Raw genomic sequence first — 125,275 nt, forward strand, 5'->3', positions numbered from 1 at the left:
AGTTCCACTTCCTCTCACACATCCTCTCTCAAGGAACGGCACTGCTTTGCCATGACAGGGCAAACCACTGTAGGGGTAACATGGAGTATATCAGAGTCGTATTCATCAGGGCACACACGTTTTGAAACATTTTGTGACAGAAAACAAAAATCAGCGTTTCTTATTGGATTTTGGTGCTGAACAAGACCCATGCAAAGCTGCTTTGTCCAACTGGCTGGCTGGAGGCTTCTCACTGGGCACAGATGTCAGTTCAACATCTACTTTTGACATACATTTTGTTGAGTTATCAACTAATGTGAATTCAACATGAAATCAACAAATAAATTCACAATGTCATTGGATTTAGGTTAACAGTTGGGTAAAAAAAAGGTTATATGCCCTTATTTTGATGACTTTTGAAAATCCAATCAGTTTTTCACGTTGATTCAACATCACACTGATGTTTTTGTTGTTGAAATTACTCAGTGGATTGTCTGTTCCTTGTCACTGTCAAAATGTGTGGAAAACATGGCTCTGTTTTAGTGTCAATCCCAGCTACAGTGCCTAGTGCAAATCTTCACACCCCTTGCACAGTTGTCACATTTTGCTGCGTTATATTTAAATCTAAAAAGATTTATACAACCTACTCCACATTTTCAAAGGGAAATAAAAAATATAGAAATGTTCTAAAATGATATATAATTGTTTTTTGAAAATGTGGAGTAGTTTATGAAGAATCAAATTGAATCACTTTTTTAGATTTAAATTTAACTGAGCAAAATGTGACAAATGTGCAAGACGTGTGAAGACTTTCACTTGGCACTGTACCTAGCTGCAGTGGTGTAAAAGTACTTCAGAGTATTGTGTCTTCTAGTAACTTTGAGGGCATTTCAAAGGATTCCATCAGTCTTTCTCGACACAGTAGTTGTCCGTATTTCAAACAACCTCCAAGTCTACCACTATGAACATTTCCGAGTCTACAGTATCCGAGTCATTTCTTCACACAGCTTGTAGAGTAACTAACGCAATACAGGTGTGGCTTTTTGTGTCTATGTCTGCCCGTTGAATAATATCATATTTTTGAGCTATACTTCATTATCTTTTCTTCTTCCATGTCTGGGATTGCTGTTTCCCATGATCCTGTTCTTTGGGAGACCGCCAAAGGAGGGAAAAGAGGGGCAGCAGTTGCCTCTGTGGGTTTTCGGTCATGCGTTCTCTCACACGGCATTCCAGACAGATCTTCTTACATCTGCATATTTTTACAGATGTTTTTAAATCTCTTCGTTTCTATACTTTAGGAGGCAACATACAAAACATACCAAGAAGACAACCACAACTCACTCTATTTGTGACTGAACATAATGTAACTAATGTGTAGGCCGTCATTATAAATATGAATTTGTTCTTAACTGACTTGCCAAGTTAAATAAAGGTTAACAAAAAAATTCAAATACCTCCCTAAACGTGAAGTGCAGCTCAGTTGCCAGTCACGCCGAAACACTGCCAGTCACGAAGAGTGAACAAGTAATTATAGTGATCCCGGGTCAGCAGCATGCCAATAGGGTATATTGATATAGCAGTGATCTTTTGCTCTCGGTCTACAATGGAACGTTATGCCGCAAGTGTCTTATTTGACGGATGCTGTTCCCGTCAGGTGGTTACGTCCAATATATGTGGTAATAACATGTTTTTGTGGAGAGAATTATGTCCCTATAAAACCGTTACTAAGTGGACCTACTTTCTATAAACAGATACATCTGATTGATTACCAGTTAAAGTAAGGACAAACATGTTTTTAAGGAATAAAACACTCTTCAGATTCATAACTCTTTCCCACCAATCACAACACGAAACTCAACTGGATATAATTTTTTCACATATATTTTAGCTATATATTTTAGCTATGCAGGAGAAAGTTATTTTAATATAACCTAGAACCCTGGTAACCAATTTCAACTGAAGAGGAAACTTCCTTCTTGGAAAGAATACCGTGCTGCAGGCGACAAATATGTCAGGAATTCTAACGGTGTAATCAAGCAGGATAGTAGGTTCCTCTTACCAAATAATAGCTGCAATCAACAGTTATGAAGAGGCACATTAATACAAAATTTGTTCAATCATTGCAAAACTTTTTGTAAATGAACTCTAGCTCATGCTACTCAAGTTAAATGGCAAATTATCGATTTCAATCTAAAGAATGTCTCTAAATAATGACAGCCACCAAGCTAAGTGCTAACTAGCTAACTGTAACTTCGTTAGTCAAGCTAACTTGCTGACTGCTAACTAGCTAACCTTTAGCTAGTTAAGCCAAAATAACTAGCCAACTGCTAACTAGCTAGATTTACCAAACTAACCAGCTGCTATCTAGATTAGGGGCAATGTTTGAGGTTATTACAGTAGCCTAACAATTAAATATAAAGTATTGAAAAGTTCTCGTACCTTGTGGTACAGCCGTCTCCTAGTGAATAAATCATGTATTGTGCTAATACCGATAAATACCAGTGTGCAACAGATCAAGGGGAAAGGGGTTTCTGTTTTGAAATAACTTTATGGTGTGTTAATGTTGAGAAATGCCATTAGATTGGCAAGATAGAAAATAACATTTCAACTGCAGGGTAAGTGAAAAATGTGGCCTCTTCAGCTTGAAGGTTAGTAGCCTCTCTATGGTATGGTTGGAATTCTCCCTCAACAGAACCTTGAGGACCTGGGTAGATAGATAGCTCTAAACACTTCCATTTAAGAGAGAACGTGTGAGTGAGACAGAGGTTTTGCTGTCCCATGTTGATTCCAATGTTTCCCAAAGTCGTGTCAAGTTGGCTGGATGTCCTTTGGGTTGTGGACCATTCTTGATACACACGGAAAACACCCAGCAGCGTTGCAGTTCTTGACACAATCCGGTGCACCTAGCACCTACTACCCCATTCAAAGGCACTTAATGGCACACATACACAATCCATGTCTCAAGGTTTCAAAATCATTATTTAACCTGTCTCCTCCCCTTCATCTACACTGATTGAAGTGGATTTAACAAGTGACATCAATAAGGGATCAGCGCTTTCACCTGGATTAACCTGGTCAGTCTGTCATGGAAAGAGCAGTTGTTTTGTTTTGTTAATGTTTTGTATACTCAGTGTATTTCGAGAATACAGTATATCTAACTTGGTTTAAGAAGATTAGGAGGTTAGACCCCAGTTCTCCATATCTGATGAATCTACAGGCTTGGAGGTGCAATGCTTTGTGTGGGATAATGCTTTATAGCTCTAAGGACACTGACTTTTGGCTATACTCTAATAATTGTTTGGACGTAGATATGGCTTTTCCTGTGCTCAAAGCGCTTTACACTCTTTACTCTCAGATAACGCATAAAATCTCCCTATTCAAAACCAAGTCTCAACGTGTCCATCCAGTTTCCCTTGAAGGGTCCTATCAATTTGTTGGAGACAGTCGGAGGACAGTGAGATCCTATTGTGTCTGAGGCGATCCATCTTGTTGAAGAGGCCATCCCAGAGGGGATGTGGGACGTCAGTGTAAATCTAGCACAGGGCTGTGCTGGGGCCCTCTTGGAGCCAGAACGGCCCCAGGATTTATGAGCCGCTGATCCTCATTTCTCTTGGCCAGGGCTAGTCGCGATCTGCACTCTGTCATGGCAGAGCCAAGGAGCAGCCAAAGTTTCCCTGCAGCCGCGCTGTTGTCGTCACCTTCTCAGAGAGAAGAGAGGGATTGAGGGATTCTCTTTCTGTTTGTTTCTGCTTCCCTCTCTGTCTTGGATTCAATGGCAAAAAGTAATTGAATCTTTAGTTACAGGTTTTGTTTTTTTCCATTTATGTTTTGAGGTTGGACTGTAGCACGTATAGCACTTTAGCACATTGGGCGCACCGATTGATGTCACCTTGTTACTCAATATTGTTACACCTGTGCTGGCTTGTCCAGCTCGTTAGTCAGAACGTGCTTCACCTGTGCTGGCCCAGGTGATATTTAAGAGTGGCTGGCCCAGTGCTCCAGTTGTCTTGATAGATGCAGAGGGTTAACATATTTAGTTGGCTTTCCCTATTTTAGATTTCAAACAAATCCTTTAATTGATTTCATTTTGCTCCACCTTTTTGGTTTTCTTGCTGAGGAATGTAACACTGTTATTAGTAATGTTCATACAAAAATGAAAATGTATATATAAAATATATACTGAACAAAAATGTTAATGCAACATGTTAAGTGTTTCATGTTTCATGAGCTGATCATTTTCCATATGCACAAAATGTCAGGGATTTCTTCGTCTTCTGACGATATAACGAAATCATCGTCGGAAAAGGTAGACCAATACGCAGCAGGTATGTGATTGTTCATTTTGAACATTTATTAACTTCAAAACGAATACAAAAACAACAAACAAGAAACACGAACGATTGACAAACTGACAGTCTGGTAAGGCACAAGGCTAAACACAGAACAATCACCCACAAAAGCAAACACAAACACACCCTACTATATGGGACTCTCAATCAAAGGCAGATAGACAACACCTGCCTTCAACTGAGAGTCCCAACCCCAATTAATCAAACATAGACATACACTCACTAGACTCCACATAGAAATACCTAAACATAAACCAAAACCCGGAATTACTAAATCAAACACCCTTCTTACAAAACACACCACCCTGAACCACATAAAACAAATAACCTCTGCCACGTCCTGACCAAACTACAATACTAATTAACCTTTATACTGGCCAGGACGTGACAGTACCCCCCCCTTAAAGGTGCTAACCCCGGAAGCACCTTAAAACAAAAAAAACAACAAAAAAAACAACCCCAAACAACAAAACCAAAATTCCCCTCTACTAAAGGGAGGGAAGGGAGGGTGGCTGCCGTCAACGACGGCACTGTGCTACACCCCCCCTCCCCAACCCACCTATATCTGGAGGTGGCTCTGGTTCCGGCCGTTCCAGGCTGTCGGGCCACTCTGGCATCGCCGAGGGGCAGTCGGGCCAGTCTGGCATCGCCGGGGGCAGTCTGGGCAGTCTGGCAACTCGGGACAGTCTGGGCAGTCTGGCCACTCGGGACAGTCTGGGCAGTCTGGCCACTCGGGACAGTCTGGGCAGTCTGGCCACTCGGGACAGTCTGGGCAGTCTGGCCACTCGGGACAGTCTGGCCACTCGGGACAGTCTGGGCAGTCTGGCCACTCGGGACAGTCTGGGCAGTCTGGCCACTCGGGACAGTCTGGGCAGTCTGGCCACTCCGGCAGTTCAGGGCAGTCTGGCCACTCCGGCAGTTCAGGGCAGTCTGGCCACTCCGGCAGTTCAGCGCAGTCTGTTGACGACTGTTGACTGGCGGGCAGCTCTGACGACTGTTGACTGGCGGGCAGCTCTGACGACTGTTGACTGGCGGGCAGCTCTGACGACGACTGTTGACTGGCGGGCAGCTCTGACGACGACTGTTGACTGGCGGGCAGCTCTGACGACGACTGTTGACTGGCGGGCAGCTCTGACGACAACTGTTGACTGGCGGGCAGCTCTGACGACGACTGTTGACTGGCGGGCAGCTCTGACGACGACTGTTGACTGGCGGGCAGCTCTGACGACGACTGTTGACTGGCGGGCAGCTCTGACGACGACTGTTGACTGGCGGGCAGCTCTGACGACGACTGTTGACTGGCGGGCAGCTCTGACGACGACTGTTGACTGGCGGGCAGCTCTGACGACGACTGTTGACTGGCGGGCAGCTCTGACGACGACTGTTGACTGGCGGGCAGCTCTGATGACTGTTGACTGGCGGGCAGCTCTGATGACTGTTGACTGGCGGGCAGCTCTGATGACTGTTGACTGGCGGGCAGCTCTGATGACTGTTGCCTGGTGGGCAGCTCTGATGACTGTTGACTGGCGTGGCTGGGTTTACGCACTTGTAGCCTGGTGCGTGGTGCTGGTACTGGGCTTACCAGATTATGAACACGCACCTCCAGGCTAGTGCGGGGAGCGGGAACAGGACGAGTCGGACTGGGTTGACGCACTTCCGGGTCCGCACGAGAGACAGGAGCTGGAAACCCAGGGCTATGGAGGCGCACAGTCGGTCTAGATCTTACCTCCTGCACAACCCGCCTTGGCTGGATGGAACTAGTAGCCCTGTACGAGCGGGGTGCTCGTACAGGGCAGACTGGGCTGTGCAGGGGCCTGATGGTAGCCGTGCGTAGAGCGGGAGTTGGGTAGCCTGGTCCTCGGAGGCGTACCGGCGACCAGATGCGCTGCGCAGGCATCCTCCTACCAGGCTGGATGCTCGCTCTAGCATAGCACCTGCGGGGGGCTGGAATAACGCACACCGGACTGTGCGTGCGTATGGGTGAGATTGTTTCGCTGAGGAGCGCACTTAGCGCTCTCCACCCCATACGCTCCTCCATATAACCACGGGTAGCTGGCTTCCGGCTCTTCTTACGCCTAGCCAAACTACCCGTGTGCCCCCCCAAAAAAAATTATTGGGGGTGCCTCTCGTGCTTCTCCCTCAGCGCGTCCATGGTCTCGTACCTACGCCTCTCTGCCTTGGCTGCCTCAATTTCCCACTGCGGGCGGCGATACTCCCCAGCCTGGTGCCAAGGTCCGGCCCCGTCCAGAACTTCCTCCCAGGTCCACTTCTTCCGCCAGTCCAACTCGAATTCCCTCTGCTCCTTCGTCCATAGTTGGTGGGTGATTCTGTCAGGGATTTCTTCGTCTTCTGACGATATAACGAAATCATCGTCGGAAAAGGTAGACCAATACGCAGCAGGTATGTGATTGTTCATTTTGAACATTTATTCACTTCAAAACGAATACAAAAACAACAAACAAGAAACACGAACGATTGACAAACCGACAGTCTGGTAAGGCACTAGGCTAAACACAGAACAATCACCCACAAAAGCAAACACAAACACACCCTACTATATCGGACTCTCAATCAAAGGCAGATAGACAACACCTGCCTTCAACTGAGAGTCCCAACCCCAATTAATCAAACATAGACATACACTCACTAGACTCCACATAGAAATACCTAAACATAAACCAAAACCCGGAATTACTAAATCAAACACCCTTCTTACAAAACACACCACCCTGAACCACATAAAACAAATAACCTCTGCCACGTCCTGACCAAACTACAATACTAATTAACCTTTATACTGGCCAGGACGTGACACAAAAACCTTATTTCTCTCAGATTTTGTGCACAAATTTGTTTACATCCCTGTTAGTGAACATTTCTCCTATGCCAAGATAATCCATTCGTCTGGACAGGTGTGGCAAAACAAGAAGCTGATTAAACAGCATGATCAGTACACAGGTGCACCTTGTATTGGGGACAAAGCCACTTTAAAATGTGTAGTTTTGTCACACAATACCACAGACGCCTCAAGTTTTTGAGGGAGCTTTCAATTGGAATGCTGACTGCAGGAATGTCCACCAAAGCTGTTACCAGAGAATTGAATGTTCGTTTCTCTACCGTAAGCTGGCCTCCAATGTTGTTGTAGAGAATTTGGCAGTATGTCCAAACCGGTCTCACAACCGCGGATCACGTCTAACCATACCAGCCGAGGACCTGCACATCTGGCTTCTTCACCTTCTGGATTATCTGAGACCAGCCACCCAGACATCTGATGAAACTGGGGGTTTGCACAACCAAAGAATTTCTGCACAAACTGTCAGAAACCGTCTCAGGGAAGTCTGAGAGATCTGTGAGATCTGGTCACTGACCCCCTGCAGTACCCCCAGAGTTCTGCAGACCCCACTTTGAGAACCCCTGTCTTAGACTAATAACATGTTTGATGATACAATGGTAAGCAAAACACTGAGATGCACTTTGCCTCTGCTGTTCTGACAATCTGCAGATTTTGTAAAGAATCTTAACACATTAGATCATTTATTTTGGTACTGTCCATAGGTAACTTGTTTTTGGTCACAGGTCCAGGAATGGCTGAAGATTTGCAACATTTACCTGCATCTATCAATGCAGATAGCATTACTTGGTGATTTGAAAAGTCATAGCCAATCGATCAATAATATAATACTTTTAGCAACAAAAAAAATCTTTAATTTACAATCAATAAAAATTAGAATATATAAAATATATTTTGATTTGTTTCACACTTTTTTTGGTTACTACATGATTCCATATGTGTTATTTCATAGTTTTGATGTCTTTACTATTATATTGTTCTACAATGTAGAAAATTGTAAAAACAAAGAAAAACCCTGTAATGAGTGTGTCCAAACTTTTGACTGTATATATAAATATATATATTTAAAAAATATATATATGGGGGATTGGAAATGATGCAGACAATTACATTGATGGAAGCTACAATCTATCTGCAATATTAAAGCTGATCTACCCCCTAAAAAAATGTATGTTAAGACTCTGAAGTTTTCTGGCAACGAGACCACGACTGTTTACCTCTGAAATGCAACAACTTATTATAAACAATAGGTCTGTCTTCATAGTATTTTTGTCTGTCTGTATGTCTCCTCTCTATTTACCAAGGGTGCTGACTGTCTTGAGTACGTTTGTGCACGTGTGTGTTTGCTGTCAGATTTTTCCTCCACCCAGTCGAATCAAATAAATAACAGAGCCTATAATGGGCATTGTTTTAGCAGTGAATGCTTTAGCTGTCGTGCTAGTCCTCCATGACATTAAGTCCTGGTAAATACCATAGTACTCTGTAGGTGCACATGCAGAGTTATTCATCTTGTTCTCATCCTCGAGATGTGTTCAGTTGCATAGCAGTCTCTCTCCGACCATAAATGACGGGCTGCTCTTTTAAAGAGGACATTGTCACGTTCAGTGGACCACAGTCTTCACTGTGTCTGTGGTTTTGGGAGTGAAGTGAAGCTCATTCATAGAATAGAATGAGATGGGAGGAGTTTGAATTTCCATCTAATGAATAGAGAAAGAAGTAAGTGAAGGGGTTGTTGAAAAGTAGTATTTCAATACTAGCTGTGAACAAAAAACGATCTTCCTTGAGCAGCTGTTTAAATGGATTTTCAATGCATTTTCTCTAATAGTTAGACTGTCAAAAGACTCAAATAGAATCACAAAAGACGCAATGTTATTACCTATACAAATACATTTGCAAAATTCAGGATGCAAAGCTAGTGCAATAATGCCACACCGCGATTGGATCCATGCCTCTGGGTAGCCACATTTTTCTGTTTTCACTTGTGGCTTCAGCTGACAATTATTTTAAACATTTCTAAAATAAAGATAAGATTAGCGCAAGAGACCGTAGTAAACGCTGTTGATAGAGAGATGACTGGAATGTATTTCTCCCAGAAGGAAAGGGTGTGGGTCTCATTACTCCAAACATTACTCTGTATCGCTCTGAAAACACTAATTATGGCTGAAATATTTGGACTGTACACGTGGGGTTGGAGCCCAGGGTGATGTGGATCACTAGCTAATAGCAACGCTCCTACTCTATCTTGCAGAGGTGTTATGACTTTTCTGTCATTCTCCAGAGATGGTTTCCCTTTCTTTTTACTGGATAGTCTATCTCGATCTCGTTCTGGCCTCACTAGTCTCTCTTGCTCTCCCTCTGACTCTCTGCATATCTCTCCCTCTCCACTCTCACTGTGTCTGTCTGTCTGTCTGTCTGTCTGTCTGTCTGTCTGTCTGTCTGTCTGTCTGTCTGTCTGTCTGTCTGTCTGTCTGTCTGTCTGTCTGTCTGTCTGTCTGTCTGTCTGTCTGTCTGTCTGTCTGTCTGTCTGTCTGTCTGTGTTCCTTACACTCAATCTTTCTCATTTCATTCTCTCGTTTTTACCCCTCTTACACTGCATTTTTCTCTCTGAATCCCTCTCTTTCTTCTACACTTCTGCACCCACATGATGCCCAGCCAGCGCCAACTTTCTGCTTCTCCCTCTGTTTATCTCTCGCTCTCTCCATCTCTCTACACTTTCTTCTGCTGACTATAACATGCAGAGCACCCACTATGTACCAAGTGAGTGCAGTGTTTTGCTGTCTGAACTTCACCACACATTCCAGCCCACTGAGCTTATGTGTCTGTCACCCAGACTGGACAGACATGCAGACAGGGCCTGTGGGACAGGAAGGGGCCAAATTAGGGGGTAGGGGTAGAGGACAAATACAACTCCCTGACAGGACGTCCTTTCAACACCAGCCAGAGAGGGCGAGAGAGAGAGAGGGAGAAGAGGAGGCAGAGAGTGGGAGGGAGAGAAGGGGAAGATAGGAAATCACAACTGCACAACACCCTGTTGGGAAAGAGATGGTTGCTGTAGTGCTTTGCCAACATCTGGACAGGGAAACTGACTGGGGCAACACTAGCAGGCAGCCAGAACATTATAACGTTGCAACTCGTCAGGGTGGGGAAAGACAACTGTGGCTGTCTGGTGTCTGAATTCCATACAAGCCTCTCAAACCTTATGTGTTGACTGAGACCGCAGCAATCACGACGATAGTTAGCCATTCCATGCTAGCTGTTCATGTTGTTTTGACAAAAGACCCAGATAGCTAATTAGCATGTTACTGGCTACCATGGCTAGCCCAGCTATGTCAGACCTTCCCAGAGTGTGGATAAGGTATTACAGGAATGTATGTGTGTACATGCATGTGTGTGTCTGTGTGCGCACATGTGTGTGTTTGTGTGTAGGAGCGAGAAAGAGAGAGCTCTGCTTAATAGAGTACGTTGGTCTTGTTGACAAGCCTCCTCACCTAATGACAGCCCAGGCTGTTAGCTCAGATCTCCCTCTCTCTCTCTCTCTCTCTCCAGTGAATCTGGCTCTTAGCTTCACAGGGAACTGCTGAGCGGAAACGGATATGAGCCTAATTGGGTTCTTAGGTAACACTCTCCTTTCGCACCACTCATCCAAGATCTGCACAAAAGTTTGAGAATTTAGACCAGCTACTAAAGCCTACATGGGCCATTTTTGTTAATGTATACAGCACTATTTCGAAACAGAAAAAGTAATTTGTAACACTTCATTTTACAATGCTGTCAGTATGCACTTTGGGCATGTGTAGACATAACGATCTATGGGTCCATATCCTCCCCTCCAACTTCTGCTAGATTCCAACAGGAATACAATTCATCCAGAAAATGCTAATTGAAGTATTAAAACAACCCGGGAGAGTGTACAGCCAGAACTCAATCACTTCCAGAACACCATATCCATTACAACAATACCACAGTCACATGCACACATACACATTATGGCCCTGTAAAGATCAGAGTCTGGTGTTTCTGTAAAGGACACATTACATGTAATAATGCATTACAGGACTGGCATAAAGCAGAAGTCTACTGTTAATATGTTACTATAGTCACTGTAGTGTCCGCAGAGTGTCCAACAGTGTCACCCTGAGATTTGAAAGTTGGGAGTTTGATCCCCTGCCAAGTCATACCAAAGACTGTAAAAATGGGACCCAATATGTCTCTGCTTGGCAATCAGCATTAAGGAGATAAATTGGGGGTAAGGCCCTGAAATAGAAAAGCGTCCTGTTCAGGGGGTGTACTTGTACATCAAGCTGCCTCATGCTACAGGAAACAGTAGATGGGCTCCTATGAGCAGTGACAGAGCCCAAACTCATAAACTCTCTGAGAAACAGATACAGGACGGAATCATGTGCAAGCACACACAGAAACATGCATAGAGAGACATATAGACACACACACACACACACACACAAATGTGTGAACACAGTCAACTCCAATTTCTTCAACTCCAGAACCTTTCCTCAATCAGCCAAGTACAATGCCACATGGCCAGAAGGAGTTGCTATAAAAACACCTTTTGGTATGAGTCCTACTGCATACTTTGTGGTTACCACTCAGGCTTGTGAAATCCAGCCTTGCATTGTAGCGTTGGGACACAACCGGCCATGCAACTTCAACCCAGTCTCCAGCTGTAAACGTAGGCGAGAGAAAACGTCCTGTCTGGCCTTGAACAATATGATGGCACACAGTCAGTCATGAAAAGATCCCTGCATAGTACTTTCTCAATCAGCACCTTACGGGAACCGTTGACAACGTTCTAATGTTCACGAGCGCAGTATCAGGGTTACAGGAGCATTGAGGGAGGGAATGTTTTTTCTGAGGCCCCTCCATTCAGCTGACTCAGACCACAGGGGCCATGTATGACTGGCTGATTGGTTGCCTGAGAATGCTATCCTCTCCCATATAGGTTGTGTGGTTGAAGATCAACCCTTTTGCTAATGCGTTGGTCGCTGTGGGAAGCCTGTCATTTGGAGGTCTGAGCACTTTATGGCGTCGGATCTGATTATGGCTTTTGCAGGAGCTTTAGGGCTGGGAGGAATGCCTCATGCTTTTTGATGACAATCAAAAAGTCAGATCGTTTTCAGTCTCCACAATAATTATTTGCATTGGGTACGATTGTGTGCCCCATGTTCTACAGAGTAATGTTCTGCTTTCAGACTAATGTTCATGTCTGTCTGTCTTTTTGTCTGTCGGCCTCTCTCTCTCTCTCAATTCAATTCAATTCAAGGTGCTTTATTGGCATGGGAAACATATGCTTACATTGCCAAAGTGAAATGGATAAACAATAAAAAGTGAACAGTAAATATTACACTCATTCAAGTTCCAAAATAATAGAGATATTTAAAGTGTCATTATGTCTATATACAGCGTTGTAACGATGTGCAAATAGTTAGAGTACTAAAGGGAAAATAAACATGCATACAGTTGAAGTCGGAAGTGTACGTACACCTTAGCCTAACACATTTAAACTCAGTTTTTCACAATTCCTGACATTTAGTCATAGTAAAAATGAATTGCCTTAGTTCAGTTAGAATCACCACTTTATTTTAGGAATGTGAAATGTCAGAATAATAGTAGAGAGAATGATTTATTTCAGCTTTTATTTCTTTCATCACATTCCCAGTAGGTCAGAAATGTACATGCACTCAATTGGTATTTGGTAGCATTGCCTTTAAATTGTTTAACTTGGGTCAAACATTTCAGGTAGCCTTCCACAAACTTCCCACAACAAGTTGGGTGAATTCTGGCCCATTCCTCCTGACAGAGCTGGTGTAACTGAGTCATGTTTGTAGGCCTCCTTGCTCGCACACGCTTTTTCAGTTCTGCCCAAGAATTTTCTATAGGATTGAGGTCAGGGCTTTGTGATGGCCACTCCAATACCTTGACTTTGTTGTCCTTAAGCCATTTTGCCGACTTTGTTGTCCTTAAGCCATTTTGCCACAACTTTGGAAGAAGGCTTGGGGTCATTGTCCATTTGGAAGACTCATTTGCGACCAAGCTTTAACTTCCTGACTGATGTCTTGAGCGGTTGCTTCAATATATCGACATAATTTTCCTCCCTCATGATGCCATCTATTTTGTGAAGGGCACCAGTCCCTCCTGCAGCAAAGCACCCCCACAACATGATGCTGCCAACCCCATGCTTCACGGTTGGGATGGTGTTCTTCGGCTTGCAATCCTCCCCCTTTTTCCTCCAAACATAATGATGGTCATTTTGGCCAAACAGTTCTATTTTTGTTTCATCAGACCAAAGGAGGTTTCTCCAAAAAGTACGATCTTTGTCCCCATGTGCGGTTGCAAACCGTAGTCTGGCATTTTTATGGCGGTTTTGGAGCAGTGCTTGCTGAGATATTGGTTGCTGAGCAGCCTTTTAGGTTATGTCGATATAGGACTCGTTTTACTGTGGATATAGATACTTTTGTACCTGTTTCCTCCAGCATCTTCACAAGGTCCTTTGCTGTTGTTCTGGGATTGATTTGCACTTTTTACACCAAAGTACGTTCATCTCTAGGAGACTGAACGCATCTTCTCCCTGAGCGGTATGATGGCTGCGTGGTCCCATGGTGTTTATACTTGCGTACTATTGTTTGTACAGATGAACATGATACCTTCCGGCATTTGGAATTTGCTCCCAAGGATGAACCAGACTTGTGGATGTCTACAATTTTTTTCTGAGGTCTTGGCTGATTTCTTTTGATTTTTCCATGATGTCAAACAAAGAGGCACTGAGTTTGAAGGTAGGCCTTGAAATACATCTACAGGTACACCTACAAATGACTCAAATTATGTCAATTAGCCTATCAGAAGCTTCTAAAGCCATGACATCATTTTCTGGACTTTTCCAAGCTGTTTAAAGGCACAGGCAACTTAGTGTATGTAAACTTCTGACCCACTGGAATTGTGATACAGTGAATTATAAGTGAAATAATCTGTCTGTAAACAATTGTTGTAAAAAATTACTTGTGTCATGCACAAGGTAGATGTCCTAACTTGCCAAAACTATAGTTTGTTAACAAGAAATTTGCAGAGTGTTTGAAAAACGAGTTTTAATGACTCCAACCTAAGAGTATGTAAACTTCCGACTTCAACTGTATATCTTCTTATAAATCTTCTGAAGATGTTTGTTGCTAGGCAACTGTTTTATCTAGCTAGCAATAGCAATCATGTTAGCATATTTACTGAGAGTACTATTCTAAATAATAATCAATACTGAAACTTTCTGATTAAGTTTGTGTGAATTAAACATGTTCAATTGCTTTCATGAGCTATTTCTCTCATTGTCCTGAGTTTAAGACAAGGTTTTAGCTATCTTGGACCTAAGAACACTTCCAATAACTATATTTTCAAGAATCTAACTTCTTCTTAACTTTTTGCTTAAGGAGAAACGTAAGAAATAGCGAAATAAAATTTCCAAGGGCCTTTTTGAGGAATAGCAACTTTGCTTAACTTTCTTATTGAGTCTATAGTTAAGGAAAAAATAGCAGTTAAGAAGAAATGTCTTATTAATGAGAAGGTTTTGTGAATCTGGGCCACGCTTGTCTAGGGGACTCTTCTCCAGGTTCATCTCTCGGTAGCTGATGGCTTTGTTATGGAAGGTTTGGGAATCACTTCCTTTTAGGTGGTTGTAGAATTTAACATCTCTTTTCTGGATTTTGATAATTAGCAGGTTTAGGCAGAGGTATACATTTTTTTGTGCTCTAGGGCAACGCTGTCTAGATGCAATTTGTATTTGTAGTCCTGGCAACTGGACCTTTTTTGGAACATCATTATTTTTGTCTTACTGAGATTTGCTGTCAGGGCCCAGGTCTGACAGAATCTGTGTAGAAGGTCTAGGTGCTGCTGTAGTCCCTCCTTGGTTAGGGACAGAAGCACCAGATCATCAGCAAACAGTAGACATTTGACTTCAGATTCTAGTAGGGCGAGGCTGGGTGCTGTAGACTATTCAAGTGCCTTTGCCAATTCATTGATATATATGTTGAAGAGGGTGGGGCTTAAGCTGCATCCCTGTCTCACCCCAGGGCCCTGTGTAAAGAAATGTCTGTTTTTTGCCAATATTAGCCACACACATGTTGTTTGTGTACATGGATTTTATAATGTCGTATTTGTTTCCCCCAACACCACTTTCCATCAATTTGTATAGCAGGCCCTCATGCCAAACTGAGTCAAAAGCATTTTTTAAGTCAACAAAGCATGAGAAGACTTTTCCTTTGTTTTGGTTTGTTTGTTTGTCAAATAGGGTGTGCAGGGTGAATACATGGTCTATCATTTGGTAAAAAGCCAATTTGACATTTGCTCAGTACAGTTTTCACTGAGGAAATGTACAAATCTGCTAATGATAGGATTTTCTCAAGGTTGCTGTTGACGCAAATCCCACAGTAGTTATTGGGGTCAAATTTGTCTCCACTTTTGTGGATTGGGGTTATCAGTCCTTGGTTCTAAATATTGGTGAAGATTCCAGAGCTGAGGATGATGTTAAAGAGTTTAACTATTGGCAATTGGAATTTGTGGTCTGTATATTTGATCATTTTATGTAGAATACCATCAACACCACCGGCCTTTTTGGGTTGGAGAATTTGGATTTTGTCCTATAATTCATTCAATGTAATTGGAGAATCCAGTTGGTTCTGGTAGTCTTAAATAGCTGATTCTAAGATTTGTAAATTATCATGTACAGTATATGTTTTTGCTTTTTCTTCTTTGTTATAGAGCCAAAAAGATTAGAGAAGTGGTTTATCTACAAATCTCAGTTTTGGATAGTGTCACGTCCTGGCCAGTATAAGGTTAATTGTTTTTGTAGTTTGGTCAGGACGTGGCAGAGGTTATTTGTTGTATGTGGTTCGGGGTGGTGTGTTTGTGTAAAGGGTGTTTGATTTAGTATTTCCGGGTTTTTGGTTGATGGTCTATGTGTTTGTATTCTATGGTTAGTCTGGTGTGTGTGTTTCTATGTTTGGTTAATTGGGGTTGGGACTCTCAGTTGAAGGCAGGTGTTGTCTATCTGCCTTTGATTGAGAGTCCCATATATTAGGGTGTGTTTGTGTGTGTGATTTGTGGGTGATTGTTCTGAGTTTAGCCTTGTGCCTTACCAGACTGTCTGTATTTCGTTCGGTCACTTGTTTTGTTATTTTGTACGTTCATTTTGGAAGTTAATAAATCTCAAGATGAGCATACACATACCTGCTGCGTTTTGGTCCTCAATTTCCAACGACAAGCGTGACAGATAGATAACTATTCGTGTTGTTGTCTTTGTTTGTTCCAATTTTTCCAGAAGTGGTTAGATTCTATGGGTTCTTCAATTACATTGAGCTGATTTCTGAAATGCTGCGCTCTCTCTCTCTCACACACTTTCTCTGACATAGCCTCTCTCTAGTGGTGGAGGCGGACAAAGCCTCGCCTTGTAGGCCAATATCTGTCTGTCTCTCTGCCAGGGGTTCACCCTCTCTCTCTGTGCATCTGACCTCGATCCTAGTGCCCAGCAGGCCAGTACTTGAGAAACACTCAAAGAGGAGGATTCAGAAGGAAGTATGCCAGGATAAGAAACAAACCATCCCTTCAGTAAGCAACTCAAAGCACCTATTGTGTTGAAGTTAATATGACTGGTGGTGTTTTCATTCACTGGCAGTGATGATGAATAAACAAAGTCTATGATGGGGGATAAAGCACATTGCCCCACAGTGAGGTTTCTCACTTGTTTGGGGTGATGTCAACACTGAATGATGACGATCAGTTTGCTGCAATTGATCTTGTCTCCATCCTAAATGGCACCCATTTCCCTTTATACTGCAGTACTTTTGAACAGGGCCCATAGGTTTCTTGTCAAAAGTAGTACACTTTGCAGGATTGTGTGCCATTAGGGACGGCGACAAGATCATTTACAGCCAACCCTTGTCGTCATGGCACACTCCGAGTTGTTAAGTGTTGATGGGCCTTGTCACTGCTGGCAATACTGACAGTGACAGTGTGTGTGTGTGCGCGTGTTATACATTATAATCATCATCAGGCTAACAGAGTCAGAGGAACTTTTAGTCAGACGGTGTAACATAGACCTGGCATGATGTCCACTATCTACCATCATCCATCTCTGTTAAACACTCCATTGATTAGAGCTGTGTTTACAGTATCTATAGAGCACCAGTTGATATTGACTGACTGTTAAACACAATCCTATGTCATTTTCCATGAGAGCTACTCCGCATCATCTGTGAAGCAGCAATGACAGCTTGGTAACAGATTTCCGTTTACATGGAGTCATGGACAATAAAGTTGTATTTATTCAACACAAAGTGGGGTTTTACCGCTCAGGAAGTTGGAGTTTTCTTAAAGGATTCCCAAAAAACTAAAATAAACTATTTTAACGACACACATAGCATTATCGCTGACGAGCGACATCCCTATGCTACTTCCTCACTAATCAAAGTGGTTTGGGGACTATTTTCCTCTTTTGGTGAAAAAAAGAATTGATATGCCCAGGTTTCATTTTGCACCCAATTGTAAACAGCTGTTGTCGTAAATACATTAAACGGGCATAAAAATCCAACCTTGCAGAGCACTCGACAGGTAATAACTTTGGGTTCCACACAGAAAGAGCAGACACAAGAAAGAAACAAATCTTAGCTAATTTCACTCAAAAGCACGTTTGACGCAAACCATGCATGCATACAGCACACAATGGAGTCCTTCGGTGTGTGTCCTTGTAGCCTAGTTCCCTGGTATGTAGGGGAAAAACCCACTGTGCCTCGGTAACTAGTAATGACTGCCTCGGCTGGAGGGGCCTCACGAGTGTAGCACACCTCACATGACATCAGAGCTGCCTGCTGCGCATCTGCTGTGTTTCACAGCCCTGTTCTGTCTATTACATTACATTACACTACATTAATGCTTTTGGCTCCTCTTCAGCCAAATGAGTCAGTGGCCCTATCCAGAAACAGCCCTTAGCCACTAGCCCCTAGCCCTCTTTGTGCTTGTGTAGTTCTGAAAGAATGGGATGGGTATAAGCAATATGGTAGGAGCTACACCTATCCCTCTGATTTAGATCTAACTAGATGGAATTTGACTGGATGGAATTTTCGCCATATTGCTTAAGCCTAGCGACACAAGTGCTTATAGGGCGTAGCAGCTAGTTTCAAGTATGTAAGCTACTGAGTATCAGGGTTGGGGTCAAATCAATTTCAGTTCTAGTCAATTTAGAAAATAAACCAAACTCCAATTCCACATTTTCCTCATTAAAATGCATTGAAGAGAATTGAAATTGGAATTTCAGTGTACTTCCTCAACTGACTAATTGAAATGGAATTGACACCAACATTATGGTGCTATGGGGAGTGTGTAGGGGTCAAAATTAAACAGTCTGGTTGTTCTGAATGTCCTTCATGAGGGATCGGGGACAGGAAGCCATATACATGTGTTCTTGGTTCCTCCCCAGCCCTCCTGTAACATGCTTCTTAGAAAGAAGGCTGTGGCAACCGCACCCATCCTCATGCCTCCTCTCCCACCTCCCCTCCTCAAGCTCTGTTTATTGTGTTACAGGGCCTGTATGAAGGGCCTGTAAATAGCTTGTAGTGTGACACATACAGTACTGACACACACATACGCACACATATATTGTTTCATTAAAAACTCACAGGAACACACACACAGAGACCTACGTTAACATGTATAACATACCTACTGGATGAAGTACAATGTTTTTACTGTGCACACACACACACTTACACACACATACACACACACACATGCAAGCACGCACACTGACTATGCTTAATCAGTTTAAATAAGAAGCTTAGCTAGTGAAGACCTCTTGAGACATAGTAGGCCCAGCAAATGGAAGTGCACACCCTAAACCAAAACACCGCTGGACGACCGAGAGAATAAAGAAAGAGAAGAACTTTAGAGGGTTAAAGACGTTCAGTCTGTCATCAGATCAGCTTTCTTGAACACACAAAGGCAAGATATACTGATGCCTATTTCATGATGACTTGTCCTTTGTCCTGCAAACAATATCAATCGTAAGTCAGTGATGTGTCACACAGAGATGAGGTCAAGATTCCCCCTTCCACTTGTCATAACTGGACGCCGGAGACAAAACAAAGGTCAGAGTTCACATGCACCACCCTTGGTAAACCCCATAAAGAGTGGGACTGGTTACTTTGGCAGAAGACATTTTTCAGTGTGTAAATGTACAAGAATGTGTGATGAAGTGCTACATTTGGAATTCATTTAATTTTCACACTCCACCCAGTTCTTATATAAGAAGCCCTCGTAACTGCAGCGAGGGTTCACTGGATAGAACCAAAAACATCTCGGGATCAGGCCTACTCAAGTTTTCCACTGACATAAAATGGTTGCAAGCAGTTCGTCTTGCTTTGCTCAATTGTGACATGGGCCAGTCGACATATCTAGCCTTTGTAATCCTTATGTCAAATGTACACAATTGTAAGAGCATGGTTTGTTATTGCTTCAAGGCACAAGTAGTGCATCATGTTCCATTGATCATCCTCAAGATTTTTCTACATCTTGAATGGAGTCCACCTGTGGTAAATTCAAATCATTGGGCATGATTTGGAAAGGCACACACCTGTCTATACGGTCCTAAAGTTGACAGTGCATGTCAGAGCAAAAACCAAGCCATGAGGTTGAAGGAATTGTCCGTAGAGCTCAGAGACAGGATTGTGTTGAGGCACAGATCTGGGGAAGGGTACCAAAAAATGTCTGCAGCATTGAAAGTCCCCAAGAACACAGTGGCCTCCATCATTCTTAAATGGAAGAAGTTTGGAACCACCGAGACTCTTCCTAGAGCTGGCCGCCAGGCCAAACTGAGCAATCAGGGGAGAAGGGCCTTGGTCAGGGAGGTGACTAAGAACCCAATGGTCACTCTGACAGAACTCTAGAGTTCCTCTGTGGAGATGGGAGAACCTTCCAGAAGGACAACAATCTCTGCAGCAATCCACCAATCAGGCCTTTATGGTAGAGTGGTCAGATGGAAGCCACTTCTCAATAAAAAGCACATGACAGCCCACTTGGAGTTTGACAAAGTCAACTAAAGACTCTTAGACCATGAGAAACAATATTCTCTGGTCTGATGAAGCCAAGATTGAACTCTTTGGCCTGAATGCCAAGCTTCACGTCTGGAGGAAACCTGGCACCATCCTTATGGTGAAGCATGGAGGTGGCAGCATCATGCTGTGGGGAAGTTTGTCAGTGGCAGGAACTGGGAGACTAGTCAGGATTGAGGGAAAGATGAACAGAGCAAAGTACAGAGAGATCCTTGATGAAAACTTGCTCCTGAGTGCTCAGGACCTCAGACTGGGGGCGAAGGTTCACCTTCCAACAGGAGTATGACCCTAAGAACACAGCTAAGACAACGCAGGAGTGGCTGCGGGACAAGTCTCTGAATGTCCTTGAGTGGCCCATCCAGAGCCCGGACTTTAACCTGATCGAACATCTCTGGAGAGACCTGAAAATAGCTGTGCAGCAATGCTCCCCATCCAACCTGACAGAGTTTGAGAGGATCTGCAGAGAAGAATGGGAGAAAATCCCCAAATACAGATGTGCCAAGCTTTTAGTGTTATACCCAAGAAAACACGAGTCTGTAATCGCTCCAAAGGTGCTTCAACAAAGTAATGAGTAAAGGGTTTGAATACTTATGCAAATGTCATGTTTCCATATAAATTTGAAAACATTGCTAAAAAACATTTTTTCCTTTGTCATTTTGCGGTAATGCTGCAATTGGTTGGTTTTAATTTTGGGTAAAGCAGATATTCCCATATATTTTTGTTAGCTGCATTTGTGACATAACTAAACCAGTCCTCTTTATGATATAATTGACTTTTTTTTGTTTAAACGAAAAACTTTTTTTTATCAATTAGTATATTTGAGTTTAACCAAACTATTTGTTGTATTATTTGTTCTGTCTTTTCTGTTGGAGTAAACTGAAATTGTAACCAACTTTCTATGGCTTGTTTAAAAATAGCGATATTTTGGAGATTATTTCATTTTCAAATAAAGTGTGAGGTTGTAATCTGAAAAAAAAATGGTAAAAGAACATTCTTGAATATGGGGTAATATATTCTTACTAATCTGCTAGAGAACCAGTTCGGATTTAAGTATAACTTTTGTATGATTGATGCCTTTAGTGAGAGGTCTACTGCTTTAATATTTAATCATTTCTCTCCTCCAAATTCATAATCATTATATAAACAGGCCAATTTAATTTTATCTGGCTTGCCGTTCCAAATAAAATTGAATATTGTTTGCCCATATAATTTAAAAAAACAGGTCGCTAGGTATAGGCAAGACCATAAGCAAATAGGTAAACTGTGATATGACTAAAGAGTTGATCAGGGTGTTTTTTACACAAATAGACAAGTATTTTCCTTTCCATGGTAGCAAAATCGTATCTATTTTTGCTGTCTTTCTATTAAAATGTATTGTCGTGAGAATTTCTTTATTTCGTGATATTACAGAGTATGTCCACATCACTGTCAGACCATTTTATTGGTAAAATTCACAGTAATGTAAAAGTTGTATTTTTTTGTGATCCAATATATTATATTGTACACATAATAATTTGGTTGTAATCCAGAGAGGTTAGAAAAAGTATCTAGATCCTCTATGAGGCTATGGAGGGATCCAAATTGTGGATTTAAAAGAAAGCATAACTCAGCAGCGTGAAATGACACCTTTGTTTTTAAGCCCTTGATTTCTAACCCCTTGATATTATTGTTGGATCTGATTTTAATAGCTAACATTTCGATTATCATAATAGATATACCGATAGTGAACAACCTTGTTTTACTCCTCTTGACAGTTTAATACTTTCTGAGAAGTAGCCATTATTTACTATTTTACACTTAAGGTTACTCTACATAACTTTAACCTAAATTGAAATGTTCTAGGCATTTATATATGAATTCCAGTCGTGCTTTATCAAAAGCCTTTTCAAAGTCAGCTATGAATACCAGGCCTGGTTTCTCAATTTTTTATAGTGTTCTATTGTTCCAGTACTTGTCTTATATTATTTCCAAAGTATTGTCCATGTAAAAAACCTGTCTTATTAGGATGAATAATATCCGACAATAACTTTTTAATTATTTGCGCCATGCATTTTGCTAGAATCTTTGCATCACAACAGTAAAGTGTAAGGGGCCTCAAATTTTTTCAATGGACCAGATCTTTCTATTTACCACTTGGATCCTGTTTCAGTGATAATGAAATCCGACCTTCTTGTTGAGTATCTGATAATCTACCATTTTTGTAGAAGTGGTTAAAACATGCTAATAATGGTCCTCTGAGTATATACATTTTTTTTCGGTATACCTCCACTGGTATGCCATCCTACCCTGGATTTTTCCCAGACTTAAAGACTTTAATTGCATCAAGAAGTTCCTCCTCTGTAATGTGGCCTTAACAAAGGAAATAGAAGGACTAATAGTACAGATAGATATCAATAAAAACTGTACCATAGAGGCACAGAATAAGTTAGAGGAAAAATAGAAAGAAATGGAGGAACTTATTCAAGAAAGATCAAGTGTAATATACTATAAAAAATAAAGCAAACTGGATGGAATATGGGTAAAAATTTGCAAAATTATTTTTTTATTTTCAACTTAACAAAAATATTTGACTGAAACTTGTTACAAATGATGGAGTCACCCATGATTCACCAAGCGATACTTTGAAAGAGGAAGCAAAGGATGTGTTTTCGTTTCAGTCTTCTCCATCTCCAATAACCAAAGATAATTGAATAGATTTTTTTCTATTAATAATGTGAAATTAACAGCTGTACAGAAAGAGTCATGTTAATTCAGGATTGGTGGGTTCCCTGTGGGACGGTTGAGCTAACGTAGGCTATTGCGATTAGTATGACGTTATAAGTAACAAGAACATTTCCTAGGACATATACATATCTTATATTGGCAGAAAACTTAAATTCTTGTTAATCTAACTGCACTGTCCCATTTACAGTAGCTATTACAGTGAAAGAATACCATGCTATTGTTTGAGGAGAGTGCACAGTTTTGAACATGAAAAGTTATTAATAAACAAATTAGGCACATTTGGGCAGTCTTGATACAAACTTTTGAACAGGAATGCAATGGTTCATTGGATTACACGAAAACTTTGAACATACACTGCTGCCTTCTAGTGGCCAATATCTAAATTGCACCTGGGCTGGAATAATACATTATGGCCTTTCTCTTGCAAACGTTTTTTTGTTTTTTGTGTGTTATCTTTTACCAGATCTAATGTGTTGTATTCTCCTACATTCCTTTCACATTTCCACAAACTTCAAAGTGTTTCCTTTCAAATGGTACCAAGAAAATGTATATCCTTGCTTCAGGGCCTGAGCTACAGGCAGTTAGATTTGGGTATGTCATTTTAGGCAGAAAATGAAAAAAAGGGGCCGATCATTAAGAGAATTTAATATGCACTCTTTTGACCTAAATTGCTTTTGTTTTAGAGATGAGTACTGAATTGCATGGCCTCTAAAGGCATGAGTTTTCTTTCCAGTTTGCAATGTTCTCTGCAAGTGGTCAGAGGACCGGTGTGTATATTTGGGTTTGTGTATGTACACTGAACAAAAACATTAAAGCAACATCTAAAGTGTTAGTCCCATGTTTCATGTGCTGTAATAAAAATTCCCAGAAATGTTTCATACACAGAAAGAACTTATTTCTCTCCTTGTGTGAACACATTTGTTTACATCCCTGTTAGTGAGCATGAATCATTTGCCAGGATAATCCATCCACCTGAGAGGTGTGGCATATCAAGAAGCTGATTAAACAATATGATCATTATGCAGGTGCACCTTGTGCTGGGGACAATAAAAGGCCACTCTAAAATCTGCAGTTTTGTCACACAATGCAACAGATGTCTTGTGTTTTGAGGGAGCGTGCAATTGGGATGCTGACTGCAGGAATGTCCACCAGAGCTGTTGCCAGAGAATTGAATGTTAATTGCTCTACCATAAGCCGCCTCCAACATTGTTTTAGAGAATTTGGAAGTGCGTTCAACCGGCCTCACAACCGCAGACAACATGTAATCACGCCAGCCCAGGACCTGCACATCCGGGACCTGTGGGATCATCTGAGGCCATCCACCCAGACAGCTGATGAAACTGGAGGTTTGCACAACCAAACAATTTCTACACAAACTGTCAGAAACCGTCTCAGGGAAGCTAATCTAAATGCTCATCATCCTCAGCAGGGTCTTGACCTGACTGTAGTTCGGCGTCGTAACTGACTTAAGTGGGTAAATGCCACTTCGATGGCCACTGGAGAAGCTGGAGAAGTGTGTTCTTCATGGATGAATCCTGGTTTCAACTGTACCGGGCAGATGGCAGACAGCGTGTATGGCGATGTGTGGGCAAGCAGTTTGCTGATGACAGTGCCCCATGGTGATAGTGGGGTTGTGGTATGGGCAGGCATAAGCTATGGACAACGAACACGATTGCATTTTATCAATGGCAATTTGAATGCACTGAGATACCGGGACGAGATCCCGATGCCCATTGTCGTGCCATTCATCTGACGCCATCGACGTGTATGACAGTGTGTTCCAGTTCCCGTCAATTTCCAGCAACTTTGCACAGCCATTGAAGAGGAGTGGGACAATATTCCACAGGCCACAATCAACAGCCTGATCAACTCTATGCAAAGGAGATTTGTCACGCTGCATGAGGCAAATGGTGGTCACACCAGATACTGGCTGGTTTTCTTATCCACGATGTGGATGGCCGACAGGCGGATGCGGTCGATTGAGACGCAGCTTAAACTGACAGATGTTTTATGGGGATTTTTTTATTATGCCATTACGTTACTTAGATTGATGCACGGGTGCGTCAATAGACTCTTACTTTTTCTGATGTTCGCAAGTATGGCCCCAGAGGGTTTCCCACAGGCAGTAAAGCTGCCTGAATGGCTGATTGCACATAGGCCTGTTTTACTGTACTACTACTTAATGTATATCAGCTTTACCATTTACTTCCTAGTTGTTGTATAATGTGTATTTCTTGCTGTTTGTATGCTGTTTGTATTATCAGAGCTCTGGTGAGTAAGACTTCCAATATATTTATTACACATTAACCCTTTGCTCCACACCATAAAAATGCAGTGAACTTAGATATCCAAGATGGCTGGACCTCAAGTTGGGAAATTGTTGCGCTGACATCGAATACAAAAAAAATATTTCTGCTCAGTGTGAGTTGAACTTGAAAAACAATGTAATATGAAATTAAATATGATTTGCCTTTGCAACACAAATATCTGAGTTCTGGATGTCTGGTCCATTAATTGGACCATGACTGAAACTGGAAAGGAGTCAAATGGGACTCTAAGTACAACATTAACATTATTTGTCTCAAGCAAAATAAAAAACTATAGCAACCATATTAAAAACCAAAATCGTCTAACAAAGGGATAGTGTGACATTTTGGCATCTGAGACTTTTTTTCTACTTACCCGTAGTCAGACAAACTCATGGATACCATTTTTATGTCTGAGTGCAGTTTGAAGGAAGTTGGCACTAGCACTGGCATTAGCGCAATGACTGGAAGTCTACAGGAACAGCTAGCATGTTAGTTGTTCCTTCAGACTTCCAGTCATTGCGTTAGTTGAATAAAAAATGTATAATAATAATCGTAGTTGACTCAACAAATCTTTTTTATAGTGCACTGGGAGCAAGTCAACACATGGTAAATTAACTTTTAAACTTGATGATGGACTCCAAAAAAACAGTTTGATAAGCTTTACTGAACTGGTTTCGCCGGATTATGGCCCGCCATGAGATCGAGCAAAAGAGGTGAGGGAGGAGCGCCCTTCTCAAATCGAACTGTAATCTGCGCTACATGTTGTCAAAAAGGCATTGTTCAGAAGCACACAATGTCTTTTCCATAAAATGTAGGCTATGCTTGAAAAAAAGATACTAGTTGGGAAGGCTATTGAAGCACATGTGTTTTTGTTACTAGCAAACAACACTTTCACATGTAAAAACCCTGAATCCTAAATCATTACTCCAAGTTCGACATACGTCAATTTATTTTTAGCAGACTTCGCTATTGGCTTTGACCAGGGTGCCCGACTCACACCTGGCAGGCAGCCCATTTTTAAAACTAACGCAATCACTTTTCACCAAATCCCCGGGCACCTGGGCCAGCTTAATCGAATCCGCTCATTAGGTGACTTAATTTTGCATCACATAGTGCCGAGTGGGTGGAGATCTCACTTTAGGGCCAATTAAATGGTCTAAAATATGCAAACTCCACCCCCGTGGGGCACCCGATGAAGCAAAATGAACTCGCCCAAAGTAATTGACAACCACACCTTGTATCCGACTTCAGTAAAAGTGAAAAAGATTCCCACGGGAGAACAGAATGAAAAAGTATACAAATATATTGTAACATTCGTCGTATGGCTTAGACCAAAACGCAGCGGGAATGTGTATACTCATCTTCTTTATTTCAAAGAAAACCCAAATAAACACTTTAATCAAAAAAACAACGACGAAAAAACCAGTCCTGTGAGGCACACAGCTACACATGGAACAACTACCCACAAACACAGTGACAAAAACCCCTACAAAAACCCCTATATGACCTCCAATTAGAAGCAACGAAGAACAGCTGCTTCTAATTGAAGGCCAAACCAAAAACCCTGAACATAGAAATAGACTAAATAGACACAGACATAGAAATATACTAACATAGAACATTGCCCCCAAAAAAACGAAACACACTAAACAAACACCCCCTGCCATGCCCTGACCAAACTACAATAACAAACAACCCCTTTTACTGGTCAGGACTTGACATATATGCACGCATTACTGTAAATTGCTCTGAGTTGCTCTGTCTGCTAAATGAAAATACCCCAAAAAAGTAGCTATTAGCCCACAAAAAAAATACACTGAGATGATAATTACAGAGACTGTGTGAATTTCAGATACTATCTTGTCTTCTGACATCACAGGAAAGTCAGGGAGTTATACAGTTAAAGTCAGAGGTTTACATGCACCTTAGCCAAATACATTTAAACTCAGTTTTTCAAAATTCCTGACATTTAATCCTAGTAAAAGTTTCCTGTCTTAGGTCAGTTAGGATCACCACTTTATTTTAAGAATGTGAAATGTCAGAATAATAGTAGAGAGAATTATTTATTTCAGCTTTTATTTCTTTCATCACCTTCCCAGTGGGTCAGAAGTTTACATACACTAAATTAGTATTTGGTAGCATTGCCTTTAAATTGTTTAACTTGGGTCAAACGTTTCGGGTAGCCTTCCACAAGCTTCCCACAATAAGTTGGGTGGAATTTGGCCCATTCCTCCTGACAGAGCTGGTGTAACTGAGTCAGGTTTGTAGGCCTCCTTGCTTGCACACGGTTTTTCAGTTCTGCCCACACATTTCTATAAGATCCAATACCTTGACTTGGTTGTCCTTTTTTTTGCCATTTTGCCAGAACTTTGGAAGTATGCTCGGGGTCATTGTACATTTGGAAGACCCATTTGCGACCAAGCTTTAACTTCCTGACTTTTGTCTTGAGATGTTGCTTCAATATATCCACATAATTTTCCTCCCTCATGATGCCATCTATTTTGTAAAGGGCACCAGTCCCTCCTGCAGCAAAGCACCCCCACAACATGATGCTGCCACCCCCATGCTTCACCCCCATGCTTCACGGTTCTTCGGCTTGCAAGCATCCCCCTTTTTCCTCCAAACATAACAATAGTCATTATGGCCAAACAGTTCTATTTTTGTTTCATCAGACCAGAGGAGGTTTCTCCAAAATGTACGATCTTTGTCCCCATGTGCAGTTGCAAACCATAGTCTGGCTTTTTTATGGCGGTTTTGGAGCAGTGGCTTCTTCCTTGCTGAGCGGCCTTTCAGGTTATGTCGATATAGGACTCGATTTACTGTGGATATAGATACTTTTGTACCCGTTTCCTCTAGCATCGTCACAAGGTCCTTTGCTGTTGTACTGGGATTGATTTGCACTTTTTGCACCAAAGTCCGTTCATCTCTAGGAGACAGAATGCGTCTCCTTCCTGAGCGGTATGACGGCTGCGTGGTCCCATGGTGTTGATACTTGCGTACTATTGTTTGTACAGATGAACAAGGTACCTTCAGGCGTTTGGAAATTGCTCCCAAGGATGAACCAGACTTGTGGAGGTCTACAATTTTTTTTTCTGAGGTCTTGGCTGAATAATTTAGATTTTCCCATGATGTCAAGCAAAGAGGCAATGAGTTTGAAGGTAGGCCTTGAAATATATCCACAGGTACACCTACAAATGACTCAAATGATGTCAATTAGCCTATCAGAAGCTTCTAAAGCCATGACATCATTTTCTGGAGTTTTCCAAGCTGTTTAAAGGCAGAGTCAACTTAGTGTATGTAAACTTCTGACCCACTGGAATTGTGATATAGTGAATTAAAAGTGAAATAATCTGCCTGTAAACAATTGTTGGAAAAATTACTTGTGTCATGCAAATAGTAGATGTCCTAACCAACTTGCCAAAACTATAGTTTGTTTACAAGAAATTTGTGGAGTGTTTGAAAAATGTGTTTTAATGACTCCAACCTAAGTGTATGTAAACCTCCGACTTCAACTGTAATACCATAATTGTAAAATGCAAGGTTTTCATATTAACGACTACACCTAAGATGTAGGATATTTCTTTGAGCCAGTTTGCTACAGAAGGAAAAAATCCTGCAGCTTCAGGAAATGTGAAATTTTATGTGGATTGTAATTCACAGAGATTTTTGGAGGGGTTGATACATGGAAAATTAAGTCTGACATTTCAAAATGGAAATTACAGACTTCAGAAGCATTTTTAAACATCAAATTCACTACAAATTCTACATTTCCTGCTTTGCAGTCATGTTCTCCTGCAACAGTGTGATCAAATTACGATCCTACATCTTTATGGAGCATAAGCATGTTTTGATATTTGGATAAGAAGACAGTGCTGTTGTTGCGGAAATTATAATGATTTTACTGCTGTACCATGTCATTTATGTAGGGCATGAACTGTAATTGTAAATAATGTCCATGTCATACCACACACACACATCCCAGGGGTTGGAACCTGTTCAGGGAACAATACTGAAAAACAGAAAATAATACATTTTTTTAAGGAACAGAAACAGAACCTGGAAGGAAAGTGATCCATACCGTTTGGGAACAGAACCCGTTATTTTAAATGTGGTTAATAAGCCCTTACTCTGTCACTCAGAAACGTATTCCAGTGTCTGCCTACTGCAAGCTGAAAATCTTTGCCCTTGCATGTTTAGGCTACGTGCCTCTCCCCCTTCCAAAGCATAGGCTACTGTACTGAAGTTACAAGCTTTAATCAGAAGATGGGGAGAGAGATTTTTTATTAGCTGTAGAAGAATGGATTAACTTTTTCAATGCTAGGTTTCAATAAGCCGAGTTATTACGTTTCACGTTGGATTTATTAACTACAAAAAGCTAAGATGTGTTTTTAATTCTGGTGCCGCTTTGCACACACAAGCTTGTTAGCTAGCTAGCTCAAGCTTGTTAACTAGCTAGCTCAAAGTAAATGTAATGTTCCTCCATAGAAGCCGCTGCTCTTAGGTATAATTCTGAGGACCTAATTCATATAATGTATGTCGTAACAAGATGCACAACACTTCAAACCTCTTCCCCAACCCTTTCTCGCTCTCTCCCCACTCGCAAAATTAAAGTTGCCTCTTGCTTCATAGGCTATACTTGTCTGTCCATATAAACAACTAGCTTGCCTGCTCTATCCACACTGATTGCTGAATTAATTAAATTAGCTAAATGTAAAAAAACATTTAATTTCACAGGTTAAAAAAGTAACGATATAAATGATATAAACCGGTACTTGTTTTGGGTTCGAACCGGTTCAGAGCTGGTCGATTGGGGGAAAAAATTGGTTCCAACCCCTGACCCGTACACACGCATACTGAGAGACCACAGATTGTCAGTTAGGCAGGGGCCCCATAAGGCTGTGACTTTTTTACTGGAAAAACAAATGTCAGTCGAGGGAGAGTTGGGTTGGACCGCCATGGACCTTATTTGATCCCCCAGCATATGACCACCCATCGTATCTATCCTTATCTTGGGGCTTGACAATCTCCAGATACAACACATCAGCAGCATAGGATTTTTTTTGTCACACACAGACACAGACACACACACACACACGCTCCATTCATCACTGTCTGGCCAAAGGAGGCCCTTGAACTTGAGGAGTGAGGTGTATTGTATAGCATGTAGTATCGGAGTCTAAGATGTCTTATCTTGGGCCTTGTGAAACTGAAATACCAGAGGGGCGTCAAATGGCTGAGTCATTACCTGGCCCCTCATCGACCGTTTTGGCTCCAGTTCAGCCCAGTGTGAGACGATAAGGAGATCCCAATCTCTCTGCTGTCTCTGGCCTAGCATGTGGCTCAAGTCTAGTTCCACCCCATTCGGGTGGCAGGTGGCCTAGTGGTTAGAGTGTAAGACTAGTAACCGAAAGGTTGCAGGATCAGAACCCTGAGCTGACAAGGTGTAGAATCCCTGGTAAAAGTAAAAAATCTGTTGTTCTGCCCCTGACCAAGGCAGTTAACCCACTGTTCCTAGTATTTTTAACCGCTCATACAGGAGTATTAAAGGCCTAGTTCAAACATTTTGTGGAAGAAAAAGGTGTTGCAGCACCCTCAGCACCCCTACTTCTCACGGCTATGATCACAAGCTGGCGTTCCCAACAGTGACCTATGGCTGCTTGCCTATTCCAAATGGCCAATTACTATACAAAATACATGCACATTACACATGAAATCGAATTACTGTATGGTTGTGCCAAAGCAGCATTTTCACCCCCCCCTCCTCACAGTGCTATTACACGGTGACATAATTTTGTCTTACAGCATGTGTGTTTTAAATGTGGTCCTATTTAAGTTTTCTGAGCCAGGATTGAGAACCAACCACGGATGTTTGGTTAGAGTGACTTTCCATTGCATTTTCTTTCTTCTCTTAAACCCATACTGCTGATGCAGCTCTTTGGCTTTTGCAGTCACATGCTCCGTGTTTGCCAAATTTGCTATTTAGTGGCCTAGTGTAGTGGGACCCTGGCCAGCAGTGAGCAAGATGCCTCTTGAAATGCTCTCTTTGAGCGTTTATGGCTGAATTGTAAAGTAATAACTGAAAGCGATGGAAGCTGAGCCCTTCAGGTAAAAAACTGGTCTCCTGTTTGGAAGAGCAACCAGAGTGCAAGGGAGGACAATGAATGCGTAGATCTTTTGGAGGCATAGGGTTCCCCTTGGGGACAATGTTGGAGCAAATGCTGGAGCTATTTTCAACTTTTAACTTTCCTACTGAATTCAATGGTAACGGTACTATTATGGTTTGACTGCCTTGAGTGTCATAAACTCAGCAAAAAAAGAAACATCCCTTTTTCAGCACCCTGTCTTTCAAAGATAATTTGTAAAAATACAAATAACTTCACAGATCTTCATTGTAAAGGGTCAAAAACACTGTTTCCCATGCTTGTTCAATGAACCATAAACAATTAATGAACATGCACCTGTGGAACAGTCGTTAAGACACTAACAGCTTACAGACGGTAGGCAATTAAGGTCACAGTTATGAAAACTTAGGACACTAAAGAGGCCTTTCTACTGACTCTGAATAACACCGAAAGAAAGATGCCCAGGGTCCCTGCTCATCTGCGTGAATGTGCCTTAGGCATGCTGCAAGGAGGCATGAGGACTGCAGATGTGGACAGAGCAATAAATAGTAATGTTCGTACTGTGAGACGCCTAAGACAGCGCTACAGGGAGAACGGACGGACAGCTGATTGTCCTTGCAGTGGCAGACCAAGTGTAAAAACACCTGCACAGGATCAATACAGCTGAACATCACACCAGCGGGACAGGTACAGGATGGCAACAACAACTGCCCGAGTTACACCAGGAACGCACAATCCCTCCATCAGAGCGCAGACTGTCCACAATAGGCTGAGAGAGGCTGGACTGAGGGCTTGTAAGGCAGGTCCTCACCAGACATCACCGGCAACAATGTCGCCTATGGGCACAAACCCACCGTCGCTGGACCAGACAGGACTGGCAAAAATTGCTCTCACTGACGAGTCGTGGTTTTGTCTCACCAGGGGTGATGGTCGGATTCGCGTTTATCGTCGAAGGAATGAGGGTTACACCGAGGCCTGTACTCTGGAGCGGGATCGATTTGGAGGTGGAGGGTCCGTCATGGTCTGGAGTAGTGTGTCACAGCATCATCGGACTGAGCTTGTTGTCATTGCAGGCAATCTCAATGCTGTGCGTTACAGGGAAGACATCCTCCTCCCTCATGTGGTACCCTTCCTGCAGGCTCATCCTGGCATGACCCTCCAGCATGACAATGCCACCAGCCATACTGCTCGTTCTGTGCGTAATTTCCTGCAAGACAGGAATGTCAGTGTTCTGCCATGACCAGCGAAGAGCCCGGATCTCAATCCGATTGAGCACGTCTGGGACCTGTTGAATCGGAGGGTGAGGGCTAGGGCCATTCCCCCCAGAAATGTCTGGGAACTTGCACATGCCTTGGTGGAAGGGTGAGGTAACATCTCACAGAAAGAACTGGCAAATCTGGTGCAGTCCATGAGGAGGGGATGCACTGCAGAACGTAATGCAGCTGGTGGCCACACCAGTTACTGACTGTTACTTTTAAGTTTGCTGACAATTAACACAGTTCACAGTGAGAGGACGTTTATGAGGTTGTGTTTTATTGCTTTAGACAAGATATTTATGTTCGGGTTAAGGTTAGGGTTAAGTTTAGGAGTTAGGTTAAGGTGAGGGTTAGGGAAACAGTTAGCTAACATGCTAAGTAGTTGCAAAGTAGCTAGAAAAGTACTAAGTAGTTAAAACGTTTCTAATTAGCTAAAATGCTAAAGTTGTCCGTGATGAGATTCAAACTCTCTACCTTTTGGGTTGATAGACGTTTGCATTAAAGGCTAACCCATTCACCTCGACCAACTACCCTACTTTAGCTTTTGACTTAAGTAACCATCTGTCATACCAAACGTAACATATCATATTAATTTGAGTGTCCAGGATGTACATTTACTATGTTACGTCTAGCCTATGACACCAGGCTGCTGGCCCAGCTCCAGCTCTGAAGCCAGCTCTGCTTTCACTCCTGCCTTGTTTTTGTTTGTACATCGGGCTGGAGGACATGTTATTGTATGGCAAGTAAGAAACACTCACCAAGGTATCTTCTAACAAGACCCAAGTTTTCCAACCCAGCTTGGAATAACAGACAAAGCCCAATTCCTTGTAGTCTCCCACCGCCTTTCCATGATCCCCCTACCTGGTTCCTTTATCCCAGGCCTTAAGCCTCGGGCCTGGCACGCTGCTCCCTTCACCTCCACTTCCTGGCCCCAACAACAAGATCTTGTTCGTGTTTTTCTGTCTGGAGGGGGAACTGAGAGTGAAGACATTTTATGTCAGACCCAGGTGTGACTCTCATGAAATCCTAACCCTAACCCTCCAAGAAAAGTAATATACTATACGCAGGGGTATTCAACTCTTACCCTGCGAGGTCCGGAGCCTGCTGGTTTTCTGTTCTACCTGATATTTAATTGCACCTACCTGGTGTCCAAGTCTAAATCAGTTCCTGATTAAAGGGGAACAATGAAAGAAAAGAGTGGAACTGGCTTTGAGGTCCAAAGTTGAGTTTGAGGGTACTATAGTGGTGATCACATGGGCAATAATAGTGGAAGCTCAGGAGGTATGATCATATACTGCTGGCAGGCTTATGGCCACACAATGCTGATGTTTTGTTTGCTCTCTAAATCACATGAAGGACACCCCCCAACACGCACACTGGACTGGGTTGCACACACACACACTCATTTGCTGAGAGGCCATGACTCAGCCTTTAGCTTTTTTAACAGTCTGAGTGCCCCAACCTCAGTGAACCTCTCAACCTCTGATGAGAGAATGTTATTGTTTAAGCCCCTAGTCAACAAGGCCACAGGGGCTCTCCCAAAAAAAACTAAAAACCCCATAACTCAATGGGGTGACTCGCAAAAACCCCTTGACCGAGGTGCTTAACCTCATTTAAGGTCCTGGTATCCGGGCATATCAATAGGCTCTGTCTGTGGAATGTTATAACCAAGACGAACCTGCAAAGCGAGCCGGAGACCATAGTCATGCAATAATCCAATAACACACGAATGCAGGGTTTCTTAACTATGGGTTGGGAATGGTGAGTCACGAGTTACATCTATAATTACACACTATTTATTCTTAATTTGGGTAGTTGGAGGACAATTTGGATCATGGGATCATTGGGTCAATTTCTCATTTGGGTCCCGAAGAAAAAAAAACGAATAAATAACCTACTCTAATGAAAGCCAAGTGACGATAATTCAACTATTTATTTATTATATAGGAACCCCACCCTACACACAGACACACACACATACACACACACAACATGTTTACAGTATGGAAACGCGCGGGGCCAATAATAGTTCTTACCGAATTAGAATAAGGACGTTAATAGTATGTAGGTTCCCAAACGTATCTTTGAGAATGGGGTGCTGGTCTGGTTGAACATTGTAGACTCAAATTCCCATGGTCCTCCTTGGTTGCCCAAACACTGGTTCTCACGGCGTCGGTGTTGGCACAACAGAAGGCTTTATCTACTCTCCCTGTTCACCCAGTATGAGTGACAAACAAACTCTTTCTATTCACTGGCGGCGGTGGAAGCTGGCCGAGAAAGGGATTGTTGTTTAATCTTTCGAGATAATCAAATTGCGTTCGGAGGACTAGTTCGGCATTCCTTACCATACCTCCAGACCTAACCTCGAGATCTCTTACAAACCATCATCCAGACCCCCAGAGACCTCCAGCAGGCCTGCACCACACCTTCTGACCCATTTCTGAACAGGTGTTTGGGGGGGGGTTGTAGTGAGGGCTTTGTTGAGGCTGTGGGTGAATACTGCTAGAGGGATACAAAATGTATATGGGTGAAACATTCATATTAGCATTAGCAAATGGGCTTGGGATACGTGTGATGTGTTTTTATTGAGGACACAATGTATTTGGTGGTCGGTTGCGTTGAACAGTAAGTGTGTACTGGTGCAGTGAAAGGATATTGGCTGGTCATGTGAAGTAGTATTAGTTCATGGTTGATTTGTATTTGTGTGAAGGGATTATGTGGTTTTATGCACCTGTTGCTTCGTCTTGTGGTCAACAACGGGGAGTTGTGCATTGCTAAACCAAGATACTTGACTGTGTGTGTTTGGTTTACAAAGAGCAGCCCTCATTCAAAGTTGTATTTGTCAAGTACAGTGAAATGCTTAACTTGCAAGCAGTATTCAATATCAAAATAGTATAACTAATAAAATATAAAAATAAAACATGAGAAATAAGAAATTAGAGAGGAAGCTATATTCAGGGTCAGTGCAAGTACCAAAATCACAGTGTGCAGGGATACTGGAGAATTTGAGGTAGATATGTACATGTACGCAGGGGATAATAGTATAGTAAACAGTATGGCAGGAGCATAAGTGTTGGGTGGGTGTATGGTGGTGGTGGTGAGTGTGTGTGTGTGTATGCAAGTGTGTGGGTGTTAGTCTAAGTGTGTGGGTGTTAGTCTAAGTGTGTGGAAGTGAGTGTGTGGGTGTAAGTGTGTGTCAGTGTAAGTGTAAGTGTGTGGGTGTTAGTGTGAGTGTGTGGGTGTGAGTGTGTGGGTGTCAGTGTCAGTGTAGGTATGATAGGCGGATATACACTGAACAAAAATATAAATTCAACATGTAAAGTGTTGGTCCTATTTTTCATCAGCTGAAATAAAAGATCCCAGAAATGTTCTATAATTACGAAGAGCTTATGTCTCTCAAAGTTGTTTATTTAATTTATTTAACCTTTTATTTAACTAGGCAAGTCAGTTAAGAACAAATTCATATTTACAATGACGGCCTACCAAAAGTCAAAAGGCCTCCTGCGGGGACGGGGGCTGGGATTAAAAATAAATTAAGTAAAAATATAGGACAAAACACACATCACGACAAGAGAGACAACACTACAGAAAGAAAGACTTAAGATAACAACATAGCATGGCAGAAACACATGGCAACAAAATGGTTGCAACACAACATGGTAGCAGCACAAAAAATGGTACAAACATTATTGCGTACAGACAACAGCACAAAGGGCAAGAAGGTAGAGGCAACAATACATCATGCAAAGCAGCCACAACTGTCAGTAAGTGTCCATGAATGAGTCTTTGAATGAAGAAAGTTAGATAAAACTGTCCAGTTTGAGCGTTTGTTGCAGCTCGTTCCAGTCGCTAGCTGCAGCGAACTGAAAAGATGAGCGACCCATGGATGTGTGTGCTTTGGGGACCTTTAACAGAATGTGACTGGTTTAGATCCCTGTTAGTGAACATTTCTCCTTTGCCAATATAATCCATCCACCTGACAGGTGTGGGATATCAAGAATCTAATTAAACAGCAATATCATTACACAGGTGCACCTTGTGCTGGGGACAATAAAAGGCCAATCTAAAATGTGTAGTTTTGTCACACAACACAATGTCACAGATGTCTCATGTTTTGAGGGAACGTGCAATTGGAATGCTGACTGCAGGAATGTCTACCAGAGCTGTTGCCAGAGAATTGAATGTTAATTTCTCTACCATAAGCCACCGCCAACGTCATTTTAGAGAATTTGGCAGTACGTCCAACGGCTCACAACCGCAGACCACGTGTATGGCGTCGTGTGGGCGAGCGGTTTGCTGATGTCAATGTTATCAACAGAGTGTCCCATGGTGGTGGTGGGGTTATATTGTGGGCAGGCACAAGCTACAGACAACGAACACAATTGCTTTTTATCAATGGCAATTTGAATGCACAGAGATACTGTGACGAGATCCGGACTCACATTGTCGTGCAATTCATCCGCCGCCATCACCTCATGTTTCAGCATGATAATGCACAGGCCCATGTCGCAAGGATCTGTACACCATTCCTGGAAGCTATAAATGTCCCAGTTCTTTCATGGCCCGCATACTCCCCAGACATGTCACCCATTGACCTTGTTTGGGGTGCTCTGCATCGACGTATACGACAACGTGTTCCAGTTCCCACCAATATCCAGCAACTTCGCACAGCCATTGTTGAGGAGTGGGACAACATTCCATAGGCCACAATCAACAGCCTGATCAACTCTGTGTTGGAGATGTGTCATGCTGCATGAGGAAAATGATGCTCATACCAGATACTGACTGGTTTTCTGATCCATGCCCCTACCTAATGGGCCTAATGAATTTAAATAAATTGACTGATTTCCTTTTCTGAACTGTAAAATTGTTGAATGTTGCATTTTATATATTTCTTTTCAGTAAACATGTAAACAGGGTTGAAAAGTGACTGGTAGCAGGAATGTATGAACACTTATGGTAATATATTAATGGTAATATACACTGAGTGTACAAAACATTAAGAACACCTGCACTTTCCATGACAGACTGACCAGGTGAATCCAGGTGAAAGCTATGATCCCTTATTGATGTCACTTCAGTCAGTGTAGATGAAGGGGAGGAGACAGGTTAAAGAAGGATTTTACATGTAAACTGGAGCAGTAGTGACCAGTACCAGGATAAATAGATAGATAATCAGCGAACAGCAGCGCAGTGTTAGCAGTACATCTAATCAATCATTATTTTAGCAGTATCGTACACTGTAAAACCATGAAACATGTGACACATTTATAAGCTAAACATTAGTCTTTCAAACTTAAACATTTGGCATTTAGATTAGCCAATAAGTGTTCTCATCTTAAACACAGTGTTTAGAATGTAAGAATGAACATACTAGTCAGCTTTTTCCTGTCAGTTTCCAAGCAGGAGAGCACCTACTGTATATCTCCTAAGTCCAGTGTTGACTTTCCCATCATCCTGTTGAGAGTGTATTTAGTCGCTACAACTGGATGTGACTTTCCATGCCTTTTATTCAGATCAGTGTTGGGTATGTCTGTCACCTTACCAACATTTCAGCACAACTGAACAGGACATTTGATTCAAGAAATATTTTCAATCGTGTAGTGATGTTGTCGCTCCCGAGTGGCACAGCGGTCTAAGGCACTGCATCTCAGTGCTAGAGGTTTCACTACAGACCTTGGTTCAATCCCAGGCTGTATCACAACTGGCTGTCATCGGGAGTCCCGTAGGGCTGTGCACAGCTGATCCAGCATCATCCGGGTTGGGTGAGGGTCATTGTAAAATAAGAATTTGTTCTTAACTGACTTGCCTAGTTAAATAAAGGTTCAATAAAAATAAAATACTAATTTCTGTTAACTCAGAGTGGAAAGGAAGTGGGAACATTATCATATTTCCCAGCATGCTTTGTTGCAGGTTGATTTTTAGAATAGTTTGTTATAATACAGTATCTATATTTCCTCATGCTCCTTGATCAAATACTTTAAAGTACCACTTAAGTCGTTTTTTGGGGTATCTGTACTTTACTATTTATATTTTTGACAACTTTTACTTCACTACATTCCTAAAGAAAATGATGTACTTTTTACTCTATACATTTTCCTTGACACCCAAAAGTACTCGTTACAATTTGAATGCTTAGCAGTACAGGAAAATGGTCCAATTCACGGACTTATCAAGAGAATGTCCCTGGTCATCCCTACTGCCTCTGATCTGGTAGACTCACTAAACACAAATGCTTAGTTTGTAAATTATGTCTGAGTGGTGGAGTGTGCCACTGGCTGTCAAAAAATTATAATAATTAGGAAATCGTGCCGTCTGGTTTGCTAAATATAACAAATTTGATGTATAGCTTTTACTTTTTTACTTTTACTCAAGTAAGACAATTTGGTACTTTTTCCACAACTGTACTTAAGTTAATTTAAAACCAGATACTTTTAGACTTTTGCTCAAGTAGACTTTCACTTTTACTTTTTCTATTTTTTATTAAGGTATCTTTACTTTTACTCAAGTATGATAATTTAGTACTTTTTCCACCTCTGACTTTGATTAATTGATCGTATCCTATAGAAAGAAAGAAATACAGATAAATAACTTTATAAATGAATCCAATCTGTAAGGGGTTGGATTTATTACACTCATTACTGAGATGGTTGTTCCAGTTTAGGTAATCTTAGTTGTTAAGTCCCTCACCATAGCAGTCATTCTGAGTGCAGGTTGTGGGTGATAACATTTAAACATTGATGGATATCTTCCCTCTGGCTGGATTCTGATAGGAATTACTAATCACTTCACTAACCAGCGTATTGTGACTTGCAGGTCTTATGTGGCCCATGAACCAGATTTTTCAGACCAGAATGTTGAAAATAACTAGGCCATAACTAAAGGCCTTATTAAATGTATAATATATATGGTCATAAAGGGTAATTGAAACACATTCACTTAGGCAGTCAATTGGTTAACCTCTACAGGATCGGAGGTCCCCCACGGGACAGTTGAGCTAACGTAGGCTTATGCGATTAGCATGAGGTTGTAAGTAACAAGAACATTTCCCAGGACATAGACTTATCTGATATTGACAGAAAGCTTAAATTCTAACTGCACTGTCCAATTTACAAGCACTGTCCAGCTATTACAGTGAAAGAATACCATGCTATTGTTTGAGGAGAGTGCATAGTTATAATAAACCAGTTAGGCACATTTGGGCAGTCTTACATTTACATTTTACATTTAAGTCATTTAGCAGACGCTCTTATCCAGAGCGACTTACAAATTGGTGCATTCACCTTATAATATCCAGTGGAACAACCACTTTACAATAGTGCATCTAAATCTTTTAAGGGGGGGGTTAGAAGGATTACTTTATCCTATCCCAGGAATTCCTTGAAGAGGTGGGGTTTCAGGTGTCTCCGGAAGGTGGTGATTGACTCCGCTGTCCTGGCGTCGTGAGGGAGCTTGTTCCACCATTGGGGTGCCAGAGCAGCGAACAGTTTTGACTGGGCTGAGCGGGAACTGTGCTTCCTCAGAGGTAGGGAGGCGAGCAGGCCAGAGGTGGATGAACGGAGTGCCCTTGTTTGGGTGTAGGGCCTGATCAGAGCCTGAAGGTACGGAGGTGCCGTTCCCCTCACAGCTCCGTAGGCAAGCACCATGGTCTTGTAGCGGATGCGAGCTTCGACTGGAAGCCAGTGGAGAGAGCGGAGGAGCTGGGTGACATGAGAGAACTTGGGAAGGTTGAACACCAGACGGGCTGCGGCGTTCTGGATGAGTTGTAGGGGTTTAATGGCACAGGCAGGTGCCTGGATTAGGACCTGCGCCGCTTCCTGTGTGAGGCAGGGTCGTACTCTGCGAATGTTGTAGAGCATGAACCTACAGGATCGGGTCACCGCCTTGATGTTGGTGGAGAACGACAGGGTGTTGTCCAGGGTCACGCCAAGGCTCTTAGCACTCTGGGAGGAGGACACAAGGGAGTTGTCAACCGTGATGGAGAGATCATGGAACGGGCAGTCCTTCCCCGGGAGGAAGAGCAGCTCCGTCTTGCCGAGGTTCAGCTTGAGGTGGTGATCCATCGATCCACACTGATATGTCTGCCAGACATGCAGAGATGCGATTCGCCACCTGGTTGTCAGAAGGGGGAAAGGAGAAGATTAATTGTGTGTCATCTGCATAGCACTGATATGAGAGACCATGTGAGGATATGACAGAGCCAAGTGACTTGGTGTATAGCGAGAATAGGAGTGGGCCAAGAACAGAGCCCTGGGGGACACCAGTGGTGAGAGCACGTGGTGCGGAGACAGATTCTCGCCACGCCACCTGGTAGGAGCGACCTGTCAGGTAGGACGCAATCCAAGCGTGGGCGGCGCCGGAGATGCCCAGCTCGGAGAGGGTGGAGAGGAGGATCTGATGGTTCACGGTATCAAAGGCAGCAGATAGGTCTAGAAGGATGAAAGCAGAGGAGAGAGAGTTAGCTTTAGCAGTGCGGAGAGCCTCCGTGACACAGAGAAGAGCAGTCTCAGTTGAATGCCCAGTCTTGAAACCTGACTGATTAGGATCAAGAAGGTCATTCTGAGAGAGATAGCAAGAGAGCTGGCCAAGGACGGCACGTTCAAGAGTTTTGGAGAGAAAGGAAAGAAGGGATACTGGTCTGTAGTTGTTGACATCGGAGGGATCGAGTGTAGGTTTTTTCAGAAGGGGTGCAACTCTCGCTCTCTTGAAGACGGAAGGGACGTAGCCAGCGGTCAAGGATGAGTTGATGAGCGAGGTGAGGTAGGGGAGAAGGTCTCCGGAAATGGTCTGGAGAAGAGAGGAGGGGATAGGGTCAAGTGGGCAGGTTGTTGGGCGGCCGGCCGTCACAAGACGCGAGATTTCATCTGGAGAGAGAGGGGAGAAAGAGGTCAAAGCACAGGGTAGGGCAGTGTGAGCAGGACCAGCAGTGTCGTTTGACTTAGCAACGAGGATCGGATGTCGTCAACCTTCTTTTCAAAATGGTTGACGAAGTCATCCGCAGAGAGGGAGGAGGGGGGGGGGAGGGGGAGGAGGATTCAGGAGGGAGGAGAAGGTAGCAAAGAGCTTCCTAGGGTTAGAGGCAGATGCTTGGAGTTTAGAGTGGTAGAAAGTGGCTTTAGCAGCAGAGACAGAAGAGGAAAATGTAGAGAGGAGGGAGTGAAAGGATGCCAGGTCCGCAGGGAGGCGAGTTTTCCTCCATTTCCGCTCGGCTGCCAGGAGCCCTGTTCTGTGAGCTGGCAGTGAGTCGTCGAGCCACGGAGCAGGAGTGGAGGACCGAGCCGGCCTGGAGGATAGGGGACAGAGGAAATCAAAGGATGCAGAGAAGGAGGAGAGGAGGGTTGAGGAGGCAGAATCAGGAGATAGGTTGGAGAAGGTTTGAGCAGAGGGAAGAGATGATAGGATGGAAGAGGAGAGAGTAGCGGGAGAGAGAGAGCGAAGGTTGGGACGGCGCAATACCATCCGAGTAGGGGCAGAGTGAGAAGTGTTGGATGAGAGCGAGAGGGAAAAGGATACAAGGTAGTGGTCGGAGACTTGGAGGGGAGTTGCAATGAGATTAGTGGAAGAACAGCATCTAGTAAAGATGAGGTCAAGCGTATTGCCTGCCTTGTGAGTAGGGGGGAAGGTGAGAGGGTGAGGTCGAAAGAGGAGAGGAGTGGAAAGAAGGAGGCAGAGAGGAATGAGTCGAAGGTAGACGTGGGGAGGTTAAAGTCACCCAGAACTGTGAGAGGTGAGCCATCCTCAGGAAAGGAACTTATCAAGGCGTCAAGCTCATTGATGAACTCTCCAAGGGAACCTGGAGGGCGATAAATGATAAGGATGTTAAGCTTGAAAGGGCTGGTAACTGTGACAGCATGGAATTCAAATGAGGAGATGGACAGATGGGTCAGGGGAGAAAGAGAGAATGTCCACTTGGGAGAGATGAGGATTCCAGTGCCACCACCCCGCTGGCTCGATGCTCTAGGGGTATGCGAGAACACGTAGTCAGACGAGGAGAGAGCAGTAGGAGTAGCAGTGTTATCTGTGGTAATCCATGTTTCCGTCAGCGCCAGGAAGTCTAGGGACTGGAGGGTAGCATAGGCTGAGATGAACTCAGCCTTGTTCATCTCAGCCTATGCTACCCTCCAGTCCCTAGACTTCCTGGCGCTGACGGAAACATGGATTACCACAGATAACACTTGATGCAAAATTTCGATCAGAAATGCAATGGTTCATTGGATCAGACTAAAACTTTGCACATACACTGCTGTCATCTAGTGGCCAAAATCTAAATTGCACCTGGGCTGAAATAATACATTATGACCTTGCTCTTGCATTTCAAAGACGGAACAAAAAAAACACAGAAATGTCTTATATTCTCCTACATTAATTTCACATTTCCACAAACTTCAAAGTGTTTCCTTTCAAATGGTGTCAAGCATATGCATATCCTTGCTTCAGGTCCTGAGCTACAGGCAGTTAGATTTGGGTATGTCATTTTAGGCAAAAATATACTTTTTCTCAAGTAGTATATTACTGGGTGACTTTCACTTTTACTTGAGTAACTTTCTATTAATGGTATCGATACTTTTACTCAAGTATGACAATTGGGTACTTTTTCCACCATTGCCAGGCGGTGTCTGAGGAAGGCCCAAAAATTGTCAAAGACTCCAGCCACCCAAGACATGGACTGTTCGCCATGCTCCTGTCTGGCAGGCGGTACCGGTGTGTCAAGGCTCAGACCAACAGACTCCTAAACAGGTTCCATCTCATGGCCATAAGACTTTTAAATGGCTAACAACTACTGCTCCCCCTCACACCTACACTGTAAAACCAAATGTTTAGGATCTGAACACACAACTAAACACTTTTCTGTAACACTTTTTAAATGGATCAAGGCATTTCAATTTTCAATGGAAACGCGTCATAGTGTTTAGACTGTAAACACCAGAACATGTTTATTTGCTGTAACACTTTTTAAACCTATGAACACGTTTATTCTCCACAAGGTGTTTAAATTTTAAACACAACACTGGGGGTGTCATTTTAACACTGTAGGGTGTAAAGCCATATTTGCATATTTCCCAGCATGCCTTTTGAGTGAATGTAAGAGATACACACCCATGACTGTGTTTATTAGTGATAGAGATATGGTTGTTGCATTCAATAACTTCTATTCCTGAAGCCTTAAGTATCAAAAGTAAAAGTATAAATATTTTCAAGTTCCTTATATTAAGCAAACTAGACAGCATCATTGTCTTGTTTTTAGAAGGTACGGATGGCCAGGGGTACACTCCAACAGACATAATTTGCAAACAATGCATTAGTGTTCAGTAAGTCTGCCAGACCAGAGGCAGTAGGGATGAACACGTGTTCTCTTGATAAGTGTGTGAATTGGACCATTTTCCTGTCCTGCTAAGCACTCAACATGTAACGAGTGTTTTTGGGTGTCAGGGAAAATGTATGGAGTAAAAAGTACACTATTTTCTTTAGGAATGTAGTGAAGTAAAAGTAAAATTGTTTCAGCCTCCTGAAGGAGAAAAGGCACTGCCATGCCTTCTTCACGACTGTGCAGGTGGGAGAGGACCATGTTAATCCCTCAGTGATGTGGACACCAAGGAACTTAGTGTGTGTATGTGTGCTTGTGTGTGTGCTTGCGTGCATACCTGTATGTAAATGCATGCATGTGTATGTGTGTGCGCGCATATATGTGTGTGTCGGTTCATAGCCTGGTCTCGTGGTTAGACCATGTAGACCTGGGCTCCAGGATCAGTGAGCAGTAGGAATCTGTGTTTGTTTGGCTTGTCTGGATCTGTCTCTTCCCAGCTCGGATCACTGGAGCATGGGATGGGAATTTGACCACCAGGTGGGTCTGTGGTCTGTACATGTTGCCCCATCCATGGTCTTCCTGATCACTAGCGTTCCTGAGAATCCTATAGGATTCCAAATAATGGGAACTGGGAATGCTGACTCTTGTCCTCATCCATCTTGCTTGTGCAGTATGTCAACACAAAGTGTTTATTCAACACAAACACACTTATGTACACACAGACACATGTACACAAACACACAAACACATACACAAATACACACTACACTCATGTACACAGGCGTACACACACATGTACACAGACACATGTACACACTAAAACAAACACACACACATACCTCCATCATCCATGTTGATGGTTTTGTGTATGGCCCCCATGGCCCCATTGACTGTGTCAGTATTTGCACTGTGTAATGTATGGTCTTGCTGAAAGCTGTGGCATAGTGTGCTACAGAAGAGAGTGGCAGAGATGAGAAGAGATGTTGACAGGACTGTACTCCTTGAGAAGAACCATGGTCTTACTTTGACTCTTAGAAGCAACTGGAACCTAAGAGATCAACACCCATAACTCCTAACTTGAGATCAACACCCATAACTCCTAACTTGAGATCAACACCCATAACTCCTAACTTGAGATCAACACCCATAACTCCTAACTTGAGATCAACACCCATAACTCCTAACTTGAGATCAACACCCATAACTCCTAACTTGAGATCAACACCCATAACTCCTAACTTCAGATCAACACCCATAACTCCTAACTTCAGATCAACACCCATAACTCCTAACTTCAGATCAACACCCATAACTCCTAACTTGAGATCAACACCCATAACTCCTAACTTGAGATCAACACCCATAACTCCTAACTTGAGATCAACACCCATAACTCCTAACTTGAGATCAACACCCATAACTCCTAACTTGAGATCAACACCCATAACTCCTAACTTGAGATCAACACCTGTAACTCCTAACTTGAGATCAACACTCATAACTCAGACTGTAAATCATGCTTTTTTTGTCATTGGAAGATTTGCATGGACATTTGAATAATGCACACAGATTTTTTTTAAGTTAACATCTGGTCATCTCTCTGTCCCTACCCTATGTACTTCCATAGAGAGAGACTGCATCATTATTTCCTACTCACATGTCTCCAGCCTATAGGCCAGCCTGCTTAGTCTGACCTCATTAAACTAGCTCCTAACCCCAATTAGCCCTCTTGGATGGAGGATGGGGTGTGGGAGTGGGTTTGTCCACTCTAATTCAAGGAGAGAGAGAGAGACCATTGTTTCAGAAGAACTCCAGACTGGGAATAGTAGTCATTCCCCCTCCTTCTCAGCCCAGAGCACATAAAATCCCCAGGAAGGATTATTAGCATTAAAGTGCCATTCACAATAAATACAACACTAAATGGCCTCCCTCGATCGCCTCAGGGGAGCCCTGCCCAAAGGCAAACTTTTAGGGCAAAATGCTGGAAGGGAATATTAGATTAGTGCTTTCCCCCTGGTGTGTTTGACATGGAGGGCAGAGGGGTTGAGGGTAAGCCGTACTGGCCACATCCGAGAAAGAGGAAATGTGTGAAGGGGTTGTAGACAGGGGAGCAGTGGTGAGGGGAAGAGCACAGGCCTGTATCCACAAAGCATTTCAGAAAAGGTCTTAGGAATCCTGTTTTAAGACTATAAACACTCCCAGCTCGAGTATGTTTTAGGGTGATGTTAAGACACTGCCCAGACAAACTCTGAGCCAGGAGTGAAATCAACTCATAATAGTTTATCTCAGCTGGTAATCAAAACAGTTTGAGATACTGCAAAGGAAAGATAGTGATGACGCTCATTGACATTGTTGCAAATTGAGGATAAACCAGCTAGCATCGTCAGCTGTGAACTCTATAGCACGCTTCAAACAACCACGGTGAATGTCACTTTTATTACAATAATCATCATTATTTAGACACACTCGTCTCGCCCGTTTTAACAACTCTAAATCGCTTTGACACAGTAGGCATCAAGTCACTTGCCGATAATGTTGCATACAACCTTGCATACAATGTTTGAAAGGCATAGCCGCGGGAAGCATGGGTGCTGCAGCATCACTTGAAAAATCTGAAAAAATAAAATATATTGAAATATTTTATTGTTTCACAAAGGTAGTGCACTGGGCCGTGAAAAAAAAGTTTTTGTTGCCCTCACCCTGTCGGTGAAAAAAATCGCATCAGCCCCACCCCCAAACATCTTCCTGCAGCTATGTTGAAAGGTCTATAATTTTAACACAATCAAAGTTAACATAAGCCCTAGATGCCTTTTAATTGTCCAATTTATAGGCATGCCCAATTTAGACATCGTTTTTAACAACGTGATGTTGCGCTCCAAATGGATAACTTCAAATAACATGATAATTAAATCATCAAAAGAAAAATGTTTTTATTTATTAACCTAGTGGTTATATGTATTCATGTATATCATGTGAAATGGGCCTAATGTGAAATCATTGTCAAAAGTGCAGGAGATACTTTTGCATGTAGGTCTAGATTATTTATGGATTGATCATAGGCCTATATGCTGTGGGGATGTTTTTCAGCGGCAGGGACCAGGAGACTAGTCAGGATCGAGGGAAAGATTAACGGAGCAAAGTACAGAGAGATCCTTGATGAAAACCTGCTCCAGAGCGAAGGTTCACCTTCCAACAGGACAACGACCCTAAGGACACAGCCATGACAACGCAGGAGTGGCTGCGGTACAAGTCTCTGAATGTCCTTGAGTGGCCCAGCCGAGCTCGGATTTGAACCCGATCGAACATCTCTAGAGAGACCTGAAAATAGCTGTGCAGCAACGCTCCCCATCCAACCGTACAGAGCTTGAGACGATCTGCAGAGAAGAATGGGAGAAACTCCCCAAATACAGGTGTGCCAAGCTTGTTGCGTCATACCCAAGAAGCCTCGAGGCTATAATCACTGTCAAAGGTGCTTCAATAAATTAGCAAAAAATATGTTTTTTGCACTGTCATTATGGGGTATTGTGTGTAGATTGACGAGGGGGAAAAAAACAATTTAATATGTTTTAGTATTAGGCTGTAACATAGAATGTGGAAAAAGTCAAGAGGTTCCGTATGCACTGTATGTAGCAAACGTAACTTAAGTAGATACAGTGGCTCAGTGGGTTGGACAGAACATAGTGCTAGCATCACATGTTGAATCGGGACCAACAAAGAGCAAATACACTATGTCCAGCTGTGACCAACTGTATTCAGTATTTTTGTTGTTGTTATTATACTTTGTTTGTTTGCTTGAGTCTGCCTGGAGTACCAGATGGGCAGGCTTTGCACTTTTAGGACTATTCCATTGGTTCAATTCATCCAAGCAAACTCAATCAAGCACAGCTACAGTTCGCGCAAAGATTTCAGATACATTTTTTCAGGTCTAGTATTAACACAAAAATCCCTCATACAGCTACCCCTAACAACCACAAAATACCGCAATACCCCAATGTCTAGACCTCTGTGGTGATAGGGCTGAATCCAGGCGAGTGGTGTGTGGTGTATAAGTGAGTGATGTGTGAACCAGTGCCCTGCCTGCCAGACATCAGTTCAAGGCACCATAAAGCATGCTACTGGACACCGATGTCAGTTCAACGTCTATTTTGATTTACATTTGGTTGAGTTGTCAACTAATGTGAATTCAACATAAAATCAACAAATAAATTCATCATGTCATTGGATTTAGGTTAACAGTGTGAAAAAAAAGAGAACATTCCTTTGTTAACTTTTTGCAAATCCAATTAGTTTTCCACGTTGATTCAACATCATCACATTGAGTATATTGGTTGAAATAACTTGGAAACAACGTTGATTCAACCAGTTTCTGCCCAGTGGGATGTTAGTAGAGGCCTACGATTGGGCCAGGGCTGAATTCTGCCACTAATTTACAGGGACTCCAGGTCTGTTCTGCACAGAACAATGGCCACTGTGTGAAAAGACTCTTACGCTGGTATTTGATTTGTCCCAAGTAGCTGGATGGAGTCTGGAGTTGGGTTTGGAATGTGGATATGAAAAAGTGTGTGGGGTGAGGTCTGTTGGGGGGGGTTCTGTGTGTGTGTGTGTTTTGTCTTTCTGTCTAACAAAAATGTTTAACAGGTACACAACTATTAACAAAAATGATACATAGTCCCTTCTTTCACTCACCAACGGAGTCTGAAGAGGATCTTGAATTGCCAACATGTGTGTGTTCTTTTTTAGACTTCCTTACTCTTGACCCTCAGTGACCAGCCCAGTGCAGACCAGCCTGTGTAGGTCAGTAGTTAGCTTTGCTGTGGATGAATGGCATTACCACTGAGTCGTGTTATGGTAGTACGTGTTGTTGTGATTTGCGGGTTGACTCACAACCTGCAGTCGCCACCGTTATATCTGTGGAGCGGGCAGGTTTAGGATCATTAAATATTGTGGGGATGAAGGGCGGGTGGGTTGAATAAAGAGAAAACAATACCTTACAAAGTCTTGTAAATAAGAATTTGTTCTTAACTGACTTGCCTAGTTAAATAAAGGCTCAATAAAAATAAATAAATGTATAATTCTTGTACAATTTATATCTATAGGCTACATTGAAGTTTTTATTTCATTATTTTAAGCTATCTGGCATTAGTGCATAAGTCTAAGCTTCAGGGCCTAACTGTACATGCACCAAATAGCCTACACGGCGATCGCCAAATGCTTTGGGGAACAGGCAGAAAAATGTATCCATGGAGGCAAAAAGGACACTGTCAAAGTTGAGTTCAATAAGAGAAAAGCTGCCAAATGGAGTTGAAAATAAAGAGATAGAAGAGCCTGAAAAGTAATATTTGGTGAAGAGGTAATAAGAGGATGATAACAGTGCCTAATATGTTAGTTTAGTTTATTAGGAGCCCCGTTAGCTACTGCACATGCAGCAGCTACTCTTTCTGGGTTCCACATAAAACGTACAAATATATGACAAAGTATAGAACAGTAATAGATAAGAACAACATAAGATATAACATTAAATTCAAATGTTGTATGTATATGGGAAAGACACTAAGACACAACAAAAATACTATTGACACACTATTCATATATACATATTCATATTCTTATATCCAGTACAGTAAAATTGTATCTTTAGAAAGAGGAGAGATTCTGCGATACAAGATGTTTTTTAAAGCTGAACTTGCTTTTTGACTGAGTAACCTCTGGTGGCAGAGCATTCCACCATGACATGACTGTATAAATAACTGAGCGACGCATTGAATCTATTTTTGGTTTGGGTACCCTGAAGAAACCCATAGTGGTGTGTCTGGTGTGGTATGTATGTCTGTTTGAAGTGTATGCAAATAGATTATACAAGTGGTTAGGCATTTTTAACACACAAATGTTTCTTAAAAAGACTAGAAGAGAAGTAGGGAATTTTTCCTCAACCCTCAACCATGAAAGACTATCGTGCATGTTGTTGATGTTAGTTCTGTGTGTGCAGTTAACGGTAAGGCGCGCTGCTCTGTTTTGAGCCAGCTGCAGCTTTGCTAGGTCTTTCTTTCCTGCACCTGACCATATTACCGGACAGTAATCAAGATGAGACAATATCAAAGCCTGAACATTTAGTAACATTTTTGTGTAAAAAATGCAGAAGATCTTTTTATAACAGAAAAACCTCTCCCCATCTTCACAATAACTTTTTCAAAATGACTTGACCATGATAACTGACCATCCAATCATAATCCTACGAGTTCAGTTTCTTCAAATCATTCAATGGTCACACCCTTTATGCAAAACTTCCAGTTGAGGTTTAGGTCTAAGAGAATGTTTTGAACCAAGTCTTTTCTAAGACTCGGTGGCTGTAGGTGCTGATGTGTAGAGTGTGCAATCATCAGCATACATAGTGATTTTAGCTTATTGTAAGACAAGGTGCAAATCATTTGTAAAAATAGAGAAAAGTAACGGCCCAAGGAAACTGCCCTGAGGGATCCCGCAGTGTACATATCTGATGGTAGAGAAGCTTCCATTGAAGAATCCTCTCTGAGTTCTATTGGATAAGTAACTCTGCAACCATGTGATGGCAGGTGATGTAAAATCATAACATGTTCATTTTTTTCAATAACAAATTATGATCAATAACATCAAAGACTGCACTGAAAAAAAGCTGATATTATTTCAACCACAGAAAATACAGTAATGACAAGAGAAAAGCTGCATGTATCTAATTATAGACAAGTTGACTAACAAATAAGCGACCAAAATGTTGGAAATTATAAGCAGAAACATAGTCTCTCTAAAGCATTCAGACCCCTTGACTTTTTCAACATTTTGTTACGTTACAGCCTTATTCTAAAATGTATTATATTGTGGTTTTTTGCTCATCAAATGACAAAGCAAAAACAGGTTTTAGAAATTTGGGCAAATGTATAAAAAAGTTGAACTTAAATATCACATTTACATAAGTATTCAGACCCTTTAATCGGTACTTACAGCCTTGAGTCTTCTTTGGTATGACACTACACGCTTGACACACTGGTATTTGGGGATTTTCTCCCATTCTTCTCTGCAGATCCTCTCAAGCTCTGTCAGGTTGGATGGGGAGCATTGCTGCACAGCTATTTTCAGATCTCTCCAGAGATGTTTGATCAGGTTCAAGTCCGGCTCTGGCTGGGCCACTCAAGGACATTCAGAGACTTGTCCCGAAGTCACTCCTGCATTGTCTTGGCTGAGTGCTTAGGGTCGTTGTCCTGTTGGAAGGTGAATCGTCACCCCAGTCTGAGGTTCTGAGCGCTCTGGAACAAGTTTTCATCAAGGATCTCTCTGTACTTTGCTCTGTTCATCTTTCCCTCGATATTGACTAGTCTCCCAGTCCCTGCCGCTGAAAAACCTCCCTACAGCATAATGCTGCCACCACCATGCTTCACAGTAGGGATGGTGCCAGGTTTCCTCCAGACGTGACGCTTGACATTCAGGCAAATAGTTCAATCTTGCTTTCATCAGACCAGAGAATATTGTTTCTCATGGTCTGAGAGTCCTTTAGGGGCCTTTTGGCAAACTCCAAGCGGGCTGTCATGTGCCTTCTACTGAGGAGTGGCTTCTATCTGGCCACTCTACCATAAAGGCCTGATTGGGGGAGTAATGCCTAGAAGGTAGTCATTCTAGAAGGTTCTCCCATCTCCACAGATGAACTCTGGAGCTCTGTCAGAGTGATCATCGGGTTGTTGGTCACCTCCCTGACCAAGGCCCTTCTCCCTTGATTGCTCAGTTTAGAGTCTTGGTGGTTCCAAACTTCCATTTAAGAATGATGGAGGCCACTGTGTTCTTGGGGACCTTCAAGGCTGCAGACATTTTTTGGTATCCTTCCCCAGATCTGTGACTCGACAAAATCCTGTCTCAGAGCTCTACGGACAATTCCTTCGACCTCATGGCTTGGTATTTGCTCTGACATGCACTGTCAACTGTCAGACCTTATATAGACAGGTGTGTGCCATTCCAAATCATGTCCAAACAATTGAATTTACCACAAGTGGACTCCAATCAAGTTGTAGAAACATCTCAAGGATGATCAATGGAAACAGCATGCACCTGAGCTCAATTTCGAGTCTCATAGCAAAGGGTCTGAATACTTATGTAAATAAGGTATTTCTGTTTTTGCTTTGTCATTATAGGGTATTGTGTATAGATTTATGAGGAAAATGGTTTATCCATTTTATTATAAGGCTCTAACGTAACAAAATGTGGAAAAAGGGAGAGATCTGGATACTTTCCGAATGCACTGTATATCAGGCAAAAATAAATCCTGCACAGGTTTGAGGATTCCAGATTTCCTGCTTATTCCCTCCTGATTCCGGGAAACATCCAGCCGCGATTTTGTGAAAACCAGGGAATTTTATGAAAATTCCAGGAATTTTGCCACCCTATGTGTGTTTGCTCTTGCACCAGTAATATACGACATTCATGTTCTTTCTTGATTTTGCATGTATTAGGTCATGATTTAGGCATCTACAATGCCTTCAGAAAGTATTCATACCCCTTGACTTATCCCTAGTTTTGTTGTTACAACCTGAATTTAAAATTGATTCAATTATTTATTTTTATCTAAGACACAAAAATGACAAAGTGAAAATTTTGACAATTTATTGAAAATGAAATACAGAAAGGTCTCATTTACATAAGTATTCACACCCCTGAGTCAATACATGTTAGAATAACCTTTGCCAGGGATTACAGCTGTGAGTCTTTCTGGGTGAGTCTCTAAGAGCTTTGCATACCTGCATTGTACAATTATTATTTTTTAAAATTCTTCAAGCTCTGTCAAGTTCGTTGTTGATCATTGCGAGACAGCCATTTTCCTGTATTGACATATATTTTCAAGCCGATTTAAGTAAAAACTAGAAAAAGGCAACTCAGGAACATTCAATGTCGTCTTGGTAAGCAGCTCCAGTGTATATTTGGCCTTGTGATTTAGGTTATTGTCCTGCTGAAAGGTGAATTTGTCTCCCAGTGTGTGTTGGAAAGCAGACTGAGCCATGTTTTCCTCTAGGATTTTGCCTGTGCTGAGCTCTATTCCGTTTATTTTGTGTTAGATTTGCCACAAACATAACGCTTTGTATTCAGGAAATAAAGTTAATTTCTTTGCCATATTTTTTGCAGTTTTACTTTAGTGCCTTGTTGCAAACAGGATGCATGTTTTGGAATATTTTTATTCTGTACAAGCTTCCTTCTTTTCACTCTGTCATTTAGGTTAGTATTGTGGAGTAACTACAATGTTGTTGATCCAGCCTCCGTTTTCGCCTATCACAGCCATCAAACTCTGTAACTGTTTTAAAGTCACTATTGGCCTCATGATGAAATCCCTGAGTGGTTTCCTTCCTCTTCGGCAACTGAGTTGTAGTGACTGGGTGTATTGATACACCATCCAAAGTGTAATTAATAACTTCACCATGCTCAAAGGGATATTCAATGTCTGCTTTTTTTTACCCATCTACAAATAGGTGTCCTACTTTGCAAGGCATTGGAAAACCTCCCTGGTCTTTGTGGTTGAACCTGTCTTTGTAATTCACTGCTCGACTTAAGGAACTTACAGATATTTGTGTGTGTGGGATACAGAGATGAGGTAGTCGTTCCATCATCATGTTAAACACTATTATTGCACACAGAGTGAGTCCATGCATTTTCTTATGTGACTTGTTAAGCACATTTTTACTCCTGAGCTTATTTAGGCTTGCCATAACAAAAGGGTTGAATATTTATTGACTCAAGGCATTTCAGCTTTTCATTTTGAATGAATTTGTAAAAATGTTTTTTTAATATAATTCCACTTTGACAATATGGGGTATTGTGTGTAGGCCAGTGACACAATATTTCAATTTAATCCATTTTAAATTCAGTCTGTAACGCAACAAAATGTAGAAAAAGTCAAGGGGTGTGAATACTTTCTGAAGGCACTGTACCGACCTTCTTAGAAAAGAGGGGTTTTTTAATCAGAAAGTGCCTTCAGAAAGTATTCACACCGCCCCACATTTTGTTGTGTCACAGCTTGAACTTAAAATTGATTCAATTGAGATTGGTTTGTCACTGGCCTACACACAATACCCAATAACGTCAAAGTGGAATTACGGTTTTCTAATTTGTTTCTAATTTCAATAAAAAATGAAAAGTGGAAATGTCTTGAGTCAATGAGTATTCAACCCCTTAAAAATATTCCAAAACATGCATCCTGGTTGCAACTAGATACTAAAGTAACACTGCAAAAAATTGTCAAAGCAATTCACTTTTTGTCCTGAATACAAGGTGTTATGTTTGGGGCAAATCCAATACAACACATTACTCACTACCACTCTGCATATTTTGCAAACATCATGTTATGGACATGCTTGTAATCGTTAAGGACTGGGGAGTTTCTCGGGATAAAAAGAAATGGAATGAAGCTAAGCATGGGCAAAATTCTAGAGGAAAACCTATTTCGGTTTGCTTTCCACCAGACACTGGGAGATAAATTCACCTTTCAGCAGGACAATAACCTTAAACACAAGGCCAAATCTACACTAGAGTTGCTTACCAAGATGACATTTTAAAAACTGGGTAGGTTGAGCCCTGAATGCTGATTGGCTGAAAGCCGTGGCATATTGGATCGTATCACGGGTATGACAAAACAATTTTTACTGCTCTAGTTGCAAGTGATAGAACCCTTTCTGGTTCTACAAGGATTTTTTTCTAAGAATGTAGTGTAAACTAACCTGGCCCAGCTCAACCTCAGGAATGTCATTTTCTGATTGGAGACTTGGAGCAGATTATGGGCGGGAGTCTTGGTTTTACAGTGCCTATAAAAAGCAAGCTGAATGAGCACAGACAATGACACAGCTTGTTACCTTGTTGAGAATTGCCTGGGATGGCCTAAATGGCAAAGACGCCATTTATAGAACGACAGGCTCCACAATAGCCAAAACTAAGAGCAACTTATTAAGAATTTCTCAATATATAGTTAGTTTATAGCTAGCTTTGTCTTCACAGATGGATGACTCTTTATTCTCAACCCATCAGATTGGAGATGGTGTTCCTCGCTCATCAATTTGACTTCTCTCCTGTCCTATTATTTTGCTTTTTAATAATTTAAGTTAATTTTGGGGCTCCCGAGTGGCGCAGCGGTCTAAGGCACTGCATCTTAGTGCTAGAGGTGTCTCTACATACCCTGGTTCGATTCCAGACTGTATCAAACAACCGGCCGTGATTGGGAGTCCCATAGGGCGGCGCACAATCGGCCCAGCGTCGTCCAGGTTAGTGTTTGGCTGGGGTAGGCCATCATTGTAAATAAGAATTTGTTCATAACTGACTTGCCCAGTTAAATAAAAATACATAAATAAATAGGAATAGAGACAGTTTTAACACTTGAGGCAAGCAATTAGCATCCCAGGCAAACTGAAAGCTTGGGATGGTGAGACGATAACAGCTCAGAATGTTGAGGGTCCCATATGACAGATCACTGTTGTAAACAGCCAATGATCTAACCGAGTATTAAAGAGTAGATGACAGACTTGTACCAAGAAGCCGATGACAGATCAGAATAGTGATGCATTAATGACAGAATGACGGTGTAACACATCTAAGGTGGTCAGTGTCTTGTCTGTGGGTGCATGTGTACGTGTGTGTGCATGCGTGGTTTACAACCAAGTCTACCCTCACAGTACAAGCAAGTCCACAGGCCTGCGCTTTGTAAGAGCAGGCAGATGGAATTTATGAAGCTATGTGTGCTTTTCCAAAACAAAACCAACTGACATGGAAATAACAACTGCAGTCGAAAATGGAAGTGCATTTTGGTACATTGGTTCTCACTCTCTCTTATGTTCTTTCAGTCCCAGGAGGAAGAAGGCCAGTGTTGACATTGGGAATGGCGGTAGCAGGAGGCCGTGGCAGCTAGGCCGCTAAGGTCACCTGTATGTAGCTGTGGCATGTTATGCTAGGTGCACTAGGGATGGAATGTAAGATCACACTGAAGCTAGTATACTGAACACCAGACATGACTCAGCTTAGAATCATCATCAGCCAATACCACTTGACAAATTCAGTAGAGAATGTATGAATGTAAACTTGGAAAGGCAGATATTTATGTTGTTAAAAACAAAGTTGTTTGTTCTACTCAAATGGGTAATGGGTGTCTTACACAAGACTGGGGACACCTGGAGGAATGCCGTTGACACTAAAAATGTCGACGCACTAGCTAACCTACAACACTATAGTCTAGTCAGAACCTTATGTTCATTTCCTATGCAGGTGCCCAAAGTGGCAAAAATGGGATAAAGCTACAGGTGGCAGCGACCTCACTTCCTTTGAGCCTTAACACTTCGTTCAGCTGTTGCTCAACCTACATCCATCCACCAACAATCTTGTACTTTTTTGATGGCTTTTGGGTTGGCGATGATTTATTCTGAATTATTAGAAAGGTTGTCATATACGGTTACTTTAATATTGAATAAACACACTAGATTACATGTGGACTTTGAGTCAAGAAACTAAGTATTCCATTCAAGATCTTCATCTTGGATGAATAATATGGGTAGGCAATGAACTGGTCAAAGCATTTTAGAGCCTGCAAGGCTATAAGCTTTGCATGCTTGGGCAATGAGGAGGGAGTGCAAATACAGAAAAGTTATTCAGGCCTTTTCACACTGCATTGTTCTTAGCCCCTGGCTTGCCTTAGCCCTTGGCTAAGACTGACCCTGGGCTAGCTTAGCATGTGTTCACATAAGCAGGGCTAACTGAAACCGACTGTCACTTTTCTGGAGTAGAATATTCAAATTAGGGGACTGTGATTGGCTCACCCTGGGTTAAGGTTGGCGCTATCCTACATTTAATATGTGCAAGTGTAATCAGTCGCTTAGCCCTGGGCTAAAAGCTCTCTTAGTCAAGGGCTAAGGAGGGCTAAGCCCTGGGCTAAGTGCAGTGTGAACACTATTGACAATTGCATGACAACTAGAAAAAAGGGGGAAAATTTGAAAATAATATTTGGTTATTTTTTTTTTTCATTTTGATTACTGGCCGAATACTTTTAACCACTAGGCTACCTGCCTCTTCCCTGTAATTTTTTGGGGGAAAAGTTAGGAAAACAATACCCTATACAAGTCCCTTCTTTCACGGAACAATGCCTCATTTGGATTGCGAAGAGGATCGTGAATTGCAAGTACATATTAGGGGACTTAGAGAAGACTGGAGACGAGAAGGACATTAAAGAAGAGGTAGAGTCCCAGTTCCAACAGGGGTTTGATTTTATAAAATAATAACCAGTCCTTAATACAAAGCATGTATAATCTTAATTCTTAGACAATAGAACCATACCTGCAATAGTATTGTGTTCAGTTTTACCAAGAGTAGAGTGATCATAATCTACTCTTGGCATTACAGTGGCTTTAAACAGGTTCATGCTTAGTCTTGTATCTAATGGGGGTATTATTAATTGTGTGTGTGTGTGTGTGTGTGTGTGTGTGTGTGTTAATGTCTACAATAATAGTATCGGACTCATTGTGTATTCACTTATGGTCCATAGAAGATCACCTGTGCTGTCTACTGCAGTACGTTTGCAAGTCAACTGTGGTTATTTTTGCAGTTAGACTGCAATAATACTGTAGTCATATTCTGTTACTGTAACTTCATAACTACAAGATTTTTTCTTTTAGGGGAGAATTTAAAATGTCTGCTGTGCACCGTCATCGGGAATATAGCAGGCAAAAGGACCCCCAGCAAGACGCATTATTCCTTGTGTAACACTCATGCCTATCGCCTTGAAGGGCATTGGCCACTGTTCTTTGTGACAGAGGTCTAAGTGCTGTAGGACCCGCTACTCGTGAACGCCTTTCAGCTTCTAATGCTGCGTTCAAGTGCTAGTCGGAAACCTGAAAACTCAGACAAACCCCGACTTGTTACTGGTTGAACACGGCACGCGTATAACTACAACCAGTTAGCAAGTCGGACATTTAAGTGTTTCCTAGTTCCGAATAGCACATGAACACGGCAAATGTACTCTTCGGAATTAGGTAGGCTAAAATGACCGCGGTTGTTATACATGAACACTTGGCGAAGGGGACTTTACACCTGTCGTAATCCTTGTGAAATGCTAAATGTTGTCCATGAAAAACGCATTGTTTCTAGGCTATTTATTTGTGTGGTTTCATTTGCGCTGTGCTCTGTTGTATGCCGTATAAAACTTTTCGCTTACCGTACCAAATGAAACCTGATTATTATAAATGTTTAACCCAGTAATTCCAAAGTTCACATATGCTCACATAACTATTTGTGTTGCCAGTGAGGTGTGTTATAAAAGGCACAAGGAAGGCATGTTGTGGAGATCCGTCTCTACATTCATTGTAGGCTATCATACCAGGTACAGGTACGTTTTCTTTCCACTAACTACTTTTGCACTTGATAGGAAAGCTAAGCAAATGTCATCGTTGTGTATCGTTAATGGCCAAATGCGAACTGTTACAGATAGTGTAGCAATAGCGGCCACACTGTAGTCCAAAATCATTGCAAACTACGCCTCTAGCCTAATTGTGTAGCTACAGCGGCTACACCAGCCCAAAATCATTGCAAGCTACGCCTCTATCTAGTCCTGCGTCTTGATTGTAAAAGGATGCAAAAATGGGACCTTTGTCTTCTGACTAGGCTACTGCATATCCGTTTTAAACTGTGAAATTCCTCCTAGTGTTGATTGAACATGTGTTTTTGCTATCTCTGTCCCTCAATCTATATGGATCCTGGAGAGGTTATATCAGAGACCGTAAAAGGCAGGGTTATATAGGTGCACTTGACTGACATCACTATCTCACTAGACACGTGTAAAACCAAAGACTGTGGTAACAACATAGTAGTCACATGACAGTTGCAGTTTGAGTAACCCAGCTGACAAAAGAAAGCAACAGTAATGGTGTCTTTCCTAGGCACTAAGTCTAGGCAGTAAATAGGGGCGGCAGATAGCCTAGTGGATCGAATCCCCGAGCTGACAAGCAGTGTTTCCAACTCCACAGTAAGGAAAGTAGCTATTGGCTGTCCTAAAAGTCGCTAGAAGTCGCTAAATGACGTCATCGCCTAATTTGCATAATTGGCCATGTGCGTGTAATTGTGATGGATGCTGTAGGAGAGAGGAATAACGTCATTGTGGGAGAGACAACACCCTAAATGTGTTTAGAACTACAAATGAACTTTCTTCTGTCGATTCTTGTTTTGTTTTTTTATGTCACAATTTCAACCCTCCTCCATTATCCGGGCTTGGGACCGGCAAAAGTGACCCAAAAGAGACACTCTGGCGGAGTTACTTCGTTTTTTATTACATTTTTTTGTTTCTTAGTTTAGTTTTTTACATTTACATCCCGCCCTGAATGTAAGCCAGGGCTGGATCAGCAAGCGGCGGCTTCCCGCATGCGCGATTCATTTGCGGTCTGGACGTGGAGGGGTGAACATCTCCTGCTCTGACTGCAGCTGGGAGGGCTGGTGCCCTTTGGGACTGGGGTGGGGCCCACGGTAGCACCCGCTGCTCGTTGAGAAGAGTAAGAACTATATGTGCTTTCACGTCAGAGTCTCCAATAACACCAGAAAAAAGTCGCTAGATTTGTCGCTAGTCGCTTTTTTGAAAATGTGTCACTAGAGGAGTCTGAATACACGCTAAATATAGCGACAAAGTCGCTAAGTTGGCAACACTGCTGACAAGGTACAAATCTGTCGTTCTGCCCCTGGACAAGGCAGTTAACCCACTGTTCCCCAGTAGGCTGTCATTGTAAATAATAATTTGTTCTTAACTGGCTTGCCTAGTTAAATAAATATTTTTTTTAAAAGCATGCCATGGTTCGTTAGACAAAGCCTATTGGAAAATGAATGGCGTTTTTGTAAGGTTTTTGGATAAATGCAGAAAATAAGGTCTGTGGTAAACACAGGTTAGGAGATTATATATACTGCTCAAAAAAATAAAGGGAACACTTAAACAACACATCCTAGATCTGAATGAAAGAAATAATCGTATTAAATACTTTTTTCTTTACATAGTTGAATGTGCTGACAACAAAATCACACAAATAATCAATGGAAATCCAATTTATCAACCCATGGAGGTCTGGATTTGGAGTCACACTCAAAATTAAAGTGGAAAACCACACTACAGGCTGATCCAACTTTGATGTAATGTCCTTAAAACAAGTCAAAATGAGGCTCAGTAGTGTGTGTGGCCTCCACGTGCCTGTATGACCTCCCTACAACATCTGGGCATGCTCCTGATGAGGTGACGGATGGTCTCCTGAGGGATCTCCTCCCAGACCTGGACTAAAGCATCCGCCAACTCCTGGACAGTCTGTGGTGCAACGTGGCGTTGGTGGATGGAGCGAGACATGATGTCCCAGATGTGCTCAATTGGATTCAGGTCTGGGGAACGGGCGGGCCAGTCCATAGCATCAATGCCTTCCTCTTGCAGGAACTGCTGACACACTCCAGCCACATGAGGTCTAGCATTGTCTTGCATTAGGAGGAACCCAGGGCCAACCGCACCAGCATATGGTCTCACAAGGGGTCTGAGGGTCTCATCTCGGTACCTAATGGCAGTCAGGCTACCTCTGGCGAGCACATGGAGGGCTGTGCGGCCCCTCAAAGAAATGCCACCCCACACCATGACTGACCCACCGCCAAACCGGTCATGCTGGAGGATGTTGCAGGCAGCAGAACGTTCTCCACGGTGTCTCCAGACTCTGTCACGCCTGTCACATGCTCAGTGTGAACCTGCTTTCATCTGTGAAGAGCACAGGGCGCCAGTGGCGAATTTTCCAATCTCTGGCAAATGCCAAACGTCCTGCACGGTGTTGGGCTGTAAGCACAACCCCCACCTGTGGATGTCAGGCCCTCATACCACCCTCATGGAGTCTGTTTCTGACCGTTTGAGCAGACACATGCACATTTGTGGCCTGCTGGAGGTCATTTTGCAGGGCTCTGGCAGTGCTTCTCCTGCTCCTCCTTGCACAAAGGCGGATGTAGCGGTCCTGCTGCTGGGTTGTTGCCCTCCTACGGCCTCCTCCACGTCTCCTGATGTACTGGCCTGTCTCCTGGGTGCGCCTCCATGCTCTGGACACTACGCTGACAGACACAGCAAACCTTCTTGCAACAGCTCGCATTGATGTGCCATCCTGGATGAGCTGCACTACCTGAGCCACTTGTGTGGGTTGTAGACTCCGTCTCATGCTACCACTAGATTGAAAGCACCGCCAGCATTCAAAAGTGACCAAAACATCAGCCAGGAAGCATAGGAACTGAGAAGTGGTCTGTGGTCCCCACCTGCAGAACCACTCCTTTATTGGGGGTGTCTTGCTAATTGCCTATAATTTCCACCTGTTGTCTATTCCATTTGCACAACAGCATGTGAAATTTATTGTCAATCAGTGTTGCTTCCTAAGTGGACAGTTTGATTTCACAGAAGTGTGATTGACTTGGAGTTACATTGTGTTGTTTAAGTGTTCCCTTTATTTTTTTGAGCAGTGTACATTTTGCTCTATGAGATTATCTTCATCAGCTAACAACTTTTTGTGAATTTTGAAGCATTTACGTAATAAAAAAAACAATGCACAAAGGCTATATAATTATTAAAGATCATGTTCTGACTGATATTTTCTCATAGAGCAAAACGTATAAGAACTTATAGGCCTGTGTTAATATTATACTATTTGCCATTTAGCAGACGCTTTTATCAAAAAAGGGACTTACAGTCATAGGTGCATACATTTTATGCATGGGTGATCCCAGGAATCAAACCCACTACCCTAGCGTTACAAGCATTGTACTCTACCAACTGAGCTACAAAGGACCTCAACTTATTTTTGGGTTTCAGGTCCAAGGGGGGTGAGTACTTATGATACCCACTGTACATTGAGAAAGGAAGCTGAGCTGAGTTGCTATAGGGGTTAGTAGATATTCAAATTCAGTCTCTGTGTGTCTTTTACTTTCCCCATTCATTTTGCCCATAGAAATGGCTGAATCATTTTTGGACTACAAGCTGGTGAGCTCTATGGTGTGGGATGTGATAGGAGGAGGGGGGGTTTAGGAATGAAGTTGCTCACGTTTACATACAAACAGACTGCAGAATTGATGCGTGGCACAGGAGCATATGTGGTGCCAGTCTACGACTTGTACTTGTATTTAAATCACGATTTACAGTTAGTTGTTGACATCCCCCGAAACACCAAACACGCATATACAAACACCTTCTAGACCTTTGCTGCGTCCCAAATGGTACCTTATTTCCTACATAGTGCACTACTTTTGAATAGGGTGCCATTTGGAACGTAGACCTTGTGTATCCTGAGGAAGTCAGATAGCAGACACACCCGACACAGGGCTGGCCATGAGAAGGGAGGTACAGAAATGTTACGCAGGCAGGCCAACCGTCAGAGAAGCACCCTACTAAGGTTGTTGGTCACTCCATCGCAGGCGGCAGAGATGTAAGCACTCATGTAAACTCGCTCTCTCTCTCCCATTCTGTAGCCAAATTTGTATTTTTCCTTTGTTTTTCCCACTAATGGCTCCTCAGTGGTCATTCATCTTCGCTGTTACAGAGATGCAAGCTCCCTGCCATCTCTCTCTCTCTATCTCACTAACTCTAGCCTAATTCATATTTTTCCCATATGGCTGCCTTGTTCTCATCCATCCCCTCTCTATCTGTAGGAGTGTGTGTGTATCTCTACCGGATCCCGTCATGTCGACCCAGCCTGCTCCGGAGCAGGGAGGTGTGTTGCTGATCAGTGGCCTGCACATGAAGAGGCTGGAGGCCGGGAAAGTGGAAGGCCTGCAGGCCCGGGGCCAGTGGGCCAGCAAGGCAGAGTTCCTGCTGGCTGTGGCGGGACAGATCATAGGCCTGGGAAACGTGTGGAGATTCCCCTACCTGTGCTACAAGAATGGAGGAGGTGAGAAACTAAGTTTGAAGGAAAGACTCTACCACAGATGTCAGAGCTAACTGTACTTTTTTTAATCATAACATCAATGGAACAATACAGAAAGTGGGCGCCGTAAAATAACCCTAGGGTCAACCACTGTAAGAATAACATCTCACATGACTTCCAACTGTACAGACATAACAATATGTAGGCCTTATCTTGGAACCCAGAATTAAATGTTATGGTACGAGTCTGTCACGAGACTAAAGTAGGCCCACATTATGTTGCGACACAAAGTGGGAAGGAAATAGATTTCATTGTGATTTATTTTTTGCAATTGATCTACACAAAATATTCCACAATGTTAGTGAAAATAAAATTCCATAGATTTTTTACAAATGAATACTAATTAAATAACTAAAATATAGTTGTTGCATAAGTATTCACCCTCTTTTGTTTAGGCAAGCCTAAATTAGTTCAGGAGTAGAATTTGGCTTAAGAAATCACATAATAAGTTACATGGACTCATTCTGTGTGAAATAATAGGTGTTCACATGATGTTTTTATGACTACCCGTTCCTCTATCCCCCATATATACAACATATGTAAGGTCCCTCAGTCAAGTATTGAATTTCAAGCACAGATTGAACTACACAGATCTGGGAGCTTTTTGAATGTGTAACGCCCTGGTCAGAGAGAGGTTTTTTTTTGTTCTCTATTTTGGTTAGGCCAGGGTGTTACATGGGTGGGCGTTCTATGTTCTTTTTTCTATGTTGGTTTGTTTCTTTGGTTTGGCCGTGTGTGGCTCCCAATCAGGCACAGCTGTAGTTCGTTGTTGCTGATTGGGAGTCACACACAAGGAGCCTGTTTTTCCTTTGGGTTTTGTGGGGGATTGTTTCTGTTTAGTGTTTTGCACCTGACAGGACTGTTTGGCTGTCGGTTTTCTTGTTTTGTGTGTATAGTGTTCTTACGTTTATTAAAATTCAAAGATGAACACTAACTCCGCTGCACCTTGGTCTACTTCCACAGACAGCCGCTACAGAATGGTTTATAAAGAAGGGTAGTGATTGGTAGATGGGTATCAATAACAAATCAGACATTGAATATCTCTTCAAGCACGGTCAAGTTAATAATAATAATGCTGTGGATAATGTATGAAACCACACAGACACATCAAAGATACAGGTGTCCTTCTGAGCTGCAGGACGGGAAAGAGAGAAGAAAGAAAGAAACTGCTCAGAGATGTCACCATCAGGCCATTGGTGATTTTAATAAAATAGCTACGGAGTTCAATGGCAGTGATGGGAGAAAAATGAGGGTGGATCAACAACATTGTAGTAACTCCACAATAATGACCTACACTTAGAAAAAAGGTTATATCTACAACCTTAAAAGGGTTATTCAGCTGTCCCCATAGAAGAACCCTTTGAAGAACGCTTTTTGGTTCCAGGTAGAACCCTTTTGGGTTCAATGTTTGAACCTTTTCCATAGAGGGTTCTGCATGGAACCAAAAAGGGTTCTCCTATGGGGACAGCCAAATAACCCTTTTTTTCTAAGAGTGTAAATGACAGAGTGAAAAGAACAATAACAATATATAGAATACAAGGCACTAAAGTAATACCAAAAAAAACAGGGCAAAGGAATACACTTTTAAGCCTAAATACAAAGCCTTATGCTTGGGGCAAATCCAACTCAACACATCACTGAGTGACTGCTTCCTTATTTTCAAGCATGGTGGAGGCTGTATCATGGTATGGCAGGTTTTCTTCTGTGTAGAAAAGTCTTGGGTGTTTTTGGGTTTTTTCGGACCTCCTACCTCCAAACAAACACAAAAACATTATTTTGGGAAATACTTTTCGGGATGTAAAAAAACGTTTTTAGTGTAAAGTTAAACGACTAAAACTAGATATAAAGTTTTTAGAAAAGATAATGGACCTATATATTTTTAAATAAGATAATCTTTGAGAACTATCAATCACCAAAATAAAAGCTAGACAGGCAGAGAGAATCTAAACTTATGCATGCAGGTGTAGTTTTGTCATTGTTATACTGTTTCAGTCTCTCCGATAGCATTAGCAATGGCAAAATGTGTAGAATTCCATGAAATGAGCTTTAAAACTGCAAATTTTCTTTTAGCCCCATGGAAAGATGTGTAGAATTGCAGAATATTTGCTTTAGAGGGCCTCTAAAATGTTCAGTCAGTTACTGTACCATTGGTCATGGCCACACTCCCACCACGCCTACCACCTAAGCCCCATTTTGATCCAGAAGAAGCCTTGTAGGGTATGCTTGACATCGACAAAGACTGGGTAGTTTTTCAGGATAAAAAGAAATGAGAGGAAATCCTGCTTCAGTCTGCTTTACACCAGACACTGGAAGAGGAATTCACCTTTTAGCAGGACAATAACCTACAACACAAGGCCAAATCTACACTGGGAGTTTCTTACCAACAAGACAGTGAAAGTCTGATTGAAAATCTATGGCAAGACTTGAAAATTGATGTCTAGCCATGATCCCCCAATATCTTGACAGAGCTTGAAGGATTGGGGGCAAATATTGCACAATGACAATGAAATCCATTTTAATCCCAGTTTGGAACAATAACATGAGAGGAAATCCAAGGGGGGTGAACACCCACTGTACATTGAGAAAGGAAGCTGAGTTGATATAGGGGGTAGTAGATATTCAAACTCAATCTTTGTGTGTGTCTCTCTTTCTCTGTCTGTCAGTATGTCTACTTCTCTCTCTCTCTTTTTATCTCTCTTTCTCGCTCTTTCTCTCTCTGTCCACCCTCAGCTCTAACACACCTGATTGTGGACAACAGATTCCTATCGCTTAAAGACAACTATAGCAGTATTATCCCCATGGGGAAAAACAGTACATACATGCATAGTTTCTGGGCTATAAATAAGAGACAAAGTCAAAGTGCTGAAGTGCTATATTGTACTTATGTCTCTTTCTCTCTTTATCTGTGTTCATCCATCTCTCTATCGCTCTCCCAGGTGTGTTCTTTGTGCCCTACCTGTTGTTTCTGGTTCTGTGTGGTGTTCCTCTCTTCCTGATGGAGACCTCTCTGGGTCAGTATACCAGCCTGGGAGGGGTCAGCGCCTGGAGTAGCATCTGCCCACTGTTCGGAGGTACACACGCACACACGCACACCCCCCAAGGTATACATCCACGCACAAATGTTAGGGTGACTGTATTACCGCCACACCGGTGGTCACGAGTCATGACGGCAGTCAAATTCCACGTGACCTTTTAGTCACCATAATTAGGTTTCTCCAAGCTATGATGCTGCTGATGGTCATTAGTAGCCTACCAAACTTGCTAACTGTCTGGTACTCAGCACTCTACTGTCCCTCTAATCACTCTGACAAATGTAATTTAAAATCGAATAAAATACTTCATGTGAGCTCATGTTGCACAGCATTTCAATAGGCTATGCAATTGCATGAGAAAACAGAGTGACGACCTCTATTAAAAAGAGGATCCCATCATCTTTCTAATCGCTAGGCCTACTATATTTATTTCTCAACTTTCCTAATATAGAGCACATTGCTTCTCTTCACAACAGGAGTATAGCCTACTTGGCTGGCATAAAAATGAACCATGGGAAAAGCATCCTCCATTCGCTATTTAAGTGCATAGATCACATGTATTTTTTTCCCCTGCCCCTGTTTCAAGACCGGTGCATGATAATGGTGCATTCTAAATAAAAGAACGTATATTATTTAGTATATGTAAAGACAAGATTAAATCAGGAATAGTCTGATGGGTGACAATATTAGCCTATCACTTGTGAATGATATACTGTATTATCACCTGTGAATGAATCCCAGCTTGTGTGCTGGCAAGAAACGGCGCATTCCTTTTTTTTGTGACGTTTTGTTCAAATCATAGTCGCACACCTCATGTAGCCTATGCCATAGGCCTATATATTTTAATAAGGTTTGTATCACAACTAAAGTGGCCAAATAACTTCTTACAATTTAAGCACATTAATGCGATTTACAAGGGGTGTAGTGCCTAACTGGCATACGTATGCAGCGTGTGAGTTTCAAGTTTGGGGAAGATAATTTTCACCATAAAAATGCACCTTTTTATAATAAAAGCATTACATGCATAATCACATTTGCGGGCATTTTTGAGAATGGTGTTTTCCAGCTAATTGATTGCATGTTGGAACATTCATGCTGATATCCTACTGCTGTGTGCGCATTGCTGCGCTTATAATGTGAAGAAATAGCCTAATAGTTTACCAACAATTTAAGCTAAACGTTCTGATCTGTTGCGTCAACCTCATTGCTTACTAAATGTTTTGCTGTTGCGTCAACCTCATTGCTTACAACTGTCCCAGACTATGTTTGGAATATTTGTTTCTGGCACAGAATAGGAAAGGTCAACTTTTGTACTATGGGGGATAGTAGATTGACATAGGCTAGTGCTTTTGCTGTTTGTTAGGCCTACTCATCTTGTTGGCTGACAAAAAGTAAATATGGACAGTTCTTCCAATATGCGCCTCGGAATTGGATTAGCTCGATGTGTCCGTCTTCACTTGTTGCCTGTGATAAAGATCATTGGCTAATCGTATTTACCTTTCAGTGGCAATCACAGGCGGCCGGTGGCACTGTAATTGGGGAGAACTGGCTCATAGAACGAAGTAAATGGAATGGTATGGAATACATCAAACACGTGGTTTCCATGTGTTTGATAACATTCTATTCACTCCATTTCAGTCAGAAACCTTTTTAACCAAAAAACTGAAGTCAGACCCCTACTTAATGAGACTTGAATCATCCCAAATTTCATCAGGATCATTGTTTCAAAAGGTTTTTTGATTTGTCAACACAGCTCCTTCCTGTTCACTTCCTAAGCACTGGGATGACACACATAACAAGTCATCAATTTACTCCGCTAAGTTTGTTTCAGCGGGAAAAAGCACTCTCAAATCTTTGCAGAAATATCCACGTGTTTTTGCAAACTTTGAATAGTCTACATCTGGCTAACCAATGAAGTAATCCACAAATGATCAGATTGCGTTACTCATTTCAAGCAATCCAATGGATTTTGAAATAGTTTTCTTCCTACGAATTTGGCTCTAGATTTTCAACGGTTGGAGATATTACCATCCCTGAAAGCTAAGACTTTCAGGAACAAGTATGTGTCTTCTGTTTCCATCTAAGACACAAGCTGTGCAGGACTTTTTAGAAGGGAGAGTGATGAACTTGCACAGGATAACTGAAGGAAATGAATTGATTCTCCATAAACGAGGATATATAAGATTGTTTGATGACCATCCCTGATGTTTTCCTGAACATTACAATACCTTTCTGATGCATTTCAATCATTCCAAGGCCTGCTTCCTTCAGACTGAAATTTGCCATTACCTGATTTAACATATCGTGTGCTAGATAATATTATTGAGATAATGGCAATAAGGTCAAATTCTAACAATTCATCACATTTGTTTCTGATATCCCCAAATGTCGTAAAGTAGAGAATCAGGTAATCAAATAGGTCCATGTTAATAAATGTAAGTATTATGTATAAATTCATTTAATATCATCAATTAATACATTTTAGTTTGTGACCCCCTCCAACCCCTGTTCTCCAGTGGGTATGGCGGCTCACCAAGTGATTTTGTTTTACAGAAATTGTTCCCTCTAAAATATTAGTGACTAACACTGGTCTAAACTGTTCAACCTGGGACATGTTCATGAGGGAACACCATAGTGAAACATTTTACAACAGAAAACAAAAACAAGCATATCTTATTAAGTTCAGATATTGCCTCGTTTTCTGTTTTTGTGCCGTTCTGTCCCATTTCATAACCTGGGTACTAGTCCGTTTGTGCCATCATGCCACTCCTTGTCATGCCAAACATGTTTGGCATGACAAGGAGTGGCATGATGGCTCAAATAGACTGGTACCCCAGCTCTGCCTGCTGAACACAACCTGGGTGTGGTACTTTCTACAGGTGCAGCCAGATGACTAGCTCCTTAGCAAAGCCACCTGGTCGACACATTGTAAACGTTGTCTATCTTGTAAACAAGCTGGTGTTACAACTCTCTGCCTCTGGATAGCTTTCCGTTTCACGTAAACATGCCTCTTCCTCCTCCTCCTCTCCCCCTCATACAGACAGCTGCTGTTCTCTGTCCGTATGGCCAACAGCTGCACAGACACACTTACATGCTCGTACACACACATACAGTGCGTTTGGAAAGTTTTCAGACCCCTTCCCTTTTTCCACATTTTGTTACGTTACAGCCTTATTGTAAAATGTATTAAATAAAAATCCTCATCAATCTACACACAATACCTCGTAATGACGAAGCGAAAACAGGTTTTTAGACATTTTTACTAATGTATAAAAAAAAGAATACTTTATTTACAAAAGTATTCAGACCCTTTGCTATGAGACTCGAAATTGAGCCCAGGTGCATCCTGTTTCCATTGATCATCCTTGAGATGTTTCTACAACTTGATTGGAGTCCACCTGTGGTACATTTGAATGGACATGATTTGGAAAGGCACACACCTGTCTATATAAGGTCCCACAGTTGACAGTGCATGTCAGAGCAAAACCCAAGCCATGATGTCGAAGCAACTGTCCGTAGCGCTCAGAGACAGGATTGTGTCAAGGAAAAGATCTGGGGAAGGGTACCAAAACATTTCTGCAGCATTGAAGGTCCCCAAGAACACCGTGGCCTTCATCATTCTTAAATGGTAGAAGTTTGGAACCACCAAGACTCTTCCTAGAGCTGGCCGCCTGGCCAAACTGAACAATCGGGGGAGAAGGGCCTTGGTCAGGGAGGTGACCAAGAACCAGATGCTGTGCAGTGATGCTCTCCATGCCAAGTTTGTGGCGTCAGACCCAAGAAGACTCAAGGCTGTAATCGCTGCCAAAGGTGCTTCAACAAAGTACTGAGTAAAGGGTCGAAATACTTATGTAAATGTAATATTTTTTTTAAATTATACATTTGCTAAAACCTGCTTTGGGGTTTTGTGTTTAGATTGAGGGGGAAAAAAACAGTTAATCAAATTTTAGAATAAGGCTGTAATGTAACAAAATGTGGAAAAAGTCATGGGGTCTGAATACTTTCCGAATGCACTGTACACGCTCGCACAGACACACACAGAGCCCAGATAAGACAGCAGGCGTGGAATGTTTACAGCGAGTTGTGTGATGGCCAACAGAGCCATGTGTTAGCAGATGGACAAACACTGCTGCTGCATCTGTGTTTTGGTACATTTAGTACTAGTAGATTAGCCTTCCCTGTAGCTCAGTTGGTAGAGCATGGTGTTTGCAACGCATGGTGTTTGCAACGCCAGGGTTGTGGGTTCGATTCCCACGGGGGGCCAGTATGGAGAAAAAAAATGTATGAAATTAAATGTATGAACTGTATTCACTACTGTAAGTCGCTCTGGATAAGAGCGTCTGCTAAATGACTAAAATGTAAAATGTAATTTTTAGACGTGTCTGTCTGTGCACGTGTGCATGCTCTTTAGTGTGTCCTAAGTTTTAAGGGTGAAATCTTATCTTAAAAGCTATGCAAATGTGTGTGCACATTTACTGTACCCTTGTTAATCCATGATTTACATGGGAGTTCAAGTTTGTTTGTGGGTGTGTCTGTTTAGCGTTTTTATCAAACGGTTAGTAACGACCACTCAAGTTGATGGGTTAAAAGCCAACCTGTGTATTGTTCACGAAATAGCACAGGAAATGCACACTAACTGTTTTATTTGAATTATAGCTGTGTATCCATGAGAATGTATCAGTATTTTTTTTTTTCCCTGTGCCTGCGTGTTTGTTGTCTGTGTGCCTCTGCCTGTGTTTGAGTGTGGGTTTTGTCTGTGCCTGTGTTTGTGTAAATGCGCGCACGTGCGTTGTGGTGTGTGTGTGTGGGTGTGTAACTAAAGTTTTTCATGCAGTAAAGGTCTGACAAAGTTTTAGCCACTTTTTTTGGTACTTTTGTATCCATGAGAGTCCATGTGACTTTAAAAAAAAAAGTTTTAATCCTTGATTGTAATGTTTCATTTTTGTATTTAACCTTTATTTAACCAGGTTAGTTTCAAAGAGACCTGCACCTGGAATGTGATTTGTCGATTTAAATAAAGTATTTGGAATGTGTTTCCACAGGTCTGGGCTTTGCCAGTCAGGTGATGATCCTCCATGGGTGTGTGTATTACATTGTGGTCCTGGCCTGGGCTCTCTTCTACCTGGTCCACAGCTTCCAGTCAGAGCTGCCCTGGGCCCACTGCAACAACACCTGGAACACAGGTACACCATGTACTGATACCATTTTCACACTACTGAGTCAAACTGAGCCAAGCTGTACTTGGCTGGCCTGTTTATGCATCCAAAGTATTTGCTGGAACTGTACTGGAAGTTGGGGATATTGATGGGTTATCTTATTTTCAAAGAGGTAATATCAAATAGGCCTACATATGTCAACTACTGTCAAATATTTGAAAGCATTGGAGGTGTGCTTGATTAGGTAGGAGTTTGCATTTTTGGGACTATTCCAGTGGTTCCATTGTACCAGAAAAACGAAATCAAGTGCAGCTCAATTATCCGGTCCAAGTATTTGAAAGTATTTGACCTACAGGTGCCTATGTACCTATTTGACCCAGGTCTGTGAAATATTTCACATATTTCTCTTTATCTTCCAAATGCAGTTTACATGCATTTTTCGGCAGTTGCTATTGCAGTTTTTCCCAATTGTTAACACACGTTTGCTGAAACTAGGTAGGTACTCAACTCTAAACACAAAACAGTTAGCCAATTTCCCCAAAAACCACAGACATCTTGCAAAATGAAACTCATGTCAAAATCATGTACTCCCTGCTCAAAATGAAACTCTGAATACAAATGAGATACACATCAAATGAAACTAACAACCAAGATCACACTAATATTCAAAACACTACAATCAGAAACTATTTCAGTCTAAAGACTAAGATTTTGTTTATATATTGTTTGTGTGTACTCAAACAAGAAAGGAACACAAATGCAAAAATTGAAGTTTTTATATTTCAACATGACTCAATACATGTCAAACAGCATACTGTAAGCACACAGTAAATATGCAAAATACAGTAAATATACAGTTGAAGTCGGAAGTTTACATGCACCTTAGCCAAATAAATTTAAACTGAGTTTTTCACAATTCCTGACATTTAATCCGAGTAAAAATCCCCTGTTTTAGGTCAGTTAGGATCACCACTTTATTTTAAGAATGTAAAATGTCAGAATAATAGCGGAGAAGGATTTATTTCAGCTTTTATTTTTTTCATCACATTCCCAGTGGGTCAGAAGTTTGCATACACTCAATTAGTATTTGGTAGCATTGCCTTTAAATTGTTTAACTTGGGTAAAATGTTTCGGGTAGCATTCCACAAGCTTTCCACAATAAGTTGGGTGAATTTTGGCCCATTCCTCCTGACAGAGCTGGTGTAACTGAGTCATGTTTGTAGGCCTCCTTGCTCGCACACGCTTTTTCAGTTCTGCCCACAAATGTTCTATAGGATTGAGGTCAGGGCTTTGTGATGGCCACGCCAATACCTTGACTTTGTTGTCCTTCAGCCATTTTGCCAGAACTTTGGAAGTATGCTTGGGGTCATTGTCCATTTGGAAGCCCCATTTGCGACCAAGCTTTAACTTCCTGACTGATGTCTTGAGATGTTGCTTCAATATATCCACACAAGTTTCCGTCCTCATGATGCCATCTATTTTGTGAAGGGCAGCAAAGCACCTCCACAAGATGATGCTGCAAGCCTCCCCCTTTTCCTCCAATCATAACAATGGTCATTATGGCCAAACAGTTCTATTTTTGTTTCATCAGACCAGAGGACATTTCTCCAAAAAGTGCGGTCTTTGTCCCCATGTGCAGTTGCCAACCGTAGTCTGGCTTTTTTATGGCGGTTTTGGAGCAGTAGCTTCTTCCTTGCTGAGCGGCCTGTCAGGTTATGTCGCCATAGGACTCGTTTTACTGTGGATATAGATACTTTTGTACCTGCTTCCTCCAGCATCTTCACAAAGTCCTTTGCTGTTGTTCTGGGATTCATTTGCACTTTTTGCACCAAAGTACATTCATGGTTCCATGGTGTTTATTTGCGTACTATTGTTTGTAAAGATGAAGGTGGTACCTTCAGGCGTTTGGAAATTTCTCCCAAGGATGAACCAGACTTGTGGAGGTCAGCAAAAAAAAATTCTGAGATCTTAGCTAATTTCTTTTAATTTCCCCATGACATCAAGCAAATAAGCACTGAGTTTGAAGGTAGGCCTTGAAATACATCCACAGGTACACCTCCAAATGACTCAAATCATGTCAATTAGTCTATCAGAAGCTTCTAAAGCCATGACGTAATTTTCTGGAATTTTCCAAGCTGTTTAAAGGCACAGTCAACTTAGTGTATGTAAACTTCTGACCCACTGGAATTGTGATACAGTGAATTATAATTGAAATAATCTCTCTGTAAACAATTGTTGGAAACATTACTTGTGTCATGCACAAAGTAGATGTCCTAACCGACTTGCCAAACCTATAATTTGTTAACAAGAAATTTGAGGAGTGGTTGAAAAACGAGCTTTTATGACTCCAACCTACGTGTATGTAAACTTCCGACTTCAACTGTATTTTGCATATGCAAAGGCAGAAAAATAGGCCAATACTGTATGTTAGATCAATTGTACGGAATAGATAAAGAAACTGTCGAAATACAGTAAAATCAAGAAACAAATACTCCATTGCGAAAACAATCTGTCATGTCTGTTGTTTTGGTCCAGCCACAGTTTTTCATTAACATTACAGGCAATATTCTCCTTGGTCAGACAGCGGGGGAAATGTCTTCTGGCATGACGCATCCACCCCTGACAGGACTCTGCTGGAATGTCATCACAGGCCATTGCCTGGAGAAGGGCCATACGTTCATGGGGTTTGTGATCATACACCTTCCACCGCCATGCTAAAAACAACTCCTCAATGGGGTTGAGAAATGGGGAATATGGTGGGAGATAGAGAATTGTAAACCTGGGATGGTCATGGAACCTGTTGCGGACCTGGGCAGCCCGATGGAATGTCACGTTGTCCCAAATTAAAACATGCATTTGCTGCTCAGGATCACCTGGCCCTCTCTGCTCTGGCTGAAAATGATTGTCATGTAAAGGTGTTCAGGAAATGAAGGAGATGGGCAGTGTTGTATGGTCCATGGGTGGCATGGCGGTGGAGGACCCCATTGTGGCTCATAGCTGCGCATATGGTGGCATTTCCCCTGCCCTGGCCAGGTACATCAATCATGGCGCGTTGACCAATGATGTTGTTCCTTCCTTTCCTCTTCGTCTTCGCTAAATTGAATCCAGCCTCATATGAGTTCCTAGGGGATGAGACTTTCATTCAACTCAATGCTTTTCTGAAATGACAGTAAATAGTGTAATTGCTGTATAGTAAAATTCACTGGCAACATCAATGAGTTTCTAATGTTTCAAGAGTGTAATACTAGAACATTACCTACTTGCACATATCATACCGTTTATCCTTCAGTCTTTGGGAATTCCTTTCAAATGGGTCTCTGTAGATCTGCTTCATCAACGGTGTTTCTTAAAGATGGTTGATAAGCTCACTCTGATGTTATGGAAGATGGCAGTGTTTTCAATAATCTGTTGTTGGATTTTGCAATGGCAGCCTCCTGTTGGTCTGTAAATAGACAGATTCTACCACCACGTGGTGGTCGTCTTTCAGTTCTACAAAAACAAAATGCATACAGTACCGTAAACGCTACAGTAATAGCTACTAGTAGTACAGTATACAAGATAAACATGTTACAAAGTAGTATAGCTCCCAATTTCATACATACAATAATACATAAAACATTTACTTTGTTTCCCCTTACAGTATGTACTGGAATCTACATTCTTTACTGTGCTTTGTTGTACTGCTGTCAAGTAGTAGATAGGTCCAAGTACGTACCTATTCTCATTTTGGAACGTCCGGATGATGGATGTTACGGTGAAGCGGTTCAGCTCGGGCAGCACTCTCTGCACAGCCTCTCTCAAGGTCAAGGCATGGTTGACCACATGGTCCATCAGTCGCCAGACTTTCAGAGAGAACTATCCTTGTTCTTGTCCTCCTCCATCTCTACCTCTTCCTGACAAGTTTGCTTCCATTGTTCTCCAAACAAAGTACTCACATGTAGCCTTTTTATCCATACCAAAAGTCTGATTGCAAAGTGAACATTTACTCAATTAGTGTTTGCACATATGAAGAGTGAAAGTGATCAATTGGTAATTGAGCTTAGCTTGTTGAATAGTGTTGCTTTTCATTTGCACACAAGATTTTAGTTGTGAAGGTTGTGCCAAAGGTAGTGAATTGTGTGTGTGTTTTGCCAGATGTTTGTTATAGAATTGCAATCTGAGTGTAAAGCAAAACATGTGCCAGTAGTATTGCAGATTTGGTGTATGGTTCTGCTAAATTAGTTACATGTTTGGGTTGTTGTGCCTCATGGGCCAGTTTTAGTGTGTAAACAATTGGGAAACTGTAAACCACTTTTTTTTTTTTCTTTGGAAGAGAAAGAGGTATGGGATGTTATGGATGTTGAGTTGAGCTAAGGTGAGTTTAGTTAAGGTGATCATGTGTTGAAGTTCTGTCTGTCTTGTAGATACCTGTGTGTTGTTTGACTCTCAGAACCTAACCTCTGGGACCAGCCTACCAGAGAACGCCACCTCACCTGTCATCGAGTTCTGGGAGTGAGTCTCACCCACATTCCTTACAACACTACTGCATTTTGTTTTCTTAGAAATTAAGTAAAGGGGCATTATATGCAGCTTTGGGCTGGCATTTTAAAATGTGAGGTATTAACAATGGTGTGTCCGTGACTTGCCAAAGTACGTATTAGGGGACATAGAGAAGACTGGAGAGAAGGACATTGTAGACGAAGTAGGGTCACATTTCCAACAGGGGTTTGGTTTTAGGGGGTTCAGTTTTACCAAGAGTAGAGTGATCATAGTCTATCTTTGGCATTACAGTGGCTTTAAACAGGTTCATGCTTAGTCTTGTGTCTATTGGGGGTATTATTAATTGTGTCTGTGTGTCCATCCGTCCAGGCGGGAGGTCCTGCAGCTGTCCAGTGGACCAGATGAGCTGGGGCCAGTCAGCTGGAGGCTGGCTCTGTGTCTGCTGCTAGTCTGGGTCGCCTGCTACTTCTGTGTGTGGAAGGGGGTCAAATCCACTGGCAAGGTGAGCACAAATACACATACATACAGTGGGGTCTGAAATTATTGACACCCTTGACAGAGATTAGCAAAAAATGCTGTATAGAATAAATAATTCAAATACTGAGCTATATTGTATTACATTTTTGGGGGGAAATTATATTATTTTATACTAATACAATTGCTGAGAGAAAAAAAAAAAATCCTCAAAGGTAGGGGTCAAAATTGAAACCCCTGCTTTCAAAACCTTTCACTACCTCACCTGGCGAGGATAATGCCACTGGGCCTTTTTCTAAAATGTTTTATGAGAATGGAGAACACATTGGGAGGAATCTTAGACCATTCCTCCATACAGAATCTTTCCAGATCTTTGATATCCTTTTTGTGTGCTTATTGACTGCCATCTTCCATTGAAACCACAGGTTTTCAATGGTGTTCAAGTCCGGAGACCAAGGCAAAATGTTAATTTTGTGGTCAATGAACCATTTCTTTGTGGATTTTGATGTGTGCTTGATGTGTGCTTATATATACAGTACCAGTCAAAAGTTTGGACACACCTACTCATTTAAGGGTTTTTCTTTATTTGTACTATTTTCTTCATTGTAGAATAATAGTGAAGACATCAAAACTATGAAATAACACATATGGAATCATGTAGTAACCCAAAAAGGGTTTTATTATATATTTGAGATTCTTCAAAGTAGCCACCCTTTGCCTTGATGACAGCTTTGCACACTCTTAGCATTCTCTCAACCAGCTTGACCTGGATTGCTATTCCAACAGTCTTGAAGGAGTTCCCACATATGCTGAGCACTTGTTGGCTGCTTTTCCTTCACTCTGTGGTCCAACTCATTCCTAAACATCTCAATTGGGTTGAGGTTGGGTGATTGTGCAGCACTCCATCACTCTCCCTTCTTGGTTAAATAGCCCTTACACAGCCTGGAGGTGTGTTGGGTCATTGTCCTGTTGAAAAGGAATGATAGTCCTACTAAGCGTTAACCAGATGGGAAGGCGTATCGCTGCAGAATGCTGTGGTAGCCATGCTGGTTAAGTGTCCCTTGAATTCAAAATAAATGAATGACAGTGTCACCAACAAAGCACCCCCACACCATCGCACCTGCTCCTCCATGCTTCACGGTGGAAACCACACATGCGGAGATCATCCGTTCAACTACTCTGTGACTCACAAAGACACAGCGGTTGGAACCAAAAATCTCAAATTTGGACTCATCAGACGAAAGGACTGATTTCCACCGGTCTAATGTCCATTGCTCGTGTTTCTTGGGCCAAGCAAGTCTCTTCTTCTTTTTGCTGTCCTTTAGTAGTGGTTTCTTTGCAGCAATTCAACCATGAAGGCCTGATTCACGCAGTCTCCTCTGAACAGTTGATGTTAAGATGTGTCTGTTACTTGAACTCTGTGAAGCATTTATTTGGGCTGCAATCTGCAGTTAACTCTAATGAACTTATCCTCTGCAGCAGAGGTAACTCTGGGTCTTCATTTCCTGTGGCGGTCCTCATGAGAGCCAGCTTCATCATAGCGCTTGATGGTTTTTGTGACTGCACTTGAAGAAACTTTCAAAGTTCTTGAAATTTTCCGGATAGACTGACCTTCATGTCTTAAAGTAATGATGGACTGTCGCTTCTCTTTTCTTATTTGGAGCTGTTCTTGCCATAATATGGACTTGGTCTTTTACCAAATAGGGCTATCGTCTGTATACCACCCCTACCTTGTCACAACACAACTGATTGGCTCAAACGCATTAAGAAGGAAAGAAATTCCACAAATTAACTTTTAAGAAGGCACACCTGTTAATTAAAATGCATTCCAGGTGACTACCTCATAAAGCTGGTTGAGAGAATGCCAAGAGTGTGCAAAGCTATAATCAAGGCAAAAGGTGGCTACTTTGAAGAATCTCAAATATAAAATATATTTTGATTTGTTTAACACTTTTTTTGGTTACTACATGATTCTATGTGTGTTATTTCATAGTTTTGACGTCTTAACTATTATTCTACAGTGTAGAAAATAGTACAAATAAAGAAAAACCCTTGAATGAGTAGGTGTGTCCAAACTTGACTGGTACTGTAATATATACATACATACATACATGCATGCATGCATGCATGCATGCATACATACATACATACATACATATGCCCCTGAGCAATTCCAGACTCAGATACCACACATAGAAAGGCTTGACCAATCTGATTTTCAGCAACCACCTCAAGAAAACACTCACCAATGAGCTTGACCTAAAGCCATCACACACAACACCCATTCTGGCTAAATCGTATGGTTTTCATCCACTCCTTCTAATCAGGGACTGATTCAGACCTGGAACACCTGGTGATTGCAATTAACTACCAGGTAGAAACCAAAATTAGAAGTGTTTCAGCCCTCCAGGACCGAAATTGAACAACCCTGCTATCAACCAACAGCAATCATACCTCCTTTGCTGTGGGAGTACTGTACATGAAGGATTCCACTTAAACCTTCAGGGCCAATGGATCGGAGATGGACAGTATAGATATGGTTGATATAGAAGGTATCATAGATGTACAGTTGAACAGATGTGATTGATATAGAACAGTGGTTCCCAAACTTTTTATAGTCCCGTACCCCTTCAAACATTCAACTTCCAGTTGCATACCCCCTCTAGCACCAGGGTCAGCGCACTCTCAAATGTAGTTTTTTGCCATCATTTGAAGTCTGCCGCACACACACTATACTATACAATACATTCATTAAACATAAGAATGAGTGTGAGTTTTTGTCACAACCCGGCTCGTGGGAAGTGACAGAGCTCTTAAAGGACCAGAGCACAAATAATAATAATCAATAATTTTGGTCTTTATTTAGCCATTTTACATATAAAACCTTATTTGTTCATAAAAAATGGTGAATAACTCACCACAGGTTAATGAGAAGGGTGTGTTTGAAAGGATGCACATAACTCTACAATGTTGTATTGGAGAGAGTCTGTCTTAAATCATTTTCCACACACAGTCTGTGATTGTATTTAGTTTTCATGCTAGTGAGGGCCTAGAATCCACTCTCACATAGGTACGTGGTTGCAAAGGGCATCAGTGTCTTAACAGCGTGATTTACCAAGGCAAGAAACTCTGAGCGCAGCCCTATCCAGAAATCTGGCAGTGGCTTTTGATTAAATTACATTTTCACAGAACTGCTTGTTGCAATTTGTATGAGTCTCTCATGTTCAGATATCGGTAAGTGTACTGGAGGCAGGGCATGAAAAGGATAAGGAATCCAGTTGTTTGTGTCGTCCGTTTCGGGAAAGTACCTGCGTAATTGCACACCCAGCTCACTCAGGTGCTTCGCTACATCACATTTGACATTGTCCGTAAGCCTGAGTTAATTTGCATGCAAAAAAATCATACAATGATGGAAAGACCTGTGTATTGTCCATGTTAATGCAGACAGAAAAGAGCTCCAACTTCTTAATCATAGCCTCAATTTTGAATATAGTTGCGGAGAGACCATGTGATCCTAGATTCAGATCATTCAGGCGAGAAAAAACATCACCCAGATAGGCCAGTCGTGTGAGAAACTCATCATGCAAGCAGTCAGACAAGTGAAAATTATGGTCAGTAAAGAGAACTTTAAGCTCGTCTCTCAATTAAAAAAAACTTGTCAATACTTTGCCCCTTGATAACCAGCACACTTCTGTATGTTGTAAAAGCATTACATGGTCGCTGCCCATATCATTGCATAATGCAGAAAATACACGAGAGTTCAGGGGCCTTGCTTTAACAAAGTTAAACATTTTTACTGTAGTGTCCAAAACATCTTTCAAGCTGTCAGGCATTCCCTTGGCAGCAAGACCCTCTTGTGGATGCTGCAGTGTACCCAAGTGGCGTCGGGAGCAACTGCTTGCATGCTCATTACCACTCCACTATGTCTCCCTGTCATGGCTTTTGCGCCATCAGTACAGATACCAACATATCTTGACCACTGAAGTCCATTTGATGTCACAAAGCTGTCCAGTACTTAGAAATATCCTCTGTTGTCCTGGTTTCCAGTGGTTTGCAGAAGAGGATGTCTTCCTTAATTGACCCCCCATAAACGTAACGGACATATACCAGGATCTGTGCCAGGCCCGCCACGTCTGTTGACTCATCCAGCTGTAATGCATAGAATTCACTGGCTTGTATGCAAAGCAATAATTCTTTCAAAACATCTCCTGCCATGTTACTGATGCGTTGTGAAAAAGTGTTTGATGAAGTCATTGTCTGTATAATTTTTTTTTGCCCTTTTCATAGCAGCATTGTCCCAGCCATATCCGCGCGGCAGGAAGAGAATTAAGTCCTCCACAAAAGGGCTTGCCTGTCCTAGCCACTCGTTAGCTCAACATTATAAGACTCTTCTAGCCCCTTCTTATTAATGGTATCTATTGCTTTTATACATGTCTTACTACTCGAAAGTCGTCTTTATTCTCGCTCAAAAAACTCCCGTGGCTTATTTTTAAAATTGTCATGTTTCATTTCTAAATGTCTTCGCAAGAGTGAAGGTTTCCCTTGAGAGAGTAATGGTTAATGTGATTGGATGTTAATTATTTGACTAGGCTACCTGTATTTGACATTGTGTTGGTATTTTGCTGAACACTAGATGGTTTAATTTTATATTTGGCAGTGCAACGAGGCTACTCAGGCGAGAAAAAAATCCTCTCCCAAATGTATAGCCCCGTTGGAAAAAATTTACTGTTTGAAAATGTGAAGAAGAAAAAATCTCTATAAAAATGTGATTCACATTTTATATTTGGCGTACCCCCGACGGCATTGTGCATACCCCTGGGGGTACCCCAGTTTGGGAATACCTGATATAGAATATGAACTCTCACTGTCAAAAAGAAATGTCCTCTCACTGTCAACTGCATTTATTTTCAGCAAACTTAACATGTGTTAATATTTGTATGAACATAACAAGATTCAACAACTGAGACATAAACTGAACAACTTCCACAGACATGTGACTAACAGAAATGGAATAATGTGTCCCTGAACAAAGGGGGGGGTCAAAATTAAAAGTAACAGTCAGTATCTGGTGTGGCCACCAACTGCAGTGCATCTCCTCATGGACTGCACCAGATTTGTCAGTTCTTGCTGTGAGATGTTACCCCACTCTTCCACCAAGGCACCTACCTGCAAGTTCCCGGATATTTCTGAGGGGAATGGCCCTAGCCCTCACCCTCCGATCCAACAGGTCCCAGATGTGCTCAATGGGGTTGAGTTCTGGGCTCTTCGCTGGCCATGGCAGAACACTGACCTTCCTGTCTTGCAGGAAATCACGCACAGAACGAGCAGTATGGCTGGTGGCATTGTCATGCTGGAGGGTCATGTCAGGATGAGCCTGCAGGAAGGGTACCACAAGAGGGAGGAGCATGTCTTCCCTGTAACGCACAGCGTTGAGATTGCCTGCAATGACAACAAGCTCAGTCCGATGATGCTGTGACACACCGCCCCAGATCATGACAGACCCTCCACCTCCAAATCGATCCCGCTCCACAGTACAGGCCTCGGTGTAACGCTCATTCCTTCAACGATAAACACGAATCTGGCCATCACCCCGGTGAGACAAATCCACGACTCGTCAGTGAAGAGCATTTTTTGCCAGTCCTGTCTGGTCCAGCGACGGTGGGTTTGTGCCCATAGGCGACATTGTTGCCAGTGATGTCTGGTGAGGACCTGCCTTACAACAGGCCTACAAGCCCTTAGTCCAGCCTCTCTCAGCCTATTGCAGACAGTATGAGCACTGATGGAGGGATTGTGCGTTCCTGGTGTAACTCAGGCAGTTGTTGCCATCCTGTACCTGTCCCGCTGGTGTGATGTTCGGATGTACCGATCCTGTGCAGGTGTTGTTACACGTGGTCTGCCACTGCAAGGATGATCAGCTGTCCAGCCTATCTTAGGCGTCTCACAGTACAGACAATGCAATTTATTGCCCTGGCCACGTCTGCAGTCCTCATGCCTCCTTGCAGCATGCCTAAGGCACGTTCACGCAGATGAGCAGGGACCCTGGGCGTCTTTCTTTTGGTGTTTTTCAGAGTCAGTAGAAAGGCCTCTTTTAGTGTCCTAAGTTTTCATAAGTGTTACCTTAATTGCCTACCGTCTAAATTGTTAGTGTCTTAATGACCGTTCCACAGGTGCATGTTCATTAATTGTTTATGGTTCATTGGGAAACGGTGTTTAAACCCTTTACAATGAAAATCTGTGAAGTTATTTAGATTTTTACGAATTATCTTTGAAAGACAGGGTCCTGAAAAAGGGACATTTCTTTTTTTTGCTGAGTTTAGAAGGTATTATAGCATTTTCGAATGGATTTGAGATGTACAGTATAGATGTGGTTGACATAGAAGGTATCATAGATGTACAGTTACATATGTGATTGATATAGAATCTAGATGCCATTTTCAGTTGGATTTGAGATATTATTGATCTAGAAGCTATCCTACTGTTGTTCCAGGTGGTCTACCTTACTGCCACGTTCCCCTACGTGATGCTGGCCATCCTGCTGGTACGTGGCATCACCCTGCCTGGAGCTGCCCAGGGCATCGTCTACTACCTCAATCCCAACATCACCCGCTTGGCAGACCCACAGGTACCTGCAACCCACCCTCATACCCGCCCACTACCCACGACCATACCCCCCAACATGCTGGGTCTTTTTTCATTAGGCACAAAACTGAAGAAAACTGACTGAAACAGGGAGAGACTACCAGAACTTGTCCAATAAGAAACGCTTACATTGTGAAACCTTTTAGAACGTTTTTCAATGTGTGCCCTAATAAACACGACCCTGGTAAACATGCCTAATTTCTGAGAGGATACTGATTTGACTGGCTGCTTTTTAGCCAGTCCCAAGCACCCCTCTATTGGAGTTGGTCTAGTCTGAATCAGTCTATTGTGTCCACCCACTCTGCCCAGAGTGGTTGAAAACCACTTTGGTGTTGACATTTCTCTTCCTTATGTTATAAACACATTTTATGAAGACAAATATGATTATTTGGCTTGGGCGACATACCATATAATACCAGTGGCGGTCGGTGCCGTTTAAGATTAGGGAGGACGATTTTGTTTTCTTTGAGCATGGCCTTATTTCTATTACAGTATATTGGATGACTGATATTCCTTTTACCCAGCTCAATGTTTCATAGGTTTAGGCTACTACATGATACTTAAATTTGCGCTATAACCATCATAAGGTTGCTACAACCTAGCCTACAAGGGAAAGTTTATAACGTAGGTGCACAGGTCGAGAGTAATTGGAGTAATCAAGGTGACAGACAGTGACACATTCAATACCATCTTGCACCCTCTTGCCTGCATCTAGCTGATCTGGTGTGTAATCATTTGTCCAAACAGTTGCAAAACCTTCCGTTTTGCAACTAAAACAAATTCAGCTCAGTTCATCCCTGTTTCATTGCGTTTGCTTCCATTTAGGAAACATTTTGCAACAGAATCTGCAGAATAGGTATACCCATGATCACCCGCGCAAACAGTTCACTTTCTTAGCAGCCACATACAGCATCATCACTTTCCTCATTGTATAAATCCTTCTCTGACATCTATGCGCTCTCCTCCTCTCACTTTTTCCCTTTGCTTGTAGACTTCAGTGCACAACACAACAGCTATCTGTGACCAATTGAAAAAACCTCTCCAAGCCAAACCTTCATACCATAACCATTAACCACTACACTGCCGACATCGTTGTCACCATATTATCTAACATCATAGTCAACATAGCTACTAGAACTGACTCATTAGTAAACCCACAATCCAATCCATATGTACAATCACGCAGTACAGTGTACAGCAAGCTGTTTAGCAGTTACACCGGCCAGCCCCGTTGGCAATAAATTAATATGACTAAAAGCTTACTTTCACTTGGAAGAGTTGCAGTGTTGGATTGCCTTAGCCAGCTAGCTAACATAAATTGCATTCGTCTCAGTGTTTGATTCAGGTTGTTGAGTATGCTAAATTAGCTAGCTAAGTAAGTGAAAGGTAAACTAAGCAGAAGAAAACAATACAACAAATATAGCTAGCTCTCCTTCTGCTGCTTCTCCTTTAAATTTTGAAAAAATGTGTTTGTTCAAAACTGTAAAAATATTGTTGTTCTCTTTGAGTCAACTACTCACCTCACACTATGTACGGCAGTGTGAGCTAGCTATAGTTTATGCTTTCGGTACTAGATTCATTCTCTGATCCTTTAAGTGGATGGACAACATGTCAGTTTATGCTGCAAGAGCTCTGATAAGTTGAAGGACGTCCTCTGGAAGTCGTCATAATTATGGATGTGGCGGTCACGAAATTTCGTCAGCCGGTGAATGTCAAGAAACTAATTGTCGGTCTCACGGTAATTGACTGTTAAGAGATAGATGGGAGGGGTTGAGGGTAGCTGAAGGATGGGATTAAACCAAATAACTATTGTAAAATATATTGTGTCCGTAAAATTCATATAGAATGTATAAGCTGGAAGTAGTGTTGTCCATTATTTTACTCCAATTAGGGGAGGGGTGTAAGGGTTAGGGGAATATAATAAAGGAAAATATGTTTTAAAAAGATATATATGTGTGTGTGTATATATATATATATATACAGTACCAGTCAAAAGTTTGGACACACCTACTCATTCAAGAGTTTTCTTTATTTGTATTATTTTCTACATTGTAGAAAAGTAGTGAAGACATACACTACCATTCAAAAGTTTGGGGTCACTTAGAAATGTCCTTGTTTTCCATGAAAGCATACATGAAATTAGTTGCAAAATGAATAGGAAATATAGTCAAGATGTTGACGAGGTTATAAATAATGATTTTTAATTGAAATAATAATTGTGTCCTTCAAACTTTGCTTTCGTCAAAGAATCCTCCATTTGCAGCAATTACAGCCTTGCAGACCTTAGGCATTCTAGTTGTCAATTTGTTGAGGTAATCTGAAGAGATTTCACCCCATGCTTCCTGAAGCACCTCCCACAAGTTGGATTGGCTTGATGGGCACTTATGTACCATACGGTCAAGCTGCTCCCACAACAGCTCAGTAGGTTTGTGCTAGCCATTTCATTAAATACAGAATACCAGCTACCTGCTTCTTCCGTAAATAGTTCTTGCATAGTTTGGATCTGTGCTTTGGGTCATTGTCCTGTTGTAGGAGGAAATTGGATCCAAATAAGTGCCGTCCATGGGGTATGGCGTTGCAAAATGGAGTGATAGCCTTACTTCTTCAAGATCCCTTTTACCCTGTACAAATCTCCCACTTTACCACCACCAAAGCACCCCAGACCATCACTTTGCCTCCACCATGCTTGACAGATGGCGTCAAGCACTCCTCCAGCATCTTTTAATTTTTTCTGCGTCTCACAAATGTTCTTCTTGTGATCAGAACACCTCAAACTTAGATTTCTGTCCATAACACTTTTTTCCAATCTTCCAGTTTGTCTGTCCAGTGTCTGTTGTTTTGCCACCCTTATTAAAAAAAAAAAATTATTAGCCAGTCTGAGATGTAGCTTTTTCTTTGCAACTCTAGAAGGCCAGCATCCCGGAGTCGCCTCTTCACTGCTGACGTTGAGACTGGTGTTTTGTGGGTACTATTTAATGAAGCTGCCAGTTGAAGACTTGTGAGGCGTCTGATTCTCAAACTAGAAACTCTTGTACTTGTCCTCTTGCTCAGGGCCTCCCACTCCTCTTTCTATTCTGGTTAATGCCAGTTTGCGATGTTCTGTGAAGGGAGTAGTACACAGCATTGTACGAGATCTTCAGTTTCCTGGCAATTTCTCGAATGGAATAGCCTTCATTTCTCAGAACAAGAATAGACTGACGAGTTTCACAAGAAAGGTCTTTGTTACTGGCCATTTTGAGCCTGTAATCAAACCCACAAATGCTGATACTCCAGATACTCAACTAGTCTAAAGAAGGACAGTTTTATTGCTTCTTTAATCAGACAACAGTTTTCAGCTGTGGTAACATTATTGCAAAAGGGTTTTCTAATGATCAATTAGCATTTTAAGATAATAAACTTTGATTAGCTAACACAACCTGCCATTGGAGCACAGGAGTGATGGTTGATGATAATTGGCGCCAATGTAGGTATTCCATAAAAAATCTGCCGTTTCCAGCTACAATAGTCATTTACTACATTAACAATGTCTACACTGTATTTCTGATCAATTTGATGTTATTTTAATGGACAAAGAATGTGCTTTAATTTAAAAAACAAGGACATTTCTAAGTGACCCCAAACTTTTGAACGATAGTGTATGTTCATTTGTTTAACCTCTTGGGGCTATGTGGGACGCTAGCGTGCCACCCGTGGTGCACCCTATCAACAGCAGGTGCATTTCAAGAGCGGCAAATTTGAAACCAAATAAATGTCAAAATTCAAATTTTTCAAACATACAACTATCTTACACCCTTTGAAAGATAAACATCTCCTTAATCTAACCACGTTGTCCGATTTCAAAAAGGTTTTACGGCGAAAGCATAAAGTTAGATTATGTTAGGAGAGTACATTGACAATAGCTGTGTGTAATGTTTTGTCAATTCAAAGACAGGCGTCACCAAAACCATAAAATCAGCTAAAGTTATGCACTAACCTTTGACAATCTCCATCAGATGACACTCCTAGGACATTATGTTAGACAATACATGCATTTTTAGTTCTATCAAGTTCATATTTATATCCAAAAACAGCGTTTTACTATGGCGTTGATGTTCAGGAAATCGTTTCCCTCCAATAACCGGCAGTCAAGTCAGCACAACAAATTAAATAATTAATATTACAAAACATTGGTAAAATATTATATTGTCATTTAAAGAATTATAGATTTACATCTCTTGAACGCAATCGACTTGCCAGATTTAAAAATAACCTTACTGGGAAATCACACTTTGCAATAATCTGAGCACTGCGCCCAGAAAAATACGCTTTGCGATACAGACTAACCGCCATGTTGGAGAGATCTAAAATCGAAAATACTATGTAAATAATCCATTACCTTTGATTCTCTTCATCAGATGTCACTTCCAGGAATCCCAGGTCCATAACGAATGTAGTTTTGTTCAAAAAAGCTCATCATTTATGTCCAAAAAGCTCTGTGTTGTTAGCACATGATCTAAGCCCGCCGGACTTCACTTCATGAACGAGGGGAAAAAATATATTTACGTTCGTTCAAACATGTCAAACGTTGTATAGCATAAATCATTAGTGCCTTTTTAACCAGAACATGAATAATATTCAAGGTGGACGAATGCATTCTCTTTTAAAACGTATTGGAACGAGGGTACCCAACATGACCTCGCGCGCCAGAGTCTAATCGGCCATCACCGTTCCAAGGCTCTTGTTCGGTCAGATCTCACAGTAGAAGACTCAAAACACTTTGTAAAGGCTGGTGACATCTAGTGGAAGCAATAGGAAGTGCCAAAACATTAATAAGCCCCTGTGTGTTTCAATGGCATAGGCTTAAAGGTAATTCAACACATCAGGTATCCACTTCCTGTCAGAATCTGTCTCAGGGTTTTGCCTGCCAAATGAGTTCTGTTATACTCACAGACACCATTCAAACAGTTTTAGAAACTTTTGGGTGTTTTCTATCCATATATAATAAGTATATGCATATTCTAGTTACTGGGTAGGATTAGTAACCAGTGAAAATACTGCCCCCTAGCCCCAACAGGTTAACACTTTTTTACTACATGATTCCATATATGTTATTTCATAGTTTTGATGTCTTCCCTATTATTCTACAATGTAGAACATAGTTAAAATAAAGAAAAACCCTGGAATGAGTAGGTGTGTCCAAACTTTTGACTAGTACTATACAGTTGAAGTCGGAAGTTTACATACACCTTAGCCAAATACATTTAAACTCAGTTTTTCACAATTCCTGAAATGTTTATCCCAGTAAAAATTCCCTGTCTTAGGTCAGTTAGGATCACCACTTTATTTTAAGAATGTGAAATGTCAGAATGATTGATTTATTTCATCACATTCCCAGTGGGTCAGACGTTTACATACACTAAATTAGTATTTGGTAGCATTGCCTTTAAATTGTTTAACTTGGGTCAAATGTTTCGGGTAGCCTTCCACAAGCTTCCCACAATAAGTTGGGGGAATTTTGGCTCATTCCTCCTGACAGATAACCATTCCTATAACTGAGTCAGGTTTGTAGGTCTCTGTAACGCCCTGGCCATAGAGAGGGGTTTTTTGTTCTTTATTTTGGTTAGGCCAGGGTGTTACATTGGGTGGGCGTTCTATGTTCCTTTTTCTATGTTTTTGTATTTCTTTGTTTTGGGCCGAGTAGGGTTCCTAATCAGAGGCAGCTGTCTATCGTTGTCTCTGATTAGGAATCATACTTAGGCAGCCTGTTTTCCTTTGGGGTTTTGTGGGTAGTTGTTTCTGTTGTGTGGTTTGCCCCGACAGAACTGTTGGTGTTCGTTTGTCTTATGTTCAAGTGTTTTGTATTATTAAAATTCAATATGAACACTCACCACGCTGCATCTTGGTCCCCTCTTTCAGATGATCGTTACAGTCTCCTTGCTCGCACACGCTTTTTCAGTTCTGCCCACACATTTTCTATAGGATTGAGGTCAGGGCTTTGTGATTGCCACTCCAATACCTTGACTTTGTTGTCCTTAAATAAGCCCCTAAATAAGATCTGGTGCAACCAATTATCTTCAGAAGTCACATAATTTAGTTAAAGTCCACCTGTGTGAACGCTGTGTCACATCAAATCAAAATCAAATCAAATTTATTTATATAGCCCTTCGTACATCAGCTGATATTCTCAAAGTGCTGTACAGAAACCCAGCCTAAAACCCCAAACAGCAAGCAAAGCATGTGAAAGAAGCACGGTGGCTAGGAAAAACTCCCTAGGAAAAACTCCCTAGAAAGGCCAAAAACCTAGGAAGAAACCTAGAGAGGAACCAGGCTATGAGGGGTGGCCAGTCCTCTTCTGGCTGTGCAGGGTGGATATTATAACAGAACATGGTCAAAATGTTAAAATGTTCATAAATGACCAGCATGGTCAAATAATAATAATCATAGTAGTTGTCGAGGGTGCAACAAGCACGTCCGGTGAACAGGTCAGGGTTCCATAGACGCAGGCAGAACAGTTGAAACTGGAGGAGGAGCACGGCCAGGTGGACTGGGGACAGCAAGGAGTCATCATACCAGGTAGTCCTGAGGCATGGTCCTAGGGCTCAGGTCCTCCGAGAGAAAGACGAAAGAGAAAGAGAGAATTAGAGAGAGCATATTTAAATACACACAGGACACCGGATAAGACAAGAGAAATACTCCAGATGTAACAGACTGACCCTAGCCCCCCGACACATAAACTACTGCAGCATAAATACTGGAGGCTGAGACAGGAGGGATCAGAAGACACTGTGGCCCCATCCGATGATACCCCCGGACAGGGTCAAACAGGCAGGATATAACCCCACCCACTTTGCCAAAGCACAGCCCCCACACCACTAGAGGGATGCCTCCAGCCACCAACTTACCGTCCTAAGACAAGGGCAAGTATAGCCCACAACGATCTCCGCCATGGCACAACCCAAGGGGGGGGCGCCAACCCAGACAGGAAGACCCCGTCAGTGACTCAACCCACTCAAGTGACGCACCCCTCCCATGGACGGCATGGAAGAACATCAGTAGGCCAGTGACTCAGCCCCTGTAAAAGGGTTAGAGGCAGAGAATCCCAGTGGAAAGAGGGGAACCGGCAAGGCAGAGACAGCAAGGGCGGTTCGTTGCTCCAGCCTTTCCGTTCACCTTCACACTCCTGTGACCGTAGCGTACGTGTAGGTATGTACGGCAGGACCAAATCGGAAAGATAGGTAGGAGCAAGCCCATGTAATGCTTTGTAGGTTAGCAGTAAAACCTTGAAATCAGCCCTTGCCTTAACAGGAAGCCAGTGTAGGGAGGCTAGCACTGGAGTAATATGATCAAATTTTTTGGTTCTAGTCAGGATTCTAGCAGCCGTATTTAGCACTAACTGAAGTTTATTTAGTGCTTTATCCGGGTAGCCGGAAAGTAGAGCATTGCAGTAGTCCAGCCTAGAAGTAACAAAAGCATGGATAAATTTTTCTGCGTCATTTTTGGACAGAAAATTTCTGATTTTTGCAATGTTACGTAGATGGAAAAAAGCTGTCCTTGAAACAGTCTTGATATGTTCTTCAAAAGAGAGATCAGGGTCCAGAGTAACGCCGAGGTCCTTCACAGTTTTATTTGAGACGACTGTACAACCATCCAGATTAATTGTCAGATTCAACAGAAGATCTCTTTGTTTCTTGGGACCTAGAACAAGCATCTCTGTTTTGTCCGAGTTTAAAAGTAGAAAGTTTGCAGCCATCCACTTCTTTATGTCTGAAACACAGGCTTCTAGCGAGGGCAATTTTGGGGCTTCACCATGTTTCATTGAAATGTACAGCTGTGTGTCGTCCGCATAGCAGTGAAATTTAACATTATGTTTTCGAATGACATCCCCAAGAGGTAAAATATATAGTGAAAACAATAGTGGTCCTAAAACGGAACCTTGAGGAACACCGAAATGTACAATTGATTTGTCAGAGGACAAACCATTCACAGAGACAAACTGATATCTTTCCGACAGATAAGATCTAAACCAGGCCAGAACTTGTCCATGTAGACCAATTTGGGTTTCCAATCTCTCCAAAAGAATGTGGTGATCGATGGTATCAAAAGCGGCACTAAGATCTAGGAGCACGAGGACAGATGCAGAGCCTCGGTCTGACGTCATTAAAAGGTAATTTACCACCTTCACAAGTGCAGTCTCAGTGCTATGATGGGGTCTAAAACCAGACTGAAGCGTTTCGTATACATTGTTTGTCTTCAGGAAGGCAGTGAGTTGCTGTGCAACAGCTTTTTCTAAAATTTTTGAGAGGAATGGAAGATTCGATATAGGCCGATAGTTTTTTATAATTTCTGGATCAAGATTCGGCTTTTTCAAGAGAGGCTTTATTACTGCCACTTTTAGTGAGCTTGGTACACATCCGGTGGATAGAGAGCCGTTTATTATGTTCAACATAGGAGGGCCAAGCACAGGAAGCAGCTCTTTCAGTAGTTTAGTTGGAATAGGGTCCAGTATGCAGCTTGAGGGTTTGGAGGCCATGATTATTTTCATCATTGCGTCAAGAGATATAGTACTAAAACACTTTAGTATCTCCCTTGATCCTAGGTCCTGGCAGAGTTGTGCAGACTCAGGACAATGGAGCTTTGGAGGAATACCCAGATTTAAAGAGGAGTCTGTAATTTGCTTTCTAATGATCATGATCTTTTCCTCAAAGAAGTTCATAAATGTATTACTGCTGAAGTGAAAGCCATCCTCCATTTGCGAAGGCTGCTTTTTTAGTTAGCTTTGCGACAGTATCAAAAAGAAATTTCGGATTGTTCTTATTTTCCTCAATTAAGTTGGAAAAATAGGATGATCGTGCAGCAGTAAGGGCTCTTCGATACTGCACGGTACGGTACTGTCTTTCCAAGCTAGTCGGAAGACTTCCAGTTTGGTGTGGCGCCATTTCCGTTCCAATTTTCTGGAAGCTTGCTTCAGAGCTCGTGTATTTTCTGTATACCAGGGAGCTAGTTTCTTATGACAGATGTTTTTAGGGGTGCAACTGCATCTAGGGTATTGCGCAAGGTTAAATTGAGTTACTCGGTTAGGTGGTTAACTGATTTTTGTCCTCTGACGTCCTTGGGTAGGCAGAGGCAGTCTGGAAGGGCATCAAGGAATCTTTGGGTTGTCTGAGAATTTATAGCACGACTTTTAATGCTCCTTGGTTGGGGTCTGAGCAGATTATTTGTTGCAATTGCAAACGTAATAAAATGGTGGTCCGATAGTCCAGGATTATGACGAAAAACATTTAGATCCACAACATTTATTCCATGGGACAAAACTAGGTCCAGAGTATGACTGTGGCAGTGAGTATGTCCAGAGACATGTTGGACAAAACCCACTGAGTCGATGATGGCTCCGAAAGCCTTTTGGAGTGGGTCTGTGGACTTTTCCATGTGAATGTTAAAGTCACCAAAAATTAGAATATTATCTGCTATGACTACAAGATCCGATAGGAATTCAGGGAACTCAGTGAGGAACACTGCATATGGCCCAGGAGGCCTATAAACAGTAGCTATAAAAAGTGAGTGAGTAGGCTGCATAGATTTCATGACTAGAAGCTCAAAAGACGAAAACGTCATTGTTGTTTTTTTTTTGTAAATTGAAATTTGCTATCGTAAATGTTAGCAACACCTCCGCCTTTGCCGGATGCACGGGGGGTATGGTCACTAATGTAACCAGGGGGTGAGGCCTCATTTAACACAGTAAATTCATCAGGCTTAAGCCATGTTTCAGTCAGGCCAATCACATCAAGATTATTATCAGTGATTAGTTCATTGACTATAACTGCCTTGGAAGTGAGGGATCTAACATTAAGTAACCCAATTTTGAGATGTGAGGTATCACAATCTCTTTCAATAATGGCAGGAATGGAGGAGGTCTTTATACTAGTGAGATTGCTAAAGCGAACACCGCCATTTTTAATTTTGCCCAACCTAGATCGAGGCACAGACACGGTCTCAATGGGGAAAGCTGAGCTGACTACGCTGACTGTGCTAGTGGCAGACTCCACTAAGCTGGCAGGCTGGCTAACAGCCTGCTGCCTGGCCTGCACCCTATTTCATTGTGGAGCTAGAGGAGTTAGAGCCCTGTCTATGTTCGTAGATAAGATGAGAGCACCCCTCCAGCTAGGATGGAGTCCGTCACTCCTCAACAGGCCAGGCTTGGTCCTGTTTGTGGGTGAGTCCCAGAAAGAGGGCCAATTATCTACAAATTCTATCTTTTGGGAGGGGCAGAAAACAGTTTTCAACCAGCGATTGAGTTGTGAGACTCTGCTGTAGAGCTCATCACTCCCCCTAACTGGGAGGGGGCCAGAGACAATTAATCGATGCCGACACATCTTTCTAGCTGATTTACACGCTGAAGCTATGTTGCGCTTGGTGACCTCTGACTGTTTCATCCTAACATCGTTGGTGCCGACGTGGATAACAATATCTCTATACTCTCTACACTCGCCAGTTTTAGCTTTAGCCAGCACCGTCTTTAGATTAGCCTTAACGTCGGTAGCCCTGCCCCCTGGTAAACAGTGTATGATCGCTGGATGATTAGTTTTAAGTCTAATGGAGTCGCGGGTAATGGAGTCGCCAATGACTAGGGTTTTCAATTTGTCAGAGCTAATGGTGGGAGCCGTCGGCGTCTCAGACCCCACAACGGGAGGAGTAGAGACCAGAGAAGTCTCGGCCTCCGACTCCGACTCGCTTAATGGGGAGAACCGGTTGAAAGTTTCTGTCGGCTGAATAAGCGACACCGGTTGAGCATTCCTACAGCGTTTCCCTCCAGAAGCCATGAGAAAGATGTCCGGCTGCGGGGACCGTGCGAGGGGGTTTATACTAACGTTACTATCTGTACTTACTGGTGGCACAGACGCTGTTTCATCCTTTCCTACACTGAAATTACCCTTGCCTAACGATCGCGTCTGAAGCTGGGCTTGCAGCACAGCTATCCTTGCCGTAAGGCGATCGTTCTCCTGTATATTATAAGTACAACGACTGCAATTAGAAGGCATCATGTTAATGTTACTTAGCTTCGGCTGTTTGAAGTCCTGACGAACCATGTCCAGATAAAACCTCCGGGGTGAAAAAGTTGAATGAAAAAAGTTGAGTGAGGGAAAAAGTAAAAATATATGGTAATGAAAAAGTAAAAAACCGTCAGGTATCAAAGTAAGATCAGCAGCGTAAACAAGTCTGCAAGTTGTGACCGGAAACAGGAAACATGATCTGTCACATGATCTCAGTGTATATATATACACCTTTTCTGAAAGGCCCCAGAGTCTGCAACACCACTAAGCAAGGGGCACCACCAAGCAAACTGCACTACGAAGACCAAGGAGCTCTCCAAACAGGTCAGGGACAAAGTTGTGGAGAAGTACAGATCAAGGTTGGGTTATAAAAAAAGATCTGTAACTTTGAACATCCCACGGAGCACCATTAAATCCATTCTAAAAAATGTAAAGAATATGGCACCACAACAAACCGCCCACCAAAACTCATGGACCAGGCAAAGAGGGCATTAATCAGAGAGGCAACAAAGAGACCAAAGATAACCCTGATGGAGCTGTCCATAAGACCACTTTAAGCCGTACACTCCACAGAGCTGGGCTTTACGGAAGAGTGGCCAGAATAAAATAAGCAAATGTGTTTGGTGTTCGCCAGAAGGCATGTGGGAGACTCTCCAAACATATGGAAGAAGGTACTCTGGTCAGATGAGACTAAAATTGAGCTTTTTGGCCATCAAGGAAAATGCTATGTCTGGTGCAAACCCAACACCTCTCATCACCCTGAGAACACCATCCCCACAGTAAAGCATGGTGGCAGTATCATGCTGTGGGGATGTTTTCATCGGCAGGGACTGGGAGACTGGTCAGAATTGAAGGAATGATGGATGTCACTAAATACAGGGAAATTCTTGAGGGGAAACCTGTTTCAGTCTTCCAGAGATTTGAGACTGGGACGGAGGTTCACCTTCCAGCAGGACAACGACCCTAAGCATACTGCTAAAGCAACACTCGAGTGGTTTAAGAGGAAACATTTAAATATCTTGGAATGGCCTAGTCAAAGCCCAGACCTCAATCCAATTGAGAATCTGTGCTATGACTTAAAGATTGCTGTACACCAGCAGAACCCATCCAACTTGAAGGAGCTGAAGCAGTTTTGCCTTGAAGAATGGGAAGAAATCCCAGTGGCTAGATGTGCGAAGCTTATAGAGACATACCCGAATAGACTTACAGCTGCAAAAGGTGGCTCTACATTGTATTGACTTTGAGGGTGGTGAATAGTTATGCACGCTCAAGTTTTTTAGTCTTATTTCTTGTTTTTTTCACCATAAAAAATATTTTGCATCTTCAAAGTGGTAGGCATGTTGTGTAAATCAAATGATACAAAACCCCCCCCAAAAAATAAATTAATTCCAGGTTGTAAGGCAACAAAATAGGAAAAATGCCAAGGGGGGAAAAAAATGCCTGTGTGTGGGGGGGGGGGTAGTATTTGATCCCCTGCAAAACATGACTTAGTACTTGGTGGCAAAACCCTTGTTGGCAATCACAGAGGTCAAACGTTTCTTGTAGTTGGCCACCAGGTTTGCACACATCTCAGGAGGGATTTGCACACATCTCAGGAGGGACACATCTCAGGGATTTGCACACATCTCAGGAGGGACACACACACTTTTTCTAAATATGTATGTATACAAAAAGTATATATGGGGGATTGGAAATGATGCAGACAATTACATTTATGGAAGCTACAATCTATCTGCAATATTAAAGTTGCTCTTCTCCCTAAATAATGAAATAACATATTACCCATTGGTAAAAATATGCATTTTTGATTCGACACCCTAGTCTATGCATATATCTATGCAGCCATGCGCTCTCTATCTCTGTCTTTTGTCTCTCTCGCTCTCTCATATATTTGTACTTTTTCTCTTTCCATCCTTCCTTCCGTCCATCTCTATTTGTTAAGGTATGGATGGATGCGGGGACTCAGATCTTCTTCTCTTATGGCATCTGTCTGGGGAGCCTTACCGCCCTGGGAAGCTACAACAAATACAACAATGACTGCAATAAGTGAGCCTCACACATGCACACGCACAGTAGATGATAGAAAGCAAATACAAACAAAGTGGTACTAATTTCATCAACTTAGCTCACCAAGACAAATAAAGCAAAGGAATAATTTCACCTTTCAATTTTCAACTCATGAATTGACAGATTTATCTGTAGAACTTTTGCTTTTGAAGGTACTCCCTGCCTTTGTTCCAAATGGCACCCAATTCCCTATGTAGTGGACTACTTTTGACCCGGGGAATAGGTAATAGGGAATGCTTGGAATGACAGGGAAAACACTGACACCATACCCCACCTAGAACAAAATCCCACACTGTCTGTTTCCCACACTGACATGCAGGTCCTGGCAATTACAAACCCAGGGCCGTGTTCATTAGGGAACATAATGGAAAACGTTTTAAAGCACTTTGCAACGGAAAAACAAAAGTGTGCGTTTCTTATTGGACAGGTCCCGGTAGTACCTCCCTGTTTGTCTTTTTTTTGGGGGGTGGGGGGGGGGGTTGTTTGGTGCACAATAAACATGACCCAGGCTTCTTTTGTAGCTGGACAGCTCTTTGAAAGTTGAAGCTGACGCCGGACCATAAAGATAATTGATTACTCTTTTGAACATGATCCCTTCTTTTTATGCCACTATGGAATGATTCGTCTTGTTTTGATTGATCTGTCTTGATTGCATTGATTGATTGGATTGATCAATTGTATGGGGCTGCGAAAGATTACATTTATTCAGATGTATTGACTGACTGTCTTCTTGCCATTGTGTGCTTTTTAAAATTGTCTCGTTAATCAATTTATCGATTTATTTAGCAGATCAGATATTTCATTCATTGATTAACTGACTGATTGTGTTTCATTTATTGATTGTTTTATTGATTAATTGTTATTTTTTGTTCATAGTTAGAAGTCAGTGATTCATTGAGATTCTGCTCCTTATATTTACTCAGTGATTGATTGTCTGTGCTGTTTGCCAGGGACTGTTATTTCCTGTGCCTGCTGAACAGTGGCACCAGCTTCCTGGCAGGGTTTGCCATCTTCACTGTGCTAGGCTTCATGGCTCAGGAGCAGGGCATGGACATCGCAGATGTGGCCCAGTCAGGTACATTACGGGTTTTGACTATTTAAACGCATCTGTATTTGTGTCTATGTTGCTGACTGTGTAACATGTACAGTTGTATAGATAGCGGCTTCAGAAATTATTCACACCTCTTTACTTTTTCCACATTCTGTTGTTACAGCCTGAATTTAAAATGTATTAAATTAAGATTTTTTTTTGCCACTGATTTACACACAATACCCCATAATGTCAGTGGAATTTTGATTTTTGAAATTTTTCACAAATTAATTAAAAGTGAAAAGCTAAGAGATCTTGAATCAATACGTATTCAACACTTTTGTTATGCAAGCTTAAATAAGTTCAGGAGTAAAAATGTGCTCAACGAATTACATAAGTTGCATGGACTCATTCTGTGTTCAATAATAGTGGTTAACATGATTTTTAATGACTGCCACATCTCTGTACCCCACACATACAATTATGTGTAAGGTCCCTCAATCGAGTAATGAATTTCAAGCACAGAGTCAACCGTAAAGACCAGGGAGGTTTTCCAATGCCTTGCAAAGAAGGACACCGATTGGTAGATGTGTAAAAGAATATATAAAAAAAAAAGCAAATGCTGAATATCCCTTTGAGCATGGTGAAGTTATTAATTACACTTTGGATGGTGTATCAATGAGCCCAGTCACTACAAAGATACAGGCGTCTTTCATGACTCAGTTGCTGGAGAGGAAGGAAACCGCTCTGGGATTTCACCATGAGATCGATGGTGAAAACAGTTTCCGAGTTTAATGGTTGTGATTAGGGCTGTGGCGGTCACGAAATAACTGTCGGTGTCACGGTAATTGACCGTTAATTAGCATAAACACATTTAGCATCTCTTTGCTTCCATTTTAAAACATCTAATACATCCATGTAATATAGCCTACACCTTCACAATAAATCCATTATTTATTTTAGACAGGTCTAAAGAAACATAATATGAAGAAAATGTTTTCTATTTCAGAAGAACAGAATAGCATACTCTGAGTTGTCCTGATGTGGCTATGCCAAATGGCTGTGGGCTACACTAGTTCATTTAGCAGGCAAGATTTTCTTATTATACCATGGCATTATTTTATATTATTTTATAGTATGAAGAATACAACTGAACTCAGCTGAATAAAATAGAAAGGATATTTTCTCCAAATGATTTGAGGGAGTGCGCACATGCGGCTATTCTGTGTTGAGTGGTTAACAAAGAAACAGGTACTCCTATATGCTTAATTTAGAGTTATTCATGTAAGTTTAGTTGTTCTACAAACATTGGGCTAACATTTTCACAATTCCTGACATTTTAATCCTAGTAAACATTCCCTGTCTTAGGTCAGTTAGGATCACCACTTTATTTTTAGAATGTGAAATGTCAGAATAATAGTAGAGAATGATTTATTTCAGCTTTTATTTCTTTCATCACATTCCCAGTGGGTCAGAAGTTTACATACACTCAAATATTATTTAGTAGCATTGCCTTTAAATTGTTTAACTTGGGTCAAACATTTCGGGTAGCCTTCCACAAGCTTCCCACAATAAGTTGGGTGAATTTTGGCCCATTCCTTCTGACAGAGCTGGTGTAACTGAGTCAGGTTTGTAGGCCTCCATGCTCGCACACGCTTTTTCAGTTCTGCCCACAAATGTTCTATATGATTGAGGTCAGGGCTTTGTGATGGCCACTCCAATACCTTGACTTTGTTGTCCTTAAGCCATTTTGCCAGAACTTTGGAAGTATGCTTGGGGTCATTGTCAAATGGAAGACCCATTTGCGATAAAGCTTTAACTTCCAGACTGATGTCTTGAGATGTTGGTTCAATATATCCACATCATTTTCCTCCCTCATGATGCCATTTATTTTGTGAAGGGCACCAGTCCCTCCTGCAGCAATCCACCCCCACAACATGATGCTGCCACCCCTGTGCTTCACTGTTGGGATAGTGTTCTTTGGCTTGCAAGCCTCCCCCTTTTTCCTCCAAACATAACGATTATTAAGACCCATTATGTCCAAACAGTTCTATTTTTGTTTCATCAGACCATTGGACATTTCTTCAGAAAGTACGATCTTTGTCCCCATGTGCAATTGCAAATCGTAGTCTGGCTTTTTTATGGCAGTTTTGGAGCAGTGGCTTCTTCCTTGCTGAGCGGCCTTTCAGGTTATGTCGATATAGGACTCATTTTACTGTGGATATAGATACTTTTGTACCTGTTTCCTCCAGCATCTTCACAAGGTCCTTTGCTGTTGTTCTGGGATTGATTTGCACTTTTCGCACCAAAGTACGTTCATCTCTAGGAAACAGAATGCATCTCCTTCTTGAGCGGTATGACGGCTGCATGGTCCCATGGTGTTTATACTTGCGTACTATTGTTTGTCCACATGAACGTGGTACCTTCAGGCGTTTGAAAATTGCTCCCAAGGATGAACCAGAGTTGTGGAGGTCTACAAAAAAAATCTGAGTTCTTGGCTGATTTCTTTTGATTTTTCCATGATGTCAAGCAAAGAGGCATTGAGTTTGAAGTTAGGCCTTGAAATACATCCACAGGCACACCTCCAATTGACTCAAATGATGTCCATTAGCCTATCAGAAGCTTCTAAAGCCATGACATCATTTTCTGGAATTAAAGGCACAGTCAACTTAGTGTATGTAAACTTCTGACCCACTGGAATTGTGATAATTTGACTCATAATTCACTGTATCTGTCTGTAAACAATTGTTGGAAAAATTACTTGTGTCATGCACAAAGTAGATGTCCTAACCGACTTGCCAAAACTATAGTTTGTTAACAAGAAATTTGTGGAGTGGTTGAAAAACGAGTTTCAATGATTCCAACCTAAGTGTATGTAAACTTCCGACTTCAACTGTATATGACAGTTAAGCTCTACACCCCTTGTAAAGGGTTAATGTGCTTAATTTTAAGAAGTTATTTGGCCTCTTTAGTTGTGATACAAACCTTATTAACCTCTCTTGGGGAGGTGGGACGCTAGCGTCACGGGGAAAGCACACTTTGCAATAATCTGAGTACTGCGCTCAGAAAAAGACATCAAGCAATACAGATACCCGCCATTTTGGAGTCATCTAAAATCATAAATAGCATTAGAAATATTCACTTACCTTTGATGATCTTCATCAGAAGGCACTTCCAGGAATCCCAGGTCCAAAATAAATGTTGTTTTGTTTGATAAAGTCCATAATTTATGTCCAAATAGCTCCTTATTGTTTGCGCGTTCAGTAAGCTACTCCAAGTGTAGGAAGCGCGGCCAAAATGTCACGACGAAAAGTCAAATAATGTTCTAGTTACGTTCGTTCAAACGTGTCAAACCTTGTATAGCATCAATCTTTAGGGCCTTTTTAACTTAGAACTTCAATAATATTACAACCGGATGATTCCAATGTCTTGAAAAACGTTTTGGAACACAGCTACCCCTCACGTGAATGCGCGCCAATGAACTCATGTGCGTTCCTGAGTCAACAAATTCCAACTTCCTCTGTTCGCTCTCTGTTCACCATAGACGCCTCAAACAACTTTCTAAAGACTGTTGACATCTAGTGGAAGCCTTAGGAAGTGCAAAATGAACCCTAAGTCACTGTGTTTGATAGGCAATGACTTGAAAGGACTACAAGCACCAGATTTCCCACTTCTTGGTTAGATTTTTCTCAGGTTTTTGCCTGCCATATGAGTTCTGTTATACTCAGACATCATTCAAACAGTTTTAGAAACTTCGGAGTGTTTTCTATCCAAATCTACTAATAATATGCATATTCTAGTTCCTGGGCCCGAGTAGTAGGCCGTTTAATTTGGGTACGTTTTTTTGTCCATCCGTGAAAATACTGCCCCCTACCCAAGAGAGGTTAAAATATATAGGCCTATGGGATAGGCTACATGAGGTGTGAGACTATGATAAGAAAAAGTCACAAGAAAGGCTGTTTTTTATGCTGGGGATCATTCACAAGTGATAGGCTAATATTTTCACCCATCAGACTATTCTTGATTTAATCTTGTCTTTCCGTATACTAAATAATGTGTGAAATTTGTTTTGATTTAGAACGGACCACTATCATGCACCTGTCTCGAAACAGGGGCAGGGGAAAAAATACATGTGATCTGTGCACTTAAATAGCGAATGGAGGATGCTTTTCTCCGTGGTTTATTTTTATGCCAGCCAAGTAGGCTATACTCCTTCTTTAAATATAAGCAATGTGCTTAATATTAGGAAAGTTGAGAAATAAATAGTAGGCCTAACCATTAGAAAGATGATGGGATCCTCCTCTTTTTGTTAGCGGCTATCACTCTGTTTTCTCCCGCAATTGCCTAGCCTATTGAAATGTTGCGCAACATGAGCTCATGGGCTCTCATGATGTGTTTGACTACATTTCCGATTTACATTTGCGTTGATGTCAGAGTGATTAGAGGGACAATAGAGTGCTGAGTACCAGACAGTTAGCAAGTTTGGTAGGCTACTAATGACCATCAGCAGCATCAGAGCTTGGAGAAGCGTAAATACCATGACTAAACGATCATGTGGAATTTGACTGCCTTCATGACTCGTGACCTTCGGTGGGGCGATAATACAGTCGCCTCAACATCCCTAGTTGTGATATGAGAATTGTGGATGGTTCAACAACATTGTAGTTATCCCACAATACTAACCTAAATGGCAGTGTGGGTGAAGGAGGCCTGTACAGAATAACAAATATTCCAAAGAACGCATCCTGTTTGCAACAAGGCGCTTAAGTAATAATGCAAAAAATGTGGCAAAGAAATTAACTTTTTGTCCTGAATACAAAGCATTATGTTTGGGGAAAATCCAAAACATCACTGAGTACCACTCTTCAAATTTGCAAGCGTGGTGGTGGCTGCATCATGTTATGGGTATGCATGTCATGGGCAAGGACTAAGGAGTTTTTTAGGATAAAAAGAAATGGAGTACAGCTAAGCACAGGCAAAATCCTATAGGAAAACCTGTTTCTTTCTGATTTCCAACAGACACTGGGAGATTACTTCACCTTTCAGCAGGAGAATAACCTAAATCACAAGACCAAATTTTCACTGGAGTTGCTAACCAAGATCACATTGAATGTTCCTGAGTGGCCGAGTTACAGTTTTGACTTAAATCGGCTTGAAAATATTTTGCAAGACTTGAAAGTGGTTGTTTAGCCTCTTGGGGCTAGGTGGGACGCTAGCGTGCCACCCGTGGTGCACTCCATCAACAGCAGGTGCATTTCAAGAGCGGCAAATTTGAATCCAAATAAATGTCAAAATTCAAATTTTTCAAAAATACAACTATTTTACACCATTTGAAAGATAAACATCTCCTTAATCTAACCACGTTTTACGATTTCAAAAAGGTTTTACGGCGAAAGCATAAATTTAGAGTATGTTAGGACAGTACATTTACAAGAGTTGTGTGTAATGTTTTGTCAAGTCAAAGACAGGGTCACCAAAACCATAAAACTAGCTAAAATGATGCACTAACCTTTTACAATCTCCATCAGATGACACTCCTAGGACATTATGTTAGACAATGCATGCATTTTTAGTTCTATCAAGTTCATATTTATATCCAAAAACAGCATTTTACTATGGCATTGATGTTGAGGAAATCGTTTCCCTCCAATAACCGGCAGTCAAGTCAGCGTCACAAATTAAATAATTAAAATTAGAAAACATTGGTAAAATATTATATTGTCATTTAAAGAATTATAGATTAACATCTCTTGAACGCAATCAACTTGCCAGATTTAAAAATAACCTTACTGGGAAATCACACTTTGCAATAATCTGAGCACTGCGCCCAGAAAAATACGCGTTGCGATACAGACTAGACGTCATGTTGGGGAGATCTAAAATCGAAAATACTATGTAAATAATCCATTACCTTTGATTCTCTTCATCAGATGTCACTTCCAGGTATCACAGGTCCATAACGAATGTAGTTTTGTTCAAAAAAGCTCATCATTTATGTCCAAAAATCTCCGTCTCGTTAGCACATGATGTAAGCCAGCCGGACTTCTCGTCATGAACGAGGGGAAAAAATATATTTCCGTTCGTTCAAACATGTCAAACGTTGTATAGCATAAATCATTAGGGCCTTTTTAACCAGAACATGAATAATATTCAAGGTGGACGAATGCATACTCTTTTATAACGTATTGGAACGAGGGTACCCAACATGAACTCACGCGCCAGGTGTCTAATGGGACATCATCGTTCCATGGCTCTTGTTCGGTCAGATCTCCCTCCAGAAGACTCAAAACACTTTGTAAAGGCTGGTGACATCTAGTGGAAGCAATAGGAAGTGCCAAAATATTCCTAAGCCCCTGTGTTTTTCAATGGGATAGGTTTAAAGTCAATACAACACATCAGGTATCCACTTCCTGTCAGAAAATGTCTCAGGGTTTTGCCTGCCAAATGAGTTCTGTTATACTCACAGACACCATTCAAACAGTTTTAGAAACTTTAGAGTGTTTTCTATCCATATATAATAAGTATATGCATATTCTAGTTACTGGGTAGGATTAGTAACCAGATTAAATCGGGTACATTTTTTTTATCCAGACGTGCAAATGCTGCCCCCTAGACCCAACAGGTTAGCAATGATCAACAACCAACTTGACAGAGCATGAAGCATTTTAAAAAGAATAATGGGCAAATATTGTATAATCCAGGTGTGCAAAGCTCTTAGAGACTTACCCAGAAAGACTCACAGCTGTACCAAAGGTGTTTCTAACATGTATTGACTCAGGGGGTTGAATACTTATCTAATCAAGATATATTAGTGTTTTATTTTTAATATTTTTTTTATAATGTTTTTTTAAATTCTTCCACTTTAACATTACAGAGTATTTTTGTGACAAAAAGTACCATTAAATCCATTTTTATCCCACTTTGTAACAGAACTGTCACGCCCTGACCTAAGAGAGACTTTTTTATTCTCTATTTGGTTAGGTCAGGGTGTGACTTGGGTGGGCATATCTATTTTTCTATTTCTTTGTTGGCCTAGTATGGTTCCCAATCAGAGGCAGCTGTTTATCATTGTCTCTGATTGGGGATCATACTTAGGCAGCCGTTTTCCCACCTGTGTTTGTGGGTAATTATTATTTTCTGTGAGTGTTTGTGTGCGCCGCAGTTGCGTCACGTTTGATTTCTGTTTTACCTGGTTTTTGTGAAAGGTTTCACTTCCATTTAAGATGTGGAATTACATGCACGCTGCGCCTTGGCTCATTTTATGACAGGGAGTTTGAAGACCGTGATCGTGACAAGAACAAAATGTGAAAAAAGTTGAGGGGTGTGAATACTTTCTATATATGTCTGACTCGGTGTTGTACGGTTGTGTTTGTTTGTCTGACTGTATGTCTGACTGTGTGTGTTTCTCTCCAGGCCCTGGGCTGGCCTTTATAGCGTACCCTCGGGCTGTAGCCATGATGCCTTTCCCTCAGCTGTGGGCTGTGTGCTTCTTCCTCATGATCATCATGCTGGGGCTGGACACACAGGTGTGTGTGTGTGTGTGTGTGTGTGTGTGTGTGTGTGTGTGTGTGTGTGTGTGTGTGTGTGTGTGTGTGTGTGTGTGTGTGTGTGTGTGTGTGTGTGGCACAAACACACAGGGTCTCTTCCACACATGCATCCAGTGTATAACAAATAAGAATTACAATGTAACAAGCATCGAATCCACATGCACACACACACACAGTATGCAACAGACAAGCATTGCAATGTAACAGCCATCTTACACACACCAACCGTTCCCCTTCCACCCCCTGTCCAGTTTGTGAGCCTGGAGGCCCTGATGACCTCTGTGACTGACCTCTACCCTACGGTGATCCGGCGGGGTTATCGACGAGAGCTGCTGCTGCTGATGGTGTGTGTCGTCTGCTTCCTGGTTGGCCTGGTCATGGTCACCCCGGTGAGTCTGGTTGGATGGATGCATGGGTAGATGATTTCTTGGCTACTCGGACTCCTTGCTCCGGTCAAGCGCTACCCCCACGCCCTTGGACGTTAGCTTCTTCTCTGGAAGTCTGAATCTTGAGTACCTCCCCAACCCTTCACCAAATGCGAACACATTCAGGGCCGTCTAATTGGTCAAGAAACTGATGGGTTGGGCCACAGCCAAAGCACACGTGGGTAAAGCGGCAGTTTGAAAGTTCATCTTTGGCTTTGATACTCCGATTGGTTAGAGATGATCCAATCGCTGATTACTTTGTTTTATAAAGTGCCCCTAAAGTCTGTAGCGAACCACAGAGCAGCAGAAGAATTTAGTGTGAGTTGTCAGGCTAGGTGGATGGATGGTTGTCTGTTTTACTGGCCACATGACTGGCTGGTTAGCTTGGGGGGCTGTCTACGTGACTGGTTATGTGGCTGGCTGGCTGGCTGGCTGGCTGGCTGGCTAGCTGACTGTCTGTCTGTCTCAGTCTGCTTGCCTGTCTGTCTACATGATTGGTTGTCTGTTTGTCTGTCTATTTGAACTAATGTCCGACTAGTTGACATATCCACTTACTGCTAGACACTGTTACAATTAGTACATTATCCAAATGCCTTCTCCCAATTAAATTATCTCCCTCTATCTTTTCAATTGTGCAGATCTATGAATTGGTGATACATCTGTGATGTAAAGTTCTCTCAATCTCTTTGGATAGGGTGGTCTCTATGTGTTCCAGATCTATGACCACTACTCCTGTAGTGGGGCCAGTCTGTTGCTCCTGTCCATCTTCCAGTCGGTGGCCGTGGGCTGGGTTTACGGTGAGTCCAGGGGTTGTGTACAATAAATACCTTATCACAACCTTAACACATCTTTCAACCTAATGTAGACTTTACACTGTACACCTGTACTGAACACACGTGTGCCTCAAAACACAGTACTTTCTTTCTGTTAGCCATAGCAAGATATATAGATATCTCTCAATTGTGCAAACACACACAAAGTGAGCTAACGGTGGTGTTAACTATGCACAAGTCTTGTGTATGTCCTCTTCCCTTACCTTCCACATTCCTATTCAGGTCAACAGTATATGAATCTGGAGTAGTCTATTGCGGGCAGAAGACATTCCGTGTGAGCTGTAGTGTAGTGGAGACCGAGCCAGCGCAAGATCTATTGATGAATCACTGTCTCCCCAGACCCTAAATCTTCCCGCTAAATGTGTCGCCACACAGTCTCAGCCATGGGGCCCTGGGGAACCCACAGTAGCTGCCTCAGATACTAACACACAAAAAGCATAGGCAAAGAAAATCTCAGGCATGAATCTCCCTTAGATGATAACATGCTAACGCTAACACAGAAAAACTCCGGTGATAGAAAAATCTGAACATAAATCTTCTTCGAACGCTAACATTCTAACGCTAACATCCCAAAAGTTCCAGACACAGAAAAGCCTGGGCATAGATCTGCCTCAAATGCTCACACTAAGTCTCTAACATAGACAAGCTCAGACACAGAAAAGCCAGAGTGAAAATCTACAGAGTCTACAGTGGAACTTTAGAGGGATTTTGGGTGATCTACTTTAATTTGTTTTCATGTAAGTTGAGAGTGTAAGAGAGGATTGTTGTTTTAGGATAAGAGCCCTAGCCAGAAGGTAGAGACACGGGCTGTAGATAGGAAGCATGATGGGGACTGGAGCAGTCTGTGTGAGGTGGCAACCTCTCTGCTCTGGTGGATTCCTAAGCAGTCAGAAGGTGTGTGTGTGTGTGTGTGTGTGTGCATTTTGCTTCATACATGTGTGTTTACAGTGCATTCGGAAAGTATTCAGACCCCTTCACTATTTTTGTTACGTTACAGCCTTATTCTAAAATGGATTCCAAAAAAAAAAATCCCACATCTATCTCCACACAATACCACATAGTGACGAAGTAAAAACAGGTTTTTAGAACATTTTGCTAATGTATAAAACATTTTAAACTGAAATATTACATTTAAGTATTCAGACCCTTTACTCAGTACTTTGTTTGGCAGTGATTACAGCCTTGAGCCTTCTTGGGTATGACGCTACAAGCTTGGCACACCTGTATTTGGGGAGTTTCTCCTATTCTTCTCTGCAGATCCTCTCAAGCTCTGTCAGGTTGGATGGGGAGCGTCGCTGCACAGCTATTTTCAGGTATTTTACATTTTATTTTTATTTAACCTTTATTTAAGTAGGCAAGTCAATTAAGAACAAATTCTTACATACAATGACGGCCTACCCCGGCCAAACCCTGACGACGCTGGGCCAATTGTGCAGCACCCTATGGGACTCCCAATCACGGCCTGATGTGATACAGCCCAGGATCGAACCAGGGTCTGTAGTGACGCCTCTAGCACTGAAATGCAGTGCGTTAGACCGCTGTGACACTCGGGAGCCTGGTCTCTCCAGAGGTGTTCGATGGGGTTCAAGTCCGGGCTCTGGCTGGGCCACTCAAGGACATTCAGCGACTTGTCCCGAAGCCACTCCTGAGTTGCCTTGGCTGTGTGCTTAGGGTTGTTGTCCTGTTGGAAGGTGAACCTTCACCCTAGTCTGTGGTCCTGAGTGTTCTGGAGCAGGTTTTCATCAAGGACCTCTCTCTACTTTGCTCTGTTCATCTTTCCCTTGATCCTGACCAGTCTTCCAGTCCCTGCCGCTGAAAAACATCCCTACAGCATGATGCAGCCTCCACCATGCTTCACCGTAGGGATGGTGCCAGGTTTCCTCCAGACGTGAAGCTTGGCATTCAGGCCAAAGAGTTCAATCTTGGTTTCATCAGACCAAAGAATCTTGTTTCTCATGGTCTGAGAGTCTTTTAGGTGCCTTTTGGCAATCTCCAAGCGAGCTGTCATGTGCCTTTTTACTGAGGAGTGGCTTCCGTCTGGCCACTCTACCATAAAGGCCTGATTGGTGGAGTGCTACGGAGATGGTTGTCCTTCTAGAAGGTTCTCCCATCTCTACAGACAAACTCTGGAGCTCTGTCAGAGTGACCATCGGGTTGTTGGTCACCTCCCTGACCAAAGCCCTTCTCCCCCAATTGCTCAGTTTGGCCGGGCGGCCAGCTCTAGGAAGAGTCTTGGTGGTTCCAAGCTTCTTCCATTTAAGAATGATGGAGGCCAATGTGTTCTTGGGGACCTTCAATGCTGCAGACATTTTTTGGTACCCTTCCCCAGATCTGTGCCTCGACACAATCCTGTCTCTGAGCGCTACGGACATTTCCTTCGACCTCATGGCTTGGTTTTTGCTCTGACATGCACCGTCAACTGTAGGACCTTATATAGACAGGTGTGTGCTGTTCCAAATCATGTCCAATCAATTGAATTTACCACAGGTGGGCTCCAATCAAGTTGTTGAAACATCTCAAGGATGATCAATGGAAACAGGATGCAACTGAGCTCAATTTCGAGTCTCATAGCAAAGGATCTGAATACTTATGTAAATGTACAAACATTTCTAAGAACCTGTTTTTGCTTTGTCGTTATGGTGTAATGTGTTTAGATTGAGGAACAAAGTTAAGTCAATCAATTTTAAAATTAGGCTGTAATGTAACAAAATGTGGAAAAGGGGAAGGGGTCTGAATACTTTCCGAATACACTTGGGAGAGTTGAGGTAGCCATGCTTTACTACTTTCTGAGCATCCTCGTGGAGAGCTGTGGAAATGGCATTTGTCCATGGTCGTTTAGACTGCGGTCAGGTCTTCAGTAGTTCTTCTATGGGCATTACGACCGTGGGATTTAAAGGTGGTCTATTCAGGACCTTGGACAATATCCTGTACTATAGCTCTACCGTCTTATATGGGTCTCCAATTTAAGTGGTCTGGGGCCTCTAGGACCATTTTCTAGTTTTCAATTACTGGTCTTTACGATTGTGCCTGGACTTCAGATTGACATTGTTTGGTCCTTACAATTCAGAACCATGGTTAAACCACTGTTGTTGTCAGAACCCAGCCTTGACCACAGAACCATGTAATAACCCCTCACCCTGTTCCTTAGGGCCTGACAGGTTCAATGACAACATTAAGCACATGATTGGCTACAGCCCGCTGCCCTTCTTCAAGCTGTGCTGGCGCTACCTGACGCCAGCCATGTGCACAGTGAGTGACCTTTAACCCTTGACCCCTGTGTGTGGGAAGAGTCCTGTGAACTTCATACAGTGAGGGAAAAAGTATTTGATCCCCTGCTGATGTTGTACGTTTGCCCACTGACAAAGAAATGATCAGTCTATCATTTTAATGGTAGGTTTATTTGAACAGTGAGAGACAGAATAACAACAAAAATATCCAGAAAAACGCATGTCAAAAATGTTATAAATTGATTGGCATTTTAATGAGGGAAATAAGTATTTGACCCCCTCTCAATCAGAAAGACTTCTGGCTCCCAGGTGTCTTTCATACAGGTAACGAGCTGAGATTAGGAGCACACTCTTAAAGGGAGTGCTCCTAACCGCAGCTTGTTACCTGTAAAAAAGACACCTGTCCACAGAAGCAATCAATCAATCAGATTCCAAACTCTCCATGGCCAAGACCAAAGAGCTCTCCAAGGATGTCAGGGACAAGATTGTAGACCTACACAAGGCTGGAATGGGCTACAAGACCATCGCCAAGCAGCTTGGTGAGAAGGTGACAACATTTGGTGCAATTATTCGCAAATGGAAGAAACACAAAAGAACTGTCAATATCCCTCGGCCTGGGGCTCCATGCAAGATCTCACCTCGTGGAGTTGCAATGATCATGAGAACGGTGAGGAATCAGCCCAGAACTACACGGGAGGATCTTGTCAATGATCTCAAGGCAGCTGGGACCATAGTCACCAAAAAAACAATTGGTAACACTACGCCGTGAAGGACTGAAATCCTGCATCGCCCGCAAGGTCCCCCTGCTCAAGAATACATATACATGCCCGTCTGAAGTTTGCCAATGAACATCTGAATGACTCAGAGGACAACTGGTGAAAGTGTTCTGGTCAGATGAGACCAAAATGGAGCTCTTTGGCATCAACTCAACTTGCCGTGTTTGGAGGCGGAGGAATGCTGCCTATGACCCCAAGAATACCATCCCCACCGTCAAAAATGGAGGTGGAAACATTATGCTTTGGGGGTGTTTTTCTGCTAAGGGGACAGGACAACTTCACCGCATCAAAGGGAAGATGGATGGGGACATGTACCGTCAAATCTTGGGTGAGAACCTCCTTCCCTCAGCCAGGGCATTGAAAATGGGTCGCGGATGGGTATTCCAGCATGACAATGACCCAAAACACACAGCCAAGGCAACAAAGGAGTGGCTCAGGAAGACGCACATTAAGGTCCTGGAGTGGCCTAGCCAGTCTCCAGACATTAATCCCATAGAAAATCTGTGGAGGGAGCTGAAGGTTCGAGTTGCCATACGTCAGCCTCGAAACCTTAATGACTTGGAGAAGATCTGCAAAGAGGAGTGGGACAAAATCCCTCCTGAGATGTGTGCAAACCTGGTGGCCAACTACAAGAAACGTCTGACCTCTGTGATTGCCAACAAGGGTTTTGTCACCAAGTACTAAGTCATGTTTTGCAGAGGGGTCAAATACTTATTTCCCTCATTAAAATGCAAATCATTTTATAACATTTTTGACGTGCGTTTTCTGGATTTTTTTGTTGTTCTTCTGTCTCTCACTGTTCAAATAAACCTACTGTTAAAATGATAGACTGATCCTTTCTTTGTCAGTGGGCAAATGTACAAAATCAGCAGGGGATCAAATACTTTTTTTCCCTCAATGTACATCCCAATTGTGTCTGTCATTGTATATCTGTGTACACATTTGAGTAATTGTGTGAATTATTTGGTTAACTTTTTTGCAGAATCTAGTTGTTGTGACTTTTCTCTGTACATTTCTTACCCTACACATGGATCAGACTGACCCAATGGATTCGTCTTGGACCAGTGTGTCATATTCAGACAAGCAATGTGTGTGTGCAACTCTCTTTCTCTCTCTCTCACCAGGCGACGTTTGTGTTCTCCTTGGTGTGCTGGTCCCCTCTTTCCCTGGGGAAGGGCATAGTAGCCCCGGGGTGGGCCACAGCTCTGGGATGGCTCCTCACCCTCTCCTCTGTCTCCCTGCTGCCCCTCTGTGCACTTTACGCCCTTGCCACCACCCCCGGCAGCCTAACACAGGTCAGTCACACAGTAACATTTTTACACCAACAGCCAACTACTACACTTGGCCCTACCATAACCCTGACTCCCACATTAACTGTTACTCTTGCCCCTACCGTCCAACACTGCACTATGTGGACTGACTCTACACTTAATTACCTCCATCTCCCCTGTGACTTACCCTCATGATTACACAAGACATTCGTTAGTGTGTCTTGAAAATAACTTGTACCTTCCCATCATGCTATAGTGAATAGGTTGGCCAGTAATTCAGTGCACAAGACTGTACTAAGCATATAAGACATACTGTACAGTGCATTAAGGCATATGTTGTGTGTGTGACTAACATCTCGTCCATCTCTCCTGTTGACCCCTAGCGTTTCCACTGGCTGTGTCGTCCTGCCCCCGACTCCAATTTGGCCATGGACCACCGGACCACCTCTATCACCTTTGAACCCTGTCTGGCTCTCACTGCCGGAAATCCAATGAGCCAATCGCGGACTTGATCTTGGGTTTAGCCAATGATACGGTTTCTGCGCACCAATGGGACAGATCAGAATCGGGGGTCAAGGGATGTTTCTATGGAGATGGGAAGGCCTCTGCCCCTCTGTTGTGTTCTCACTAGTAAATGGAGACAGGATGGTGGTTTAAGTTGTGATGGAATCCAGCCTGGGATATGTGGACTGGGCTTAGTGACATGCCCCTATCTGTGTGTATTTTTGTGAATGAAGGAGGGGTGAAAGAGGGGGAAAGGGAGGGAGGGATAAAAGAGACTCAGCCAGTCCCAAATCACTCCCTATTCCCCCCACCTTGGCCCTAACCCCTCATCTGAAGGGTCTGGATAGGTGTGAGCAGTGTAGTAATAAAGCTTCCCCCATATTGCTTCCACCTTACACATCTGCAAACGTTGGGGCCAATGGGAAGTTTAGGGATCGAATTGGGACTGGCTGACTGTGTAGGGATGGGAGGGAGGGAAGAGTAGAGCGAGACAGACACTTTTATATTGCACTCATGAGACTGACATTACTGAGCTGCTGTGTGACCCAGATCATTACCTCATCATTTCAGTCAGACTAGCCAATGGTTTCTGACTGGACTATTTTGATCAGACTGATTGGGTCTGAAATGGTACCCTATTCCCTCCCTATGTAGTACACTATTACTTTTAACCAGGGCCGCTAGGGCTCTGGTCAAAAGTAGTGCACTATGTAGGAAATATTGTGCCATTTCAGAGTCTGTAATTGGCTAATTGAGTTAAGGCATTAAGTGAAACTGTTTACAGAAAATGAGAAATCTCATCTGAAGTGGAAGTAGTGAAATAAATCATACTGTAAAATATATTTTCTCCTTTTTGCTATTTATTGTGTTGAATAATGAATCAAGTAAAAGGAATGCAGTAGTACCATGTTGAAAACATAAGTAATAATCAGAGAGACATAGTATACACTGAGTGTACGAAACGTTAGGAACACCTGCTCTTTCCATGACATAGACTGACCAGGTGAATCCAGGTGAATGCTATGCTCCCTTATTGATGTCACTTGTTAAGTCATTTTACCTAAACTGTATGTGTAAACATGTATACGCAGGGCCCAGCTGTAAAAGAGACCTTGGTCTCAGTCTGTGTTCCTTGTTGAAATAAAGGTATAATAATAACAAAAAATCCACGTCAGTCAGTGTAGATGAAGGAGAGGAGACAGGTTAAAGAAGGATTTTTAAGCCTTGAGACAATTGAGACATGGATTGTGTATTTGTGCCATTCAGAAGGTGAGTGGGCAAGACAAAATATTTAAGTGCCTTTGTACTGGGTAGGGTAGTAGTAGGTGCCAGGCACACCGGTTTGAGTCTGTCAAGAGCTGCAACGCTGCTGGATTTTTCACACTCAATAGTTTCTCGAGTGTATCAAGAATGGTCCACCACCCAAAGGACATCCAGCCGACTGCTTTCGACACCTTGTAGAGTCCATGCCCTGAGGAATTGAGACTGTTCTGGGTTGAAAAGGGGGTGCAACTCAATATTAGGAAGGTGTTTTGTACTCTGTGTATAGTAGGAACTTAATGTTTTACATGTGTTTTCTAATCATTTATCCAGATACTTTAATAATATCTGATTAGTTATTTAGACCATGTAAACAACATTTACATTTTACAGAAGTTCCCAGTTTCATATTGGCCTTTCGGTTGACTGGTCAATCCGTAACTCTGAGGCTCGTATCTTTGAGGTTCTACTTTATATAATCGAATGGCATAATGTAAGGTCTTCAATCATGTGAAAATCCCTGTAACTATTTTCTTGTTCTATAGTATGTGACAACTGTGGCTAATCATGATCCAATGTGTTCTATTTTACTTCTCAAAGCTGCTGGAAATGTACACTGTCATCTCGGTTTACAAATTGTGAGCCATGGATATAACTCTTTTATATTTCAGTAACGTGTTGTACAATGTGTAGGGATACTGGAGGGGTAGATATGTATAGGGAAAGAGAAAGGGGGATACCTAGTCAGTTGTACAACTGAATGCATTCAACTGAAATGTCTCTTTCGCATTTAACCCAACCCCTCTGAATCAGAGGTGCGGGAGGCTGCCATAAGCAGTTGACTAGGCATCAGGATATGATAAACAGAGTATATGATGATTGTGTGTGTGTGTAAGAGCAAATTATGAAGTGTGTGTTGGAGTGTCGGTGAGTGTGTAGGGCCCTGTGAGTTTGTATAGAGACTGCAAAAAAGGGTCAACTCAGTGTGTGTAATTATTTTGTTAGCTATTTAGCAGTGTTATGGAGAGATAGAAGCTGTTCAGAAGACTTGGTGTCAGACTTGATGCACCGGTTCCACTTGCCATGCGGAAGCAGAGAGAACTGTCTATGGCTTGGGTGGCTGGAGTCTTTAACGATTTTCCAGGCCTTCCGTTCTCACCACCTGATATAGAGGTCCTGGATGGCAGTGAGCAAGGGCACCAGTGAGTCCTATTTAACTGACGTAGGTACGTTACCTCTGTGACCTAGGTCCTAGGGGACACCCTGTACTTGTTACCTACCCCCCTGGCTGCCACGGCAACGGATGACAGAAGAGAGAGCGCCTCTGAACAGGCACACCACACTTTAGAGCAAGAGATAGAGATGGATGGAGAAGGGATTTTTTTAATTTTTTATTTCTCCTTTAATTAACCAGGTAGGCTAGTTGAGAACAAGTTCTCATTTGCAACTGCGACCTGGCCAAGACAAAGCATAGCAATTCGACACATACAACAACACAGAGTTACACATGGAATAAACAAAACATACAGTCAATAATACAGTAGAACAAAAGAAAACAAAAAGTCTATATACAGTGAGTGCAAATGAGGTAAGATAAGGGAGGTAAGGCAATAAATAGGCCATGGTGGTGGAGTAATTACAATATAGCAATTAAACCATGGAATGGTAGATGTGCAGAAGATGAATGTGCAAGTAGAGATACTGGGGTGCAAAGGAGCAAGATAAATAAATAAAGTATGGGGATGAGGTAGGTAGCTAGATGGGCTGTTTACAGATGGGCTATGTACAGGTGCAGTGATCTGTGAGCTGCTCTGACAGCTGGTGCTTAAAGTTAGTGAGGGAGATATGAGTCTCCAGCTTCAGTGATTTTTGCAGTTTGTTCCAGTCATTGGCAGCAGAGAACTGGAAGGAAAGACGACCAAAGGAGGAATTGGCTTTGGGGGTGACCAGTGAGATATACCTGCTGGACCGCGTGCTACGAGTGGGTGCTGCTATGGTGACCAGTGAGCTGAGATAAGGCGGGGCTTTACCTAGCAGAGACTTGAAGATAACCTGTAGCCAGTGGGTTTGGCGACGAGTATGAAGCGAGGGCCAACCAACGAGAGCGCACAGGTCGCAATGGTGGGTAGTGTATGGGGCTTTGGTGACGAAACGGATGGCACTGTGAAAGATTCTAGATTTAATTTTGGATTGGAGATGCTTAATGTGAGTCTGGAAGGAGAGTTTAGAGTCTAACCAGACACCCAGGTATTTGTAGTTGTCCACGTATTCTAAGTCAGAGCCGTCCAGAGTAGTGATGCTGGATGGGCGAGCAGGTGCGGGCAGTGATCGATTGAATAGCATGCATTTAGTTTTACTTGCGTTTAAGAGCAGTTGGAGGCCACGGAAGGAGAGTTGTATGGCATTGAAGCTTGTCTGGAGGTTAGTTAACACAGTGTCCAAAGAGGGGCCAGAAGTATACAGAATGGTGTCGTCTGCGTAGAGGTGGATCAGAGAATCACCAGCAGCAAGAGCAACATCATTGATGTATACAGAGAAAAGAGTCGGCCCGAGAATTGAACCCTGGGGCACACCCATAGAGACTGCCAGAGGTCCGGACAATGGATGAAGAGTGGGAGGGGCTCCTTTATAAAGGATCAAAGCCAACTTGTCATCCATCACTCGAGAACAAATGTTGTGATTCTCATTCTTATACCAACTTTCTTTATCGGATGTATTTCTATCCCAGCGGGCATTAGTAGCCTATTATGGATGAGAAAGGGAGAGCATGTGAGTAAAAGAGAGTGTGTGCATCCCAAATGGTGACCTATTCCCTACATAGTGCACTATATAGGGAATAGGGTGCCATTTGGGACATAGACCGAAAGTCATCGAGATGAATTCTGGAATCATCCACCATCACTTAGCCAGTTGGTTGTGTAAAAGGGTACGGTGTCAATTAGCTGTATTGGATTCCCCCACAGCAGGTGACTATAGAAGTTGGTTGTCCCTGCTCCACACGTGTCTGTGTCTCCACACGTGTCTGAGTATTTTAGATATGGGACTCCTGTGCAGAACGTGCGATCTATCATTGTACTGTGTGTGTGTGTGTGTGTGTGTGTGTGTGTGTGTGTGTGGAGATGAGGGGGTGGTTAGTTCAGGCCCATATGGTTCCCTGGCATACACCCTCTGTTTCAGCTGATCAGGATTAGAAATTATCCAGTGTGTGTGTGAGAGATACGGGGAATGAAAGACAGAAACATATTGGAGGATGTGTGGCAGATGCAGTTTGTCCATGCCCAAGAGTTGTTTAGGTTGTCTGTAACCCACCCACCTCCTTTTCCTCTTTCTATGCCATCTAGGCTACTCTTTCTATCCCTTTCATACCCTCTCTCCCCTTCCATATAGTTATTTTTGCCATCATCAATTGCTTTATAAGTTGTTCTTTGTGTAGCAAATCGCATGATTTGGTGTAAGCAAACACAAAAACTACCGGCTGTAGCGTTGACTGTCGTTGGTTTGCATGTATTCTGAATTCACCTCAGTGGTTTACAATGTTTTCTGAATTCACCTCAGTGGTTTACATGTATTCTGAATTCACCTCAGTGGTTTACATGTATTCTGAATTCACCTCAGTGGTTTACAATGTATTTATACTTTTTTTTTATTCATTTGTCAAATGTGTAGCTTGTGAAATTGGCAGAAATATTTTAGTCATTTAGCAGACACTCTTATCCAGAGTGAGCAATTAGGGAAAGGGCACATCGGCAGATGGGCACATCGGCAGATTTTTCACCTACTCGGCTCTGGGATTCAAACCAACAACCTTTCGATGTTACTTGCCCAACGCTCTTAACCGCTAGAGTACCTGCTGCAATCCAGGGTTTGTACACATTCGGTCTGACACAAACCTCAGCTATCAGGGGAGGTGAAAGTTTAACTCAGGAAATGTATTGTTCATAGAATTCAAATTCATATAAAAAAAAGTGACCTTATCATCGAGGGGGGCATCATGAAACAATGGACCCTTTAATTTTCCGTGTAATGTGGCAGGTAGACGTTTATTGGTCTTGACCTTGAGGCAGAACTGAGCAATTTCCACTAGATGGGCCAGCTGCAAAGTCAAAATTGGCTAAATTGTAGAAATTCATGAAAACAATTTCTTTTTATTTAAGGTTAGGGTTATGCATTAGGGTTAGCAGTGTGGTTAAGGTTAGGGTTAGGTTTAAAATCAGATTGTATGACTTTGTGACTGTGCCAGCTAGTGACCACTGCAGAGCTGCCTCTAGAACAATATTCATGAGGAAAAACCACTAACCTGCTGTAATTTGGGGGGCATTGGTTGTGTGGGTCATGCATGTGGAGCTGTGAGAGGGTGGAGAGTCTTAGGGTGGCAATCAGCACATGGTGTTCTGTTTAATGTTTTGGCCATGCTAAGAAGTCCACCCACACACACCCTCTTTCGCGCTCTCTCTCTCCCTCTCTCTCGTACTAGGCCACAGTATTACTGGATTATTACAACAAGGGACATCTCAGGATTTTAGAGGGGGAGGATGGGCGCTCGGTAGAGGAGAGCAGGGTTCACCCACACAAAAATGCACATTTATCGATAACCTAATGTTTTAGGTAGGCATTTCTCAAGGGGACTGATGGGTTGGAAGGAGGGTGGTTGTGTGCGTGTGTGTGTGGACGTGTTTAACTATACTTGTGGGGAACAAAAGTCCACACAAGAATAGGAGACAAACAACAATTTGACCAACGGGATATTTTGTTGGCCTCCATAAGCAGTGGTGTAAAGTACTTAAGTAAAAATACTTTAAAGTACTACTTAAGTAGTTTTGGGGGGTATCTGTACTTTACTATTTCTATTTTTCCAACTTTTACTTTTACTTCATTACGTTCCTAAAGAAAAGAATGTACTTTTTACTCCATACATTTTCCCCGACACCCAAAAGTACTCGTTACGTTTTGACAGGAAAATGGTCCAATTCAGACACTTATCAAGAGAACATCCCTAGTCATCCCTACTGCCTCTGATCTGTACACTCACTAAACAGAGAACATCCCTGGTCATCCCTACTGCCTCTGATCTGTACACTCACTAAACAGAGAACATCCCTGGTCATCCCTACTGCCTCTGATCTGTACACTCACTAAACAGAGAACATCCCTGGTCATCCCTACTGCCTCTGATCTGTACACTCACTAAACAGAGAACATCCCTGGTCATCCCTACTGCCTCTGATCTGTACACTCACTAAACAGAGAACATCCCTGGTCATCCCTGGTCATCCCTACTGCCTCTGATCTGGCGGACTCAATTAACACAAATGCTTCGTTTGTAAATTATGTCTGAGTGTTGGAGTGTGCCCCTGGCAAAAATAAAATTATGCCATCTGGTTGTTTTAATATAAGGAATTTGAAATGGTTTATACTTTTACTTTCGATACTTAAGTACATTTTAGCAATTTAACTTAATTTTGATACTTAAGTATATTGAAAACCAAATACTTTTAGACTTTTACTCAAGTAGTATTTTACTGGGTGACTTTCATTTTTACTTGAGTCATTTTCTATTATTAAGGTATCTTTACTTTTACTCAAGTATGACAATTTTTTTATTTTTTTTTATCATTAAGATAACCTCTGTTTTTCAAGAGAGACTTGGTCCAATAGCAGCAGAGGGAACAACGTTTCAGGCAAAACATTTATATACACTAACACAACATTAAACACAACTATAAACACACATACAGTACAACAATTACATATTACGTTAAAAAAAAACATGAACGTCACGACTAAAAAACAGCTGTCCTAAAGACAATTACACTCTTCTATGATATTTACATAGATTAAGTGTTTAAACTCCATCGTGACGAGATCATCAAATTTGTAAATGTTCAGCAGAGAAATCCAGGACCACGGAGCTGAGTAACTAAAACTATTTCTAACATGACCTGTTCTAATTCTTGTGACTGTTAAAAACAAATGAGAATGGGACCGTAATTTATATTTTTTTAATCAGGTTGGTAAATAAGAGTGGCATTTTACCCAATATGGCCTTATAAATCAGTGTATACCAGTGTTTGTTGTATGCCTACACAAGGTCAATGACGACCAGCCAACGGCGCTGTAAAGACATTTTTGATTGGTAATGAATTGGAGGGCCTCGTGATATACTGAATCAAGTGCTCTCGGGGTAGTGGTTGAGGCCTGCATATATAGTTGAAGTCGGAAGTTTACCTACACTTAGGTTGGAGTCATTAAAACTCGTTTTTCAACCACTCCACAAATTTCTTGTTAACAAACTATAGTTTTGGCAAGTTGGTTAGGACATATACTTTGTACATGACACAAGTAATTTTTCTAGCAATTGTTTACAGACAGATTATTTAACTTATAATTCACTGAATCATAATTCCAGTGGGTCAGAAATTTCAATACACTAAGTTGACTGTGCCTTTAAACAGCTTGGAAAATTCCTGAAAATTATGTCATGGCTTTAGAAGCTTCTGACAAATGATGTCAATTAGCCTGAGTCCATTGGAGGTGTACCTGTGGATGTATTTCAAGACCTACCTTCAAACTCAGTCCCTCTTTGCTTGACATCATGGGAAAATCAAAAGAAATCAGCCAAGATCTCAGAAAAAAAATTGTAGACCTCCACAAGTCTGGTTCATCCTTGGGGGAATTTCCAAATGCCTGAAGGTACCACTTTCATCTGTACAAACAATAGTACGCAAGTATAAACACCATGGGACCACGCAGCCGTCATACCGCTCAAGAAGGAGACGCATTCTGTCTTCTAGAGATGAACGGACTTTGGTGCAAAAAGTGCAAATCAATCCCAGAACAACAGCAAAGGACCTTGTGAAGATGCTGGAGGAATCCGCAAAAGTATCTATATCCACAGTAAAACGAGTCCTATATAACATAACCTGAAAGGCCGCTCAGCAAGGAAGAAGCCACCGCTCCAAAACCGCCATAAAAAGCCAGACTATGGTTTGCAACGGCAAATGGGGACAAAGATCACACTTTTTGGAAATGCCCTCTGGTCTGATGAAACAAAAATAGAACTGTTTGGCCATAATGACCATCGTTATGTTTGGAGGAAAAAGGGGGAGGCTTGCAAGCCGAAGAACACCATCACAACCGTGAAGCTCAGGGGTGGCAGCATCATGTTGTGTGGGTGCTTTGCTGCAGGAGGGGCTGGTGCACTTCACAAAATAAATGACATCATGAGGGAGGGAAATTATGTGGATATATTGAAGCAACATCTCAAGACACCAGTCAGAAAGTTAAAGCTTGGTTGCAAATGGGTCTTCCAAATGGACAATGACCCCAAGCATACTTCCAAAGTTGTAGCAAAATGGCTTAAGGACAACAAGGTCAAGGTATTGGAGTGGCCATCACAAAGCCCTGACTTCAATCATTTCGAACATTTGTGGGCAGAACTGGAAAAGTGTGTGCGAGCAAGGAGGCCTACAAACCTGACACAGTTACACCAGCTCTGTCAGGAGGAATGGGCCAAAATTCACCCAACTTATTGTGGGAAGCTTGTGGAAGGCTACCCGAAACGTTTGACCCAAGTCAAACAATTTAACCTGTTGGGTCTAGGGGGCAGCATTTGCACGTCTGGATAAAAAAAATGTACCCGATTTAATCTGGTTACTAATCCTACCCAGTAACTAGAATATGCATATACTTATTATATATGGATAGAAAACACTCTAAAGTTTCTAAAACTGTTTGAATGGTGTCTGTGAGTATAACAGAACTCATTTGGCAGGCAAAACCCTGAGACATTTTCTGACAGGAAGTGGATACCTGATGTGTTGTATTGACTTTAAACCTATCCCATTGAAAAACACAGGGGCTTAGGAATATTTTGGCACTTCCTATTGCTTCCACTAGATGTCACCAGCCTTTACAAAGTGTTTTGAGTCTTCTGGAGGGAGATCTGACCGAACAAGAGCCATGGAACGATGATGTCCCATTAGACACCTGGCGCGCGAGTTCATGTTGGGTACCCTCGTTCCAATACGTTATAAAAGAGTATGCATTCGTCCACCTTGAATATTATTCATGTTCTGGTTAAAAAGGCCCTAATGATTTATGCTATACAACGTTTGACATGTTTGAACGAACGGAAATATATTTTTTCCCCTCGTTCATGACGAGAAGTCCGGCTGGCTTACATCATGTGCTAACGAGACGGAGATTTTTGGACATAAATGATGAGCTTTTTTGAACAAAACTACATTCGTTATGGACCTGTGATACCTGGAAGTGACATCTGATGAAGAGAATCAAAGGTAATGGATTATTTACATAGTATTTTCGATTTTAGATCTCCCCAACATGACGTCTAGTCTGTATCGCAACGCGTATTTTTCTGGGCGCAGTGCTCAGATTATTGCAAAGTGTGATTTCCCAGTAAGGTTATTTTTAAATCTGGCAAGTTGATTGAGTTGAAGAGATGTAAATCTATAATTCTTTAAATGACAATATAATATTTTACCAATGTTTTCTAATTTTAATTATTTAATTTGTGACGCTGACTTGACTGCCGGTTATTGGAGGGAAACGATTTCCTCAACATCAATGCCATAGTAAAACGCTGTTTTTGGATATAAATATGAACTTGATAGAACTAAAAATGCATGCATTGTCTAACATAATGTCCTAGGAGTGTCATCTGATGGAGATTGTAAAAGGTTAGTGCATCATTTTAGCTGGTTTTATGGTTTTGGTGACCCTGTCTTTGACTTGACAAAACATTACACACAACTCTTGTAAATGTACTGTCCTAACATACTCTAAATTTATGCTTTCGCCGTAAAACCTTTTTGAAATCGTAAAACGTGGTTAGATTAAGGAGATGTTTATCTTTCAAATGGTGTAAAATAGTTGTATTTTTGAAAAATTTGAATTTTGACATTTATTTGGATTCAAATTTGCCGCTCTTGAAATGCACCTGCTGTTGATGGAGTGCACCACGGGTGGCACGCTAGCGTCCCACCTAGCCCCATTAAGGGCAATTCTACCAAATACTAATTGAGTGTATGTAAACTTCTGACCCACTGGGAATGTGATGAAGGAAATAAAAGCTGAAATAAATAATTTGCTCTACTAATATTCTGACATTTCACATTAAAATAAAGTAGTGATCCTAACTGACCTAAGACAGGGAATTTTTACTAGGATTAAATGTCAGGAATTGTGAAAAACTGAGTTTAAATGTATTTGGCTAAGGTGTGTGTAAACTTCAGACTTCAACTGTATATAACATCACTAAGATCTAAAACTGCCAGTAATGTACGTCGTACCAGCTTCTTCCTGGCCTCCAGAGAAAAACAAGCCTTATGCCGGTAATAAAAACCTATTCTCAGCTTGAGCTTCCTTATCAAGTTCTCCACATGAACAGTGAAGCTCAGCTTGACACCCAAATATGTGTACACTTTAACTTGCTCTATAGTATGTCCAGCCAATGTAGCAATGACATGATTAGTAACATACCTGGCATTTGAAAATACCATGCATTTTATTTTACCTTACCAGCTTCAAATCATACAGATTCTGTTGTATGATGTTACATGCTCTTTGGGAATTTTCAAAAGCTAAAGATAAACTACTACCACTTGAATAAAGAACAGTATCATCTGCATAAAAATGAACATCCACTGTTTCAATATGATCCCTAATGTTGTTGTTAAACAAAATGAACAACAGTGGGCCCAAAATAAAAACTTGCGGAACACCTGAGCACAACTCTATGGACTCAGATTTCCAACTATCCGCCATTACACATTGGTTTATAAATGACCTATTGAATCGAACACAATCTAGAGCATGACGAGTAATTCCACAACATTTTAACCTTTGCAGCAACACAGCATGGTCCACGGTGTCAAATGCCTTCGACAAATCAATAAAGACAGACACATTTAAAACATTCAATGTTGCTGAAACAGTGCTGTGGCCAGACCTAAAGCCTGATTGAATTCCATTTAAGATGTTGTTTTCGTGGAGGTAGGCCTTCAGCTGCGAACTATCTAAGGACTACAGTACCTTTTGATAGTACAGACAATTTTGATATGGGACAATAGTTGTCAAGTAGCGAGGGATCTCCACCTTTCAGGAGAGGCAGTACAAAAGCAGATTTCAATAAATTGGTGGATTTCCTTAACGTCAAGCGTAAGGTTAAAAATACATGTTACGGGGGGGAGCAATGATGTCTGCAGCTAGGTGTAGGAAGCAGGGGTCTAGTTCATCAGGGCCAGGAGATTTTTTTCTATACATTTCTTTCAGGGCTTTAAGCACTTCTGAAACAGAGAAGGTTGAACAGGAGAACCTGGCGAATGAGTGCACAGGGGTGTCAGGTAAATTCATAGGGGGTTCATTTATACCTTTGACCTTTTCAAATGATCTGCCTGCATCTAAAATGCTGGTTCAAGGCTTTCAGAATGGAGGTTCTCTCAGTTACAATCTGTGTGTCTACCAACAATTGTTTGGGAAGCTGTGTATCTTCTTTGCACTCCAAACCTTTCACTACTTACCAAAATTTGGAAGGATTATTTAAATTATCCGAAGTAGATTTCAATTTTCGGATCAAGTCCATATTTCATAGCCCGGATCACTCCCATATTTCAAAGACGTTTAAAAGCCATCCAATCATCCGCCGAACCAGACCCTATTGAACCAGTACTTTTTCCACCAATGCCCACAAGGTCAAATGCTATTTCTAGGGGGTTTAGGGTTAAGGTTAGAATTAATGTTAACTTTAGAATTAGGTTCAGTGTTAGGAGCTAGCATTAATTTTAGGGTCAGGAGCTAGGGTTAGGATTAGGGTTAAGGTTAGGGTTAAGTTTAAGTTTACAGTTAGGAGTTAGGGGAAATAGGATTTTGAATGGGACTGAATTGTGTGTCCCCACAAGGTTAGTTGTACAACACTGTGTGTGTGTATGGGTGCGTGCTTGCGTGGGTGTTTACAGCTAAACAGAAGGAAGTTTCCATATCTCCCTCCCTCTATGTGTATTTTGATGGCTCCTATGGGAAAACACTGTTCTGTGACTCAGCCACCAGTAAACTAGCAAATAAACACAGTGCTGGAGACGCATGAAGAGTCACACTTCCCCTTTGAGAGTTTGGCCCTAGACTGCTATGTATGCCTCAGCTCTCTACAAACACACAGGCATGACACCCCTGGCACACACACTTCCCTGAAGACACAATCAATTGCCAAGACACACACACTTGACAGTCCCAAAACAGTCCCTCCTCACGGACCTGGGACTGAACTCCTCCCTATGCAACTGGGTCCTAGAGGGGCCGCTCCCAGGTGGTGAAGGTAAGCAACATAACCTCTTCAACCTTTCCTTACCTGTCAGGCCTAGACCCACTTCAATTCGGTTACCGCACCAATAGGTCCACAGACGATGCAATCGCCATCACACTGCCCTATCCTATTTGGACAAGAGGAATACCTATGTAAGGATGCTGTTTATTAACTGTAGCTCAGCATTCAACACCATAGTACCCTCCAAGCTCATCATTAAGCTCGAGGCCCTGGGTTTGAACTCCGCCCTGTGCAACTGGGTCCTGGACTTCCTGACGTGCCGCCCCCAGATGGTGAAGGTAGGAAACAACACCTCCACTTCGCTGATCCTCAACCCCTGGGCCCCACAAGGGTGTGTGCTCAGCCCCCTCCTGTACTCCCTGTTCACCCATGACTGCGTGGCCACGCACATCTCCAACTCAATCATCAAGTTTGCAGATGACACAACAGTAGTAGACTTGATTACCAACAACGACGAGACAGCCCACAGGGAGGAGGTGAGGGCTCAGGGGGTGTGGTGCCAGGAAAATAACCTCTGACTCAACGTCAACAAAACAAAGGAAATGATCGTGGACTTCAGGAAACAGCAGAGGGAGCACCCCCCCGATCCACATCATTGGGACAGCAGTGGAGAAGGTGGAAAGTTTTAGTTCCTCAGTGTACACATCACTGACAAACTGAAATGGTCCACCCACACAGACAGCGTGGTGAAGAAGGCACAACAGCCCGTCTTCAACCTCAGGAGGTTGAAGAAATTTGGCTTATTATCTAAAACCCTCACAAACTTTTACAGATGCACAATTGAGAGCATCCTGTCGAGCTGTATCACTGTCTGGTACGGCAACTGCACCGCCCGCAACCGCAGGGCTCTCCAGAGGGTGGTGCGGTCTGCACAACACATCACCGGGGGCAAACTACTTGCCCTCCATGACATCTACAGCACCCGATGTCACAGGAAGGCCAAAAAGATCATCAAGGACAACAACCACCCGAGCCACTGCCTGTTCACCCAGCTATCATTCAGAAGGCGAGGTCAGTACAGGTGCGTCAAAGCTGGGCCCGAGAGACTGAAAAACAGCTTCTCAAGGCCATCAGACTGTTAAACAGCCATCACTAGCACAGAGAGACTGCTGTCTATATACAGACTTGAAATCACTGGACACTTTAATAAATGGAACACTAGTCACTTTAATAATTTCACTTTAATAATGTTTACATATTTTGCATTACTCATCTCATATGTATATACTGTATTCTATACTAGTCTAC

The 125,275-nt window shown here is 42.1% G+C and overlaps 1 protein-coding gene across 8 annotated transcripts; it reads left to right on the forward strand.

The window, feature by feature from the left end:
* Positions 1-57,960: 57,960 nt before the first annotated feature.
* LOC106575119 (sodium- and chloride-dependent GABA transporter 2) lies at positions 57,961-112,268 on the forward strand. 8 transcript variants are annotated; one of them, XM_014151328.2, is made up of 16 exons: positions 57,961-58,007; positions 58,277-58,360; positions 62,665-62,903; positions 65,876-66,010; positions 71,014-71,154; positions 75,531-75,618; positions 75,976-76,108; positions 82,568-82,702; positions 95,689-95,792; positions 96,764-96,888; positions 104,257-104,369; positions 104,642-104,779; positions 105,510-105,612; positions 108,797-108,897; positions 110,776-110,946; positions 111,306-112,268. In XM_014151328.2, the coding sequence occupies exons 1-16, from the start codon at positions 57,976-57,978 to the stop codon at positions 111,432-111,434; spliced, it is 1,971 nt and encodes a 656-aa protein (XP_014006803.1). In that variant the 5' UTR covers positions 57,961-57,975; the 3' UTR covers positions 111,435-112,268. The 8 variants fall into 8 exon arrangements, 7 of the variants coding, with proteins under 7 accessions (XP_014006803.1, XP_045554713.1, XP_045554715.1 ...); XM_045698757.1 differs by having other exon boundaries at positions 58,277-58,354; XM_014151327.2 differs by lacking the exon at positions 57,961-58,007 and having other exon boundaries at positions 58,099-58,354.
* The last annotated feature ends 13,007 nt before the right edge of the window (positions 112,269-125,275 follow it).

The sequence above is a fragment of the Salmo salar genome, chromosome ssa17 (assembly GCF_905237065.1).
Source record: "Salmo salar chromosome ssa17, Ssal_v3.1, whole genome shotgun sequence".
Classification (NCBI taxonomy): domain Eukaryota; kingdom Metazoa; phylum Chordata; class Actinopteri; order Salmoniformes; family Salmonidae; genus Salmo; species Salmo salar.

Coding starts and splice junctions, on each gene's coding strand:
- LOC106575119 (XM_014151326.2), top strand. CDS start 58,218: ATGTTTAACCCAGTAATTCCAAAGTTCACATATGCTCACATAACTATT. Junction 62,904..65,875: donor GTGCTACAAGAATGGAGGAG/GTGAGAAACTAA, acceptor TCGCTCTCCCAG/GTGTGTTCTTTGTGCCCTAC. Junction 104,780..105,509: donor GCCTGGTCATGGTCACCCCG/GTGAGTCTGGTT, acceptor CTCTTTGGATAG/GGTGGTCTCTATGTGTTCCA.